Here is a 116,175-nt window from a genome sequence, read left to right as displayed (position 1 = left end):
AATTAAACTTCGGTGGTCCGATTACCTACGGCCTGATAACCATCTCGCAACAATTAATACATCCGTTCTGGCCGATTGATCGTCGCCGAACGCCGCTTCCATATTGGTTTTGTCTCTGCGAACTCTTGTGTGGTCTTCCTCTTCCGCTGAACGGTGAACATCTCCACATGAGTCACGTGGTGATGGAGTAGATGATGAATGAGAACCAAACAGGAAAGTATCACAGTGTCTCAGAGGGATTCTGTGAATCTATCGGTTTATCTTTCATCTTTCAATTGACAGTGTGGAGTATCTCCATCATCTTGAATTACCCGCGGGCGGAGAGATCACACACTCACTATCCATTGTTTATCAAACTGAATCGCGCGTTGACACCAACCCATCAAAGTTATTGAGCAGCCGATTCGATCATTATTGTCCCCCACCCTTCGTTAAGAAAATTGAATGTTCATGAATATGAATTTGTTAGGGGAAAACACAATTATATACACGTCGATTTCGGTCATTGTCACTTCAAAACACAAATTTTAATATAAATCAAATCAGACGAAATTTGCTCAGTCTCATGTGATTAACATTTACCTTAGGTAATTGAGTGCAAACTGTACTTGTTGAAATAGATTTGTAAATCCACGTGACACATTATTTTGTCACTGAGCTAACTGTTTTAAGTGTACTTACATAAGTGTCAATCGACCGGCGTTGCACCGGGTTCGGTCCTGTATCATAAAAAGCTTAGTACAATGATCGAAGTAAGTGCACAAGTCGATTAAAAATTATCTAAGGTGAATTGAAAAGTTAAATAGCTACAAAGACACATAATTTTCCTCTCACATTGGACCACGTAAGACGCTGTAAGAATCAATTGATGCGTTTTCTATGATCAATTATTGATTATTGAGGTGAGGACACCATCTAGGTGCGTATTTTAACCAAAGAATGAGTGAAGGATGAGTGTAAAATGGAGTTATATTATCTGTGAAGATTTGTTACTGACCAAGATCAGCTGTTTCATTTGCTAGGATCATTTATTGCCCAATGATCGGCAACACAGTCCAGTTTCGAACTACCAAAAAGCCACTAACTTTCCTTAATATAAGACTGATCCGGCAACCCTTTGATTGTTTCAAAACCCCAACATAAGTTAAGGTTGATAAACTAGAAGACACCAATGACAACTTTTTAAGATCACTTATAATCCTTACTCAATGTTGACGACGGTTAAGTATGGTAATGATGGTTGAAGGCATTTTTCTGTAAATAACTTCCTTGTTTACTTCAAAATTAGCTTGGAAGAAACCCAATCAACTATGTTATAGATGATCTTTCTAATGATAACACTAGCGATACACAAATAGTAGGGTGTCATAGTGACTAGTTTGTTTATGGTGGAAACAATCTGTTAATCATTGACTGAGGATAGTGTAGGAGAGTATAATTGTGATATTGTACAATAAACTTATTAAAATGGTATATATTACCTGTTTCCGTCTGTGATCCTATAGGATAAATTATAGGATCACAGACGGAAACAGGTAATATATACCATTTTAATATTCAAGAAGTGATCCTGGACCAAATAACATCAATATCAATAAACTTAATTGCCTAATCAAGTAAATGATTGATTAGTTACTGATTTCAACTATAAGATTGTTAAAAGTTTACTATTCCATTTATTAATGTTCATTTGCTTACTGTCATCCCAATGATTCATAGCACACATAGGTTTATAAAAATAAGACTTAATTTTCTGGTTACTTGATTTAAACGTTATGATAGACTGTAATGTGTTGTATCGCATTCATCATGTATTTGCGCATATATTAACAGAGAGTGTGAGAATGTTTCTGGTTAACCAGTTAAACTAATAAATTAATGGGATTGCATAAAGAACCTACACATGTGATTTTTTATGTTTGGAGCTCTAACTTCAGATTCAGTACATTCAAATGCATCCGCGGCCAAAATTACAAGTAAAAAATTATTAAGACAGACGTAATTTTATTTGTTATAAATTAACTTCCTACAGCTACACGCAACGACGCAACTCACGGAGTGAATTACTGCATGGACTAGCCGGAGTATGTTTTATCTATGATTACAGTGAACATTATATTTTGCTCTTGTCTCTGTTACTGTGATGGTAGTATAAGATGCTAACAATCTAAAATAATTTACAATACTTCATTTACTTACTTTATGCTTTTCAATTAAATGGCGACCACATAAAGTAGGTATTTTATGCCAAGTGTGAATGGAGATGAATGTAGGATGAGTGGCGCGATCTTGTAATCTTGTTAGTGACTAAGGCCTACTTATTCCTTAGACACAGCTGTTAATAGCCCATACAGCTAATGGTAATTACATTTTATAGTGGAATCCGAACCAAATTTTTGCCTTGGTATATACGAATTGGTCTAATTTTCAGGATAGTACTGCGGATAGTCGTAGTACCCACTCTTGCGGACGTTAATCCACACTAGGGAGTATCATATCCACAGTGCATAAAAATAACCATTCAGATTTGATTGGTTAAAAAGAGAAGAGTTTACAACAGACATAGACATTGACAGCTCTACAATCTCAGGAGATCAATTCAATTTAAATGCATTCTTAATATAGCTAGGCACTTTTCACATACGAATTGAGAATAAAACTCGCCATGTTTAACGATGCGGCTAATTCTTGATTATTTCGCGTTTACACAAATAGTTTTGACTTGCGTAACCAACTTAGATTCTCACCACTCCCAGAGACACTGACCGGACGCATTCGTTATAATAGAAATTCCTGCGATTGAGCTTATTGAAGGGGATGTCCCGCTTGGTGTGATTTATCATAATTAATCGCAACAGAATAACGAAGCGGGAGCGAGACTGCATTCTTCCACGCGACTCAATGGAACCCACAGGTGCGCCGACGCGAACCTTTGTCTCAATTATAAAAAAGGCAAAACAAATGAATTGTGGAATTTCTTTTGTGCCCGAGTCATGGTTATTTAGATGGTACAGCACTCGGATCGGCGCGTGTAAGTAGGTTGAGGTCCAGGAATGTCCATGTTGGGAGTATGTGTTTGATAGTTTGACAGATGATTGGTGTCTCCTGGTTAAGTAGGGGTTTCGGCCATTTTGTGAAGATTTAGAACTAAGTTACTGTGATTCAAGTGCAGTTTTGAAAATATATTTTTCTACACTTTTGCACCATAACTACAGTTTATGACCCGAGTTAATTGGAAATGCATTCGTTTTTACGCATGTGAGTAGGAAGTAAAGAGATTCTTTTGTGAAAGATTAGGCATATCAGTAATATGATACTCACCTAATAACCATCCGTGAGGTGGGCTGGGCTATGTTAGGTCAGATTCTAGCATTGTAGTACTTGCTATATGATTATTATGCCTTTCAATTCGAGGTTTTAGAGTTAAAGTTAATTTTGCCCCCTTCGATTAATTTACACTCTATATGTATGTGCAGTTTCTGTATTACCCCATATGGAGTATTACAAGACCAAAGGCAAGACTCCTGTTCTATGATGGCTGATTACTATTGTCCAATTCTTCAACTGCACTGTTACTCATCTTTGTTTCCTTTATACTTTATTTTTATGAATGAGGTGTCACGACTGTAACAGTACATTGGAGTATAACAATATCAAGGCAAGACCCCTGTGCTGTGATAGCTGATTACCTCTACCCACCACTGCCAAGGTATGTTCTTGGCCGATGAACCTGGTGTACATTCCAGCTCAGCAGGAGTCCCTTGTTTCACACCAGCCGCCGCCTGATACTTCATAACATTTGTACTGTGTACAATGGTACATACCAACACGATGCCCTCAGATACATTAATTAAACCATGCTTAGGATACAGTATATAGACTCCTCGTACTAAAAGTGGGCTCACTCAAACGTCACCAGTATCAAAGACGCGTCAAAAGTATTCGTCAATGAGAAGGCTGTTTGCGCTGTTCAAAAGTGATTTCATGGCATATTGTGCGTTACCAAGTATACATTAAGAATATACATAAACATCTGTTTGTGGTGCTATTTGCTGGTTTATTGCTGAAGGTTGATCATGAACCAAAGACATAGACATATTCATGTCTACAACCCACGATCTTCTGAAGATTCGGGGTGGAGCTTTCAGGAGCAAATAATGTACTTACTTATATTACTTGAATACTTGAATACTTGTATTCTTAATCCTTGAACGACAATTGTCAGGTAGATTGCGTCATGTCTTTTATGTATATTAAAAGACTTCATTTATTTTAAAACTGAAATAACTATAATATCTAGTATTTATAACTGGTGGTAAGGCGGACATTTTTATTGTGAAGAGAAGAGTGTATCCATGGCTAAAAATATTATTAAATAAGCTCTATTGTTATTTGCCTTATTTTAATTATTTATTACTGCGTTTAAATTAATTACAATACTATATTCTGTATCCTCACTTTGATGCTAAATATGGATAAAGTATAAGCATAATATGGGTTTTTATGTGATAAGTTTGAGTTTGAAGTATTGGTGTATTCTTAAAATTATGTTTACATTGCACACAAGGAAAAATTTCTTGGCAAAAACTCTACAAATAAAAAGTAATCACCATATTACAGCAATTCAACCTAGACAAGAATCACGTGGACGAAATGACAGTGCATTACCATTAAAGGGGTTTGTTCTGCAACGATAAACAAGTCTCAGATTGTTCAAGTCTGTGTAACCTTTACAGCTTTATTAGGTGGATATGAGGTCAGTCTGATGTATTTTACATCATGTAAAATATACCTCAACAATTTCTTCATGTACACCATCAGCATGATAAGTTTTAGAGAGTGCATGTTTGGTTGGGACGTAATTAAGTATTCGATCGTCATTAGTACTGGTAACGGAGCGAGTTTGTGCAGTAGAGCGCGGCTTCGGTACCTTGGCCTCGGTAGGTGAGTGAGCGGTACCCGAGGCCAAGGTTCCGGGTTCAAATCCCACCAACCACTAGTTGTTTTTAGCTGTGATAAACGTGACACTCTGGGCTTGGTTAATTGGGTCCAGACTAGATGGGATGGGAGGTAGGACGTAAACAAAAGTATTCCATACTAGGACACATTCCACTACAACATTTTTATCTACTCGTACAAAATTTTAAGATGTAAGTGTATATGCTTGATTAGAACGTCATCAACTATTCAATTACTCCTAGTATCTCATACATGGGAGTGAGCTGATTTACTGGTAGAGGGTGGAGGAGGGGTCCCGGGTTCAAATCCCGCCAATAACCAAAGTTTGATAATGCCACAACCCTTTATGTCTAGCCTGAAATAATGTAAAACAGTTCTGACCTAGAGCCTCCTAGGATGCGAGGACATAAACAAAAGTATCCACATTCCACTACTCCGACACGGCGTGTTCGGATCCCACAGTTGTAGAAGCTGGAGCTCGGAGCTGCCTCTGAACAGATAAGTAGCCCATTACACTTCGCTGTCACACACTTAACCCCCATTAGGCTCGCCCTGTCGCAAATATCCACACCCTTTGTCTCAATGGCGCTGGAATGTCGGGCTATTGTCTAGAGCGGTGAAGAGACGCCCGCCCACCGATGTCACTGGGGTGGTAACAGCCGCAGCGGTCCACGGGGGTGCGATCTACCGTAGCCATGGGGGATAGTGGATCTGTGGTTTATCGAGTGATCAATGGAGTGATTCGAGTCTAATCCAATGTGCTTATCTAAAATTACTAGTACCGGTAACCTAAGAGTGCAATTCTACTATCCCGTGATATAATGATCCAAACAGATCCAATATGCGATCAATTATGGTAGATATCCAATAATCAAGGCATCTAATGGAACTAATTAATATTCAATAGTACAGTGATAAAAAGCCTTAGAAATCCAATAATCCTATGATCTAACAAGATGGATCCAAAAACCAATAGAGGCAATACAAAAATTGTCTGAAATCTAATGACCCAGTGCGATCCAACCCCGCAATCCAATATACAGTACTACGTTTTCAATATTACAGCGAACCAATATACAAGAAATTCAATAATTCTTCCATCCAAGCACTGTATTCATTAATGTGATGGTCCACTACTACATTACTAAATGTATACAACTACACTAGAATGATATGGTAGTGAAAGATCAAAAATTATTAAAAAAAAACCCCAGAAATCAAAATGCGTCAGAGATCAATAATTGTTGTTTCTACGTTGAAGATCATTCAACAACATCGGGTACTTATTGCAAATTATCAAAATAAGTTTCAAGACACTTCAACAAGAGATGGGACATTTTAGGGCGGGCATTGATTGCTCCAACTGACCTAAGTTAGGTAGTCGGGTATTCCTGAATTGTACCAGCTACTCCAGGGAGCCACCCGATACGTTCATTAACTGCACCAAATGGCAACCCTCTTTGACTGTATAATTAAGTTGGTTAGGTTAGGTTAGGTTTGGTTAAGTTAGGTTAAGTTAGGTTTGGTTAAGTTAGGTTAGGTTAAGTTAGGTTAGGTTAAGTTAGGTTATTTTAAGTTAGGTTAGGTTAAGTTAGGTTAGATTAGGTTAGGATATGTTAGGTTAGGATGAGATGTAAACAAGGACATTCTTTCTGCCGGCAACTCACCCCTACCCCTAGTTAGTGATTGGGCGCAACTGAGGAACATTTTTGGGACACTTTGAGGACTTGGCGCAATTAAGGAACTTTTGGCGCAATTAATGCAATACAACCTTTTAATAGGTAGATGCTGAAAAGACACCACAACACGTATACATTTGATCAAGATAATGTTCAATACTTTTTTTAGCGAATTTCCCTATAGGGAAGTAGCTATTACTGTAGGTCTCATGGTAAGACCTAAGCCCGGGACCGATTTACTTTTTCATTTTGATGTCCCCAGAGGCCAAAAACACCATTCGTTCAAATTTTATATATCTATATATAGATATATATATATATATATATATGTGTGTGTCCATCCGCACGATAACTTGAGTAATTTTTGTCCGATTTTGATAAAATTTGGTTTGAAGGTGTAAGGGGGGATAAACTTGAATGAGTTCGCGAACCAGCATGATCGGATTATGGGAACGGGGATTTATGGGGGGTTTTATTGGGTAAAAATAGGTTTTTCCCATTTTTGCCCCTAAAAACACAAAATTTCACAATTTCTTTTTAAACCATTTTGTAGAGCTTAAAAAAAACAAATAATTTAGTATATTGAAGCGTTGTTATACGCCTAATTGTTACGGAGAAAATTCAAAAAAATTGTAATTTTAAAATTCCCATGTTATTCTTATGGAGAATAAGTCAACTGTTGTAGTTTGCTTGTTTATGAACATATGTTGATCGATTTTGGAAAATACTTTTATTTCTTACTAAACTATTATCATTTTATAAAAAAGTCTTTTTTACCCTCCCTGTTGCAGCAAACCTAAGGTACTTGTTAAACTAATTCTATTTAAATAGGATATAAATGTGCTATTTTTATGGAGGCATTTTAGTGTAAACCCAATCTGGTCAATAGAAATTCGCTTAGTCTGCAGGTTTGTTGCGGCGGGGGTATTTATTCCTTCCATTCTAATCGTCTTGTACACGTTCTATTCCTGGATAGTCCTGATCAAGCCACACCATTGATCCATTATTGATCAGATGGGAGTGGCCCGTGTTACTGCCACGCGCTACCCACACTGTGCTATAATTGGAACATTAAATGCACAAATAACTTGCATATACAAACTGTTTACAATTACAATGTGGAATGCCGATTGCGCATGTGTCACGCGCTTGCCTGGTGTTAGTTGACTTTGTGGAGAGGATTGTAAGATTTTAAAGTTTTTCAGAAATTTTAGAAAATTGTAAGATTACTTTTGGTCCAACAAATTTGTTAGATTTGACGATTACCACTTCACGTCCTGTACCCAAAACGCAGTGAAAACTTTGTTACCAATCGGTGTAAGAAACGTCTGCAACAATCCCTCAAATAACATGCAAAAGCTGTTTCTGTACTATGTCAAATTGTTTGCAGTTTCTTAGTTTAAATAAACCGGTAACAATCGGTTTGGTCCTGAGAAAAGTAGCTTTTTGATGGTTCGAAACTGGACCCATAGTCCAGGTAACGAATGCTCAAAAAAGGGTATAGAAGGAAATGTTTGGAATACAATTTCTGACTTCGTAACTTTGTTAAGTATAGTTAGGAGGTAATTATGCCTAAAGTCCCCGCCTGTAGCCCTTGTGCTGTGGGGGAGGGGGGATTGAAGGTACCATTTTTCTTTTTTTGCTGATATCTCGGAAATCATGCGTCCAAACGAAATTGTGGTAATACTGGGTGTTATAAAAGAATGGCCGGGTTTTAACGCTTTATAACTTTTATACCATTAAACTTACCTCTATAAAATACACATCAAACGAAAAAGCAACTCAAAGAATGTATGCCATCCAAAGACACATTATTTAACAAAATCGATCCAGCAGAACTGTAGATTTAATTGTACAAAGTTAAAAGGTAATCTCCAACTTTGTTCACCACTAGAAATTTGGAGGTTGCTTGACGTTTTTGCAAATAACTTTTAAATGGTGAGGAAATCGATCAAAGTGGAAGGTAATATTCCGAAAGAGAATATAATTTCCTACAATCTAACATTATGCATTTCTTGAAAATACTCAATAATATTTTAATATTTTACTAAAATCACACGTTACTAGTTTCCTTGTAGCAGCAAACCTAGGTACTTGTTAAACTTAATGTTATTTAAATAACTTTAATTAAATTAATTAATGTGGATTTAATTGAAAATCAATTAGGATAAATGGAAATCACTTCGTCGGCAGGTTTGCTGCTGCGGCGGTATTTATAGTTTTTATAATATTTACCTTTAGGGCTTTTGTTCTACTGCCTTTACAATCTTGACTGTCAGAGAACAAACTGTTTTGTTCTGGGGCCAGATGAGCAACAAGCAGGCAAACTTTATCAACATCAGAGTAGGTATAGGATTACTGCATCAGTTGTGGCCATCTGCCAGCCTTCTCGATCAACGTTTGTTTAACACTTCGATACACTTTTATGCTTTGCTTTTTTATGAGCATGGTGACTTGACTCAAGATCTTTGATGTTCGTGTGCAGATAGTATATGGAATGCAGCTAATTGCAGAATCAAGCTATATTGTTTGGTTAGCCACTTTGAGATCGTGAGTCTCCTTAAATTTAATTCTAGTCTGGAAAGGCTGAGTCGAAACAAAATAACCTAAAATTAAGTTTCTTTTTAAGTTGTTATACAACATGGAATCAATTCTACTAAATTAGAAAACAAATTACAAAAAAAGGACTTGACTATAGACAATGTGTAAAGGGAAAATGTACTGAATGTGGACAGGATAGAATAGAAATAGGTAGAAAATGTATATAAGATGGTATATAACGTATAAGACATTGAGAATCAGGAACTCGTGATAAAAAAGAACAGAACTAGATTACTATTAACAAATAGTATGAAAAAATTTACTACGCATGACCAGAAGAAAAATGAAGTGAGTTGAGATGAACAATGCATGGATGAAAGAGGATGGAAGCTCAACTATACACAGATACAAACTGTTTAAAAACTAAAAGAAATGGTCCGTACGAGCAAAGGGTTTACAAGAAAAAAGGTTGAAAGATACATGAAATGAAATGAAAATGAAATGAAAAAATGAATGAAATGAAATCATTCATTCATTTTCATTTTCATTTCATTTGGAAGATACATGGACATAAGAGAGGCAATGCTCTTCAGTACACCAGATTAATAGAACATGGTCAATCGACGATGGTTGAAATTAAACCTGCCAAATCGAATTTGTTTTTCTAAATATTCCATTCGAAATATTCCAACGTGGCAAAATCTTCACCCACCAAGAGATTTATGTTCTGTTAGTCCTAGTTGGTAGTGCACATATTTAAAGCACTAAAATTATTTCTGGTTGGGAAATAATCAGGTATTCGTGTTGGAATAGCCTTAATCTGGCTTATCAAATTTTCTATTATCTAGGACAAACAATAAACTGCCCCCAAACGTGGAGCGACACAGAATATGGACCGCCCTTTTGATAATATAGTCATCGAAGGCGTGAAGAAACTAATTTAGTTACCACGGCGAGATCTGGCCCTTGATTACATTTTGAACGGGTGTTAGATGATATCTGGCGCGGAGGGGAATTAATGAGAGGTTGGCAGCACTGTCTTAAGTGTCTTGTCCCGAGGATGGCTACCCTACATCTCCTCCCACCTGTAATTTAATTGTACTAATCGTATTCTTGGCATAGTATTTAGGTAGACTATTGGGAAATTTGTTGTGTTGTTGTGTTTACTGATTTCGAAAGCAATTTGCCCATCTTGGACCATTTTGCCACGCGTATGGTATCATACTGTTGTTATAAATGGATAGTGGGAGGGAGCGAGCTTGTGTATTGATGAGCCATAGGATTTGGTGCTTGAGGTTCCTGGTTCAAATCCCGCCAATAATAATGTGTTTACCTGTTATAACTACACGATCCTTTAAGCCTAGCTTATAAGAGATATCTAAGTTTGAAAATGCGTTTTCTGCAATCAGCTTCTAGTTTGTTTAATAGTAGTTTCCTGGTAGTAGATTGCTCCACTTAGCTAGGAATCACGAGTGTCTCGTCCTCGGTTGCCCTAGTAAGCGGTTCTTTTTAGTTTAGGTTCAATCTTTCTAACTATTACCATAAGATACGACGTTATATATCAAAAATGGTCCTAAGTGCAAAAATCTTTAAAAAGTCTTTTTTAACAAGATGCAAAGATTTCACGGTCCTAGTATCGTTATTTTAGTCTGACACTGCAAATTACTATGGAAGAACATTGTGATAGTGAAAAAAATGTCTTTCAACAATCAAAACGCGCATCACTACAGAAAAACAGGCTGTAGAGTAGATCAAAGAAAACGAGCCTGATGTTTTTGGAATGTCCACTGATTAAGGAAAACAATTAAAGAGTACACGTTTTCCGAACGGGTAGTAGTGGGCACCTGCACACCTGGTCGGGCATAACTCCTTTGCCGAGCCGCTAGTATTTCATTATTGACAAGGAGTATGTATCCAGCACGGCCGAGTCTCCAATTTGCATGAGATGCGGACGACGTTCACACCTGGTGCTGTTATCAGAAGTAGTTTGGATCTCCTCCGCTCACAGCGTTGTAGTCAACGGAGATTTGCCTATGATCTTGACGTAATTGCTCACTATAGATAGCTTAAGTGCTGCTGTTTTGAGAAGAATCAAGTGTTCAACAAATAGAACAGAACGTATGGAAGAAGCTAATTTATGTTACCAATAGATAAGATTAGATCATTCTACTCCTCAACTCTTGAACTACAGTAATAATTATATACACCAGTGACGGTGTCACTCAACATTGAGTATTACAATATTTTAGTGTAGTGAGTCGGTGGCTGAGTCGGTAGCTTCGCGGACTTCGGGCCCAAGGCAGCGATGTCGTGGGTTCGGATCCTGGTCACTGCCGATAACATTTTATCAGTACAGTTCACCTTTGTACTGTACCGGCTCACTCCTTGCTTTGCTGTTAACGATCCACGCACGGGCGCTTAGTCTATGTGGACGGGCAAATGCAAGGTTAAAAGAGGCCGCCAACCTCTTTTCTTTAAAAAAAAGTGTGTAATCAAAGTTTTGCATCCATAACCACTTTAGTTCCCTAATATGAAATTGTCATAGGACCGTTTTCACAGAAGCCCTGTGAGCGCATCCACAGCCAGGGCGATTACTTGATGCACTATTTTCAAGATCTTCATTTTGAAACATAGGATTCTTGGTCTGTTTATGCTACATGAAAAAATCTACTTCAGCATTCAGCCCTAATCAAGCCATCCAAATTCAAATAAAAAAATTACACGACAGAACCAATGTTTCTGGAGTCTTTGCCTTGAAAACGCAAATTGTTGGTAACTGAATGACACTTGTGGTAAACAAAGTTGACAGTCCAATCATTACCTGTAGCTAGGCCTGTCGTTGACATAATGTACCGCAATCGTAGGCCTGAGTATTGTCGTCATAATTATATTAATCCGCTCGAAGAGCAAAATCATTTTGCAAAGAGTAAATTTTGGAGTAAACATTCCCGTGTGTGTACCCACTACGAGTGTATAAAGGACTGACCAATTGAACAGCTTGCAATTTTTGAAAATCCATATCACGCTGTTTGCGTCACACCCGTTCAAAAAATCAATCTAAATACGATTTTTACACGTGGGATTGTAGAAGTAGTTTAAGGTATCGTCCGGTTTATATAGATGAAGTTTTGTTGTTCACTATTTGGTTCTTGATCTTTAACTTACTTCAAAAGTATAACTGAAGACAGTGGTGTTCGGTATATAATAGCTTGTATATAATAACGCAGTAAAATACGTCATAAAATCTGTCCTAAAATAAAAGAGAATTATGGCCTGTCAGGAAAAAAAACTAGTTTAGTCGTCGTCAGTGTACTGTAAACGTAACCAGAGTAAAACACATACCAACCGGCATGACATATTAACAATTTCATCGCACCAAAATTCAAACACACAATTAGGTTTTCTTTTCCCGATTTTTAGAATTAAAAGTTCACTACGGCAGTGGCCATTTGGTTGATTTGCAAGGTGGAGACTCGTCTGTAACGTTGCTGAGGTGAGATCATACCCAGGCCAGGTGTGAGGTCAGAGGTGGCGGGGTCAAGACAAGGATGACGACTGTCGACAACTTGTTTCCATTATGTGAATCTTTATGTTTCTGAAGCTGAAGGGACGAACCAGCAGACACACTCCCAGAGACAACTCATGGGACAAAACCATCTAGGCCTACTGTTTGCGTTGCAAGAATAATAAATTTTGAAATAGAAAATTGGGTATTGTGAGTTTTAGACATTTTATAAACTTTTGTCCGTATGAATATAATATGATTCCTCTGTTTTAGTGTATGCAAGAATATTGCCGTTAGTGCTGTTTAAGTTAAGAAATGTTAAACTCGGTTTAATAAATATAAATTTATTCATATTTTTTTATTATATACCTATATAATTTAATGTATACATATCAGAAAAAATAACCCCCAAAATCTCCTCAAGCTGTAGCTGATCCAACAAAAAATGAGTTTATTATCTATGATTAACATAAGCAACATATTATTTACAACATACACAGTTTTTGAGACAGTGTGGATATACAAGTACATGATAGCACTGGTTGTGTTAAGCCCTTTATAACTCAATTCATTCATATTTAAAATAAATGTAGTGAAAACGACGATAACGTGTAAACAAATATTTGAACAAAGAAGACCAACTGAACAAAAAGCTCAAAAACCTGATAAATCGAAATTATGAAAGGAGGCTTGGAGAATGAGGTTGTATTCTGATTAGGATATTAACATTATTAAACACAAGGTGCACAATGCAGTTGTCTGCTTGCAGTATTGAGCGGAGCTATAATCAAAATTTTTCCAAAATCATTAAAATCTACATCTAATTAACGGAAATGGGATGTACTTGCAGTATCATAAGTCAATGCTAAATCTAGTTCACGTAAATGAGATTTCTCCTTACAGTATCCAAAGTCAATGATACACATCTGCTTCACATAAATAGTGTGTCTACTTGCAGTAAGTAACTGATCCAAAGTCAGTGCTTCATCTGTTTTACGTGCGTAAAACGAGATCTCTACTTGCAGTAACAAAAGTCAACGTTCATCTGGCTCACGTTAATGAAATGTCTACTTGCAGTAGGCCTATCCAAAATCAATGGAATATTATTTGGTTAACATAAATGGAATGGTCATTTGGAGTATCTAAAGTCAATGGTGCATTATCCTAATCCCGGCGATCCTAATTGGTTATTCATTTTGTAGTAAATTATGCCCAACGATTCATACTATTCTCCTTCTTCCTCTGTATTTGTAATGTGCTAGTTTATGAGTTTAGTTGATTCGTTGACTATCATATTTGTTACGATTCTTTTGTTTACCTTTGTATTGTTATCTTACAAATTAATGTACAAAAAACCAAAAACCCGTAAGGCCCATCTTAAATTCCTAACAATTCAAATTAAAGTAGAGAAAATCCCTTTAGTCCGAGTTGTACCAAATAATTTCTTGCGGATCGGTTTAGCCGTTCAGGAGGAGTATTTGTAAAACAAAAGCAGGAGTGTAGTATAAGAGCTACGCTCACTCTGCTCAATTAGTAATTAAATTTCAGTATAGGTACTGTACGTATACACCTCTTTTCGCACACTATTATCATAGACAAATCGAAAGGGATTTTAGTTGCCAGAGCCATCTTGAATCTTGATTGTTTTGTTTTTCTTTTGACGATTGTCATGAACTTTGTACTTAGTTTAAACGACAATAAAGCATTTCATTTCAATCAAATATAGACCGACAACAGTGCTGCGACACAACTACATGGCGTGGTGCTCCCAGCGTTGAGGGCCAGAACCTATAACCGCAGCACTGCTGTCGGTCTATATCTATATATATAATACGTGAAGCCGTTTTTTGCTAACGCAACTCCTCCCTTATTTGTGGACCAATTTCAACGTTTGAGGTGTCAAAAGATTCGTCTCAATATGTAGTTTTGCAATAAGGTTTTAGAGTTTTAAAATTCCTGCTCTTAAGGGCGTGAGAACCTCTCAAAGGTCAGGTTTTCCCCATAAGAAATACATAGAACAAATTTAAAAACAAAAAACAGCTGTTTATAAAAATAAACTCATTAGCTTTTTGGGAGTAAATATTGATGTTTGTATATTCAGTAGGTTAAGACCAAGTTACACAGTTAATCAGTTTTGTTGGAAAAACTGAAAATGCCTCAAGTTCAAAGAAGAAATATTGAACACGGGAGGAGGACACAATTAATAATAAGATATATTGTGCGTATGAGGAGAGTAGAAAAAGAGAGGCCTGGTCCAACAGATACCCATCCAGATACACATTCACTTTGTGAGATGAATAAAAATTGCCAGTTCTGCTATGCAACTTACTTTGGAAGTGGAAAAATATACGAAGCTCATAGTGTTGTCACGGTGGGAAAGTAAACTTGCCTATAATGTAAGATCAAATGAATGCATGCAAGAAATGTTTACTTCAGACACTGACAGATTGAGATATTTCAAAACATTTAGTAGAAACTATAATAATTCCTTGACTATAATAAGTAGGCCTATAAGTGAAGTACAGTTAGTAGTAAGATTATACCAAATCTTGGCTACCTTATGTTTTTATCGTAAACTTTTGTATTACACTCTCTTCTTCAATTGGGAAAAACGTAAATGGATTGTTTACTACTATGTTATGTTGCCAGTTCCTTGGACAAACTTATACAAAGTTTTTTGACTGAATTCACCAACACAATCCAGACATTTCAAGTAAAAAATGAGAAGTTTCAAAAACTCATTTGCTATTGAAAGTTTTAGTGGAAATATTAGACCATACATAAGTGAAGGAATTAGTGTTTATGTATTGAACGATCGAGTAGTTACGGTCAAGTTTATTTTTATGATTCAGGAAAGGCAAATAATATACGCTGTTCAAAAAGAGAAAATTAAAATTGCTATCCAAATATTATAGCTACAAGAGTTATCCAACCTATTTCGACAAATGTATACATACTTTCAAAACTTTGGGACAGGAATTAAGAGAAACTGCACTGTACGTGAGAATGTTCTGATGCGGGGCATATACTGTTACTGACAGACAACACGCTAAAATACGTTCACTAACTTTCAATGGTGTTGCTGCCTTAGCCTATTCAAAGCAGATTATAGCTGTCCAGTTGGTAACCCAGAGTTTGTGGGTAAAAAATTGAGCACATGAAATTGTTGATATCACCCCACTTTTCAGGTTACTCTACGGAGAAAATTCATTTGATCAGGGGGATGTCTCAAATCAAAGAAATAAAATGACCATACTTAAATTACTTAACACAGGTTATCAGTAAGGTAACAGTGTTCTTCAATTCTCAATGCTGGAAAAACTTTGTTGCAATATGTTAACTCGAGTTGAGGCAGATCGTTTAGCATTCATTAGAATTTATCAGTTAAAACTGAGAGCAGAAACAATGTAGATGAACCTTGACGACGCCAATAGAGATATTTAAAATTAGTTTCTAACAAGTTTTCAAACAACTCTAAGATGTAACTAAAGTTACTCGAATTTAAGCATAATGTTTTCCTCGGCGTTATGTTTCATACTATGCGGCTCATTGAGCCGCATGGGTTCTCTAGTTTAATTATATTTGTCTATGCTATAATTCACATTTTTCATTACGGTAGTAAACTAAAAATTGATGTGTTATGCACGGTATATTAAATTCATATTGACGATTTGGACTACTTTTTAGTGCCTTATTTTTACAATTAATTTATTATGATTACTTTGAAGGTTGCACTTTAGTTTACGCCCTACATTTACTAGTCTATTATACATTATACATTATCTACCACTGATTATAAAATGAAGCTGTTCTAAACTAAACCTAACCTTAACCAAACTGCAGTATGTGAGTAATGTAGGACGTAAACTAAAGTGCTGCCTCACTTATATTTTTCTCTAATTGTACAAAGCTGTATGTGTAGAAAGAAACAAAATGTTATTACTGTATGCCGAATTCTAGGGTTGAAATAAAAATAGATAATATCATCGAGTTAGGTAACCTATATTTTTTACTCTGTGCATAGCAAAATATGAATATTAAATTGACTGGTGTACGAATCCATAAAATTATCATTTTGTTATCAATTTAAGACAGTAACGTAGGCTGAATGCAAAATGAGAGTAGAATGGGGTGTTGGTTGGATCAGATGATCTGTAGGCTATAACTTTCTTACTATCTTAAGATCGGCTGTTTCTTTAGCAAGGTTCGATTCAACCATTTTAAAGACCGATGATCAGACACAACTGGGTTCAAATTCTAACCATAAAAAAACTGCGAGATTTTCTCAGGACCGAACTGTCATCGCTCGATTGTTAGGTGAGCATTATAACCACTCAGAAACCCAATCAGTGTATAACATACATATAAATAATTAAATGCTTTATTTTCCATTAGGCATGAAATGCAATAGGCATTGTCAAAACAAATAGAAATATACAATTTTCATAGAAATTAAAACTAAAATGCAAAAATCACACAGAAAACAAAACCAAAAGCAAACTATGCACCAGCACCATGCAAATAATAGGAAAAGGAGTCATAAAGTACTTTTTGACTCAACGATGCATAAAAATATTTTCTGGATTCATTATAGTACGATCTATTTTTTATACCATGAGTACATATTGCGTGTCTTGGGAATTTTCATTCCGTTGCCTTTGAATGTTAGGTTAAACAGCTGACTGGCACAAGAAAACAAAGACATATGTGAAAGTGAGTAAAACAAAAACAAGGTGTTTTAGTCTGCAGTGTTTACCATTTTTATGTCATAAACACAGTGTCTTTGTGAATTCAATATGGCAAGAATTTTAAGACAAATTCTTGATTTTCTATGAATTCAAAATTTATTTTCTGGTTTTTTAAATATACATCCCTCGTAATAAAACACCTAAAATGTCTTGTCAAATGAATTCGTTTGGAGCTATTGTTGATTTGGAAGGAGTTAAAAAATGTTTATATGTTGGTGGATTAACAACTGGAAATTTGTCTTTGTCAGGTAATGTAGGGCTAGAATATGAGTGAATTAGGCCTATCAAGGCACTTTGGATAGTTTAATTTGTTTAGCTGTTGATTTTAAAGCAGTCTTTTGTCTACCAACAAATGGTGTAATCTTAATATGTGCCTTCACTAAGTAACCCCTAACCAAAGAATGATGATATTGAGGAGACCACCACTTATTAATTAGCAGGCCTACCTGCTTTATCTCGATTTTATACCCCCATCTTCACCCCCTAATGACTTAGGCCTATGAAAATCTTATTGGAAAGTGTTAAGTTATACAGAAAGATTAACCAAACTACAGTAATCCATGAATTTTGGTATTGAAAATAACTTAACTTACTTACTTTCGGTTTTAGTCCAACAAACATTTTTTGCTGTCATATATTTAGACTCTTAATAACTATGACATACTAAGCCTACCAGTACTTCCAAGATCTCATGTATCATACCGGTACGGTATTTCTTAATTTATAAGAATTGGCCATTGATGAAGACCTGTTATGTGACGTTGCCGCTTCATTTCACAAACTGTACTGTCCGGTTTATTCTGTTATCAAATGGAGTAGGCTACATTAGACAATGTCAATGTCGCTATGTTCAAGAAGTGAAACCTTTTTAAACAAGCTGCAATCAAATTCTATGATTTTGCTACTTGCACAATTTTTGGTCTATGGAGCCCAACCTACGCTTAAAAAAAACAACTAAGTTTCCAATCACTTTATAAGATAGGTACTTAGCAACCAAGCTGAGCGTTCTGGCACTTTAGACTCATCCCATGCAACATGTAGGCTATGCATTCCTAAACAATTAAATGTAGTTTATGGATAAAGGCTGGCAAAATCAGCACTTACAGCACTTGGTATATTTTAAACACACAGGAAAAAACACATCTATTGTAGAAATAAATAAACATAGCTTCTAATGGTCTGAAATGTTGTTCTTTAAAAGAGAATTTAGATATATGAGTGGCTTCTTCTGCATTAGGCTCTTAAGCTACAAACACGGCACTGCTACAATTGTGAATGGGAGGTTGGGCTTAGAAGCTATATAGCAATTTATTGCCAAACTTCTTAGATTCTCTGGAAATAGCTTACAATGTATACAATGCATCCGTCTGCTGCTTGCCCGCCATGCAAATGTACAGTTGAAATTTTTGTGTGTGTGTAGTTTCTTCGTGTTCTGTGTAGGCCTACTTATCGTAATTAACTAGACGCAGTCTATTCACTCTGCTATACAAATATACAAATACAAATGAAATCATTGAAGGAATCATGACTAACTTATACATTAGAAATCTAGAATACAGCACGGACCTAAATTCATCCTAAAACAATTGGTTTTTCAGGTAACACTCAAGAAAGTAAAGAAGCAAAACATGAAGATGCATGGAACTGGTCCGTTGAAGACTCCGATAAGCCTGTTACTCATCCTAATTGGTTGGAAGAGTGTAAAATATCATTATCTCCCTCAGGAGAAATTATGGCCTTGACTCATCAACAAAACCTTGTAATTCTTATGGGTAAGTGTCGTTGAAAATTGTGGGCCATAAAAGTGATATTTCATTACTTTGCTAAGACAGATTTTGTGTGACACATAAAGCTGAATTTGAGTGTAAGGTGAGTGTAGATTCGAGTGGATGATTTGTGAACCGTTGTAACTGCAAATCAGCTGTTTTCTTACATAGATTTATTAAAAGTTTGATTGTAAAGGCAGACATTAGTGTCTCAACTGTATCTGACAATGTCCAGTAGTCCTAAACAAGTTTTTGTTTTACAGCTAAATGGGACAGCAGTGAAGAATCAACTTCAAAAACAAAATACCATATGTTATGGCACGGGGATCCTTGTCAAGAGCACAAGTAAGTTTCTTTAAAAATCTTCTTGTGATTTAGTCGTAAGTAGGCTAGTGTGGTTTAAGTCTGACAAATATCATAATAAGTATTTGCCCAAACTAATTGTAGGCCTCATCATGAGCGTAATGGCTATTACCTGTAACATTAAGAGAACTATTGACTCTTTTTAACAATTGCTTTTTTTTGTAAAACAAAATCTCTGCTGTTTTGTTAGACTACCTACAGTTGTAGAACTCCAATTATCCCATCCGAATCAATTGGGACACTATCACATTCGTATTACTTACTTACTTACTCCTGTGGCCACACAAATCCCAAGTGATTTTTGGCCTCGCCAACAATGCCCCTCCACTGCTGCCTGCCCTCTGCTGCCTCCAAACTTGCTCCTAACCTCCTGAGGTCCTGCCTCACTTGGTCATTCCATCTTAATCTGGGACGTCCCAGCGGCCGTCGTCCTTCTTGTTGCCCCATCCATACCCTTTTAATCATACTGTTAACATCTCTTCTATATACGTGTCCCAGCCATCGTAATCTTCTGCTCTAGTTGCTATAATATCTGGGTCATTATAAAGTTCTCTTAATTCTTGGTTCTTCCTTATCCGCCATTCACCATTGTCATTAATAGGTCCAAACACTCTAGACGTAAGATTTTATTTACTACATCACATTCGTATTATGTACAAAAGATAGGCCGAGTCAAGCCGAGCTTTTACTATTGCGATCGGTTTGCGGCTTTGGCTGCGCTTGCGGGGTACAATTGTGATTTTCCATGGCCGCGGCTGATGAAGATGATGTCTACAAGACTGAGGAAAGTATTTAAGATTTTTTTCTCAATCGTGGAAAAAGATTATAAAGATTATTAGAGTTTCCATGTCCAAGGAGATATTCAAGATTTGGCTGCGATTGCGGAAAACATTGACGAGTTTCCATGACCGTGGGATACGATGATCATAGCTACAGGATCATGGAAGATATTTTGCATTTTTCCACAAATTATTAAAAAAAAAACTTTGATTGGGCCTATAAGTTTCTGTGACGGTGGGAGACGATGAAAAAAACAACCACAAAAGAGAGTTTTTCTGTGATCATAGCTTCTGCCTTCTTTAACTACAATTCTTCTTCAACTGCTTGGGTTTTAGCTATTTTTTCATTAATTTTTTATGTAAGAAATTTGAATAATCAGTGATTTGGATAATTAGAGTTTAAATAATTGGTGTTCTACTGTACATTATTTTGTTTTTTGCCCTCAGTGAGGTGATTACAAGTGTGTGTGTACTGCCCTTGGCGCCTCCTCAATCACAGAAGTCCCTGTCTCATGCTGCTCCGGACTGGACTTGTGTGGCTCTTGGTTTCTCTAGCGGAGCACTCAGATTCTACACTGAGGTTAGTAAATGTTGAGTGAGTTGTTGAGAATTAAAGATTTGCTAAACCTGTACCGGTACTTACTTGATATAAAAAAGTATACCTATTCATTCATTGTAAAATATATAAATGTTACGACATTGTATTTTGTATTTGTAGTAGACTTATATTACAGTAAGCAGTAAGTTTGGCTATATTAAATTAGATTTTACGACTCTGTCACAACTATGTCGAGCTATTATCAGTGGTAAGACGATTCTAGAATCAATTATTAGTTGTATTGTGGTGCTGAAGTTATCACCTTGTATAATTTTGTGACTAATTTAGTGCAAGATAGATTACACTCATTAGAGCCAAATAGAACTAATTAATGTGCTGGAGTGATATATAAATAGGCATCCTTTTTACCCTCTTTAAAAACCCAGTGTGTCCCGAAAATAAGTTAAAAAAATCAACTTGAAAACAAAAAGGACGCCAAATACTCTTAATTATTGTCGACTTTTCAACTTATTTAATAACCACTTTGTACAAACCAAAAGACAATATTTTTTTATAGAAAGGAGATATGCTATTGTCAGAGGTGCTGGATGAAGGGCCCGTAGTCAGTATCAAATGCCAAACCATGTCACCGGCACGGAACAGCGGCATGGCAGAACTGACAGAAGAGCTGCATGTCATATACTCGACTGTCGTCTGCTCCATCTATGGCTTTGTGCTCAGCAACACCCTGCGAGCCTGTCGCAATCAGCTAGCCAGAGGTTTGTTTTGAATATGTTGTAGTTGATAGTTTAAAGGTATCTGTCATAAACGCTACTAATTGTGCACACCTTTTTATCTTGTTATCAAACAGTAAACCTTCACCAAATTATCTTGGGAAGTGAGTTGATCTAGTGGTGAAGCTCAGTTCTTGACTAGATCCTAGCGTCCTAGGTTTTGAAAACAATAAAAACCTCCTTCATAAGGCCTGGACAGGTCTTGTTATGTAGGTAACTTATGTATATAACTACAAATTCTGATGTGGCCAGCAAACATAATGCATGATTGTTAACCTATAAGTTCAGAATCGAACTATCAAAGAATCTTTTCAGAGAGTAAAAACTATTTTTCATTAGTGGGGCAAGTCTCTCTCTCAATGTGTTTGATGACAAATTGCACATTTCAACAATTCGTTTAGCACTTGACATGCCAACACCCCATAACTGTCCTTAAATTTTGAGTTTTTGACCGAATTGTTTCTACAACCTCTATTATGGTTCCACTACACTCTATTGTTGTATTTTGGTGGTGTAGATTGTTGCTAGTAAGATCAAAATGAGCGAAATGATATGGAATGTATTGGCTTTAGATAGTTCGGGTGCCAATACAGTACCTTAGTTATTAAAACTCTCAGTCGTCGGAAATGTTGTTCTGTCTAAGATTCATTGTTGTCTATAGTACAGGCCAACTGCGTTGATGGGATCGTAGCTCCGCCTCTGTCTCTACACAAGTGGAGTCTGCCGGACCAAGATAGTCTAACGGACGCAGCCGTCGGGCTGCCTCAGTGTCCTTCCGCCTTCTCTCATTTGCACATCGCCTCAGGTAGATAGTTTGAAAAATGTACACTGTTTTTCAGAGTTTTTTTAACTAACTAAATATTAAAAACTACAGTACCTTACTACAACTTTACAGGACTTTACTACAAGTTTGGTATGCTTGGTACAGGGCTCCAGGCCAGAATAGGTTTGATTTTGTTTCAGATAGGAAGAGCAGACTTAGTTGTCCAGTGGATGAGATTTCAATAGGTGACACATAAATAAACACACACACAATTTAAATTTTTGTGGACACATATCACATTGTCAATCACGGTGCGGCATTGCCACACACCAACGCCGCGGCCTTTGTTAGAGGGGGCTAAGGTATAATTCTCACAAAAACCTTTGTTCTAAACTCTCTCCTTATTTCCTTCTTTCTTCTACATTAAAATTCCAACAATTCAAAGTCCAAAGATCTGAATCGCCAATTAACTGAGTCTCTAACTAAAAGAGTTTTAAAAACTTCAGTATTTACAATTGTTATTAATTAAAGAAGGCAGAAGCTGTGATCATGGCAAATACTAAACATCTACCCCGGTCCTGTGGTCATCATCATCGTCTCCTGCAGTCATAAAAACATCATCGTTGTCTACCTTGATTGCGGCTCAATCTTGATTAACTCCCACGCTCAATCAGACATCATCATTGTCTCCCTTGGTCACGGAAATTTCTTGAACATTTTCTGCAGTCTTTTAGAATCATCATTATCTCCTCCAGTCAAAGAAAATCATCATTGTCCTCCTCAATCATGGCAAAAGCGTGAATTTTTTATCGTAAAATCTTTGAAGACAAGTTCTGCAATCACAATAATAAAAGCTTGGCTTGACTCGGCCTATTTACTATAAAATACCCTATAATTTGGTAAAATCCAACTATCAGAATTTCTAATTTCCCAATGTGGTCGTTCTGTATTGATTTGGTTAGTTGGAGCTATACTGTGGTTTAATAACCCATCCATTGATCCAATAACCTATTTCGCCTCTGTGCCATCACAGTTCTAAAGGATCGAGTTACATGTTGTTTTTCCGCAGTGTGTGGAGGCTACAGTGCCTGGTACAGACCCTCCCCACCTCAGAGCTCCCTGGTGGTTGCTGTGGGCAAAAAGCCATTTGTCGGGTTCCACTACATCGTAGAAGGAACGTCTGCTCCAGTCCTCACCGATGTTGTGAAAGCTGTTGGCACTAAACTCAAGTCTGCCTTCAACCAGGCTGTTCCGTAAGTTGAAGTGGTTAACCTAGACTACCTAAACTACTTCAGCATTTAACATACTAGTGGTTAGCTAAGTGGTTGTGTAACTCAAATTTACGAACATTAGGCTTAATGGTGTAGGTTGTAAGTATTTTGGAATACAAGGCTAACTTGGAAAGCGTCTGTGAAGACTAAAGAAACACAATAAACTCATTAAACTCTACACAGATGAAGGTTTGAATCAGGAAGAAATATCTTTTGTCCCTTGATTGAAAAAAAAGTTGTTAAGAATCGTGAAATATTGAAAGTAATTTTGACTACTTTTTTTTTTAGTCTATTTGTATTGCCTGGGCCTCTTCCTCTTTGCTCTGATTAACTCTAGTCTATTTCATTCACAAGAAATAAAAGTGTAGTGTGCAATAAGAATAGTTCTAAATGTTTATCTACGATCTTACAATCTAAAAAGTGTTCGGGACTGGATCCTGCTGATGGTCTTGATTTAAGGCCTGACTGCCTAAGCCTGACTAAAATCAGCTGGCCTGAGTCAGTATTATAAATGCTAGTAGAAAATATAATTAAAATATGCAAGAGAATCAAATTGAAAGTTTTCCAGAAATATACACCCAGCTTCCCCTTGGCATTTTAGCGAATCAATTAAATATAAAACAGTTTTTAATAGCAAAATGTGATTCTAGAAGTTGGTTCTTGGGCGGTCGTAAACCAAATCCTGCTCCAGATAAGGAGAAGGTTGTGATTGAGCCAGCCGAACCAATGGTTTGCAGGTAATCCTTTTTGATTATTTTCGTTCAAATGAATGTTGTTAAAGAACAGTTAAGATAAATAAATAAACAAAGTACCATCATATTGTTATTGACCTTATTTATCCATCACTCTGCAACACATTTCCCCTCTCCCTAAAAATTTCTTCTTGACCCTTCCTCATTTTCCGAAGCAAAACAAGATTGATAAACTAGAGCTTTTGTCAAAAAGACTCTTGGCAGGTCCAAGTGGTGAAATTTTTTTTATGAAGTGGTTGGCGGCCTCTTTTAACCTTGCATTTGCCCGTCCACATAGACTACAGATCTGTGTGTGGAACGTATGCAGCAAAGCAAGGGGTGAGCCGGTACAGTACAAAAGTGAACTGTACTGATAAAATGTTTGTGGCAGTGACCAGGATCCGTACCCACGACTGCCTTGGTCCCGAAGTCCATGACGCTACCAACTGAGCCACCGACTCACGATATACGATTTCTTAGAATAATTATAGCTAATATTCTAATGAAAAGTGTTGTTTGTAGAATACTAAGACTGGTTTTTTTTGTCAGGTTTGGACTGTGTGACTTGTGGAGACAAGGGTGCTCAGTGGTCATGTCTCCTCAGCGGAACCTGAGCGTTGTCTGTGACTCTCTGGGCAGAGTTACTCTGGTGGACAACTCGTCAGGGATAGCACTGAGGTAACACACTTATCAAGCAAAATCTACATTTTACGGAAATCTTGTGTAACTTCCAAGTAAAAAATATAACTCATGCATGCAAACACAAATAGCCATATTCAAAAACTACAAGTGGTACGTATGTACAGGTTTCACAAAGGTTTTGTATGAGAAAAAAAGGGTTCATAGAGATAATTTACAGATATCATTGTTTAGTTAGACTGGATAATACATCAGTTACATTTGCTATTATCGGGGTAAATTATAGAAATAAAGACTAGTTAGTTAGAGGGAAAAAAAATTGGCTTGCCACCCAAGCCCAATATTATTTTCCAAACAAACTACAAACACGAGATAAAATGTGTGCACCCATCTTTAATTTATGAAAATCTTATTTGACGTTGCATCGCTATCATAGAATAAATTGTATGGACCCAAAAAAATCGTATTACCTGTTAGGTATTTAAGCTAAATTTTTACATTGTGTATGTTTGTTTGTGGTGTGAGATCTTCAATGCTGAGAAAATTCTTTGTGCCAAAGAAACTTATCTTTATTTACAACGTGGATTACATGTAATGATGGATTTCAGACCAGTATAATCCCAAACCTTACATAACCTATACAGTATACAGGCCACTTAATTGTAGATATTTAAGATTTTAATTAACATATTTGATTTTTAGAATTAGGAAATAGTATCAAATCACATACCTTAGAAAAAGTACAGAATATAGAACTCACAGGAAACACAAAATATTTTGTAACCTGGGATGAGTGTAGACAAGATAGTTCAACAAAAACAAATGTTACCCTACTCTTTTTGTCTACACTACTTGACAAAGTCCCACAGGGGATTTTTTTATGAAATTTTTTTTTTCTTTGTGTTGAGCTGTCTGTAATTCTTCTGAGGGAATCTAGTTGCTATCCTTATGTTCTGTTAATCAAAATCCTGGCCTAAAGCCCTCTGTTAGAACGTTTGAACATACTTTGTAAATGTTGCCCCGATGCCGTAGGATGTGGAAGGGGTACAGAGACGCCCAGTGTGGTTGGCTGGTGGCAGAGGAAGAACAGCCGCAAGCACATAGCCGCAAACGGCAGGCCTTGTTCCTCGTTATCTACTCACCCAAGAAGGGTGTAGTAGAGGTGTGGGCCATGCAGCAAGGCCCCAGGGTGGCTACTTTCACTACCTCCAAACACGGCCGGTACGTTGTGGCAGACATTGCATCCTCATTTGTGTGGGGGAACTTAAAATCAAATCAAATAAATCCTTATTCAACACAAACACATACAAACCAAGTGTATATAAATGAGTAATTTTATAGATTACTTGAGTCTAATACTAAACTTAATATTTATAAAGATATTTGCTGCAATTCCTTATATAGAATATTATGTCAAGTCATATATTTCAAACAAAATAAGAAAATAAGCCATCTTTTATTTGCTGTTCATAAATTCTTCTAAACTGTAAAATTTATGTTCAATTAGACATCTCCTAAGTTTTTTAAACAATTAAAGTTTTCTTCATTTTTTAATATTGAAAGGAAGGTTCCTCCACCAATCTCTGCACCCTAAGATATATATAGAATATGAGAGTTTAATTCTTTAAAAATATTATCACCATGTGTGGTACAATCGAGTTATTGTTAGGCCTAAAAGTTTGGTTTTTGTGTTATAATTAAGATGAACATTGCTGTTCTTAATTTTAAAGAGTTGTTCCTTTTATTGTTGCTAATTGTAATACAATATATCCATTATGTTATTAGATACCTTGATGTTTTTATACTGTTACAATTACTTGTGGATATTGTCATATTATGTTCATTCCCACCTGAAATGTATGGGTTTAGGTTGTTCTACATCAGCTACGGATTGCTTGGTGTTTCAAGTCTAAACAGCAGGAACGCTAATCGAAGCTCTACTCCGATTTTATTTATTGATGAATTTGGAGTTTTGGCCGATATTACTGCTCCTTTCCATTGTGCATTAAGGTATGTTTGCTTAAGTAGTTTATGAAAGATTGTTGGCATAAACATTACTGTTTCAACTTAACTAGAAACTTATTCAATTGCAATAGTCTAAAATAAAACTTAAATGTTATTGAATTTAAGAGACCCTTTATCTTTAACCAAACTAATTCACAAGTATAACAAAAAGCAGCAATTTTTAAATTACACTGGCAACATTTTTGAAGTTTGTTTTACAAGATTGTAAACATAAAAATCTAAAGGTGTCTTAGGACTTCTGAATTCTGTAACTCTTGAGGTGGAAAAATTCCTTTAAAGGATAAATGGCTATGCTTCTGAAAATGAAAAGTGTGGGAAAGTAACACCATAGAATTAACTTGTTTGCCTACAGAATCAGCGGAATCATCCGCTTCCAATAGACATAATCAATAACCATTTGTAGATATATTCGTCACCACTTCAGTGCAAAAAATAAATTGAATTCTCTTCTCCCCTTGGGATGGGTTTTTAGAGTTTAAAAGTTGTCCTCTACTGTTGATTATCTCTTAACCACAGTGACAAGAACAGCAAGCGTGCCAAGGACATCCACCTAGTGCGTAAGCTGCGTCAGGTGCTGAAGGACGACGCAGACGCAGACACCGTGACAGCGTTGTGTAGAGACTTGCAGACACACACCGTGAGAGCTCAGACACTGGACCTGCTGGCCTCTAGTAGGAAGGTGTCTGCCAACACACTGCTGGAGGTCGTAGAGGGCTTCCTGCATTGGTTCGAGTCTCAAGGTAAATAATTAGGTTTGCCATCAAAAAGCTATGTGATACGTATTAATACAGTAGTCTCGATTGTATGATACAAACGGACTGGGGCAAGGCCGAAAGAAGGGAGTAAAATAATAACCATCGTAAACGTGTTACGAGTTACAAAATGTCTTTGTTGTAAATCCTAAATCATACTTTATGTTTTGTATTTAATTGAAACGATTATATTACATTTTGAGTCCATTATTTGTAATATTATTTTCAAAACTGATATAGTAAATTCTAGGGTAACTGAGATGCTTATCTACTCAACCACAGGTTTCGGTATGTACTATAAGATGTGAGAGGCAGAGAAATATGTACATATGAGGTGTTGATAAACTATGTACACTCATTAAAACAATAAGAAATCAAGTCAAGGGTAGTTTCCAAAAACCTGGTTCTTGACTTCAAGTACACTCAGGTTTGGCAAAATAAGTTGTCTGACTCGCTACATTGTGCAGTCATCTCATGGAATTAGCATGAGATTTTACAGTACTTGACTGTCCACTTGAAGGGTCAGGTATCACAGAAGGTAGGATAATCAAAGTTAAATAAAGACTATATAATCAAGACTATATATCAAAGTCCCCTAGGGCTCGTACGATAAACTAGTCCAGAATCGTCATAACGCAGTGAAGTGTTATGGGTGGTGTAAAAAATGGTGGCATATCGCCTGTGCTAGCATTTCAAAAACCAATTTCGATCATTTTAAGTGTATTTTTCAAATGAAAGGAATAAATTGGTACTGCCAATCGTGTTCAGAACGAGTTGCGATCATACTGGCGAACGACTCCGTGAACAACTCGGGATTCGGAACTGATGAGTCGTCTAAGAACTGCCCACAGAACGCTTGGGATCTGACTCAAATCATTAAGGAGCTGAACGAGATAAGGAAAAGTAACTTGTCTATGTCTGAAGGGCTCACTAGACTAGAAAGTGAGAGCGAAATTATTAGATCTAAATTAAATCAAGTTTTGAGTGATACTTGCCAACCTACCAAGACTCTTGCGACAGAACCATCTCTCCAGAACAACTCCCGTTCAACCAGTTCCAAGCAGACGAATCAAGATCGGGAAGATGGTTCCTCTACCATAAATGTTATGATGACGCCGGTTGATAACCCCAAGAAAGCAGATTTTGACCGTGAACCATTACCCTGTGTTTGGAATATTGAGAAGACGTCTGTGAATGGAAATAACGTAATATCCAGTGACTCTTTCCCCGAAGTGAGTGCTTCTAACTCCATCAGAAACCCATGGAGGACAGTTAGGCACAAGAAGAGAACTACCGTGCAAAATAGGTCTAATCCTAACCTAGAAAATGGAAGGCCAGAACTAACGAATCAAGAAACTGTTAGGCCTACTAAACCTAAAGGAAATGGCAGGCCCACCCGGAAAGTATTAACTGGCACTGGTAAGTTGACAAACAGTAATGACAGTTCTAACCTGAAGGCAGTGAAAAGGACTAAATTTATTTTTGTTTCGAGACTTCAACCTTCGGTCGAAAAGGCCGATGTCGTAAACCATCTTACATCATTCAAAAGTGGCGATTATGTTGTTGAAAAGCTGAATACAAAGTATCCAACCTATAACTCCTTCAAAGTTGGTGTTCCAGAATCGCTATGGGATAGCATTTTTTGTGAGGACTTTTGGCCGGAAAACACTTTCATCAGTGAATTCAAACTTCCAAGGCGCAATTTAAACTCTCAACGCACGGCCGAGACTGGGGCAAACATAGCCTAAACCCAGTAAATGATAACCTTAATGTCTTGTTTCTTAATGTGCAGGGGTTACATTCCAAGGAAAACATCTTAGGCCTACATGCTGTGAGTAATCAGTATGACTTTCTCTGCCTTAGCGAGCATTGGTTGAACCCAAACGAGGCAGGTTATGTTATCGTTGAGAGTTATGAGCTTTCATCGATATTTTGTCGTAAAACCCATATAAGAGGTGGCGTCGCAATATTCGCCAATAATAGCAAGCCTACTAGGCCTACCTTCCAAGTGTTGGACATTGAATGTTTTTGTCATGAAATAAGCTTTGAATGTGTGGGAATAGTTTTAGATAATCCTAAAATCATAATTGTTTGTATATATCACTCTCCTGCAGGGGATGAACTTATATTTCTGAATAATCTGGAGCTACTACTGATCCACCTGAGTAAATTGAAGATGAATATTGTTATTGGTGGCGATGTAAACTCAAGATTTGATGTTACCCGAGATCAGCCTAGTGTTAGAAGATTACTTAACCTACTCAGGCAATTTGATTGTGTTTACTTAAATGACAAGCCTACTCGCAAAAAAGCTTGTCTGGACAATATTTTTACAAATGTCCCGATCAACTCCTGCTCCACACACATCGTTCACCCTGACATAGCTGATCACGAAGGCCTGGAGTTGAGGCTAATAACGGCATCAGAAGCTGCTAAACCATATATTGAGGAAATTATGCACCGCAGTCTTTCCCCAAGGTGCTTAAACAACTTTAAAGCTGAACTGGGGAATGTGAACTGGCCTAACATCCTGAACAGTAACCGTGCGGCCGATCAGTCAGCTGAAGAGACTTTCAATTTATTTTTTAACAAGCTGATTGATATTTTCAACTTAACTTGTCCTGTTAGTTACCTAACCGCAAAGAAGATTTCCGGACGTAAGGACAATAGGCCTAAAAGTGGAGTGGCCTGGTATAGTGATGACCTCAAGAAACTTAAGGAAACAGTTATGGCTTACCGTACTGTCTACATGAACCTTAGAACTGATGCCTCGTACAGTGCCTACAAAGAACTAAGAAACCTCTATAAAAACGTTGCGAACAGAGCAAAATTAGCCGCAAACGCTGACTCCATTGAGCGATCAGCAAACAAATGCCAAGCAGCGTGGACGATAGTAAGGCGAGTTTCTGGAGAGAAGAAGGAGGTCAGCAACAACCATTCTGCCGAGGACTTCAATAGATTCTTCATCGACTCCGTAAACGATGTTCGAGCCAGCATTCCTGTGAGTCCCCTGCCTGCGGATCACTTCCTGCAGCAAGTGAAGAGGCCCAGCACCCAACTTGAGTGGAATGAAGTGTCATGTGATGATGTGCTCAGTGCAGTGTCAAAAATGAAATCCTCAAAAAGCAAAGATGTGTATGGTCTCACAAGCAATATTGTTAAACACATTATCTTTGAAATAGTAATGCCCCTTGTCTTTTGTATCAACCTATGTCTGAAAGAAGGTGTTTTCCCAACCTCCCAAAAAATTTCTCGAGTCATCCCAATTTTCAAAAAAGGGGAAAAATCACAGATTAAAAATTATCGTCCTATTTCTCTGGTCCCTATAATTGGCAAGATCATTGAAGCTGTCATCAAACCTCAGGTATGTTCTTTTTTTGACACAAACAAAATTTTTTCAAATTTTCAATTTGGTTTTCGTAAAAGTTTGTCTACCGTGGATGCCCTGGACCACCTTGTTTCTAAGATTTTGAGAGCTTTTGAGGAGTCGAGCTTTGCTCAGATCACAGCTTGTGATCTGAGTAAAGCATTTGACTGTATTGATCACAACATACTCATCACTAAGCTGGAGTACTATGGCATCCGCGGTATACAGCTTAAGTTTTTTGATTCATACCTGAGAGAGAGAACTCAATTCGTTGATGCAGGAGGCAAGATGTCAAGCTGCTTGAAAGTTAGCTCAGGTGTGCCACAAGGCTCGATTATAGGCCCCCTTCTTTTTATCACAGTCATCAATGACCTACCAGCCAATATTAAAAGATCCTCTACCATCATGTTTGCGGACGACACCAATTTTTTGAGTGTTCATCCCAACTTTTATGATCTTATGTCAGTAACTGAGCTCACAACTGATTCAGCTTATATGTGGTTTAATGCTAATAGCCTTTGTCTTAATAAGAATAAAACTCAAAATCTATTGTGTAGTCTTAAAAACATTCCAGTAGAGTCACAAGATGTAAACAATGAAAATGTAATTACAGTTTTAGGAATAAAAATTGATAAATGTTTAAGCTGGTCTCCTCAGATAGATTTGGTTTGTGCAAGATTGTCCAGAGTAATCTGTTTGCTTAGAAATCTTATGGGTGTTGTACCTGAAACCTACATAAGGGTAGCCTACTTTGCATTTTTCCAATCCATAATTAGCTACGGCTTGATTCTTTGGGGAAACAGTAGTCACATAAGTGAAGTGTTAATACTCCAAAAGAAGGTAGTTAGAATAATAAACAAAGCTCCAATTGAAGAGCATTGCAAGCCATTGTTCATAAGAAGTAGAATATTGACTGTGATTAATCTGTACATATTTATGTGTTTACTTAGGGTTAAGAAAAATACTAGTTCCCATGTTTATAGGTTTAATATCCATTCACACAACACACGTAATCAGTTCCTATTAGACGTGCCTTATTGTAGGTTAAGTAAATGTAAAAATAGTTACCATGTTATTTCATTAAGATTATTTAATAAGCTTAGCATCAATGCCAAAGAATTGGACCTTAAGTCATTTAAAAAAAGAGCTCAGGATTGGTTACTTTTAAATCCTTTTTATGACTTAGAAGAATATTTTAAGGTTGACGAAGTTAACTTTTAATGTCCTCACATTTCCACATTGTTTTTTATTTGTAAGCATATGTATTAGTATAGCCTATTTTGACTTGTTTTTAGGCTTGTTTTGTTTTGCCTAAAAATAGGCTGTTTATGTACCGTAATAGCTGAATTTTCTTGACTTTTGTCTATTGCATTTGTTGTAAATGTTGAAGGACAATAAAACGTTTCTGATTTCTGATTTCTGATTTCTGATTTCTGATTAAAAATGTTGTGTTTAGTTTCTCTTTTGTGTTATATGGCCTACCAGCAGATCTGCAAGGTAGGCTAGATGCTATCCTTCATATTCTACAATTCAACATGTATTATGTCATTTAAAGATGTGAAGAGTAAAGTAAATAAATTAAATGTAAACTAGTTAGTTCAGACGATCCAGAGGCCATTCCACCATTAAATGTAAAGTAGACTTCCTCTCACAAGTTTTGAAGTTTACTTAGTGTTATCTTTGTTACAGATGAAGTAAGGCCAGATGCTAGTGGCAAGGTTCTGATGCAGAGATGTGTTAAACTACAGAAGCTGTTGATATTCTACATGTTCTGTGCGGGACTGCAACAGAAACCACCTGATTACGACACAGTGGTGGCCGACTCTAGTAACGATTTTGATGTGAGCTTTCAGCTATCATACGCCCATTCTAAGTATCCAAGCCAATTTCTAAGTATAAATTTTTCAGGAAGGATTTAAAAATCCAAAGACTCAATTAGCCAATTGGCTAGATTTAAGAATCGAATATCAAATTTAGTCAAATCTGCCAAATGGCCAAAATACCATAAGACCATTGTCAATGTTCTTGATAGATTCTATATGATATTTAATTGAATACAGCTCTTGCATTTACAATTTTAGAAATTGGGATCTCACATTTTAAAGGATTTTGATTCAAATTCTGTATTCAAAATCTAAAATTCGTGAATTTTACAACCATTAATTTAAAACTCCACTTAGCAGAGCCCCCCTACTTTGTTAGTTTAGGCATTTACAGATGGTACTGAGATAAAAATAAAAATAAATAAATAAATTCTATCTTCTGAAACAGCTCATAGGTATTTCCATCAACACAAGAACTCTTTTTAATAAGTAGGCTATTTTAAAATTAGTAATATAGAAATTGATTAATTTACTAAATATATAAATTTAAATTCCAAGAATAAGAATGGAAAATAATAGAAATCTGTTAAATTATACATACTTTAAAAAAAGAAACAAATATGTACCTATATACATAGGCCTATTATGTAAAATAAATAAGAAAATAAATAACTTCTCCCTATTTACTATTGCCCCGTTTGATAAAACAAACAACCTATGACTGGAAAAATGGTTTTTCTTTCTTAGGCCTACCGGGCTATGATAACAGCCCGCCACCACCGGGCTACAGACATTAGCTCGGGCTATAATGACAACCCGGGCACTGTACCTGAGCCCGGTTTGCCCGGGCTATGATGACAGCCTGTCACCACCGGGCTAAAGACATTGGCCCGGGCGATTTGGCAAGCCCGGGCTTACCGGGCTATGATGACAGCCCGGGCACTGTACCTGAGCCCGGTTTGCAAGGGCTATGATGACAGCCCGTCACCACCGGGCTAAAGACATTGGCCCGGGCGATTTGGCAAACCCGGGCTTACCGCCACCACCGGGCCACAGACATTAGCCCGGGCGATTTGGCAAACCTGGGCTTCCCGGGCAATGATGACAGCCCGGGCACTGAACCTGTACCCAGTTTGCCCGGGCTATGATGACAGCCGATCACTACCGGGTTAAAGTAGGCCTAATAATACAGTACGTTAGAGACATTGGCCTGGGCGATTTGGCACATCCGGGCTATGATGCCCCAAAAATTACATTTTATGAAACAATAGTTCATAAAGACTAAAATGCCAGTAGGATGAACCGTTTGTTCGGTTGGCACTTAATTTTAAACTTATACTAAATTAAACCTTCTTTATATACTTTAAAAAAAGAAACAAATATATATATACGTATTATGTAAAATAAATAAGAAAACAAAAAACCTGTCCCTTACTATTGCAATAATATTGCCCCGTTTGATACAACAAAGAACCTATCGACATTAGCCCAGGCGATTTGGCACACCCGGGCTTACCGGGCTATTATGACAGCCCGGGCACTGTACCTGAGCCCGGTTTGCCTGGGCTATGATGACAGCCCGTCACCACCGGGCTAAAGACATTGGCCCGGTCGATTTGGCACACCCGGGCTTACCGGGCTATGATGACAGGCCGGGCACTGTACCTGAGCCCGGTTTGCCTGGGCTATGATGACAGCCCGTCACCACCGAACTCTAGACATTGGCACGCCCGGGCTATGATAACAGCCCGCCACCACCGGGCCACAGACATTAGCCCGGGCGATTTGGCAAACCTGGGCTTCCCGGGCAATGATGACAGCCCAGGCACTGAACCTGTGCCCGGTTTGCCCGGGCTATGATGACAGCCCATCACTACCGGGTTAAAGTAGGCCTAATAATACAGTACGTTAGAGACATTGGCCTGGGCGATTTGGCACATCCGGGCTATGATGCCCCAAAAATTACATTTTATGAAACAATAGTTCATAAAGACTAAAATGCCAGTAGGATGAACCGTTTGTTCGGTTGGCACTTAATTTTAAACTTACACTTAATTAAACCTTCTTTATATACTTTAAAAAAAGAAACAAATATATATATACGTATTATGTAAAATAAATAAGAAAACAAATAACCTGTCCCTATTTACTATTGCAATAATATTGCCCCGTTTGATACAACAAAGAACCTATCGACATTAGCCCGGGCGATTTGGCAAACCTGGGCTTACCGGGCTATGATGACAACCCGGGCACTGTACCTGAACCCGGTTTGCCCGGGCTATGATGACAGCCCGTCACCACCGGGCTAAGGACAGTGGCCCGGGCGATTTGGCACACCAGGGCTTACCGGGCTATGATGACAGGCCGGGCACTGTACCTGAGCCCGGTTTGCCTGGGCTATGATGACATCCCGTCACCACCAAACTCTAGATATGGCCTGGGTGATTTGGCACATCCTGGCTATGATGCCCCAAAAATTACATTTTATGAAACAATAGTTCATAAAGACTAAAATGCCGGTAGGATGAACCGTTTTCGGTTGGCACTTAATTTTAAACTTACACTAAATTAAACCTTCTTTATATACTTTAAAGAAAGAAACAAATATATATATATATATATATACGTATTATGTAAAATAAATAAGAAAATAAATAACCTATCCTTATTAACTATTGCTATAATATTGCCCCGTTTGATACAACAAACAACCTATCGACATTAGCCCGGGCGATTTGGCAAACCCGGGCCTACCGGGCTATAATGACAACCCGGGCACTGTACCTGAGCCCGGTTTGCCCGGGCTATGATGACAGCCCGTCACCACCGGGCTAAAGACATTGGCCCGGGCGATTTGGCAAACCCGGGCTTACTGGGCTATGATGACAGCCCTGGCACTGTACCTGAGCCCGGTTTGCCCGGGCTTGATGACAGCCCGTCACCACCGGGCTAAAGACATTGGCCCATGCGATTTGGCACACCCCGGCTTACTGGGCTATAATGACAACCCGGGCACTGTACCTGAGCCCGGTTTGCCTGGGCTTGATGACAGCCCGTCACCACCGGGCTAAAGACATTGGCTTATGCGATTTGGCACACCCGGACTTACCGGGCTATGATGACAGCCCTGGCACTGTACCTGAACCCGGTTTGCCCGGGCTATGATGACAGCTCGGGCACTGAACCTGTGCCCGGTTTGCCAGGGCTATGATGACAGCCCGTCACTACCGGGTTAAAGTAACAATACAGCACGTTAGAGACATTGGCCTGGGCGATTTGGCACATCCGGGCTATGATGCCCCAAAAATTACATTTTATAAAACAATAGTTCATAAAGACTAAAATGCCGGTAGGATGAACCGTTTGTTCGGTTGGCACTTAATTTTAAACTTATACTAAATTAAACCTTCTTTATTCATGTTTTAGCAACAGTCAAGAATAGAACTAATTAAATGTCATCAAACATGTTCATAAAACCTAAAACATAAGCTGTTGAACTAAAATAACATTATCCATCACACTTATGCTACCACAGAAGTATATGAGTTATCAATCAAAAGTTTACTATGGATTAGAAAAGTATCTTAAATTTCTAATTCAACCTTTAGTAATTTTTCAGAACCTGTGTGAGTTCCTACGCATGAGCAAACAAGAAACCCAGCGAATACTGAAGTTCCCGGAATCGCAGGACAGGGTTCGGGTTAAGTTCCAGGAAGGCCTGGAAGGATTGTCTGGATATCTGGCTGGGTTCAAAACAGACTCAACGGCTGAGGAGACAATTCAACTGGTGGAACCGACTGGCAGTCAGAGCCTTGTCCATATTAGTGAGTTACAATTTGGAGAAGATGTCATAGAAGCTCATTCAGAACGCAACTTAACTGTGCTGGAAATTTTTGTCATGGGATTCAAGGGCCTTTGGCCTTTCCCCAGAAAATTTTTGAAATGAAAGTAGTTAAAGACGAGTTTTAATGCTATTTGGAAGTTAACATTATGACTAGAATTTTTGTGCTCTAGGCTATGTTCTTTAAAAATGATTAAAGCAATATTGTACAACAATTTTGGAAATTGAGTGTCTTTAAAACTGTGGCGCTCGCCTTTTGGCCCCTTCACTCATTACTCCTTTGCCCTTAACATAACAAATCTGGCAATAAATTTTGATTGGCTTGTGATTATTTTTTCCAAAAACATCTGATTGGACCTTACAACTGGCGGAACCGGGACGGATTAATGACAGCTCTCATTTTTACACAAATTACCAGAGATATGATGCCGTAGCTGGATACGCACTGAGTGTAGGAATGCTCTGATCTTCGCAGCAATAGCCATGCCCCGAGTGGCATTCATGGGTAATGGCTGTTGCTTTCTGGGTGGCCCTCGTACATTGCTTCAAGATCATAATTCTGTTTAAACAGTGGACCATTAACTCTTTATTATGGTGATGTTCCCTATAAACCTGGGTGTTATTACTTAGAATGGCTAAGGTTATCAAGGTTTGGACTTGTTTTTGATTGGCCTGGTATGTGTAGGTGAGGTAGTGTGTGGCAGTCTGGAAGGTAATGTGACCGAGTGGGCGAGTGCTGCTACAGACAGTAGCATTGCTCCCTCTGCTCTAATGAGACTAGCGGTAGTTGCTTGGCTACATAGGCGCACTCACCCCTCGGTGGCTGACACTCTCACATTCGGACAGCTTGTGTCTGCCATATGCAATATTGCAGGTAAACACTGTTTAGTAACTCACTTCCAAATAAAATAAAATTATGATAAGTTGTTTAACATTTTATACTTTTTGATAGTAAAACACAATAAAGTAGTAAGGTAATTTGATTTGGTGTTAACACTAAAATATCTAGATGTTAATGTACTCTTCAAACCATCTAAGTGGTACGGACAATTTCTCAAATACATTTGACACTTCAAACAAACCTTAATGTTATCAAGGGTGACTCCTAAATTAAGTCTGTGTAATAATTACCATCAACCGTTTGAAATCCAAACCTTAGCAAAATATCTTGGCATTTAAAGTAAATCATTGCATGCTGGCATAAAGTATTGCAATTTAAAGTTGCTGTTGTTTCCCTCAGGGGAAAAGGTAGAGGAGCCAGAATGGTGGGAGGAGGTGAGATGTCTGCTGAGAGAGAGTGTACAATCTCACCTGGCTATATTGGCTGCAGCTGTGTGTAAGGCTGTGGCTGTCACGTTTGAGGAGACTGCAGGTAACATCACCTAAACAATAATATGTAGAGTGTTTGTCATGCTCATAACTTTGTTATTTTATTTTTATTATTCTAATGTTTTTTATTTTAGTTTTCTCGGGTTTCATTGTCAGTGGTATTTTTATGCTTTTTGATTGGGAAATTTTTATTACTCTAATTTTCCTAGATAAAGAAATAGACTCAGTAGGTCTACTTTCTAGTCACCCTCCTAAACTATCTTTATTTTTTTTTTTGCTTGTGTCTACGCCAGTGGTATTTTTAATAGATGTCTAAGTTAGTTTTAACGCTTTTAAGACAAATCAGTCCAAACCGATCAAAGTTTTGTAGATGTGCCGGGAATTGAACTCGTCCCTTCTGCACCGAAGTCCGAGATGCTAACCACTAGGCCAGCCCCCTGTCTTCAACAACCCCTCTTTTAATCTCTCCATTCCTAACGCTATTCTATGTTGTATCACTGTTAACGTCCCCAAGAAGTATATGACATTTACTGTAATTTAATAGTTTTTTTTGTACATTTTCTACAGTGATGACGACCAGCGCTGGTACAGACGACAGTGAGTCCAAGTCTAATGACTGGGAGAAGGTGACCCAGGAGAGTTGTACTTGGAGTCAGCTGATCAGCCAGCTGGAAGATGTCGCTCTCATCGGCTCAGTGCTCAGGTATCCTAATCAAAATCCGGTGACATACTCATTTTATATTTTTAAATGCGCTTTTAAAAAAATTACCTTTTTATTATGTCAACTCCCCATCTCACTGGAACTTCTAGTCTATGCGGTAACCTAATGACAGTGGAGTACCATTGCAGTATAAGCCAATGGGCAACCAGTGGGGACTTCATATATTTATAAATTTATATATTTATTAATTTAATATATTTATATATTTTATATTTTTTTGCAGATTTATATATTTTTTAATACTAGAACTTATTATATTGATTTATTACATCCAAGTATTTATTTGCTGTATTAATTTATGTATTTTATGACGATTGTTAAAACATTGTGAAATGTCTACAACAATAAATTTGATTTGATTTGATTTGATTTGATTTGATTCAGTGAGGAGATTATGCAGTCGGCAAGTCTTGGGACAAATAATATCAGCCTAATGCGATACCACTTGGCGGCTGTTTTCGGTTAAACCTATGAAATAGGGATATTTTTTTACTGACAGTTTTCCTGTACGCCTGTAATAAAAAACCTTGGGTTAGTTGTTTTTTTATGCAGAGAAATGACTGTTGCCAGGGCCTGATTTGTGCTGCACCACACAGGGATGTGAACATTAATGAACTCTTGGTAAATTAATGAACTGTTAAGGAAAATGCCAAAACAAATGTTGATGCTGATTTTATTTTACTACCCATCTAAAATTCTAGAAACAAATCACTGATCGCAACCAAATCATTTGATTGAAAAACTAGATAAATTTAGGCAGATTTATTTAAAGATTGATAAAATTGTGCTTTATTCTGATTTAGTTTGTTAAAACTTAGTTCCTTTTCTTGCTTGGTTCAAATAAAATCAATCCTTAGTTTCAACAGTTTGTACATATCATAGAAATTTAAAAAAGATGTTTCCCTGGTAGGTACTCATTTTTCCTCCTCATAATATTTTTAAAGTTTCTTTTTGAAAACCATTAGCTGTATTTTTTAGAATATAAAGGTAACTTATTCACACTACTTTTGGACGTTGATTTTGATGTCTTTTAAATGAGACACAAACAATAGGTAATTAAAGATTAACGTTCTAATGGTTTTAATTTCATTGAACATTCCAGCAAAAAGTTTGTATGAAATGTATAACCATATACTGTGGTTAATTTCTCACTTTTTTATACAATACTCTTGTTTTTAGCCAAAAACCAAATTGCTCAAAAGTTCCAGCGTTACATTGCCTGCACTATGAACCCCCGGAGCTGTCTTTGCAAAACTTATGCTCTAAAGGTCGAGGTAAATACTTTATTTATACTTCAAAAAGTTCACAAATGTGTAGTTTAGCTTTAGAGTTCTTTGATTTTATACTAGTTTACATGTATTACATTTTCTATTACTGAGTCAGAAATAATACATATTTTTATGAATTTTTTTGAATGCATGATATGTATCCATGGATGTATATGTATTTGCTAGAAACTGGAACAACATCTAATAATTAGCTTAAATTTTGAAGCCACTTGAATGCAAACAAATTTTTGACCTCACTAACAGCTCTTGCTTTTGTTTTGGTCTTTCATCCCTTTACATTGAAAATACTTGTGTAATTCACCAACTGATCACTCCATTGACGTCTAAAACGGAGCATGGTCCTCTGTCTAGCAGAGGACTATTATTTTTTAACCATTCTGATGGTTTTATTTATTTTGTTAGAGGTTGTGAGGACAAACTTGTAACATGACTTGCTATATTTCATTCTTAAATTTGCCTTTTTCACAAAAGATAATTGCAGATCTATTATGATTGATGTAATCACTATTTTCAAGTTTGACTGTTTGTTTGCAGGATGTGTGTCTGAGCTAGTTGCCAGATGGATTGCAAGTTCAGGGCTTGATCCAGCCTTGCTATTGGAAGGTTCCCGAGAGTCTTCCCAGAGTCCCGACTCTTCCAGGAGCGATCGTCTGGGATCCGGGGTATGTAAATAACACATTGATCTCACATAGCAAATGTTTACTCTCTCAACATCCTTCAAAAGTTTAGAGTTTTCTTGTTGTTTCCATCCATGTCATGCTTCCAAAGCCTACTCCGTTCCTTCTAAAAACTCTTATTTGAAGAAGTGGGAAGAATGCAAACAGAGTCAATTGTGGTGTAGCGAAGGAGAGGAAAAACTAATCGAAGATGGATATATGAAATGAAGAGGGAAGTGGAGAAGAAAGGAGGGAGATGGCCGAGGAACTGTGGATAGGAGAAGATGGAGAGGCCTAGTCAGCATATAAAACATGGGAATAACGAGAGTGATGTAGGATATTATTTTTGCATGTAACATTTTGTCCTGCGCAGGTGGGGGTGGTAGAGGGCCAGCTACTGTCTGCAGACGAGGGAAAAGAAGCACAACCTACCAGCCCGGAGGAGAGCTTCCTACTGGCTCGTCTAGCCGAGCTTAGGTAACTTAACCTGACTCCAAATAAGATGATTTCAGGGTAATTATCGATATTCAATCTTTTGCAGATGAATTTTACATGAAATGTAAGGGTTTGTTTAAAGTTTCAAATCTTTGAGGTTGGGTCAAGAAAATTGTACTAATGTCAAATACATAATTTTAAAGAAAGTTAATAAAAGAAATGTCTTATAACACTTCAAATGAATCTATTGTAGCGTATGCAGCTGTTTCGTTCCCTTCAGTTCAGAACGTAAAACCTTAGACTAACCAACACAAGTAGACTTCTCACCCCATTGTAAATTTTGAAGCACGTTTTTCGTGTCTAGTTCATGTACGTGACACATGGGCACTAGTGTCGACGAAACTTTGTTTCTATTATTTTAGGGTTAATTTCTTGATTTGTGCTTTACTGTTTGGTTATATAACTAGGGGACAACTTATTGTTTATGATTAGATCGTATTATTTGGTTAAACAAGGTTTTAAATGGCTGTAATAACGGGAATTTTAACAAAATTTTAAGAATGATATATGGACCAATACAAGAAAATGGAGAATGGAGAAAAAGGCATAATAGGGAGATAAGGAATATGTACAATGATTATGATGTAGTAGCACACGTGAAAGCAAGGAGAATAAGGTGGGCAGGACACGCACTACGGAGAGAACGAGGTTCACTACTAAAAGAAGCAAGTATAGGAAAGCCAGAAGGGAAACGACCATTAGGAAGGCCCAAGAAGAGATGGTGGGATAGTGTTTCCAAGGACGTCAGAGAAGTGGGGGCAGAAGTGGAAGAGGCAGAAGATCGAGAGAGATGGAAAGCAGTTGTTGGTGCGGCCAAATCCCGCCTTGGGCATAAATGGCCATGGGAGTGAGTGAGTGTAATAACGGGAAACAAATTGTAAACAAAACACGACCTCTAGATAAACCGTACAGAACTAACAATAAAATTGTCTTCAGCTGTTCCTTAACCCTCCCAGTGTTACTTGACGAAAATTCGACAAGCAGCACACTTTGTGTAGTGTTACTTGTCGATTTTTCGACACGCAGACATCGTTTACGGCGAAGGCTCTATGACTGACTGAATCGGATTGAACTGGATCGAGTTAGGTATCGTTCTTTCCGTAATATTCTAAGCTTTCTCCAGAGGTCTGTCTCTAAGCGATATTCATTTTAGTTCCGAAAATATTGTAGCAGACAGCTGACGTGCGTGTATTTGTAAACAGCTAGGTTCCCCCGGACCGATGACTGATGTGTTTTATTACGTTTATCATTGTTTTAGTGTTAAAAATCAAAAGTAGTGATATACGTGGTGCATTATAAGAAGATTTAAGTGGTTTTGAAGTGCTGGTTGATGATCCTGAAGAAGTAGGTAGTGATATTGATGTAAATTATCAGCCAGATTCCTAGCTATGGTTAGGCTATGCATTCTTAGCTAAACGCTATGTACTGAAATCAGTTTTTTGCCCATAACTTATTTATTTGCAAATATACTTCCTTATATTATTATATATTTGTAATCCTCATAAAATTTAGAACAAAGTGGCTATTTTCAAATATTTATAGGCCTATAATTTATACAATTTCATTGAGCGCGAACTTATTTTTTTTTTTTAATTTTCAAAATTATATTTTTTTTACCTAAAAATTTTTTTTTTGAAAAAATGTTCCTTATGTTTTATATATAATATTGAAGCCCATGATTTTCCAAACAAAATGGTATATAGAACATTAGAATTAACATTGTTTTAAGCTTCTCAGATCCGTTTTAATAAAACCTTGCAAATGCGCCAAAAATAGGTGGACATTAAGGCCTAAACTATGGACACTTGGAGGGATAAGGATGAGAAATCTACTAAGGGAGGGGAGTATGTTTTATCTATGGTAAAAAACTGATAAAAAAATCCAATCCAGAGGAATTGTCAGAATTTGAGCACTGTATCTGGAGTTTAATTAGAAGTTGTATAAAGTTGTTCAACCAACATTAAATGTTACGTTATGCTTATGTTTCTCTCCTATGTCCCTTTTTATTATAAAACGGATGGATTTTGTGTGGGGTTTTTTTTCAGTTTGAAGTGGACCTGAATATGTGTTCAATGTTCCTCATCACTTCACAGTTAAAAAATTAAACTCTAGTTGGTTGATCGGACATACAGGTAATCTTAACTATTATTTGTGATTCTGATTCTGATGATCCAGAGGCCAATCCATTGTGAAATTTACAATGAATAGGTGTCACAATTTTTGCACTTAAAATTATGAGTGTTTAGTAGGAATTTGATTTGATTTAAATACTAACATTCCTATTTGCCTGTAGGCAGCAGTTCCCCTACAGCCTGGCTGATAATGTTCTACTGGCTAATATTGCCTGGGAGTATGTTGTGGCCTGGACAAAACAGGTAATCATGTTAAATGTTATAACTGTTAATTATTTTCATAACTTTTTTAACTTCTAGTCTCGCCATATACTATATCTTCTGCACTTCCAACAAACCTTATTCCTCCTGCATTTTGAATATCAGGGAAAGGCAGGAATTTGCTGTAGCACTCCTCTTCATCAATTAGCTTCAATTTTTCTTTTTGTTGGTCCCTTTGAAAAAAAAAAAAACACATAAAATGCTTTGTTTGCACTGGTTTTAATCATTAAAGTATTTATTTCCCTTGCTCTTGTGCTGGACCTTTCTCTTATTAAATTAAGCCTCCTTAATAGGTAAGACAAGGGTACAGAGACCAAACTAATTGAAGAGAAGAAACAAAGACCGGAAAAATACACTAATAGAGAATCACAGAGCTATGTCATCAATGAAAAAGCTACAATGTTTAATAGGTTTTCTGGATAGTATCTCTCAAAGCACCAAACATATTGGTGGTCCAACCGTAAAGTCTATAGGTTAGATGAACATGTTGGGGGTTTGTAGATTTTTTTAAATCTTTTACTAACTAATCTTTCACTAGTAATTTGTCCATCGTGTTTATTCCAGCGCATCGTGCGGCAAGGAGCGGCCCGGAATCAGTCAGGAACGGGTATACCCTCGGGGACAAAGACCCCTACCCCAGTTCCCCGGGGCCTGACCTCCGTTTGCCCAGCACCGGATACCTGACGTGCCGGGGGTCGCCCGTCACAATGCAGAGCCCGACCTCTACATCCATGCCGCACTCCCTGACCAAGGACCGAAGTGGCTGGCTTCTCACGACCCACTAACACGATGGATTTAAATAAAACCCCTCATAACACATTTTTGATTAAGAGCTCAAATGAGCCAGAAAAGACGTTGGAAGTGGAGCGGAACGCTTTTGTCCGTAGCTCCAAGGTGCAGCGGTCGCCACCACCGAAAAACGTGAGAACATCTCCCCCACCTGCCACCTTCAAATGCACCAAGGAGTTCCCCCATTTAGGAGCTCCTTCGGAAAGTGGAGCTGGGAACGGTGCGGAAAGCGTCGGAGATGTAGGTGTCGAGCTGGTGTTGCCAGCAACTCTCCCCCACTCTGCCAGTTCTGCTGTAGGGATGCCGGAGGAGCCATTCAAAGCACCGCTGAGGTCGGAAGGCTCTGAGATGGTGCTTCTGCGTCAGGAATATCTTGACGCAGAGAGTGACATTGAAACCCGGCTCCAAGACATGGAAGCTACGATCAAGGCTATGCTGGACACCTTCCGGACCCAGAAAGCCGTAAATCAAGTGGTCAAAAACGGCATGGCCAAACTGGAGGATGACCTTGGCTTCGTTTTTGCCTGCCGGGTGGTGAGTAAGGCAGCCATGGAGAAGATTGCCGAGAAGGTTGTGTCTCTGTCTGACGAAAGAACACTGCCTTCTAAGAAACGTAAAAGGCCTTCCACATCGGACAGTCCTCAAAAAAGAGAAGAAGGCGTCCAAACCAAAAGGACCACGGTAAAGGCCAAGGCAACTCAGACTGATCTATTGTCTGCTGTGCCCAGATCCTTTTCGGACATAGCTGCAGCTCCTGCAAAGAGCCAACAACCACAGCTACCTACGACCCCCCTTCAGGGAAGTTCCCGAAAGGGGTCAGTCGTAGAGACACCTGGGGCTGCGTGGGAAAAACGTCGTTCCCGAAAGGAGAAGAGGCAGTTGAGGCGGGCGGAGGTCGCCTCTATAAAGAATGTGGCAGTGAAGGCACAGCCGACCGGCGTGGCCCAAACTGGGCCCGGCTCGGTCTCTGCTCCGAAAAAGTCCCGGCCAAAAAAGCCCAGGACGGAGGCAATCCTGGTCAAGCCCTCAGGGGGGAGATCTTTCGCCGAGGTCTTGGGTGCAATTAAGGCCAAGGCTAAGCCAGAGCAGACCGATACGGTTGTACGGTCGATTAGACGAACCCGGGACGGGGACGTTCTCCTTGAACTGGGTAAGTCGAAAGACAAAGCAGCCTTTACTGCCGAACTGAAGGCAGCTGTTGAAGGCCAGGGCACCGTCCGTGCTCTTGAACCAAAGACATCAGTCGAGGTTCGAGACATTGATTGTGTGTCGACGGAGGTTGATGTTGTTGAGGCCCTGAAGAAAGCTGTCCCCGAGCTTGGCGGGCAAACGGCTTTATTTAAGGTGTGGCTCACAAAACCGAACAGGAGTCAGCAGCGGATGGCGGTCGCCGAAATGGCAGACGCACATGCCACGAAAGTGCTGGGACTCCAGCATCTGAGAGTCGGCTGGGTCAACTGCAGGCTCAGACGGAGAGTGGAAGTGAAGAGGTGTTTTAAATGCCTCTGTTTCGGCCATTCCTCCCGAAACTGCAAGGGACCCGACCGAAGCAAGAACTGCCTTCGGTGCGGGGAGGTCGGTCACGTCCGTAAGGACTGCCAAGTCGAGTCCTGTTTCCTTTGCAAAGAAAATGGGCTCGCTGACAAACACTTGAAGCATATAGCTGGGTCTGGACAGTGTAGTGTATTCAAATCTGCACTACAGCAAGCGAAAGTCCTTTCACGAAGATAAGAATCCTTCAGTGCAATCTTGAGCGATCCAGGTCGGCTGACGCACTTCTATGTCAGCTTGCCCTAGAACACGATGTCGACGCGCTCTTAGTCAGCGAACAGTACCAGTACCGTGATAGGGACCCATCTTTTTGGTTCCCTGATAGTCTTGGTACTGCTGCATTCTGGGCGCGTAATGCAGCGAAAGTACAAGTACGGGGTCACGCGAAGGGCCGAGGTTTCGTTTGGGTTCGGTGCCGGGATGTCACTTACTTTAGTGTCTACCTCACTCCCAACGAGGCCATCCGTGAATTTCGTGAGAAGATAGACCGCCTGGAAGAGAGCGTGCGCAATACCACAGGACACGTCGTCGTGGGTGGGGATTTTAATGCTAGGGCTGTCGAGTGGGGAATGACCCTCACCAATTCCCGGGGCAAGTACATTCTGGACTTTGCTGCCAGAGCCGGACTCGTTGTCGTCAACGAGGGAAACACGCCAACTTTCCGGCGCCCCGGGATGCGGGGAACGATCCCAGACATAACCCTTGCATCTGAGTCCCTTTTGCCAAGGATCAGAGCCTGGAGAGTTCTGGAGGATTACACGGGCAGTGACCACCAGTACATTATTTTTGATGTCCTGGATGGTCATCAGAGACAAGTAGCCGCGTTTCGTCAAGTGCCCGTTCGATGGAATATTAAAAAATTGGACGTGGCAAAATTCAATGAAGCCATCTTACGAGGAACACCGGTGGTTCCCCCCGCAACTAGTGTGGCTCATGCAGAGGTGTTAGTTACATCCATGATGGGACTAATCGTCTCCGCTTGCGATGAGTCTATGCCTCGCGGAAGATCCCGGTGCAATAAGCGACCTGTGTACTGGTGGACTGCCGAGATTGCGGAATTGCGTCGGTCAGCATTGAGAGCCAGAAGACTTGCTACCAGGGCCAGAGAACCTGTAGACAGACGTCGTAAGTCGGATGCTTACAGAGTGGCTAGGAGGTCTCTTCGTCGAGCCATCAACCGGAGTAAACGTAGTTGCTGGGAGACATTAAGGGACGATATCGATTCCAATCCGTGGGGCTTGGGTTACAAACTGGTAACCAAGAAACTTGGCACCCGCTCTCCACCTTCCGTCATGGATGGGGCCACTATGGAGAGGATAGTCGAGTCCCTTTTCCCGGCTCACACGTTGCGCCCACTGCGGGATTTCGGAAGGGTGGATGACGTACCACTTTTCAGTCTTGGAGAGGTGGAGGCGGCCGTCCTATCCCTGAAGAACAATAAGGCTCCTGGACCCGATGGGGTACCCGGCGAAGTTCTCAAAAAGGTTTTGACTATTAACCCCTTGATCCTTTTACGCATGTACAATGCCTGCCTAGTCGAAGGAGTTTTCCCTTCGTGCTGGAAAACAGCTAGGCTTGTGCTTGTTGGGAAGGGGAAGGGAGATCCAGACCTGCCATCCTCTTACAGACCTCTGTGTATGTTGGATACGGCTGGAAAAGTCCTCGAGAAGTTGATACGTTCCCGACTGAATTCAGCCGTAGTCGCTGCGGGGGACCTGTCCCCTCGGCAGTATGGATTTAGGATGGGGCGATCTACGGTTGACGCTGTTGAAGAGGTGAAGCAAGCCGTGATGAGAGCTGAGGATTTTAACCACTACTCTCGAAGGGTTGTGCTGCTCGTCACTCTCGATGTGCGAAACGCATTTAATTCGGCGAGGTGGTGCGATATGCTGGATGCTCTGGAGAACACCTTTCACGTCCCGGCATACCTCATGCGTATCATAGAGGATTATCTCCGGTTCCGCCTCCTCTTGTATGACACTACAGAGGGCCCACGGACGATGAGTGTCACTTCCGGTGCTGCCCAAGGTTCCATACTCGGCCCGGACCTCTGGAATGTCGCGTATGACAGCCTCCTGAGGTCTGAAATGCCTGAGGAAACTGTTTTGGTTGGGTACGCGGACGACGTTGCAGTTTTGATAGCTGCACGTAGCGTTGAGCTGGCTCAGCTAAAGCTGAACCGAGTTATGCGTACTATAAACGCATGGATGACAGACCACGGTCTCTCGCTTGCTTTGAGCAAAACTGAGATCGTGATATTAACAAAAAAACGGATTGACACCATCGTGCCGTTGAGGGTAGGGGCCGTTGAAGTCCAGACCGTTCGTTCTGCCAAGTACCTTGGGATTATGGTGGACAGCAAGCTTAGCTGGCGGGATCAGATTTTCCGTACGGCGGACAAGGCCGCTAGGGTGGTCTCCTCTCTTAGCCGGTTGATGGCCAATGTCGGAGGGCCTCGGTCCAGCCGTAGAAGGCTGTTAATGTCTTCTGTCCAGTCCGTACTCTTGTACGGTGCTGAGGTGTGGGCAGACGCTCTAAATAAGGAGGTATATAGGATGCGGCTTGCCCGAGTGCAGCGTCAGGCAGCACTAAGAGTTGCATCCGCCTACCGAACAGTGTCCGAACCCGCCGTCCTGGTGGTTGCTGGAGTCATCCCCGTCAAACTTTTGGCGGCGGAGAGAAAAGCAATTTATCAGCGCCGTGGGGAGGACCAGGCACGAACAGAGGAACGCACCCGCACCTACCAGCTGTGGCAAGAGAGCTGGGAACAGGAGACTCGGGGACGCTGGACCAGGCGACTGATAAAGCAAGTCCAACCTTGGGTTAATCGGCGGTGCGGAGAGGTGGACTTCTACCTCACCCAATTTCTGACGGGTCACGGCTTTTTCCGGTCGTACCTGTTCAGGATGGGCAAAGCCGTGTCACCCGATTGCATATACTGCCCAGGCATTCCCGATGACGTGGAACATACATTTTTCCACTGCCAGCGTTGGGAAAGGCCCCGCCTGGAGGCTCAACAGTTAGTAGGACTGCTGTCGGTGGACACGGTCATACCGATGATGACGGAGGGTGAGGACAATTGGACCTGTGTGTCACATTACATCCAGGGTATTCTCCGCGCCAAGAAGCTCGACCTTGACCGGGATGCGGTGTAGGTCTTAAAGTATCCAAATGCCATAAACGGTGAGAGCCCTGAGGGCTTAGGTAACATGTTGGCCTGACTTGAAGTAATGTGACAAACAATTCCAGGTCTGTGTCCAACAGAGTAGAGGGGGTTTTTTAGTGAGTAGTCTGCGATAGATTCAGGAGTCTCACACTACAGGCTGGCTACCTGTGTGCGTAAAAGCATTTTTACCTCCTCTCCCTTAAAAAAAAAAAAAAAAAAAAAAAAAAACTAGTAATTTGTCTATCTAGTATCCTTCTGCTCTACACTGTATATTGGTAAAACTGTACCTACCTAAAACAGTATTATTTCATTGATTATGTGATGTGTTACTTTTTTCATTTAGGTTGACAACCTACAATCTCTTCAAGCTGCTGTTTCCTGCCTTAGAGCCATTCCCGACTCTCAGCTCAAACAAGGTAGATGATTTACCAATGAAAATTATCAAAAAGTAGGATTATGTGAACAAAATTTGTCATGTTTTATAAAAACTTCTATTTTTATAGTAGTTTTGTTAAACCAACTATGTAAATTTGAGATGTTTACATGACCGGCTCAGCAAAAGATGTCTTAAACAGAAAATGTCATAGAACCTCAATTTCTAATCCTAGATAATGGTAGTCACAATTTTCAATCTCAAAAATATTAATGGTCTTACCTTGTTACTTTGCTTTCAGGCTCTCATTTGAAAATGTAAATTTATTGGGCCTAAAGAGTGCTAAGAGTTTTCTGAGTGTTCTCAAAAGCATTAAAATTGAAAAAAGTTGAAAGCACTTCAAAAGTCATGCATGACTTTCTTAAATTAACAAGGTACCTAAGGTTTTAAGATATAAAAAACTACTTTTTTTAAAATCCTAAATTATTACATCCATTAAAACGGAAGCAAAAATCATTTAAATCCTCGGGTTTTGAGCACCGCTACTTGTAAATACTAACTTTTGTAAGGAATTAATGGTTGACTATTGAGTTCTGTGAATAAATTATTCGTTGTGGGTCTTAATTCGGTCTTGAATCAGAATCGCATCCAAGATTGAGGATAAAAGTCAGTATTTTAATGGTGGAATCTTACAATTTTGGAACCGGCCCATCACTTCAGCTAACACCATTCAACATTCATCTTTTACTTATATTCACCTTAAAATACACAGACAGGTGTGTTGGTATTGTATAGTCTAATACCAACATGTATTGTCACACAGGTGTATGCTCTATGACGTGGATGATGCATGTGAAAGGCAGGTTCGAGTCTACACTGAGACTCATCAACAAAGTAGGCAAGGTGCCTAAGGAACGTTTATGCCGTCAGGACATCGGACTGTCTGAGCTGCAGATTGCAGACTTCTTCAACATTTGCTCAGACTTTTTTGACATATTTTTAGAGGTATGTTAGTGTCTAAAGTGAAATAAGTAAATTGTCAAGTTTTCTGTACCTATTGAATTTCATTATGGACTAGATATTTATTTCCAAGCTATTGAGTTTAGGGTATCCTGGAGTAAAATTAAGGTAAGAAAAACTTATGGTCATTCATAGTACAATCAATAGACTCCCTCTTATGCTGATACCTTTTAAGGGAACATCGGTCTAACTGCGCTGCACTCGGAAGAAAAGAGATCTCTTTAAACAGAGAGTTTTTGTCAGCACATTGGATTACACAGACTGGATCGGCAGGAAGTGGGCGGTACTGAAACAGCTTTTCTGATAGGAAAAATTTGAGTCCATTGATCGTGTGTCTAAATACAATAGTTTCCACATTTTAGTAAAATATTTGGGTTAGTTTTCAAGTGATTCCCTTGGCATGCACGTATATCATTAGTCACGTACTATTTCTTTATTATTTAGCATATAACTGTAGTTTTTTTATTGTGTACATATGACGAGAAGTATTTCTATAAAAGAAGCCATCCATCTTAGTCTTAGTATTAGCTTCTAATGACTCGGCCTGTTTTACTTTGAACAAGAGTCTGGTACCAAGGTGTCTGCGCAAGAAGGACTGATCTAGTGCCATTAATAGAAAGAGAAAGGTTAAAACTTTTGAGTTGTGCAGATCAGTTGAGGTACGGTATCTGAGATATTTTAAAATAGAGGAAAGCACATTTCTTTGTGGCTAAGCAGTTCCACACTACATCTTAAATGTCCCTGAAACTTTTATATGATTTAAAATAGTAAACTGCCAACATTATCCTGAAGGTATTCTCAAGGTATTCTCAGTTGTTGTGTTGGCAATGCAGTGTAGAGCCCTGAGTGAGGAGTCGCCCAAGATGAGGGTGAGACATGAAGACTTGTGGCACAGCAGTTCTGTTCCCCCACTCCAACAGCTGGCGTTGGACCAGCCGCTAGCCAACTACGATGTTCTTCTTCTGCTCTCCCAGTGTTGCCGGGCACTTCACATCATGGCCGCCTTCTCACTGCGCATCCAACGGCCCATCAACGCCTTCTTTGACTCCATAGTAAGTGAAGTGTTGTAAATTGTAACTCACTCTTTGATTGTTTCATACAGCATAGCATGTACGGTGTCATACAGGTAGTAAGGCCACCAATATAATAGTTCCCTAAAATGTATATAAACAACTTAATGATACTCTCATAAATTAAGGGTGCGCTCTACCTCAGCTCGGAAATCTCAGAACGATGTTCGAAGTGTCCGCCAGACTGCGCCGTGTCGGTGCAACCCAGTTGGAGGGGAAGTGGTGGGAGGAGCTAGGAGGTCGCAAGTTGACTGCTACGCTAGGCAGCACCCTGCGGAGCTCCCGACGCACACGCGCGCAAGCGCAACCGGGTTCTTATTCGCGCGTCCGCGTATCTTTTGTTTCTGCTCAACCTCCATCATGCCCTGCCACCGACACTCACTGGCAGCAACGTGACGTTCGCTGTCGCTCCCGTAAGCTTATACAGTAAAAAGTAAAACATTCCTAAATATTGAGTCTTGTATGTCATTATTGAATTAAAAAAAAATACTTTTGTTATACTTTGTAAAGTATCGGTACATTAAATTATAGTAATCTTTAGGGTTTTTTTTAATCAACTGTTATATTTATTTATTTTCTTTTGTTGATGTTTAAGATTTTCATTATTATTTAACTCTATTCCAACTGTAGCTATACTGTAATGGGCACAGAATCAGTCGGTATCTCACACATTCTTGGGGATTATAATTATGTAATTAATGTTTACAAAAAGAAAAAAGGCAATGGTGATGTGAAAATTTCATTTTTAAAGTATCTTTTATCACATAAAGAAAGAATCCACTCATTTATTTTTCATCGTTCATTATTAAAACCAATCATTTAAGTAAGGTTGTGTGGTTAACAAATAAAGCAATCTAAATGACAATGGTCCATTTGGTTCACATAAATAAGATGCCTATTTGCAGTATTCAAAGTCAATGTTACGTTGGGTTCACTTTAAGTCAGAGTTGCTTATGTAAAAACCGCAATAGATAGAAATATGCAGTTTGCGGGAATCATCTATTGACGTAGGGGGCCAAATTTTTTTTAATTCAACGTTACATTCACATTCCCCCCTCACCCCCTGCCCCCAACTTAATTTTTTTAAATAGCAAGGTGCCCCTTGTGACATATTAAATGAAAGAGTATTGCTGTTAGTTTTGTGGAATTATTACGAGTAAAATTTATTATAACAAACTTATGGAGTTTTGTTAGCAAATATAATCAATTTAATTACTTGCTCACACTTTACAGACTATGCATCAAAAGTAAATCTCAGAAGAAATTTAGTGATGTTATGAAAGAGTTCGATTTATTTATAACCTATTTGAGCATCGGCCAAAACAAAATATCACAATAATATTTGATCACATAAGCATGTCATCATTTGCTGATATGATCCCCAATTATTATTGAGAGACTTAGCAACAAGCAAGAATATACATTTTGGTTATATTACAGTATTGATCAATACAGTATGCATTCATTGATTCAACGATTTTTTTAAAACTATAGACTACAATAAGCAATAAAATGCATAAACATACGCTTGTAAATTTAGTTACCCATCCTTCGTAATGTAATGACGTATTTAATGTGTATTATGATAATTAAATGCCAGAAACTGAGTATCTAAATCCTGTAAACTGATGCCTAAATATCGTACAAACACCAGGCGGCCCGCTGTCAGTCGCGGGAGAGATTTTTGTTTACAAATATAAATCTGTTTAAAAAACACCTTTGTTCGTGTTATAAATCTGTAATATTGGTGTTATTTATTGTGTCACGACAAACACGATGGTATTTGGAATGGAATTTTTAGCGTCTTATTAACGATGTTAGCATACGTTTTAAAAATTAACAGCAGCATAAAAACTATTGCGAGTAAAAATTTTACAATGCATGGAAATGTTAACAATAAACCTACCAGTAAGCCATAATTCAGAAAGATTGGCTCAGTGATTTGTTTACAATTAAATTTTAAACTTCAGAGTTAGTGCAGAGTTTCTTAAAAACCGGTACTTTTTAGGATCTTTCAAGGTATTTACTCAGGGGAGGTATAGAAGAGGCTACGATGACAGCTGTGGGCTTCTCATTAGCTGAGGGAACGCCATTACCATAACAATACGAACTGACGCCATCGGCCTCGCTGATCTAGTGGTTAGCGTATCGCGTTGATATGCTGAAGTCCCGGGTTCGAATCCCGCTGGTACCATTAACTTTTTGTCCAAGATTTTTTCATTATCAGCAAGTTTGGTTGGTTTGGTTCGGTTATGACGGTTTAATTTTATTATTAAGTCATTATAAAATTTTAATTGAGCAATTTCTAGTTTTATTTAATAAACAGAATTATTTTGTCTATTACTAAACTTTTGTTATATTATTTCATCATCAGCAAGTTTGGTTAGTTCGGTTAGGTTATAATAGTTTAATTTTATAATTAAAAAATAATAAAATTGAATTTGAGGCATTTATAATTTTATTTTATGAACAGAACTATTTTTGCGATTAGTAAACCTTCTTTGCCAAAGTACTCTCTACTGTACTACAGCGCTGTTCACGGAGGAATTTTGAACTAATGCCTCATTCGTACCTCCCCTAAGTCAGACCCATCTTTCAACTATATAAATTTTTCTGGTAAACGGATTTTTTTATGTTGTTACCATGTAAAATTTATTTAAACCAGCTTATATTTTATTTTTGTTTCAACAAACTCGGATAATTCATCTAAGAGATATTTAGGCTCAAACTCTAGTGCACATATTTATTTCCCCGACAGTAGCCGGCCGAGCTCCTAGCGCCAATGCCGCACCAAGCGATTTTATGCCCATTTTTAATCGCTTAAAAATTATACAAGCAAACTCCGTATCAAAAAAAGCTTCATATAAAAATAAAATTCATACTTTAATCTAAAACTTTGCCGCAGGAATTTTTTTCCTGACCAAAAAATAAAAAAGTTCCTCGCTTACTACATTTTTCATGTTTTTAGTTGTGTTAAAAAACTATCATCAGTTTTAATTTGCCTAAATAAATTATAAAAAATATGTTTAGGTTAAAACAAACTATACAGTAAGAAGCACTGTCTTTTCCAGAAAATAAAAATAAAAATTTGAAATTTTTACGTTGGCAAATAAGTGAAGCAGGGCAGGTTGAGTGAAAGTATGTTTGTGTAAAAGACAGAGGTTCATTCGGCCCGACAGGGTATTTTATTTGTAGACCCATGTTATGACTTGTAGTGGATTTGAACTTGAAGTTGAATGGCTGAGTGGTCAATAGTCTAGCTAGAACATTTGAGGTATCAGATTCAAGTCCCCAACTTGGAGGGGTTAATTACAAAAATTTAAAAATGCTGTTTTAATACAGTACTATTGAGTACTGGTTTCCTTAACACGTTCGCTGCTACGGACGTTCCGGAACGTCAGCCGGGCCACGGCGCCAGGAGCTAAGAACGTTCCAGAACGTCACCGTTCATTGTTGTTTAACGTTGCTATGGATAAGCCAGCACGTCACAAGCGTTCTATATTTCTTTGCAGCTCGTGGGGACGTACTTTTCTGACAATAAAAAATATAGTTTCCCAAATCACCACCAGGGTTGTTTGGAACAGGGCTTTGTTTTACCTCTTTCCTGCTAGATAGCGACACTACTTTACCGACTGTAACCTGGGTAGTGCTGCTATCCATCAGAATCACTTAGTACTATATCAAATGCCAGTATTATTGCAGAACATTGCCATCCAGTATAACTACTGTTGTTTTTACTGTAATTCAGTGTATCGGTGGCAATGTCACGCAGCGGCCGAGCGTTAGTTCAGCAACTGGCGCCGTCCCGGCATCTAGCGCTCAGCAGCGAACGTGTTAAAACACTTTTATTATGGTTGTTATTACAACAATCTCATACCCGACGTTTATAAACAGACTTATATTTTGGTAAAGTTTTAAAGCTGTATCTGTGCAAGCAAGTTGCGTTGGCTGAGTATAACTGTTTACAAAGAGGACAGTATACTCATATGTGTAAAAACGGCGACGACGCAAAGATAGAACAGAATCAACCGAGAGGAGGGGAAATATCGATCGATGGCTGTGGTGGGAGAGCCGACGACAGGTTGAGCCGTTGGCCGCATGGCCGCGTCACTGCACGGCGCCTTGAAGAGCGCTTGCAAGCCTTTCGAGTCTGCGTGTTTACATAGTTATCAAAGAAACTTTTTAGTAAACTAATTCCAGGTTCTTGTTTTTAAGAATTTATTGCAGGTTTCCCGTTTTTTATTTTTTCTCTAAAAATTATTTTAGTGTATTAAAACTCATGATAAAAAACGCCTATTTTTACATCTTTCACCAACCTTTGAGACCAACTTTTTTTAAATTATCAAAATTTTAAAAAACGGGAAACCTACAATAACATTTAACAAAAAATATGACACCAAGATCTTTTAAATCGGTTCACAATTGGGGCTACAATCAGGAAGAACTAAAACCCTTACATTTGCGCGCGCCAGACGGGTAGAATGCACCCTTAAGGCGGGGACGCACTTGTCATACACCCTTCCGATCCGACTCCGATCATACTGTGGTACGACTGTCGGAGAGGGGAATGGTACATAACTTTAAACGTGGTTGTTTACACCTCTCCGACACGCGTCACGTCATACTCCGATCCTACTCCGATTTTGGCTCCGATCACGCACCGACACTGCAGTCTATTCGTTTGTCGGATGCAGGATGGGTTGTTTTTTTTAAATCACCTTTATTCTTAAGATTTAAGAATAATGGTTTAAGATAAATATATGCCGATGCTTGATGTGAAATCTGTGCGTGCATACCTTCAATTTGAGACCTCGATCATGAAAATCGGACGGGTAGAAGAGCCAATCGAACTCGAGAGAGAAAACCCAATGTGCTTAATATAGGATGGGCACTTAAGTAAGCCACCTAACTTTCTTTCCATACAGAATGAACCCAAATTCTTCGTTTTCCACTGCCCTTCAGAGATGTCTCACTTTCTTCCTCTTCATCTAGACAAACCGCCATCATGGGTGAATCCCGAAGTCCAAAGTTTTTGAACATTTTTACCACCTTCTGCACGTAGTTTACAAATCAGACTGGCAAGTGTTGATCGACCGGTGGAGGAAATCTGAGATGGGTCGGAATCGTGTATGACATGTGTGTTCACCCCCTCCGATCCCGCACCGATCCTTCTGGAATCCCGCAAATCGGATCGTAGTAGGATCGGAAGAGTGTATGACAAGTGTGTCCCCGCCTTTAACACCCAACCCCAATACACAATTCAGTACCATTGAGAAATTAGAAATCACATTTAAATTTTCCTCTTAAGAAAGAGGTCAAACTCCTTGAACCAATGGGAAGTATGTGTCCTCCTTTTGCTGGTTCATATCTGACTGGAAGGGCCATGATGTTTGGATGTGTTTGAGAGTTAATATGACAAATTTAAGTTTGTTAGGTAATGTAGAATATTAAGAGGTATGGATCTAGACTAAACTTGTAATTGCAATCATTTACAGCTTGCTTCCAATTTTTTATTTAACAGAGGACATGTCTTGTATGTAAAGTAATAGCTTTGGATGAGTTAGTAAGTGTAAAGTGTGAGTAAGTGTAATTGATTTCAAGTGATTAGTGAGAGATATTGAAGGAGAGGTCGGATAAAATACCATTAGCAATTGAAATTATGTGTTTAGTAGTTTAGTCTGCAAATTAATCTAACATAGTATAAGTACTACTATCAGTCAGGGTCACATTTAAGTTTTATAATGTTTTTGCAGGGCCAGAGTGTGCTATTTGCTGACATCAGTGCTCACATACAACTGCCCAACCACGTGGTGGATACAGCTCTCACTGACACCAGGACACAGTTCCTGTTGAGGGCAATCACTGCTGCCATGGCAACCATCACACACCACAATGGGGTTAGTCCTAAAAAACTTTGATAAAAATATTGTATTTCAACCTCAGTGGCTTATATTTTTTGCCTCATAAAGTGGCCAATGGCCATTAGTAAGCCAGTAGATACGTGGCCTCATCAATTGCCTCTCCAGTAGGTTCGATCTTCAGCATCCTCCTAATTAAGCCCAACTTTCTTATACTCCTCTGAATCAGGTCTCACCAACTCGATATGAGCCTTCCAGCTAGTCTTCTGCGTCCAACAACATACCTCAATGTTCTCTTTTATCAATCTAATGATCGAGTTCAGTATAATGTTTTGTTCAATAACTGATAATATCTTATATACATGACAGTAACATTTTAACTGTTCGTAGGAGTACAACATGAGCATGGCTGTTGATTGGATGAAGCAGTGTTTATTGCTGGCTGCTGATTGGTCTATACCGGCAGATCCCTTGAGACGACAGCAGTGTTACGAGCTCTATGCAAGGGGCTATGATCGGTTGGCGGAGGAGGTAGGTATCACCTTGTGTTGAACTTTGAGTAGAAATAAAACAACAGCCATAGATAGCTAAGGAGGACTTTAGGAATATAAACACTTCAGTTAGCTTAAATGAGAATGAGTCCAGTGGCTGAAGTTGTGACAAATAAATTAACACAAAACATAACTCTGATACTTCCTAATATAAGAGTTCTACAGAAAGTTGATTAATGGGCGATGTCAGTTAAAATTCGAAACTTTAGTAGTCTGAAGCATTGGCAGCTGTGAATATAAACAATATATAAAGAACGGTTTGCTGAGTCAAAACAATTCTTAACCAGCCATTTGGCTTACCACTAAGACACAATTCAGTTTCAGGCCTTTGACATTTATTGGAAAGAAGGCCACTTCCAACAACACAACAGTAACAGGATCCAAAATCCTTCTACGCAGTGGCAGTATACAAAAAAAACCTATAGATGTAAAATACAACCTACTGAACTACGTTTTGTCAAATTAGCTGTACAATAATTTTATATTTTTTTACTACAAAGAAACACCTCTATACAACATTTATGAATCCTCATATTTGGAATCTAAATAATGTTACATTTGTATGAATATGGAATAACATAATCTTACATATAATATCGCAGGTGATTCCATCAGTAAATGATACATCATTGCTGGGCTCTCAGCTGTTGACTGTGGTCGGACACAGATTACGTCATATCATGGCCGAGAGCAGCTCCCAGTTGAAGGAGCAGATCGCTCACATGAGTCCGACACTGTCCTCTTGGATATCTGGACTGGTATGTACATGAGTTGGGAATTAATGTTTACCGTTGTATCCTTATTCCTTGAATTAGGGCCCCTGCTTTTCTAGTGCTATCTATGTGGAATGAAAGATTCTTTAATATATAATAAAAATTCAACATTATGTTGACTCGAATTTGGTCATATCATCCAACTCAATAGAGCAAACAGAAATGTTCGCTTATGTAGAATTGGAAAGTATCGGGAATTATCTTAATAACCATAACTTGATGATGTATTTACAAAAAACGAAATTTATGAATTTTAAGACAAAACAAAATAGACAGAAGGAGCCAATAACAATAAGCTATAACTTACAAAATATTGATGAAGAAATTAATACCAATTTTTTGGGTTTAACACTAGATCAGCACTTGAATTGGGATAAACATGTCCACAAAATTTTAAGTAAAATTAACCCTCCAAGTGTCCATAGTAATGGTATTATTGTCTGCTCATTTATTGCGAAATTGCAGGGTTTTATTAAAATGTATCTTAGAAACTTAAAAACAATGTAAAGTAAAAGTATACTGTTTTATATATAATTTTGTTTGGGAAATTATGGGCTTCAATGTAATATATAAAACATTACAAAAAAAGATTTCAAAAATTTTTGTGGGGTTAACATTTCTCAAAAATTATAAAAAAAATGAGAAAATTTATGTTTGCGCTCAATAAACTTATATAACTTATAAGTCTACAAACATTTTAAAATAGCCACTTTGTTCTAAATTTTATAAGGATTACAAAAATATAATAATATAAGGAATTGAATTTGCAAATAAATAAGTTATGGGTGAAAAACAGATTTCGTACATTTAGCGTTAGCTAAGAATGCATAGCCGAACCATAGCTAGGAATCTGGCTGATAATTTACATCAATATCACTACCTACTTCTTCAGGATCATCAACCAGCCCTTCAAAATCACTTAAATCTTCTTATAATGCACCACGTATATCACTACTTTTTATTTTTAACACTAAAACAATGATAAACGTAATAAAACACATCAGTCATCGGTGCGAGGTTAACCAAGCTGTTTACAATTACGCACGTCAGCTGTCTGCTACAATATTTTCGGAACTAAAATGAAAAGCGTCTAGAAACAGACATCAGGAGAAAGCTTAGAATCTGCCGAAAATAACGATACCAATCTCGATCCAGTTTAATCTGATTCAGTCAGTCTCAGAGCCTTCGCCGTAAACGATGTTTATGTATATGTATATGTGTTTATGTATGTATGTGTTGCAAAAGCGACGCATAACACCACGGCGGGTGTGTTGTGCGTCGATTACGTGATGCTTAACACTCGGAGGGTTAATTCCAGGATTCATGCTTTATCAAGTATGTCTTTTTACTGTGATTTAAAACCTTTAAAAATATATATTTTGCACATGTGCATTCACATATCTTGTTTGGCATAGCTCAACAAAAATATGTAATCTAGATAGCATTTTAAAGGAGCAAAAAAGAGTAGTTAGAATCATGCTTAAGCTATGCAGCGTGATGAGTCAGCTAAAGAAAGTTTTAAGGTCCTAAAAATCTTTACTGTTTACGGGCAGTATATATATGAATCAATAATAATTGCAAAAAAACAAGAAGTATATTCGGAACCAAAAGAAAAATTCCATTCTTATAATTTAAGAAATAAGAATGAAAATGTACAAACCACACAGGACTAATTTTTTTGAAAAGAAACCATCTTATGCAGGTAATAGATTTTTAAAATTTATTCCAAAAAATATTAAAAATAAACGGTATCAGCATTCTGACACATACTTTCTCCCATAAGTTTGTCAACAACCTTTATCATGTGTAAGCGGTGAGAGTAAATATACGGAAATGGGATTTGTACAATTTTCTTCAGAATTTAAAGGACTATAACATACTAAATTGTTATCAAAATCGTTCGGGCCAATTTTGGGGAAATCTGATTTTCCGTTATTTTATGGGGTTTTTATGGGAAAATAACATAATTTACAATAACTTTTGAATCGTAATTTTTACAGAAATGGGATTTGTACCATTTTGTTCAGAATATAAAGGACTATAACATACTAAATTTTTATCAAAATCGTTCGGGCCATTTTTGGGAAAATCCTATTTTTCCGTTATTTTATGGGGTTTTATGGGAAAATCCCCATTAAAAATAAAAATTTCTAAAAAGTGAAAAAAAAACTATCAAAATTGTAAGGACCATAACATACTATGTTAAATCAAAACCGGATCTTTGTCTAAAACCCTATTTTTCGTTATTTTATGGGTTTTTATGGGAAAATAACATAATTTACCATAACTTTTGAACCGTAATTTTTACAGAAATGGGATTTGTACCATTTTGTTCAGAATTTAAAGGGCTACAACATACTAAATTTTAATCAAAATCGTTTGGGCCATTTTTGAGAAAATCCGATTTTTCCTGTTTTTTATGGGTTTTTATGGGAAAATCCCCATTAAAAATCAAAATTTCAAAAAAATGAAAAAAACGCCTGGAGATACCATGGATTAGAACCTACATACCAAATTTCATCGAAATCGGACCACAGGTGTAGTCTCTAGCTCTGTACACATCCAGACACACAGACACACACACACACACACACACACACACACACACACACAGACATCACTTCGAAAACCACTTTTTTGGGTCCAGGGGGACCCAAAACGAATATATCCACTCAAAACTCAAACTCGAAAATTTTGACGAAAACAATACTTTCTCCATATACTATGGTATAGGGGGAGAAAGTAAAAACAGATTCAAACAAATTTTAAAATACCCCCGCCGCAGCAAACCTGCAGACTAAGCGAATTTCCATTTGCCTGATTGGATTTACACTAAAATGTCTCCTTAAAAATATCACATTTATTCCCTATTTAAATAGAATCAGTTTAACACATACTTAGGTTTGCTGCAACAGGGAGGGTAAAAGTGTTTTTTATGTAAATTGTAATAGTTAGTAAGAAATAAAAACATTTTCCAAATTTGGGCAAAAAATGTTAATAAACAAGCAAACTACAACAGTTTACTTATTCTCCATAAGAATAACATGGGATTTTAAATTTACAATTTTTTGGAATTTTCTCCGTAACCATTAGGCGCATTATAACGTTTCAATATACTAAATTATTTGTTTTTTTGAGCTCTACAAAATAGTTTGAAAAGAAATTGCAAAATTTTATGTTTTTTGGGTCAAAAATGGGAAAACCCCATTTTTACCCCAAAAGCCCCCATAAACCCCCATTCCCATGGTCCGATCATGCTGGTTTGCGAACTCGTTCGAATAAACTTAGGTTTACACGTTTGTACCAAATTTCATCAAAATCGGATCATTTTTGCTCGAGTTATCGCGCTAACGGACACATATATAAATATATATATATATATATAAATACTAGCTGACCCGGCGAACTTGATATCGCCTAAGTTATAGGTTTCCCCTAAGACAGACCGATGGAAAGAAAGTACCGTTACGTTTAATTTTCAAGATGATCTCGTTCGCATCGCTCAATCACGTCCTGGTTGAAGTTCGTTCGCTACGCTCACTCACCTTTGGGTTGGAGCTCGTTCGCTACGCTCACTCACCTTTAGGTTGGAGCTCATTCGCTGCGCTCACTTGCCTTCAGGTTAGCTCGTTCGCTACGCTCACTCGCCTCCAGGTTGAAGTTCGTTCGCTAAGCTCACTCACCTTTAGGTTGGAGCTCGTTCGCTGCGCTCACTTGCCTTCAGGTTAGCTCGTTCGCTACGCTCACTCGCCTCCAGGTTGAAGTTCGTTCGCTACGCTCACTCACCTTTTGGTTGCAAATTAGCTGTTGTCATAAATATAAAAGAAATAATAGTGCTGCACCCTGTTGGTAATCCTTGTAACTTTAATGCTATTGAACATCATAGAACAGAATCAACTTGTTTAATTGAAACAGCTGTTAAGATTCATTAATTCCATTTCTCATAAGGTTAACATGGGAAACTCCAGAGCCACTGGGGCGGAGCCCTTTTAAGAATTTCGAAACGGGAAATAGTTTACGTCCGATTCGCATACCTACAGAATTTAATTTATACACCAAATTTCATTACGATCGGTGAAGTCGTTCCGGAGGAGTTTGCAGACAAACACTGTGACACGAGAATTTTATATATTAGATATATATATATATGAATTTGAACGGATGGTGTTTTTGGCCTCTAGGGACCTCAAAACGAAAAAAAAAATCGGTCCCGGGTCCAGGTCTTACCATGAGTACTACGGTAATAGCTTATTCCCTATATAGGAAATTCGCTAAAAATATTGAAAGAGTTTTTAATAAATTTAGCAATTTATTCTTTTGAAGATTTTTTCACATCCCTCAGTCGCCATGATAGTTAAAATTATCTTACTAGATTTGTAAAATGTATTTGTTGTTTTTATAACCATTCCTCATGTTTTGCTGTTTTTTATCCTGGAGAACTATTTTGACACTATTTATTGTACAATGTACATAAAAACAAATAAAGATATTTTAATTGAATTGAATTGAATTAGTAATGGTAACTCCACCTTAAACTTAGAAAAGGTTATTGAAATTATTATCGACCTATGAATAAGTTTTGGCAGAATTTCACCAAGTCATGTTTTGACGATGAAGTATTCAAGAATCAAGAATTTATTCACCATTAAATATAGAATAATATACAATAGGTGTCGTCAAAGTATTAACCCAAATCAATCGATAATGTCTTGAGTGTCACAGCTCAGGTACTCTTCAGTGGTATAAAATGACTTAACATATAAATAGCTAACTCGCCTGATGAAAGGTTGCAGATGAGTCAAAGAACACATAAAAGACACACATAATAATACTTGATTTTTCGCCTCTTTCAGAGGCTTCTTTAGAAGTAGGCCTAGATGGCAGTTACAAGAACAACTACTTCTTATCAAGTATTATTATGTGTGTGTTTTATGTGTTCTTTGACTCGTCTGCAACCTTTCATCAGGTGAGTTAGATGTGTCCTCTCCATCCTATATATTTATTTAATCCAAGCTAAATGCTTTTTCCTAAAAACTTAACATATAAATAACAACATATAACATATAAATAACATATAACACTTGCTAATATTGAATTCACAATAAAATAGTAAACAAATATAACGAGTTGTAGATAGGTTTATGTTTTTTCATTTAATTTTAAACCATCACCTACTTGGAGGTTGATAAACCCAGCAGAATTTCATTAGGACCAAGTCTTACCTTCCATTCTGTCTGGCAGGAACCATTCCGGAATTGGACTGATTTTTAGGGGACGTCCGCCAATTGCTGTTGATCAAGCGTGTCATCTATTGATCTTTTATTACTATCCGTGATGCAAAATATCCACAGTAATTTTTTGAATATCAAAAACGTACTATGAATAAAAGTGTTGTTTGTTTCAGGCTGAAGCGACTGTGGAGCCGTCCAACATAGATGACACTCTGGAGTTGGTAGTGGTGGTATCTAGCTTGGTAGAGGAAGAGAGTCAAAGCAAAAGGATAGCAACTCAGCTGCTGGACTCCTTAGCTCCTATTGTAAACAAAGGTTTGAAACTCTCCGAGCGCCTAGAGTCGATTAGCCTATTAGCCTAAGTATTGGTCAATAATCATCATAAAACCAGTGAATACAAAATGTGGCTATAAAATATTAAGAGATAACGAGACTGGTTTCATTAAAGATAAACTGCGTTAGCCGCAAGGCCGACCATATTTGTGTATCGCCTGTCCCCCCTCCACATTCTGGCCTGTTTTACGACACTAGGTTACTTATTTTGGCCACAGTCTTTGTTTTTAGCGAATTTCCCTATAGGGAAGTAGCTATTACCGTAGGTGGCACGGTAAGACCTAGACCCGGGACCGATTTACTTTTTCATTTTGATGTCCCCAGAGGCCAAAAACACCATTCGTTCAAATTTTTATATATGTATATATATATATATATATATAGACATATATATATATATATATACGTCCGTGAACGCGATAACTTGAGTAATTTTTGTCCGATTTTGATGAAATTTGGTTTAAAGGTGTAAAGCGGGATAAACTTGAATGAGTTCGCGAACCAGCACGATCGGTCCATGGGAACGGGGCTTTACAGGGGGTTTTATGGGGTAAAAATTGGTTTTTCTCACTTTTGACCCTCAAAACACAAAATTTCCCAATTTCTCTTTAGACCTTTTTAAAGAGCTTAAAAAAACAAATAATTTAGTATATAAAAGTATTTTTTTTATTGTTAGTAACAGAGAAAATTAAAAAAATTGTAAATTTAAAATTCCCATGTTATTCTTATGGAGAATATTGTCAAATGTTGTAGTTTGCTTGTTTATGGACATATTTTGATCAAACTTGCCAAATTTATTTATTTTGTACTAAGCTATCAATATTTTACTCAAAAACACACTTTATTAGTTTCCTTGTAGCAGCAAACCTAGGTACTCGTTAAACCTAATGTTATTAAAATATATTTAACTGAAAATCAATTCAGACAAATGGAAATTCGCTTAGTCGGCAGGTTTGCTGCGGCGGGGGTATTTTTTCAGATCACCTCTCGTCAGAATGCTATAAATATAAAATTTAAAAAATAACATGTCATTAAACCTTGATGTTATGTTGCAGGTAGACTAACTAATAGATGAGAGTCGTCTGATCTCCCTTGTTTGCGGAAGCTTGGCTGAATCTCCCATTGCATTTAACTTCCAATTCCAGTCTACTTTGATATACAGTTTGAGAAAAAAACTTTGCCACACACTTTGTGGCAGTCAGTTAGTTTTGATGATTAAATATAAACCACCATAAAGACGTTAATAATAAACATTCCTTTTGTAAACATGTGCTTTAAGATACACCAGTTAATAGTCAAAGCTAGAAATGGATTTCAGAAGTGTAATTTGATTAATTTTAACCTTTAACACCACTATAAACAAAAAAATTGGTAAAGTAAGCATATTGAAAGAGCAAATAGTTTTCATTAGGTAGTGAAAAAGTTATGTTTAGCTGTTTATGACTAAGACATTTTGGTTAGATGCAAACAATCCTATACCTTGTTAGTTTATGACTTCCGCAGCTAAAATATATACTTATTGTTCATAGACAAGTATGCCAAACGGTATGAGCACACATTTAACATTATATTACTTTAATTTACATTTTATTATGTAGTATGTTATTTTATACCAAATGAATTTTTAAGTTGGTTTTATTTTAAAACATTTTTATTTGTAATGCTGCATATTATCACAAGTTTTATCACAGTTTCTCTCAGCAATTCTAAATCTTTATCAAATCCTTTGTCACAATCAAATTTCTAGTATTTGAATATTGTTTGTCTAGTCTACTTAAAAATATTTATACATAATTATAAAAAGAAAAGTTAAATTCTTACATGTAAATAAAAATTGTTATAAATCAATGATAAATATATACCTTTTTCGATTGTTAGTTGGTTATTTTTACTAAAAAGCCTCTACCCCAACAAATAAGTTATAATATGCTGATATTTTGAGTTTATGATATGTTAAAAATGCTGTGTTTTATAGTGTTAAGGATTTTATTATTATAATGATAATGTTTGACCTAGATTACTTTTACTACGATTAAATTATTTGCTTGAACTTTCATAATGACAGTGTCTTTTAAAATCGACCAATTGGAATCTTATTTTATACAACAAAATATCTTTGTCAATGATTCTTGAACACATTGCCAAGAATTTTTAATATGATGCAACTGGCCAAAAAACTGTCCAGTGACTTTGTTTAAGTTTTTTAGCTCTATCTTTATTTATTTAAATATTTAGTTCCCCCCAGAACAATTAAAGCATCAAAAATTGTTCAAAAATTTCCGTTCTTGTTCTTAACCATTTGTAACTTTGTAACTGTTCAATTTTATAAGAACATGAAGAGGACCATTCTTGTTTGAAATTTATTGTAGATAATTTTTGTAAATTGCATATTTTGCGCTAAACGACATGGTTTTTGAGATATTTAATGAAAACCAAAAAACAACCACTTCAACTTATACTCCCCCTCGCCGCCAACCTGACGCTCAAAATGGTGTCACTTTTTACTGAATAACTTCTTGATCAGCATTGTACGTGTTATTTTTGGATGTTGAGGTTTAGGTCTAATTGCACGGCACTATTATAGTCACAAGACGATGCTTGGCTAAATTAAATCACTAGATCATTTATTATACACAAGGCATTCAAATAAAAGAAGTAATACAAATCTCTTTATTACATGCTCAACTTACGTAAATATTACATAAAAGCGGTAACATTATATAGACTAGTTAGACTATTAGCACATAAATAATATAACTGATGGCTAATTTGTTACTGAGCGTTTACATTTACTACAAAAGTGATATACCAAGGAGCTATAAACATTTTCTTAAAAGTCCTCTCGCAAAAAATACCACTACTTTATGATGTTTATAAAAATATTTGATCTTTTAGTAATTTTCTCTCAAATTTTGATCCATAAAATGCATACAAGGTCTATGCTTTCGAACAATGTTTATTAAGGTAACTACCGACATCACGCATAAGCACAACACTAAAGGATCACAGTAAGCAATCTTAAAGAAATTGTAAATGACTTGTTCATTTCACAAAACCATATGATGAAAAAACAATCCAAAAATACTTCGAATGGAACTAAACCTGTAAATAGTTTTAAGTAAAAACAATACCTGTAATAATAACAATATGAATACACATATAGATTGGATCAACGGTGAAAATGTTATAGGCTAAAAGAAAAATAATACAGTTAACGGTATGTAAATACTAAATATACTACTCAAACCAAATAAAATGATGCAGCACAAAGAAAATTTATCCTCAAAAATGTTGTAACCATTTTTGCACCACTTACAAATTGCAAAACCATGGAGAGAGCTTGTGACACGTAAGTTGGCACTTGACCGATCGCTACTAGCCTATTCAAAAACATTTTGTGCCGTCATGGGGGTTGCGTCAACTGTCCTCGGGATCCACGTGAAGGTGCTCAAGTACACCCCGGGAGTCAGCAGAAATGTTTGCAGTCCGGTCTTTTCCTTACCCCCACCCTCCCCCCGCCTACACTACCCGCGTTAGGTCCAGCTTACATGTCACAAGCTGTATTTTAAAAATTTCAGTTGAAGACTTGCATTTATGCAGGTATAGATTACGCAACCCTGTGGAATGTAGTTTAAAAGATAATAAAAAAAAATATATAATACTAGTAAAAAAGACGACTTAAAAATATTGTACACTAATGCCCAATGTATTTAGTATTATTGAAACCTAAGTAACCTAATGGAAAGAGGCATAACCAGGATGGAAGACAGAATAAATTGCAATCAACGAGTGGAATTATTTCACCAGGAATCAAATCAATAAATGATTAAAAGTTATTGTTAGATTGGAAACTACCTGTGCTGATGATACATTAACACATCATGGTACAAGAGATTAGTCCAGATTAAGTGTCATTGTAAAGTTATATCAACTCTGTGTTATTTAGGCCAGTAATATCATTACGCAAAATCATTTATTGCTATCAATCAATGTTCAGAGGAGATAGGTCTAAGGTGAAGTTTTAGAATGCAACTAAAATACAAAAAAGAATTTTTGCATGATTCTTTTTTAAGGTAAAACATTCATCTCATTTCCCATGCAAATTTAAAAAATCCAAATTTGGCCCTTTCTACTTCCAATTTCAGATATTTTTGACCAAAAATGTTAAATAATTTAAATTGATATGACTTAACAGCTAATAGAAAACAATTCTAGCACCCTGGCACCGTCCATAAGCGAATGTAACAATCTGGAATGAAAATGACATAGTAGTATCATTAGGGATCCCAGACGTCCTCTTTTTCCCGGACACGTCCTCTTTTTGGGTACAAAAAAAACGTCCGGGGGGATTTTTGGCAATACTTTCAAATGTCCGGGATTTTGACTTTGTGAGAAAATAAAAAAATATTTCTGCAAGTATTAATATTAGCAATCAGCTTTTATAATTAATCGTCATCATAACATTAAACTAAGTTAAAATACTACACTTTAATAATATCTTACGTATAAAAGTGTCATTTCCTCTTTCTTTAGGTAAAATTTCGTGTATAACGTAGGCCTACGCTAGAATCCATTGGAAATACTGTAGAACAAAACAGAACGGAAGGCGAAACTGAATAACTCTGCTCACTAGTAGCCAGTTTGCCAGGCCAGTAGCATACTAGCGACCGTCGGCCGTCGACCAGTGACTAGCTCTTCGTCTGCTTACTTGCTTACTTTACGTTACATGTTACATGCCTACTTAAAAAATAATTATCTTACTTTTTAATTTGTCCGTGTTGATCGTCCCTAGGGCCTACTCTAATGCCGAAAAGAAAATGTGTATTTTCAGAAAAGTTGAAAGAAAAGTTTACTTGTTTTAAGCGTGGTCGACATGAACTGTTGCTTGCTGGGCAGGTATAATGCAGTCGTGTTGGGTGCTAGTTCTTAAACACTTCTTAGATAAAATAAGTTCTTTGGTTCAAAATCATGGTCTGATTTTGGACAATTTCTGTTTAGCATGCACATTGGCACCAGGGTGTTTTTGTAAATCAAACATGCTTGAATGTGTTGTAATGTTGCGGTATTCCTTTGATATTAAAACCACAAGTCTCAATAAAAAAACATGACATTATACGAGTATAAGTTTATTTTTTAACATTTCTTGACCTTTAAAAAATAAACTGGGAAGCTTGAACACATTAAACTAGGTCCTCAAAATAGCTTAAAAAGTACTAATTTTAGCACGTTATTTCCAAATTTTTTCCGGGGGGGCCCCCGGACCCCCCTTCTTTGCTGGGGGGTATTCCAAGGCCCCCCGGTGACTCCCCCCCCCCAAATATATGTCTAGGACCACCCTTGGTGAGTAATTTTGTCCTCTTTTTTGATGGAGGGTCCCTGGGAACCCTAAGTATCATAGATTAAACATACTATGTTTAATCTATGGTAGTATCAATAAGAATTAATAGATTCTAAAAAGGTACCTAGGTTAGTCAAATTAAATACATTATTTATCAATATATAGGCCTAACAGTAAGAAACGATATCAGTAAGTACTAACCATAAAAAAAAATTATCACAGACAGATTTAGCACTGAAAATCATTGTTTAGAGTCCTCTAAGGTAATTCATCAAGAAACATGACGAAATTGATTACATTAAATAAATCAATAAAATGTATCAAATCTAACCTCTAAGGTTAATTAAACTCATAGATATGATATTGCAAAGAAAGCAGTTGGTTTCACTATCACAGCCCTAGCTTAAGTGTGGTGGTTTTGTAAACAAGAACAACGTCAATAAAAGGCGACATTACAATCTGCTGGTAAGCTTGATGCACTAGTAAAAGTTCAAATGTGACTCTTAAGAATAGAAACACTTTGTTAGACTGTGTTTGTATTGAAAAAAGGTGCAAAAAATAAAAGGAATGTGATACAGGTTGAACATTACAGAAAGCTAAACACATGTATATTAAATTCCTTTGGGAAAATACAAACATTACTTGAGTGATTACTATTTATTTTATAAGCAATCCTTACATCTTTGTTGCATTTTGATCTTAGAAAAGTCTTTACGTATTTTAAAATTCAAAACTGAAATTACCACAGACAGGTATCACTTACTATTTCAACGATTCTACCAACTTTGATGTGAATTGATCATTAGATTTTTTTTGTAAATAAAAGACAATACCATGTAACCCTGTAAGCATAAATCCCTATTCCAAGTTCTTTTATAATTTATTTACAACTAAGATGTCCACCTAATAGACATCTTTTGTTTCGGCTGGGACAAAGAACTAAACAGAAACAGGGAAATGGTTAAAACCACACAAACATTTGGTACAAATTCTTCACAAGTTTTATCCTATAACATCCGTAATAGCCACTCAGAAATTGATTTAAGTTGATTCCTTAAACACCCTTTTATACTTTGAAAGACACAAACTTAAGTACTGTATTCAATTTAAGTAACATTAAATGTAAATATTAATCAACATTAAATATCTATTAACAAGAAATAATACTTCCAGTAAAAAAATACTGTAAAAATAATATTTAGTCAATAGACAATCACATGCGGTGTGCTATACATAAACATAAATCTACGATACTTTGGTTACACTTAATCACTAGATCTCTCTTTGGATTTTACATACTTCTTCTTGATAAATTTTACTATGTAGAAGACAAATGCTAGTGAAATTAAGTACAAGGAGAAGCAACAGCATTTCACCGCTATTTTGGGCTTTCCATTGAAAACCACACAATAAGTGAGGTATGAGCCAATTCCGAGACGCACAACTACAAACGAGATGACAAACAGTATCTCTACCAGTGTGTGGATTAACGATTTGTTGTATCCGGCCGTCCGCAGAAACCATCTAATCTGTAGCAAGGGGTTGGTCACTTCTAGACTTAGAATTCCAGCCACCTACACAAAATAGAAAATTAATTAACCACTTTGCTAACTTTGAATTCACCCACATCATTGAAGTCGGCTTTGAGTGTGGATCAAGTAAAGCATGGAAGAAGTGAGTAATATACAGTAAATTACCAAAAAATAAGTATTGAGAAATGTCCAATCCCTAGGCCTACTCATGTTATTTTAAGACCGAACTTTAGGAATATTCCAACTCCAACTATAAATAGCAATAGCAACTGGATTGTTTTTGAAATAATAAAAACAATTTGATGTTTAAAATGCTCTTTCATCTCTTGGACGCAAGACACAAGCCTTCAATACAGTAACACAGATTTCAAATTATGTAGCCTAATCAATACTTACTAAATATCACTAATATGATTAGATTTTTCTGTTGACTTTTGGATGCCAAAATATGATTTTCTCCTTAGTTTTTGGCACTATGATACAAAAGAAGCTATAGTTTCCAATAAGTTATCCTTTCAATTTGGATTACTTAAGAAATTATTGTGTGCACTTAAAAATTAGGCCTAGTAATTGACATCAGTGCATTATATTGGTGGCCCACTCAACTGGGCCCAGCTTCAACAAGGGAATGGGATGTCTGCTACTACAATATTTTAAGATGTTTCTGTATTCAATCAACACCAATATGCAAGTTACAGTAAATGTTGATTTCAATTGAACACTCCAACCATGATCAGGCGAGATTCGTATTTATTGTATTGTACAGTACTAATTGTAAAAATCTTACAGCTTCCCCTCCAGACGTTCGTCCCAACAGGACCATTCCGATGGAGACAAGGCTGGCCAGATGATGGAGTAGCATGATGGCTGGCTCTGTCTGGTGGATTAAACACCAGCCAAGGTCAAACCAGAAGTAGCCTAGACTGACTGTCAGAGTTACATCTTGTAGCAGAGTGTTGGGCTCACCTAGGCAGAAAGTGATACTACTATCTATACTAATATATAAAAATGATATGGTGTGTGTTTGTGTGTGTGTCTGTCTGTTACTTAATAACGCAAGAACCAATGAACCGATTAAAATAAAATTTTGTATGGAGGTAGCTTATATACCTGGTTAACATATAGGCCAATTCCTGTTATTATATTTTCCTTGGGCTACGCCCAATGGGCTTCCAAAGTTTAAATAGTAAAACGTATTAATTGAAGTCAGCTGTAATAAGAGTTTCAATTGAGTTATGCTCCTGAAACCAAATGGGAATATGTAACAATTTTATACAAAATCAGAATTCAAGATCAATTTTTTTCGCTTCAGTGTCTTCTCTGTTGCGAAGCACGGGTACAACAGCTAGTAACTACATAGATATCTAAAAATGGATAATACAGTACTTCTAATCATTTGTACGCTGGACAGAAACTGAAGGTTTATGTTTCTTCCATTTTACAGTAGGTGTATATAAGCCTACTAACTTTTGGAAAAATCAGAAAGTTAAAGAAGGATTTTAATTGATTTTTTAAACCAAAGTAAGTGAAAACTTTATGAAAAATTTTAAAAATAATGGTTTACAGAAAGTGTTAAGGTGTTAACTAACACGGTATTATAGTCCTTGCTACCCTAACTTGAGGCAGTCCAAGGCCGCAATAGATATACGGCGTGCGACCTTGGGTTGCCTCAAGTTAGGGTGGCGAGGACTATAGAGGGGGCTATCTCAGTACTTGGAGGTAAGTTGGTCATTCAAAATATCTGTCTGTAACTTACAGTAGAGAATATTTCTCAGAAGTCTGACACATTCCATAAAACCAAGCAGCAAAAAACATTTTGTGAGTGTGAGATGGGTAATATATTGTGCATTACTGCATTTTATACATGTAGGATATATTAGAAGATATTGTGCTAAAATAGTAGGAGTACTTTTTTTTAAAGGTTGTTTGTGGTAGCCTAGGCTAGACAATTTTTGATAAACCAATGTACAGTATAGACTTTCTTTTACCCTTGACAAAAAGAGGTTTGAAATTTGTTGTTAACAATAAAAAAAAAAAAACTCCAGTAGGCGGAACCTCTACGGAAACTCCATCATTTTCTATAACTTTACAAAGACCTTACTTAGCCTGGATAAGTTAAGTCAGACAACATAAGTTAGACTGTTAACTGACTACAAGTTACTGTATACTTATCGCGACATGTAACATTTGCGTTTGTTACATAATTCACACATAATTTAAGTTACCAAATTACATTATTCATTTGTATTAAGTACAGCCATCTTTAAAAATTCTGATTACATATTTATATGTTTGAACATGGGCAAATCCATTAGGATTTTTTATTATTATTTTAAGACAGAATTTAACCCAGCTACTGAAAGTTAAGGATGTACCATACAGTACAAAAAATAATATGCAGAGTGAATATCATTTCAGTTAAGTGGGAAATAAACATAAAGGTAAAAGAGCTTAAATAACTTCACAGTGAGCCGGTACATTTCCATTGCATGTCAGGTCCAAGGCCAAGTGACGTTACGAGTAGTGTATAAGGATAGATATGCTACGCCGTCGCCATATCGAGTCACCCCCCACCACAACGCAATGTCGCCGGCGCCACAGCCTGAAGCTCCGTTTAGTTAGTCTTCATTCCTCCTCCTCAGTGAGTTCCGTGTGATTCAGGATGTCAGACAGTGTGGTTAAATGGTTTATTTTGTGTTTGGTCCAAGTTAAACAAGCATTGTTCCATCCGCACTGCAGTATTGTTTGCTGTTTAGTAATATTTATTAAAATAATTTACAGAGATGTTACATTGTATATAATATATTTTTTACGAAACAAAATGTTTTCCCAATATAAGTGCGTGAATGTGACTTTTTCAAGCATTAAAAATGTGAAAAATTTTTTGGGGGAGTGGGCTTACCCCTCGGCTTGGTATGTAGCCCCCCCCCCCCTTTAAGACCGGCTGGATCTGCCCATGGGTTTGAATTACTGTATCTAGGTACTAAGCCTACAAAGGAAATTGTGGGAGGTACCTACAAAACTCTAATCTAAGATACGTTATGTAAGATACTCTATTAAAAGTTAACTCCGATAGAATTTGTGATCAAAATTAATAAAACTCGTGGTTACCTGGGTATGAATATGGATCAGGTCCTTGCCAATAGCACAATGCAGACAAAACAACAGCCACAACAGCATGAACAAGAGTTACTATTCGGCAACAGACTTCTGCCATCTGTTTAAAAACTTTTGAACGGACGAGACACAAGTACATCACTGTCCAACAAACAGCACTGCTAGTCACAGCAAGACAGATACTACTGAGGTTGAACTCGTTGGATGACATTTTTGGGCTGAAATTCAGATAAAATAGTCGATTATATGTCTCATTATCTTCAGCTCAAACCCTGAGGAGTTCTACTTAGTCATGGCCTGGTTGTGCACCACCAACTTAGGCCCACTGGGTCGAACTTACACCTACAGTAGTATAATTAGTTGCATAGGCCAATTTTGGGATTAAGAATAGGGTAACTTATTATTACTTATTAACTTATTACCGTATCTTCATCTTTTACCCAAAAGGGATTGATGGTGTCATCCTTTCAAAATCAAAATTATACATTTAGACAAACTGGCATAACTTAAATACAAAACATATATTTACAACATTGGCATGTAGATAGGCGGATCAGTCAGAAAATTCTGTGAAAATGTCTTCAATAAATTCTTTTAGGGAATAGTAGGCTCTTGACTTGAGTGGAGGGACCAGCTTCTTTAAGAAAAGCTTACGCTCAAGCTGTTTGATAGAGTTGGGCAGCTTGTTCTAGATTTAGTGCTCCCATGTTGTAACTCTTCCCTGGGATCTCCTAAGCCTAACCTTTGGCACATCAAGCAACCCGTGCTGCCTAGTTTGGTGGTCATGAACCGCTAAACGAAGTTGAAACTTGTCGCAGTGGTCATGGATCATCAGTGAGCATATGAGGCTATAAACCGTGAATATCCCCAGCCTTGCAAAGATGCAGTGTGCAAGGAGGTCACTAAATGAAATACTGTATGTCTTACAGCACGTTTCTGGATCACTAATATATCTTCAACATCAACGGTATGACCCCAAAGTAGTAGGCCATAGCTCACATGACAGTGGAACATGGCAAGATAGGCCTAGATGTTAAGCAGGTAGGCCTACTGTTCAGTAATAAATTTTCACAGCTTGAGCAGAAGACAGCACACCATAAAAACGTTTGCTGCTAACGTTGCCTATGTGATTTTTCCACGCCATTTTCCTGTCCAGATGGAATCCAAGGAGCTTAACTGGTTCATTAGGTGGGGTATTTCTTGCCAGACTGCAGACCAGTGTCTGGGGTTTATCCTGGTTGAGCTGAAACCCAACTTGCATAATAATTAAACCAACCTGTAAGTTAGGCTAACACAACTAAGTGGCTGTTTCTAAACTAACCCAGTGATTTTTAAACTTCCTTATCGTACAAAACTAATCTAGACTGGTCTTAAATTAAGGCCTAGGCCTACCTTAGGTTTTACAATGATTAAAATGACACCAAGGATTTGAAATTTAACTTTTCACTAACAATATTTTGATGAAATCATCAGGGCAATGGAAATGTATAACCCTGTTTAACACATAGAATTTTGTGTTTCATTTTACAATTATTTTGAAATTTTACGACTAATTTTACATGACAATCATAATTGACAACACAAACAAACAGAACAACAGAAAAGAAAACAGACGAAACTTTCGCTTCCTCTTCCTAGTTTAAGCAAACAGCTAGCGAAAAGACACAAATAAAATGTTTTTTTCATAAGCCAAGCATAGATTAATAGCACACCATATGAGGAAAGCACGTTCCTTAATAGACAAAATTAACGCAATTTTGGTGTCATATCGGTCTATTACTGTATTTATCAAAATTATTGTACTGTTCACTCTTTGTTCATTGCCATTATATTAATTTTTTTCCATTATTTTATTTCATTTTATTTTAGAAAATTTCCCTATAGGGAAATAGCTATTACCGTAGGTGGCACGGTAAGACCTAGACCCGGGACCGATTTACTTTGTCATTTTGATGTTCCCAGAGGCCAAAAACACCATTCGTTCAAATGTTTATATATGTATATATATATATATATATATAGAGTTATATATATATACAGGGTGGTCTGGACCTAGCGTTAAAAATTTTTTTGGGTGGCAGACCAACACAAGTGTGACTCAAATCCACAATTTAAAAAAAATATATTCCATAAACCCACTTGCTGAAAAGTTATTTTGATTTTTTTAGAAAAACCTGTACATTTCCACAACATTTTAAAATTCCTCTAGTATTTTCATACATTTTTATAACTTTGACACTACCATCATATTCTCCATTAAATTCTATGTAAGAATAGACAGCTTTTGGTGAGCCCAAAGCTTCAGAATTGCTATTTAAATTGATTAAAACTAAGAAATTTTGATTTTCCTAAAAAAAAGGTTAAAAATAAGCCTACAGACACTATTTTTAAGCAAAATAGTAGAGATTAGCAAATTGCTACAAAAACTTCTCTAAGATCTTAGCTTTAAAAAAATATGATAAGGCATTTTATTTGCTTTCTTTTAAGTACAGCTATTCCAGTTATAAAAATGGAAAACAAGGTTTCACTCGAACTCCATTAAACGCTAACAGCGGTTTTCCAAACTCTGTAGAATGTCACTTAATTATCTAGCAAAGAGATAAATAAATAATTTTAGTTTTAGATTACTTATTTTAGTCAAATAATTACAAAATAACTTAGGGGCAAGGAAAAGTATGTTATTTTCCACTAAGATAACTGAAAGGTATTGTCCAGTATCTGATTACAGTCTACGTTATCATGAGATAAGCTTGTATTGACTGATCCAGTGGATAAAATTTTAATAGATTTCAGTCATTTACTCGTTGTTAGTTGTCTGAAGATGTCCTATTCAAATCAGGAATATGCGGAAATGCATTTTATATATGGTTTCTGCAATGGAAATGCAAGTGCGGCTCAAAGGGAGTACACCATTCGCTACCCTGGTAGGCACATTCCCAGTACGCAAGTGTTTGTGCGGCTGCATCAGCGATTGGTAGAACGTGGATCCGTACACAAGGAACGTAGTGAGGTGGGTGCAGCACCGGTGGAAGTGTGCGTTGAAGAACAAATTCTGGACCGAGTTAGTGAAGACCCGGAGATAAGTAGCAGAAATCTTGCTAGTGAAATCGGTGTAAGTAAAACTAAAGTTTTATCTATTTTGCACAAAAACAAACTCCATCCTTACCATTTCACAAAAGTTCAAGGCCTTGAACCCAATGATCATGGTGCTTGAGTAGATTTTTGTCGCTACCTCCTGAATTCTGACATTGAACAATACCACTTTTTCAAAAAGATTTTGTGGACAGATGAAGCTCTTTTTACAAGACAAGGTGTATTCAATTTTCACAATATGCATATGTGGAGCACTGAAAACCCACAGGCAACTAGAGAAATGTCCTTTCAAAAAAGGTTTACAGTAAACGTTTGGGCAGCTGTGATTGGTGATCGCTTCTTAGGTCCCCATATTTTTCAGAGAAGTTTGAGTGGAGAAATGTACGTTAACTTTTTGCAACACGATCGGCCTCAAATTTTGGATGTGATTGATCCTGTGCTCCGTCAAGATATCATTTATCAACAAGACGGAGCACCTCCTCATTTTACGAATAACGTTCGAGATTGGCTGAGTGCTAACTATCCCACATGGATAGGACGAGGAGGTCCAGTGCCCTGGCCCGCAAGATCTCCTGATCTAAACCCCATGGATTTCTTTGTGTGGGGATACATGAAGTCTAAAGTCTATGCAACTCCAGTCAATAGCGAAGAAGAACTTCTAAACAAGATCCAAATCGCAGCACAGGCATAAGGGATAAGCTAAGCCATAAAAGTGACTGTTGGAGGAATGCGGAAGAGAGCTAGAGCCTGCATAAGAGAGAATGGAGGACATTTTGAAAATAAATTAAAATCCCATGTAGCACAGATGGTTGGGCCAACGTTGGCCAACTGTGGAACAGTTGGTCGATGGTTGGTTGGAGCTTCCACAACCAACCAACCGTTGTCCAACTGTATATCTCGTAGTTGGGCCAACCAATATTTACAACTGTGGACCAACATTGGTTCATTGTTAATGAAATACATTAATATGCATTGCTGGGTATCATACATCAAGCCAACCGTTGTCCAACCGTTTTTCACTCCGTTGGACCAACAAAAGATACTTTTGTTGGACCAACGATGGTCCATAGTTGAGTTTTACACGACTTTCATTCTCTGGATAAACTAATATTCTTTAACTTATTTGCAACAATTTAAGGGGAAAGAGTAATTAATCATATAACAGTCAATTATAATAGCATTAATAATCTAACGGTAATTAAATAATCTGTATTCAAATACCAGTATCCTCTCTAACTCCCCCCCAAAAAAATAATAACTACTTGTGATGCCTTAACAGATTAACAGAATCATATTATACTGTGTAGTATCAAAATTGTTTTAAGTATTGCGACCATTGCAACTGTCGGCTACTCTTACACCACTTGAAAACTCTCTGTATCAACAATCGCAGATAGCTCAGTGGTAAGGTAAGAGGCTCATAAGTCGAAGGACCCGGGTTCAAGACCCGTCTGGGCCAAAAAAATTTTGTTCTAGCTTTTTTTCAAAAAATTTTTTTATGAACTATTTAATCAATTTACTCAACTAATAATTATGCTTTTCATACTAAATCTTTAATATTTTGTGTTAAATAAAACGGCTGGTTGGATATCAGTTGTGTTATGGTTAGTTGGCCATCAGTATTTTTGGATTGTTGGGCCATTGTTGGACAATGGTTGGTTGGAAAACAGTTTAAAGAGGCGACATTTCTACCGTTGGCCAACTGTGTGGCTCCACAATTTACCAACGTTGGCCCAACCATCTGTGCTACATGGGATGAACTTGCATTTTAGTTTGGTTATCAATCCAATACTTGTAATTTGTTTTGAAATTGTCTAGATACAAATTTTGTTGCAGCTTCATGCTGTTTCTATAATAATAAAAACTATCATCTGTGTCTTTTTGGTTTGTTATAGTGTGTGTTTTTTGTTTTCCTTAAACCATGTTTTCCACAGTTATAACTGGAATAGCTGTACTTAAAAGGAAGGAAATAAAATGCCTAATCATACTTTTTAAAAGCTAAGATTTTAGAGCAGTTTTTGTAGCAATTTGCTAATCCCTACTATTTTGCTTAAAAAAAAGTGTCTGTAGGCTTATTTTTTACCTTTTTTGGGAAAATCAAAATTTCTTAGTTTTAATCAATTTAAATAGCAATTCTGAAGCTTTGGGCTCACCAAAATCTGTCTATTCTTACATAGAATTTAATGGAGAATATGATGGTAGTGTCAAAGTTATAAAAATGTATGAAAATACTAGAGGAATTTTAAAATGTTGTGGAAATGTACAGGTTTTTCTAAAAAAATCAAATAAATAACGTTTCTGCAAGTGGGTTTATGGAATATATTTTTTTAAATTGTGGATTTGAGTCACACTTGTGTTGCTCTACCACCCAAAAAAATTTTAACGCTAGGTCCAGACCACCCTGTATATATACGTCCGTGAACGCGATAAACTTGAGTAATTTTTGTCCGATTTTGATGAAATTTGGTTTAAAGGTGTAAAGTGGGATAAACTTGAATGAGTTCGCGAACCAGCATGATCGGACCATGGAAACGGGGCTTTACGGGGGGTTTTATGGGGTAAAAATTGGTTTTTCTCACTTTTGACCCTCAAAACACAAAATTTCCCAATTTCTCTTTAGACCTTTTTAAAGAGCTTAAAAAAACAATTAATTTAGTATAAAAAAGTATTTTTGTTCGGTTAATAGTAACGGAGAAAATTTAAAAAATTGTAAATTTAAAATTCCCATGTTATTCTTATGGAGAATATTGTCAAATGTTGTAGTTTGCTTGTTTATGGATTGTATTTTGTATTTTGATCAAATTTATTTATTTTGTACTAAGCTATCAATATTTTACAAAAAACACACTTTATTAGTTTCATTGTAGCAGCAAACCTAGGTACTGGTTAAACCTAAAGTTATTAAAATATATTTAATTGAAAATCAATTAAGACAAATGGAAATTCGCTTAGTCGGCAGGTTTACTGCGGCGGGGGTATTTATTTTGTTCAGGTAAAATGCATGATCGACATTGTGCCATGTTCATACACTATACAGTATTTTGTTTGATCTTTTCTTTTGGGGTTTTCCTGTATTATAAGCTGGCTTCAATCAAAGGAAGAGGTAGTGGCAATGGGAACTGAACTAGGCCACCTTTAACTCCAGGCCGCGGCCTTCGAACTGGCAACGTCGCAAGTGGTGTTGTAACAGCTGTGTTTGTTAGGAAGTAGGTTGGGTAGTCTATGGTAGCATAGATAAAACATGGAAGTAGCTAATGGTATTTGTGTATTTACGATAGATTGGTTACTGGACTATGACAATATTGACTCCGCTTCAAATGTACAGATATAGATTTTAATTGATATTGTTTCGGTTTTCAATTCTGTATGTTTTATTTTCAATATATTTAATAGATTTATGTTCATACATTTAAATTTAAATCAATTAAGTGCGAATTAATGAGCTGATGTCACCTGTCTGCCATGTTATCTTATGGGACGTCCGTCACTGAACAACACCACTTGCGACGTTGCCAATTCTACCAGGCCGCGGCCTGTAGTTAAAGGCGGCCGTGGCACTGCATTCGTTTAATTCTTTTCCAGATTTTCCTTCTCCAATACTGTATGTACTCCAATCCAATCCAATATCCAATTCCAATCCAAGCTAGAAGCAAAGCAAAGCAAGCAAACCACACACACACAGGTTTACAATTTCGATTTGGAGATTAGATTGGAGGTTAGAGAAATTTGCTTGGGGATTTTATTTTAATATGCTGTTGCTGTTCACCTAGCTTAAAATCGAGTTATAAGTTATTGTAGATAAATCTTTTATCTCTTTAAAACCTCAAAATTCAGTGATTTGGTTATTTCGGTTATTGTATTTTGTATTTTTATAAGTTGCACCGTGTGTGGAAGGTGAAAAGATTCGCCTTCTAATCTAAGAGGTGAGTAATAAGATAATAGGCCTAGGCTAACTTAATCTTCTTTCATTAGTTTCATTTACATTTATTGCCTTATTAGGCTAAGCTTAACTCTAGTAGCCTAGTAAGTTTTAACTCTTATTTTTACGAGGAAGGAATTGGCTTGTAAACCCGGTAGGCCCTATCACAGAAAACATACTACTATAACCCAGAATGCCAACCGCATGGTAAAAAGCATTAAGCGTTTTGCGAGAGCTTTGCCTGTCAACCCGTAGGCAGTGCCACCAGCGTTGCCATGCACTCAGCATAGCAACGCTGGTGGCGCTGCCAACGAATTGACAGGCAAAGCTCTCTCAAAACGCTTAAATGCTTTTTACCATGCGGTTGGCATTCTGGGTTATAGTAGTATGTTTTCTGTGGCCCTATACAAGAACTGTGGGCCGGTCTAATCATTTGAATAATTTAATTACCGACTCAAATTAGCCTATACTTAGAGGGTCAATGACCTTTTGAATTCTTCTATAATAGACTGCATGGTATGCCTACTTACTTACTTGGATACCGGTACTTGATCTCTTCATCGTTAGCTATGTCCACACTCATGCGCTTTCAATTTCAATGTGCCTTTCAGCTTTCAATTCAACATGCATCAACGCAAACAATATCGCATGCGCCTTGAGGCATGCTTTTTAGCTGTCCACACTCATGCGCCACCATCCTCACTTTCTAGATACCTTTTCCTAATTCGATCAAGACGTCAATATTCTGATAGGAGGGATGGTGCGGCAAATTAAGTGTCAATAAAAGTTCCTAACCGTAAGAAACCATATCGGATAATATAGATGAAGAAGTACTATATAGTACTCAAAATTTTCTAATTTTATTTTAATTTATTAATTCTCTTAATGTAATCTTAATTTATTCAATTTATTTTATTTTTTTTATTACTCCGTATGTCCCGCTAACATATATAAGAGCAACAATCTTCTATGAATTCTGAGGTTTCTTAGTTATTCAATATGCTTCAAACAACTGCAATACGGACGACTTGTCAACAATGTAAAGCAGTTGCAAGTTGAAACGCACAGAAATCCAAGGCTGGTGGATTGTCTTACGCTACGCTTTTGCTATGGAATGGAGCCCCTTCCGACTCATTTCGTGCATGCCTTGAGGCAAGCGTCACTTGCGTCCATCTGCATCAAGGCATGCGTTAAGAGGCGCACACAAAAGCGCACGAGTGTGGACATAGCTGTTGACCAACAAATGTTGGATAGATTGCATCATTAGATTGCTACACTATTTACTACGATTTCTAGAAAAATACCGGTATGGATCATAAACATAAACAAATGACGTTTTTGGCCCGAAAATAAACATTATTTAACATTGCTTAAATTGAACTGCCAATCATATGTTCAATGCTATTAGTATAGGATTCGGGCCAACAACGTCATTTTGTTTATGTTTATGATCCATACCGGTATTTTTCTAGTTATCGTGCTATTTACTAACACTATTTACATAAATAGGCTACAATTAAACTGAACTGACGGATGTGACTTTTTTGGGTGAAGCGAGTGGCTCGTCATTTTACACTTCTTTTAAAAGGTACAAGGGCTACAAGGGTACAAGAGTTTCAAGGGGTAAGAGTACAAGGGCCTGCTGAGTAGGCTCTGGCGAAGTGCGGATTTGAACCGCTTTGGGTCTAGAGCTCGTATATTAGTCGGCAGTGTATTAAATAGTTTTATAGCTATTGAGGGGTATGACTGAAGTGTGTGGCTAAGCCGACAACGAGGTAGGTCAAGGTCACCAGCCCCGCGGGTCCCATAGGCCTAATTGTGCTGCATGCTTCTAGTTGAGAAGTTAGTTAAGTTGCTTCTCAGAAGGACAAGGTGTTCAGTATATACTGGTTGTGGACCGACAAGATACCAAATTCTTGAAAAATCGGCCTGCAATGGTCGGTTGGGCCGGAGGATGTTATCAGTCTTAGAGCCCTCTTCTGTAGCAGCAGCACACTTTGAGCAGCGTGGCTGTGTTCCCATACCACCAAGCCATAGTTAATGTGGCTGTGGAGTAGTGAGTGATACATTATGAGCAGGTAGGGGCGTGTGATCTCATTCTTTAGTCTTCTGATCAGACAGAGTATTCTGCTAAGCCTAACACATACCTTCTCAACATGATGATTCCAGTTTAGTTTGGAGTCGACCCAGAACCCTAACAGTTTGACCGCCTCATCTTCGATACCCTGTTTGAGGATGCACGTGATGGACTGTGTCTTGTCATTGCTGATTTTGAGACGGTTTAACAGAAACCATTCTTTAGCTTCATTCAATAGAAAAGATGCCTCTGTTCAAAGGTAGTTCAGGTTGCTGTGCCTGGTCAGTAACATTGTGTCGTCTGCGAAGAGCAGCGTGCGCCTGTTAAGGGGCAGATCGTTTATTATGAACAGGACAGGACCCAGAATCGAGCCTTGGGGCAATCCTTGGTGCATTTCCTTGACGTTGGAAGAAGCTTCATGCAGCAAAACAATTTGTCTCCTGTTTTCCAAGTAGTTAGCCAGTGATTTGTGGACCACTCCAGTGATGCCATATATTTGATGAGCTTGGCAAGGAGGATATCAAGGGAGACCACGTCGAACGCCTTGCTTAAGTCACAGAGACAGATGGATAGAGTCATTAGTTTCAAAGGCGTCTGAGATATTTTTGACTAGGCTAAGGGTTACCCTCTTCTCTCTCTATAACTTCAAAGCTATAACTTACCTCCCCTACGAGTTTTATTCTAGGATGCTCTAGTCTCAGGCTAGGCTATAACTTACATGTAGGGCCTACAGGGTTTACCAAAACGAATGCCTGGATTTTGAATGGCTATTGCTTGTAGACTAGGCTTATTTTTAAGATACTCATTGTACTGTGGTTTGTCCCTGAGCTGGTAATACAAAAATTACTAGTGGTTTTAACTACCTTGTATTTTCGTCCCAGCTCAAAAAAGATGTATTGGATCTACAACCATGGTTTACATGAGGCCAATTTACGTCATGGTCACTTAGGTTATGTCTATGTGACCATGACGCAATTGGCGTCAAAACCATAGTTGTAAATTCCATAGCCTAAAACTTTATAAGATTGGACGAAAATACAAGGTAAATAAACCACTTTTTCATTTCATTTAGCCTAATTAATTTTCAACGGTAAACACAATTTTTTACATTAAGATACACAAATTTATTGTACAGACAAGTCAGTTTTACAAGCAAACGGTAATAAATAAGCAGATCAATTCTTAAATTGGAAAATAAGCCTAAATACAGTTCTACGAGAAACAGGACAATCACAACCAATATATTACAAGAATGGACAATTTCAAAAATTAGAAAAATCTTAACATTGGCAGTGAAAAATAAAACGTAGTCAAAGGTAACGATAACAAGGGCAAAGGAATTTAGTCAGCCTAGCGATAACAAAAACTAAAACTGTACAATTGACAATAGGAACTTTGAGACAGTGAATAACAGAAGAAATAAAAATGTAGGAAATTAATATCCAACAAGATAGGCCTATGTGAAATAACAACAATAGTAAATATAAATATAAAAGACTAGCAGCGTCCTTCGTACGGGGTTGGCATATAAGTATAATGCTTATTGCAGTTATACTCAAGCTTTGCGTTTGTAATGGTGGTACAACATTTTGATAACATTTGCTTCTTTAAATTTACGGAATACTTTAGTATCACACATCTAGCATAGCCTTAATGTTCCACCACCTCCACTAAACAATAGATTTGATGACATGACAGCAAAGTTGCAGTATTTGGAAAGTGAAAAATCTACAGGCTTAAAAATAAATGTAAAGAAAACAAAATCATTGAGGATAAATGTAGCGAATAACAACAGTTTCAGAATGTCAGATGAAGAAATCGAAGAGGTGGACAGATTTACATATCTGGGAAGTGTCTTAACAAGAGCTGGAGGAGCTGATGAAGATGTAATGTCAAGAATTGATGGATTGAATGCTCTAGTCTTTGCATACCTATGTTTTTTATAAACTTCAGTATTTTATTTTTAAGATGACTGTGATACTTTTTGCATGTACTCTGCACTTGTTTATATTTTATTGTCTATATTTATTTAGCCTTATTGCCTGTAAACTTTAGGCTACTATTATGACGTTCATCCATTGCATGTGTTGTACATAGCGTTAACGATGAATAAAAATTCTTGATTCTTGATTCTTGATTCTTGATTCTATTATAATAGAATTAATTTGTATTCAATTTTTAAACCAGGTAGTAGTCAATAGCTTAATTAAATAGCATAGGCCTAGTTTTTTAGCCATTGACAATTAAAACAATTTAGTCAAAAGTTATCTAATACATTTTTTTTAGATGACCACACGAACCAAAGAAGAGGAACTAGCCCTTGATGAAAAAATAGCTAGAATACAGCGCCAGAATGAAAAAATATTACGAAGGCAAAAGGTAAGTTGTCATTTGTTATAGTGTTACCAAACACTATAACAAACACTATGTTTGGTTGTGTGTGTTATAGTCTTGGTTAAAAATGTGTTTTATATTTAATTTCTGTAAAAATATTTTCATTGTTTTCTTTGTGTAACTAAAAGTAATAATCATAATGATTCTTTCTTTAGTAATCTGGAGGCTAAAAGAAAATAGTGTGATTCAGCATAAATGTAAATATAGGCTAAAAATATGTGAATTTGGACTAATGTATAGAATTTTGAGAATCCATGATATGTTTTTAAAAGTAGAAAAAAGGATACAATTTTTATTATTTTATATAATAGGAAATTGACTAACCAATACGGTTCTAAAGACAAAAAATATTGGAAAGTAAATAAAGACACGTCTTATAACACTTAAAACATATATTTACGCTTATACTGTTACTCACAAGACGGTAAATATACAAAAGATGGTAAGTGGTAAATATATGTTTTAAGTGTTATAAGACGTATCTTTTATTTACTTTCTGTAAATTTAATAACACAAAAACAATCTCACAATCTAATTTTGTATTTAATCTGTAAATTTAAGAATGCTGATCAAGAAGTTATTTAAAAAATATAGTGAACTTTAATTAACGTTAATATGATACTCGATACTTGAAGTCTTAATCATTGACCAGCATAGCTGGATTCAGTGGTGTACTTCTTTCTAGAGTTTTAGCGGTTGTCAAAAAATTAACAAGTAGGCGCTCTTCACGGCCACCATGAAAAATTTGGTTCTTGGCACAATGGGGAATTTATAATGTTAGGAGAGCTGATTGCTGAATTCGATCCCTTTCTGGCTAATCACGTTGAACGATATGGTAACCCTGGACCAGGTCAAACCTCGGTACCTTTCTCCAACCATATGTGATGAATTTATCGATTTACTAGCCAGTAAAGTTAAGAAGATTATCGTTAATGATATCAAGAGTGCCAAATACTTCTCTGTAATAGTTGACTCAACCCTAGATATCTCGCACACCGACTACCAATCACAAAATACCAGTCCTGGATAGCTCTGAGAATGTATTTGTGTACTGGGGTTAGCAACTGTTCTGCAGAAAGATCATTTTCATCATTAAAGAGGATAAGGTCATATCTACGTTCTACCCTAAAGGATGGAAAGTTTAATTCTCTTGCAATTCTGAACATTGAAGTCGCGATCCTTAATGGTGAAGATTTTGGATTTTAACAATTAACAGAAGAGTTTTCTAAATGAAAGCAAGAAAAGTTTGGTTTTCGTAGTAGAAACATGTTAAACAATGAACAGGGTACTTTATGTTTTAGATACAAAGAACATTGATAATAATTGACTAATTGTTCACAATTTTTTTCATCATATTGCATGTATTCAGTTACATTAAAAAAAGGCGAGTTTAAAAGTTCCACAGTAGCCTTGAGTCAAGTTGGAAGACCATCTCTGGCTGAGGCTACTTGTCATAGTTTGAGTTTTGTTAGCTGGTAGTTCTGAGGCTTAGCTTATTAACTTTGAAGCAGTCCTCGGCCTTGTTTAACATTTTATTTGCCTCCAGACATGCATCTTCTGGTGTTTTACCCCTTGAACATATGGTGGTGTCATCTGCAAAAAGTAGTATATCGCCTAGAAAACTTAAGTCATTTATTGCAACAATAAATAGCATTGGACCGATGACCGACATTGTGGTACACCATGGCTCACTGAAAGGAGAAGATGAGGCTCCTGCAATTGACTACTATCTGCTGACCATCCTGGAGATAGGAGCACAGCAAATGTAGAACTGGTCCTTGGACACCATATTTCTTCAATTTTTGTAATACAACTTTGTGAGGAAAGCAGTCAAGTGCATTATTAAATCGGCAAGAATTAGGGATGGGTCCTGATCCTTTTTCCTTAACTGTGTCCAAGATATTAGAGACCAGCCATAACATAGCAGTCAATGTTGATTTAAATACTCTCTGAATCCATGTTGGGCGTCTGCAAATAGCCTTTTTCTCTCAAAATGGGATACTAACTGGTCCGTCATAAAAGTCTCAAACACTTTGGCTAGTGATGATCTTTTGCCCGCATTAATCCACTTTGTTGATGGCCTTTGGTGTAGGTATTGAATAGATTGCCATCAACCAGATGCTTGTGGTATGTTTTAGTTTTAGGCCTGGGTGCAGCTGTGGATGTAGGCGCGTGTGTGTGTATGTTGTACCGATTCGTCGTATAATGCAACGAATTAATGTAGCAGACGCAACAAATAGTCAGCTGATCAGACAATAGAAAGACCATAGGTACCCAGAATGCTAACCACATAGTGGAAGGGGTAGAGCCTCAGCGCCATCGAGATACTCGTTACCCAGTCAATTCCCTGCCTTCCTTGTGACTAGTCGGAAAAAGTTCGTATCGTGCAAATTAAATTCATTTCGCGGTGTTGGTCGGACAAATCTTTTATTTTCTTTAAACCGTTTAGCCTATATCCCGAAGGGATATATTTGCAACGCGAGTGGAAAATAAAATCAGTTTTTTGCGAAACAAGTGTTAAAAGTTTGCTTTACCGACCAGCACGAACCGCCATTGAAAAATTTCACGTTCGTCATTCAAAATCAAATCGATCGCGTTTTTTCGAAAAACCCGCCTAGTTACAGTTCCCTTTCCCCATCCCAGTGTATATGTCTGTGTCTTTGTAGGACGTCCGAAATTTGTAAGCAATTTGTGTTATTTTTTGTTATATATTAGGTTTCAGTGAGTCGCACATGTGTAAAATTTTCCTGTCATAGTTTGTCATTTCCTGTTAGATTAGCACATGTTCTCAGGTTCTAGCTTTCATCAGTATTTTTAATATTTATTTCTTATAAATCAATCTGCATTGTTTAGTATACTGTGATTCTCAAATTATATAGGATTAATGAGATTGTATAGGGTTTGTATTTATATTGAATGTAAATTGTAAATTATTCTATTTACACAAATTCACAACAGTCCTTGTTCAATTTTGCTGAGATATCAGATTAGAGGTTATTTAAGAGTGCCACAGTCATTACAATATTTGGGGGATATTAAATAATATCAAAAGTGGGAGCTTTGATATTATTCCTATCTCGGACCAGCTAACCTCTATCGGGGTAGCTGGTTCGACTAGATACGGAGGTGTTAGTGGAGGTCGTGAGAGTTTGTGAATAGATGAACCGCCAAAGTACCTTCTTAGCCATAAAATAATAAGCAATATTCTAGTACCTACTACTGCGATTAAACAGAACATTGTTTAATCAGTTGGACTACGAGACTCGACCTTCGTTTTTAATTCGTTGGCCAACGAACAGGATTTGCTTGGTACTGGTCATCTCAAATATTAAAGTAAATATCACACCTCTGTTGACATGTTCGGGATCAGTGTATAACCGCACCATAACTTCCCTTTTGATAGGTCCATTTGTCATCTTGAAATAAAAAGATCTTAATTGATTGTTGCACTCTAAATCAGAATTCAGTCATCATTCAACCTTGTGATACAAAAGACAACCACAAATATTTGATAAGCAGTTACCAAAAAACAAATTAAAGTGTATTATTCATTAAAACACTGTTCAATAAATCAGATTGTTACTCACTTTTTAGTTCTCAATAACCTTGGTAATTCGTTATTATTAATAATAGTAATTCAATAGAAGTTTGGTATAATACAGTAAAATAATAGGCCACTACAAAAGATTCACATTTTAAGTGCAACACTAAACAATAGTGTGGTAGTGTGCAGAGTAAATTCAGTGTAACTTTAAGATTATTTATTAAGCTTCATATTATTTTGGAAGAACTTCAAACAGTATCAGGGACGTCCCATAAGGACCTCCGGGGAGTATTTTTTATTTTACAGGGCCCACTCAAATATTTTTTTAACATCAAGCTTCCACTGCCAAAAGCTCTGTCTTGTATTATTACTTTCCAAGTTCTTCCAACCCAGGGGCAACCAAGATTTGTAAAGAATTCACTTTTGAGAGCATTGCAAGGAGTAAAATATATTTAAATACAATATTTAAATATATAAGTAACCTTTTTTTATTTTTCTTTACAATGTGACTGTGTATGCTAGTGAAACAAAATAAATTTATTTTATCACCATGTTAGACTACAAACTTTGTTTTATTTTTGTTTCATAAAATGTTAACTTATATGGGAGATATTGGCCAATATTTATTTATTTGTTCAATGTTAGGCCTATTTATTTATTTTAGAGATCAACTGTGAGAAAACACAATGTGATAATTTCATTTAATAAATTTTGTAGGTATTGTGTATTGAAAGTTAAAGAAATAATTGTTAGACTTAAAATTAAAATGATAATCATTAAATTACAAATGAAAACTTAGTAGTGTTGCACATTGCAAAAGATTCCTCTCCTGGTTATCAGTTAATTTGCTAATTTATTTGGTAAACTTAAGTTATCTACCAAGTTTAGGAGTCAAAATGAAAAAGTCTTTATTTATTTTTGTACTCTTTTAGGAAATCGAAGAAGACAAGAGAATGGCTGAACAACAAAATGCAACTGTGAAGCTCAAACAACCAACAGGAAATGTGTCTCGAGAACGAACGCCAGCATTGAAACCAAGCAATCGAGAACTGAGACCTGACGTCACCGAGGATGACCGAGTAAAAAATATTAAGACAATAATAGGGTTTTTTACATACCTCAGTCAAATAGTCCAATAAATGATATTGCTCAACAGCTTACATGTTTTGTTGCAAAGACAACATTTTCAAAGATTGCAACTCGTAAAAAACGCATGTGTTTTTTTTTACGTGTTTTTGACAAGCTGCAAGATTTGAAAATGTTGTATTGGCAACGAAACATTAACACTACTGTTTTTTTTGTAAAACTGGTACTCACTTAATTTCTAAACAGATTATAAAGTAAAACTCTTTAAAATGTATACTATTTTACAAGTAGATTTTCTGGAATGCTGAAAGCAGTGTTATCGTAATATTTAAGCTCTCTGATCTCACTTCTACCAAAACATAGGAAGTGTAGACAATACTTTATACATACTGGTACGGTACCTAAAATCTTATATTAATTTTTTTGCCACTCGTATCCTAGTTGGTATAATGTAATAGCTTATACACAGCCTATCGAATAGGATCGGTCCGCAGCATTCTCATCATTGATTCATTTATTTTTTCTAACTAGCTGCGTTTAAATTTGGTAAATTTGGCATCAAATGAAAGCTTGATGCCCCTAAATAATGCTTATTAAATGTAACAAAGTTCCATTTAATCCCTGAACAAAATCTTATAGGCATAATACAATAGTCACTCTTACTAGAACTAATTGAGAAAAACATTACAAAAATGTATTTTTGTGGCTGTGAATTTCATTTACTGCTCTCGCAAACACAGCATCATCATGGTAATTTGCTGAGATCTCGGAAATAGTCCAGTTATTCCAAATATTTCAGTTTAATTCAAACAGACTTTTTCCTACACCCTCAGCAATATGAGAGTGTCCCTTAACGCCAATTAAATTCGTACCCCGTTCAGGGTCACTCCCATTTTGCTACAAAGAGTATATTTATCAAAATTCTTGTAGAATTGCCAGTTTTTGGCCCACTGGACAACATGGTTGTTATTACATAACACACAATAACGATTTCCTCAACAGGAGGTTCAGATCAACTAGATTCTTATTAAGTTTATTAAAAACATGTTATTACAATCCTGGATTGCTATTTTAGTGTTGATATCAAATTTAATTGTATCAGGGACTAATTGTTTTGCTTATCCTCAGGAGTCTTGGTCAAACCAAAGAGCACCTCGAGGCAGCTCTAGAGGCAGAGGATCCGAGAGAGTACGAGGCCAAGGTGACTGGAAGGTAAATTTTCTTTAAAATGTACAGGAAAAAGGATTTAACTTGGACAATAAAATGATAAAAGGATGGAGAGGACACAGCTGACACACCTGAAGAAAGTTTGCAGACAAGCTACAGCACAAATAAATTATATACACAATAGACTTGATATTCTGCCTCTTTTGGAGGTTTCTTAAGATGGTAGGTTAATGGTTTGGCAGTTAAAAAAATAACAATTTAAAATTAACTGTCACAGTTTGAATTCAAAATGTCTGACAAGTTAGCCAACTGACACAATACAGAGCACTAAATTTAGACACATTGTAATATTATTTTTTCACATTGTATCAATCAATCAATAAAATCTTTATTCAGAACGTACAGACACATCGTACATGAATGCGTCATTATGTTATTTTTATAATCATAATGATTTAATATGTATGATCCTAATAAGTTAGCCGTAAGGGTAAGGATAGGAGGATCCAATCTTGAGGTTTGGCGAGGTTCTGGAATTGATAATAAACTAGTAAAAAGCCAATTCCCATCTTCTGAATATTGAACTAGGTATTGCAATGGGGTTCCAATGGGATTCCAAGATCAAGAATCAGTGGAATTGAGAGAGTACTTTTTAAATCAACCCATCTCTCATAGTACCTGTTTGAGTACTCAAGGTAGGCACTGAATACTGAAACAATAGGGTTTTCATCAACTCGTAATTGTAAGGTGTGGTTACAGCAGAGTATGAAAAACCCTTCATTAATGCAGTTTTCAATTTTGCAGTAGTTACACTGTTAGTTTTACCTATTTATTATGACCGAGACTGAGTTACGTAGATATAAGGAGTTAACAAGAACATGGTAGAAGCATAATGTGAGATATGTGTGTCTTTTATTATGGAACAACTAATACTGTATTTGGCTACAACTAATGGCAACATTCATATACCTTTTATTCTCTTATTGACGTAACATATTAGCAATTTGTTATGATATATGGTTGGTTTATTCTGATTTTTGTTTAGTGCCCAAAAACGGAAAAGTACACAGTCTATCCTTCTAAGTCATATATTTCTCAGGTATTTACTCTTAGCACTGAAGCAGAAATTCATTAATTTTTTATGTACTTGCTATATTTGAGTATTATTTTCTAGAAAAGTGCACTTAATAGCAACGCACTTAAGTAACTGGAACACTTTGTATACTGCTTTGATATGTTATATTCCACATCATCCAATAAACATTAAAACATGTACATAAACATAAGTTGAGTTTGGAAATTTCCTACACGCCTTTTGAAAAATAATTTGTTGAAATGCTCCTGCTAATTTCAAAAACGAGATTTGACGATTAAACTGTTATTAAGGTAGATTAAAGATGTTTGATATGGGAGTTGATTAGAGTTAAGAAAAACAGTGTCACATACCTTACAATAAAAAATCCAACACTGGAAGGTAGCAGGGGTAATGGGGATTGGGTGAGCTCACCACACTGAGGGACACACAAGAAGATCTGGAAGTTCAGATGCACTGCACACACTCGAAAGGGGAATTTAGTATTATTATTCACTGATAAAGAGAGAGAGAGAGATGTTTTAATGTGGGGACACTTCCACCACGAGGTGGTCAAAAGACCAAGATTGCCAGAAAAACGGCGCGGCGCGGCACATACGTCCGATCGAGGAAGGTTTTAGACGCTAACTGAATAAAATCATAGTGGGGAAATTTGAGTTTTCCATGAGAGGGAAAGAGACAGAGATAGATCACGCCATATGACGTAGGCATCGTATGATTTTAAGGAGAATATGAGGGAGGGGAATTGCCGTGGTGTGTGTGTGTGAGTAGAGTGGAATACATTTTACAGACTTAAAATTTAAAATAAATAATTAACATACAAATAAATGTTAAAAACCTATGCACACTGTTAATTAAATGTTAATAAAATTAATGATTAATAATGAAATTACTAATTACCATATTTACAAAACCGTACTGAACAAAAGACAAACGTATTATTCTCATGTCTATTCACACATTTCAATGCATGTGCAGAGCAACTAGGTTAGAGTAAAGTTGTGGCAAGACTAAAGAAATTACCTGCATATTTTATGATGTAGGGGAGTGGTGGTCCTCCCCCAGACCCTAAGAGTTTCTTGTATGATGACGAGCGGGACGGCCCTACACACAGTACGACTAAAGACAACATGGAGCTTGAACGAGGACGGAGAGACGAGAGAGACAACAGAGACAACAGGGACAATCGAGACAACTTCCGAGGTGGCGGTGGTCGAGAGTTTCAGAGGGGGTGGAAGAGGGTGAGTTTTAGACTAGCCTGCCTATGCTAGCAGGAAAGTGAGAAGCTAGAGACTAACTCATTTCAACAATGCATTTTTTTATGATGATAGCAGAATGAACTAGACACAAAAGTGGTTTCTTGCTCCAATTTGGACTCTTTCCTTATTCAGGTAAACCTGCTATTCTTACAAAAAAAATCGTTAAAACCTTGGCCCTTGAGCTCTATATTACTTCCTTAAACTTGTTACAACAATGGAATAGATTAAAGAACATTAGAAAGGCGTGAATTTTGCATTAGGCCCTAATAATAATTTATTTGTTTGTAAAAAGCTGGGCTAAGAGTGAAATAGAAAAATCTGAAGCTTTCAGGGATTACTTTTCCATTGTATTCAAGCCAAATGTAGGTGTGGTCAATAATGAAGAAGAAATAATAGAGTTCTTGGACTCTCCACTTCAACTTGACTTTCCTCTGGAAAAATTCAGACCTACCGAAATTAAGGCAACTATTGACAAATCGCTAAATCCGAAAAAATCTCCTGGTTACGATTCTATCACTGGGAAAATGTTAAAAGAACTGCCGAGGAAAGGAATTATTTTTATTGCATTTCTCTTTAATTCTATATTGAGACTAGACCACATACCATCCCAATTTAAGAAAGCCCAATTAATTGTCATACCAAAACCAGGAAAACCTCCTCATGAAATCACCTCCTACAGACCTATAAGTCTCTTACCTATAGTGTCTAAGTTGTTTGAGAAATTGTTCCTCAAAAGACTACAAGCTCTTTTTGAAGAAGACGACGTCATTCCAGGGCACCAATTTGGGTTTAGACGGAGAGATGGCACTGTGGAACAGGTCCATAGGGTTGTTCATACAATTCGAAACTGTTTGGAAAACAAACAATTTTGTTCAGCTGCTTTCCTTGATGTCAGTCAGGCATTTGACAAAGTATGGCACTCTGGCTTACTATTCAAAATTAAGAAGTTACTACCCCATTCAGTTTTTCCTATTTTGAAATCATATCTTACCAACAGAACTTTCCAAATTAAACATCAAAATTACTTAACTGACCTTTACCCTATTGAATCTGGAATCCCCCAAGGAAGCGTGCTTGGACCATACTTGTATATTCTCTATACATCGAACCTACCAGAAAGTGTAAACACTATGGTTGCTACATTTGCGGATGACACTGCGATTTTATCTGTCCACGACAATCCGGCTCAAGCTACAGCAAATTTACAGCTAAACTTGGATGAAGGAGGTTCAAAATTAATGAAAATAAATCAGCACACATTACTTTTACCCTAAATCAGGCTACATGACCTCCAGTATCCATGAACAATATTCACCTCCCTCAAGTAACAGAAATAAAATACTTGGGCATGCACTTAGATGCAAAGCTTAATTGGAAGGCACATATCTGGACTAAAAGACAACATCTAAATTTAAAAACAACTAAACTTAATTGGCTTCTTGGACCTAAATCAAAAATTAGTACACAAAATAAATTGTTAAAACCAATTTGGACTTATGGTTTTCAGCTTTGGGGATCAGCAAGTACCTCAAACATTGAAATTATTTAACATTACCAATCAAAATTATTACATAAAATTGTCAACGCACCTTGGTTTGTTACCAACAGAACACTCCATAATGATCTTCAAATTCGAACAGTCAAAGAAGAAATTACAAAATCTAGTGAAAAATACATTATCAAATTGGAAAATCATTCAAATCATCTTGCACTTAATTTATTGGACAATCACAACACCATTTACAGACTGAAGCGACATACGATATTGGACCTACCATTCAGATTCGGCTAAGTGTTATCAAAATTATCTTTGTTAGCTAGTGTTGACAGTGGTCAATCACTAGCTCATGTTCTTCAAGTAAATGTTGTATCACTATTTATATAATTTTCTTATTGTTCAACTTGAACAGATTGTAAATAAAATAAAGGTATAAAAAAAAGTTTGTAAAAAAGTGTGTGTGTATTATTAAAAAATTATTACTAACAAAACTTTCTTCAAATTTGTCTATCGCTATTCATGTTTTAATTGAATTGCTATATTTATAAGTTTCAATTACTAGCAAACTCAGTCATTGATTTTTACTGTCAGTTTATATTTGTAGTTGCAAGTTTAGGTTAGATATTTGTGGTCAATTAGTCAATGTCTGGAATTGTATGTATCTAAGGTTTCAGAGGAGAAGCAGGTTTAGACTACGTTTGTGTAGGTGGATTCAACTAATTTGTAACAACTTATTATCAGTACAATATTGAATTGGCATTTTTAAAGGTTCAGATGGATTGAGATTTGTTGAGACCAAATTTGTTTACAATGTTAATCTCTCAATCCAAACGGTAAACAGTTACTTTCACCAACTAATATTTTTCATCCACAGGGAGGGTTTGAGCACAGGGGAGAGAGAGGCAGGCGAGGTGGAGGGAGGATGAATGAGGATGAGTGGAGAGCTGAGCGGATGAAGATAGACGAAGCAAGAATACAACGTCAACGAGCAGCCGACGGCAAGTGGCGAAGAGAGTGGGACAATGACAAACTGCAGCAGGAGTGAGTTGTATTTTATGGTAGATTGTAAACTTGAAAGCGATCAAAGAATTTATTATAGTAGTAATTAATATAAACAGAATGATCATTAGTGCAGTACAAATTAGTCGTGGTACCAAGAAATACAGTCAATTTGGCACAACAAAAGACCAGCAAAAAATAAGCCACCTTCTTAGAGCAAGTAAACTTTTTCTATTTTACTTCCAGAGTTACTTCACATTTTATTTTCAGGCCCCTGGAAGAACCTAGACATGAAGTAAGGAAATTCGACCCGCCTCACCAAGAAAAGTGGAGTCCACCAAACCAACACCGTGGTAATGTTTCAACCAATTCCTAAAACACTAGTTTAGATTCCACTATAAACTGTAGATCCCTTAATTGCCATTGGCTGTATGGGCTATTAATTAACAGCAGTGTCTAAGGAACAGCAGGGCATTAGTCACTAACAAAACTACAAGATCGCGTCACTCATCCTACACTCATCTCCATTCATAATTGGCTCAAAATATACCTACATTCGTATGGTGGTCATATCAGAATGAAGTATAAAGATGAAATTTGGCGTGAAGGTAAAGGCTGGGTACACTTGAATGAGTTAACAAACCAGCAAGATCAGGTCATGGAAACAGGGTATCAAGGGGATTTGAAATTTTCAAAATACGTTTCTTTCAAATCGACCCTCAAAACATGCCCAACTTTTATTACAATCAACTATATTTTTTTAAAGCATTGTTGTAAAATTAAACGTTACAGTTACAGAGACAATTCCCAAAAACTGTCCATTTAAGATTCCCTGTGTTCTACAAAATGAACTGAGAACATTACTCTATCAATAAACAAGCTACCTATTGTTTTCTATTAGATTTAATCATTTGTCAACTAGGGACCATAAAAATCAGTAGTAAGGGCTTGGACAGCGATGTTGAATAAATACAATAATGGATTTTATGGAAAGCTGAATAAAGCTTAGATAGGTAATAATAATATTTAGTGTTCACTCTATTCTTAATTAAAAGGAAATTTAGATATTAACACTGACTTACTTTCCTTGAAACAAACATTCAAGGACATATTTCAGTCAAAATTCCAGCAGTATTAGGCAAATCGAAATTCACTTGGACTGCAGGTTTGCTGTGACAGGGGCAGGGGTATCTTTTGAGTTTAATTTATTTATATTTTTGTGGAGCTATTTTAGAGATTTTACTGTGCACTTAAATGAAGATAACTTGATTTGATTTATTCTGTAGACAACATTTTGCTAATGTAAAATTGCTTGTTAAAGGTCAGTTTCACACCTCGCCCGAAAGACCAGGCCGTCACCCAAGTCGTGGAGGGACCACCCGTGTCGGGAGAGGAAGAGGGCGTTGTAACCCTCTGGAGCTGGAAATCCCGCTGGATGTTATACCTAGCAAGATCAGCCCTGCCGGGTTAACTCTTGCAAACAACGCCCCAAAATCTCCCGCAGCGGCTATAGCTCGTCCCCCTTCCCCCCACAACATTTGTAACTCCAGATTAGTGGAGTGCGTTGGCAACAATGTCAAAATATCCATCCCTAACAGGGGTAAGTTGAATGGTAGATTGCTGTTAGAACAGGGGTTTTGTTGTTGTGTCAGTTTTATTTGTATTTGTAAGACTGTGGTTATTGCTTGTGGAATGTTTATCCAGCCTTTGGATATTGAGATTATTAAACATCCAAAGCTGTAACCAGTTTTAGTAGCTGAATTGAGTAACTGACACTGTAGTTCTCCGCAGCGATATAATACAGTATACAGTGTTCCTATAAAAATAAATAATTTTTTACCCCTCAAAAATGTTCAAGTAGTGTGGTAAACTAGGAGAGAAAATCTCATTTTGACAAAGCAAACTCTACTGTTAGCATCTGCTCCTTTCAAACAGTGTTGTATTTCATTGATTTCTTATTGCCTTACCTTTCACAGCCGAACTTCAGACCTTCATCCAACAGTTAATTCAATGAAAACTCTGCAGTTTGGATCCATTCAGTTGCCTCATGTTGTTCTTATTTCTAGTTTAACTATAATCTATCTAAGTAAAAAAAAAACAATACTCTACATTCTTATCATTACCTTTTACTTTTACAGTTTCGTATGAAATTGTACGTTGAAGCTGAAAGATTGTTTCAGGTTTACAGCTGGCAAGGTATTACCCAGTTAGTGGACGTGAATTTGCCCACTTTTAAATTCTTTACTGATGGCTGAAGAATTGTAAGGACTTCTTTTACAATCACAAGGCGACGACAAATCATGCCGACCATTAGACATTTCTTGATTTTCTACAAACGTATCGTTTGTAGACTTGGCTCAGTTGAACACATATTACAGTACTGAATGTCTCCATTTGAAAATCCATAAGTTCATTGATGATATCCCTAATGAACGTTCCGTGTTCCAAATGACAACATAAGTGTTTAATAATCCAATCCCTCATATGAGGCTGTATTTTTTTTTTCTGCAATTCAAGTTCTGTTTAAATTTTTTTTCTAGTTTATAAATAAGTTACTAGGCTATAAGCGATAGATATAAGTTACAGTTTTATATCTAACATAGTATAGTTATTTAATTTGTAGTTGATAAGTTTATATGGTTAGTTAGTAAGTTACGGTAGTTTATAAGTTTCTCAAATACCTAAATAAAACTTGTTAACTAAATAAATGTTACTAAATAAACTTGTCGAATGGTATGTTCCCGTGTTAGTTTATGTATTGGTGATAAATATGTTTATATATTTAGTAAATCAACTAAAAACATAAATTTCTCTTTAGTATTGCATAAATCAGTAATTTAAATTCTTATAATTTTACTTTTGAGGTTAAAGTTAGCTAGTAATGTTGGATTACACTGGCAAGTATAGCTCGGCCGTTTAGAAAACGACCTGCGCGCTAATGCTAAACCAATGCTGGAGGAGGTCGTTTTCTAAGCGGCCGAACTATAGAGGAGCTCCTCATTTTCTGGAGAGGTTAAGAACTGGAATTGACAGGCATAGCAGCTTACCATTTTCAAAGTTACTTTAAAGTGGGTTTAAACTTATTTTACTATAAATAAATAATAAAAGTGCTTCTTAATAGTGCTCAAAAGTTTTTTATACAGATAAATTTAAAAAAATAGTGTTTAATACCTGTTAAAAAACAGTTTTAAGGTACTGGTCAAAGTTAACCTATATTGTGCTTTAAAACATGATGGAAGACAACTTGTTTATTGAGTAAAAGCGTCAAAAAGCATTTAGAGTGAAGAAATTAAAAAACCACAATTCTATTAAAGGACTTGTATAAAACAACAATGATACAGAACAGGCAAGTAACATATGAATTCAACTAGAAGCATAGTGGACTTACCATTGCATTTTATACACAATTAACTAAAAGAAGTTTTTCTGGTAATAAACAACAATATGAACATCACAAATAGGTAAACTGAAATAAACTGCAATAGGTATCAGAGATAACCACACAACTGCCTAGGTGGTGTATCATAAACTGATAAGCCTCTAGCGCTCAGCCTAGGTCAAAGGCCCAGAACTTTATCAGTGATAAGACACTGGTTCTCTTTTGAATCATAGTGGTAATAGTATATCCTTTTTAAAACACATAGCCAAAATAATTTATTTATCCGATTATCAGTATAATTTATTAAATTTATTCATAAAAAAAAATGGTAAATAAAAAACAATATCCCTGTGGAAATTGTCGTAAGAATGTTGGAAAGTGTAAAGCTTTGTTATGTAAAGGAATTTGTTGTAAATGGTTCCACTTTAAATGTACTACACTTACAGTAGATGAATTTAATAAAATATCTACTGGTCATATAAAATAGGTATGTGAACCATGCAAGTCCCATGATGTCACTTTAGGCATTGATCAAGAAACAGACGAGTTAAATGCAGATATAAGTCAAGAATTGGAAACTCAAATTGAAATTATTAAAACGTTGAATGAGGATCTAAATCAGGCAAATAAGTAAATACAGGAACTAAAGTCTCAAAAGGCAGCGCTTGAAAATCTAGTGTTAAAAAAAGAAGAGGCCATTATAACACTGGAGGAAAAAATCAAGGAATTGAATACTATTATTAGGAAACCAGTTTGGCCAGCATTAAAAAAACAATAATAATGTTTCTAAATCAAAACAGATTTTTCCAGTAAGTCAATCTACACCTAGAAGTATAAATAAGCCGAATGTCCTAGCTCAACCATCAGTTAGTTTTACAAGTAACTCAATTGTACATGAAGATGTCGAAACCCAAAATCGCTTTGCAAGTCTTGCCATGGAAGATGAGGCTATTAAAGATGCTGCAAATACTACAAATCTCAAAAAGCACTCTACTAAAAAAATACTTGTTTGCGCTGACAGCCATGGGAGAGATTTAGCATGGCACTTAAAAAAATCCCAAAAGCTGTATGAAACACTAGGATTTATTAGACCAGGTGGTCGAACAAATCAAATTTTAAATACAAATAATATTGAGGGTGAAAATCTTAGAAAAGAAGATGCTCTAGTGATCATTTGTGGTACAAACGATGTGGCTAGAAATGAAGCAGATGAATGTGTTGAGGGTATATCGACTTTCTTGGACAAATGGAAACAACAAACTGTGTGTATTGTGGATTTGCCAATGAGATATGACTTGCCAAATTGGTCATGCGTGAATAATGAATTACGAAAAACCAACCTACGACTCAAAGAACTTTGTCAAAAACACAACAATGTATTTTTTGTGGAAGCCAGCAAAGCGGAAAGACATTTGCATACACGCCAAGGTCTCCATCTCAACAACAAGGGAAAGAAGTGGCTTGCGGATAGGATAGCTGAGGCTGTTGCTGCTAAGGAGTACGACCGTCCAGTGAGTAGGCCTACACACGATGAACAACCTCCCCCACCAGGCACTGAGTCTCAATCGGGAAACGTCTCTCCACCAACGCAAGGCAACGTACCCTAGGTCTATCTAATGAATGTCTTAGTATTTATCATTGTAATGTTCAATCTATTAGAAATAAGTTAAACTTAATTGATGCCTTTTTGACAAATCTTAACTGTGATATTTTAACTATTAATAAACATTGGATGTTCGAAGAAGAATTTGCTTTTTACATTCCTTACGGGTATAACTTAGGTAGTATTTGTGGTAGAAATAATTCTCATACAAGAGGTGGTGGAAGTGCTATATATTATAAGAGAGGCATTGAGGCTCAAGCGTTAGATGTAACACAGTTTTACCAGGACAATATTTTTGAGGTAACTGCAATTAATTTGCCAGGAATTAATGTCATTATATCCACCTTGTACAGAACTCCAGATTCAAATATCAACCAGTTTCTTAAAATACTAGACACTTTTTTATTACACTTAAATACAAAATATGTTGGTTCAAGATGTATTATAACTGCAGATTTTAACATTAATATATTAATCAAATCAAAAGAAAGAGATTTCTTCCAAAATGTATTACGATCCCATAACATTTACTGGTTAAATGAAAATCCAACTAGGGATGATAAGTGTTTAGATAATATAATAACCAACATTGATAGAAAGAAAGTAAATTGTTCTGTAATTGAACCACACTTATCAGATCATGCAGGAGTGTTTGCAAAATTTTATGAAATGAATGTCAACAGGACAAAGTCCAATAATATCACAACTAAAACAATAAGGGATACAACTCCTAGAGCACTGTCTAACTTAAGGAATGAACTGTCACAAATTAATTGGTTGCAATTAGCACAGTTTAACAATGTAGATGAAGCGTTTAACCATTTTAATTTATTATTGACAAATTCTTTTAATGAAAGCTGTAGGTTTAAGGAAGTTAAAATAAACAATCATGGCAAGCCCAAGTTGAAGTGGTATACACCAGAGTTACAGAGGTTTAAGATATATGTCACAACTTTTTATGACAGGTATAGAAGTTCTATGGGTACAACAAACGAAGGAGTCCATAAACTAGATTTGAAATTAAAGAAAATGTATAAAAAAAGGATTAGTTATTTTAAGAAAATTGCAAATGATAGGTATATTGAAAATTCTTCAAACAAATGTAAGGCAGCATGGAGTTTGATAAAAGCTGAATCAAATTGCAGAAAAAATAACCAAGATGTAGTTTTAGACTCAAATACTTTAAATGCTTATTTTGTTAATGTAGTCAATGAATTAAATAAATGCAATGTTAGTGATATGTCTAGTAGTCGTGCAGTGGAATTAGTTAATAATTTTGTCTCAAATAGAAACTTAGGCAATGAGTTTTTCAAGTGGCGAAAAATCAATACTGTTGATGTAATAAGGTGTGTAACTAGCTTAAGTTCCTCACGAAGTGAAGATTATTATGGTTTTTCTAATAGGGTTATCAAAGAAATTATTAATGAAATAGTAGAGCCATTAACATTTCTCTTCAATAAAATGATGGATCAGGGTATATACCCTAAAAAACTTAAACTTTGTAAGGTAATGCCAATTTATAAAAAAGGTGAGAAACAAAACCCATCCAGTTACCGGCCAATCTCTCTTGTACCCATACTAAGTAAGATCTTTGAAACCTGCATTAAAGCACAGCTCAATACATATTTTATCAATAATGATCTATTTTGTGATGAACAGTTTGGTTTTATGCAAGGTAGAAGTACATGCAAAGCAGTAGAAAGTATTGTCAGTAAACTTTTAATGAACTTTGAAAATAAACTTCTTTCGTCCGCATTACTAATTGATTTAACAAAAGCTTTTGACTGTATGCAACATGAGCTTCTTATTAAGAAACTGTACAGCTATGGTATAAGGGACCAAGAGTTGAATTTGTTAGCTTCTTATTTAAGTGACAGAGAGCAAATGGTAATCCAGGGCAAAGACAAATCTAGCTTTAAGAAAATTGAAAATGGTGTACCCCAGGGGTCAGTGCTTGGGCCACTACTATTTATCATTGCAGTTAATGATTTCTCTTTCAATATTCCTTGTACCTCTGTTCTTTATGCAGATGATACAACACTCATAAACAGCCATAAAGATTTAAAGGAACTTAAAAAAATTGAGAGTCGGGCTTTACAAGTTGCACAAGAATGGTTCCAATCCAATCATTTAATTGTAAATAACCAGAAAACTGAAAATATAATTTTTACTCTTAACTACTCTATTTATTTACTCTGTTGCTTATTAAATGAGTGTTGAAATTGGCAGTTGGTGTTAATTAGCTATTCTCAATGTTTCTGGCGACTAATGTTTGAAATTTTCTGTGTCTTTTGCTGGATTAAGAAATGGTATCGACAAATGGCTCCCAACAAAGATTAGAAGGCCAGGGAAATTATACAGTAAATGCCTCGATGATGAACTTGCCCCAGAACGATGACTGTGCTGCTCACTGCTGAGGACTTCAACTTGTTAATGTTATATTTTTTTAAGTTTTTAGGATTTTTTGAGAGGATAGCAGGCTTACCTGAATGGGAAAGAGTCCAAACTGGCACAGGAAACACAAAACTTTACAACTATATACACAAAACATTAGAATATTTCACTGTCACTGACAGCATTTTCAACTAAGAAAGAGAGAGTTTTCTACATGTCCAAAATGGTGGCCAGTGAGTTCACTGGCTGGAACTCACTGGCCACCATTTTGGAATGTAGAAAACTCTCTCTTTCTTAGTTGAAAATGCTGTTAGTGACAGTGAAATATTCTAATGTTTTGTGTATATAGTTGTAAAGTTTTGTGTTTCCTGTACCAGTTTGGACTCTTTCCCATTCAGGTAAGCCTGCTATCCTCTAAAAAAACATAAAAACCTAGGCCCTTGTGCTCTATGCTACACCCTTAACCTTATATTTATGTTTGTGTTGGTTTAGGAAGAATCTCCATTTATGTAATAGTGTTAAGGGTGATGGTAACAATCATAACACTAGAAACAAGTGGCAACTAACAGATTTTAGTAAGTACACTTTTTTAACATAATTTTTTTATTATTTCTTTAAAGGGGTGTGTTTAACCTTGTACTCACTTGTTCATCAACATAGGCCTGTGTGTGGAGCCTACCCAACAAAGCTAGGGTTGAGCTGGTACAGTATAAGAGTTGTACCTTGATGATAAAATGTAGTGGCAGATACAAGGATCCGAACCCACAACATGCGTCCAAAGTCTGTTTTGCTACCGACTGAGCCACCGACTCACTAGGGATACATTTTTTTTTTAAATAGTAAAATAGACGATGCTAGCCTATTGATTGTTGTGCCTATTGTTGGCTTTTGTTGTTGTGTTGTTGTTTGTTAATGATTAGACTAGATGATGTTACTTGTAAATTACAAGTTGTAATACACATGACCTATTGTAATCGTTAATATTTAAATGACCAAATAAAGAATTGTTAATATATTGATTGATTGCAGGTGCTGCACAATCAAGCCCAAAACCTCAGCGTCAACCCCATGAGACAAGAGGCAGATACAAGTCACAAACAAGCTACAGCAGTCAGTCAGACGATGATACACCCAGAGAACGTAGCAACCGTGGGAGACGGCAGCGAAGTCACAAGTCAACCAAAGAGCCAGATAAAATCCAACCCAATCTTACATCAGCCAAAGCTAGCTTGGATCAGTTGCCTGTTCAAAATAAACCTCCTCTACCTCCATTCAGGGCTGAGCATAAGCCGCAAGAAGTGAAAGACCCGGTCGAAGCCAAAGACGGAGATGAATCTTGGGAGGATGTTACAACGAGTGGTACGGAAAGCATGGGTGAAGAAATGTCCTCCGTAACTTCTAGTCCCTTGATGAAGACGATTGTCAACACAATGGTTATAAGTGGAAAACAAAATGAGGTAACAGACTTTATACAATCAGTGGAGTATTCTCCAAATCAAGTGTTGGATGTTTATGGGAAGATGAGTTATGAAGAGTTCTCAAGTTGCTTAGAAAATAATAAAGCACATCAAGGTTTGGGGTTTGGAGTTGTGGAAGTGGATTACCCTGATACTGATACGTCTAGTGTTAATTTAAGTCTTGACGCTTCTGGTAACATCCTTCTTGCAGGGATTTGCTCAGAAGAACTATTAATTGGCCAGGAAGAGCAACAGTTCAACACGACCCTTCCAGAGACTCTCACGTTTGATGAACTAGGACTAGTCGGAGTCATAGACGAACTTCCGCAAAATGAACCCGTACTCTTAGATGAAAATCCTTTAGAATTAGTGAACGAACAAGATGAAAATCCTTTGAAATTATTGGTGGACACAGATGAAAATATTTTGATATTAGTGAACGAAGAAGATGGAAATACTTTGAATTTGGTCCCCAAAGAAGAAACTATACTTGTTGCTGACGAAAGTTTAGAGTTATCTTCTAACTTGCTATTACAAAATGAAGTTGAAAAAGAGAAGGTAGTTGCCGAAACAAAAGTTGAATATCAAGAGAACCAACCAAGTGAAGAAAATAAAATTGAAAATAACACTAGTAAAGTTTTGGTTGATACTGTTGAAGCGATACAGACAAAGTCAGATTTGACTAACTCAGAAACAATGCCGAGCGAGTCCAATAAAACTCACGAAACTTAAGTTGATGAAAGTGAGAATGAACCGCAACCAACTGAAACCGCAGTTGTGAAGTAAATTTAGAAGGATTGTCTTATGTGATTGTTTGTACACTTACCTTGCGCTCTGTCAACTACATCTTGGAGTCAAAGCAGTACTGAACAGAGCTTGGAAAATCTACTGATATGTGCCTTTGATGATTGACGCTGTAAGCTTGACTGAGGGTTGAAGATGTGCAGCAGCTCTTCAATATGAAAATTTGAGGTTAGTAATAATTTTTTTTCAAAACTAGTTGTAGTTTTTATGTACTGTATCAATTTGTATTTTTTAGAATTTTGAATCTCAAAACTTAAGTTATTTTTTATGGAATTAACTGAAGAAAACTAAATTGAATCAATAGCAGAATAGATTGTAATCATACTTTGCTTTGACACTCTCCACAAAGTCTTTTGTGTAACAAGTTACATTCAATGTTTTTCTTGTTGTTTTCATATAAAAATGTAGGTAGTCTGTTACAGGATTATTTGTTAGAATTGCCCTAACCAGTAGTTATAATAAGTATTTACAAAAATATCAATTGGATATGGTACTAGTACAGTTAATTTTCATTTTAATATACTCTGAATATTGGTTCCAAACAAATAAAATATACCATTAAAGTACATAATTATGATATAAATCTAGTAATGTTTTCAAGTTTAAAAAATACTGAAAGTCTTATAAATAACATAAATCTCCAAATCTTTATCATAATGAAAGGAACAGCGCTGTTATGTAAAAAATATTTATTTAAAATAGTTTTCAATGTATTACATTTCATTTTTTGAGTATATAAATTTTGTTGATACACTTTTCTTTGACCGGGTAAACAATGTGAGTAACCTGGAACAAAATCAATTTTAGGTGAATGATTCTCAATTCCAAATCCTAGATTAAATTTATTACAGTTATTCATACTATCTAAAAACTAGTCCCGTTTTTGTTATTAGTTTTACGATTTCAATATTAAGTTTAAAGTTTCTCTATATTTGGTCACAGTCCCAATGCTTTCCCATACTTCGGTCAGTCGAACAACAGATGATTATGAATAAATGAATTTATTTCCCATATTACATAACACTTTACAATCATAATAATTGTTGAGAAATGTAAACTGGTCACTTTTTCAAGTAATGTGACCTGTTACAAGGTTAAACATACATAATAAATAGTAAATTGTTGAGCCTAGCATCAGATGACAAATATTTTATCCGCCTGCTGTAACTGGGCAAAACTTAGACTAAGAAAGTGTTAATAAAATACACATAAAATAAGGTAACGGTAATACAATCTTATACCAAAGAGTTGGCAAGATAACCTACATCCTGTTAAGAACTAAGCCAAGTGATTGTTCTTTTACAAAATCACGGACAATTATCAGTGCAGTATCCTTAAACATCTTTTTTTTAACTTACATGAATGGAAATGAACAGTAACATGTATACTTGATGAGCATCTCAAATATACACTAAATTTAAACACAACTTAAAATGCAGACTTTAATGCGGGAGGTTTAGGTTTTACCCCCAGTCATATCAACAAAGATTTTAGGGCTTTAAAATTGTTCCCCTTAAAAGTATTTTTGATTCATACAAAATGCCACCACTGTGGTCGATCTCACAAAAAAGAAAAGAAAAAGGAATTAATTTGGTTGGTCACCTGACCACTTATGTGCTGTCAAAATACTGGCAGAGTTAAGACTCATATTTACAAAAGCTATAGGAGTTAACACTAAAACCGAGGATTTATTGAATCTTCATCCTTGACACAGTGTTAATTCGATTGTGTTACAAAACTGTTCTAACCTACAAACTGTTCCTACACAAAATGGTTGTCAGTAGAACTTATTTACTTCAGTGAGTTGGTGGCTCAGTTGGTAGCCAATACTTAAGCAAGAAGGAAACAAGTAGACTAGACAGTACCTGCGGGTAATTCTACCTGACACTTCTGGCTTCAGGTATAAACTGCTGTGAATTCCTCTTCTCTTTTCAATCAGTTGCCTGAATATTGATCTGATTCTCTTGTTTCGTTTTAGGAATTCTGGTTCAAAGACATCGGATCATTAGAGAGGGACCATAATGCAACTCACTCCATTCTACCCTCATTCTTCATTCATTGGGTGGCAATAAGCCCAGTCTCCTCCGCATCTTAATTGGTAATTATAATAATAATGTATCCGTCAGTAGGTAGTCTGTTATTTAAGCATCAGACAGTATTTCAATGCAGAACATTAGTAATCATTCATTTTTTTTGGCAAGAACGCAGAACTAGAAGGGGTTGGTTCTTTTAAATGAAAATAGAGTGTTATTAAATAACCTCTTTAATCTTTTCATGGCTGTGTTAAATTAATAATGTTTGAAAATCATAAACAAGAATATTAAGAAAACCGAAAGAATTAAGACACTATATATTGGTTTGTTGTTTACATAGAAATCAATAATTAATTCAATTATTTATTTTTGTTAAAAAAACACTCAGCTTAAAGAAAGCTACAAATCAATTTTCCCTTTTGTATTGTTCCTTAAATAATACTTTTCAGCTCTGAAATGTTTTTAGATTATAGTTTTACGAGGGGACCCACTCGCAAATTACACATTTTAATTAGATATAAAACTTAATTTCAAGGTAAAATAGTAATTCAATACCCTTTAAAAGTGAAGTCTAGAAATAATTAAAACACAAGGGAACAAAAGCCCTTATGAAAATTACCTTTTTGTTACCATTCACAGGTGCGCTGTATCATAAAATTTAAAATCCTTATTGAAAACCCTTATTGTATTAAGTATTTAAATTCATTTTTATTTATACTAAAATGAATCATATATAAAATATTATGCTATATAGCCAATCATAATTTATTTTATCGCGTTTTTAGGTTTATAAGTTTAAAGTGATTTTTAGTTTAAGTGATAAAAGTGATTGCTGATTTAAGAAGGTTACTTATAGTAACAGTGAAATTATGTCTTAAAACGTTGAGTGCTGACTACATCAATTGATGTAGTCGCACCACCCCCACTACATTAGTTCAGTATGAGCTCAGCCATTGCTAGGGAACGTTATAATTGTTGCTAGCCTGTAGCTTAGAATGTGAGCATAGTTTTGGTGTAAGAAGCCACATTACAAAGACACTAACTACTAGGGGTCTGCGGTACAGAAAAATTTAAGGTTGGTACTGTTCGGTACGGTACAATATTTTGTACCTCGGTTCTCTGTACAAAATCGGTACGGTACGCAGCTAGCCGTATTTTTGCGGTTTTCTTCTCAGAACTGTATTTAAATTATTATTTTTAACTTTAATACATTTGGCATTACCATGAAAATGGATAGTATCCTACATTCATGGTTTTCTAACAACAATTACTGTACCACTCATTATTAAAACAATAGTATATTACGTTACTAGTCCTGAAAATAAATGTTTACCAGACGAGTGTGGTGTTCCCGTGCGAGACGAAGTCGAGTACGGGATTACCATACGAGTCCGGTACACACATTTTGGACGAGCTACGTACGATAGTTTACGCCATACTACTTAATTCGTACAAATCCTTATATATTTCCACCTACTAAAGGACTAAACATCACCAGTCATAACCTCTAAGAGAGGTTATGTTTTTGTTTATAACCAATCATTGCCATGCAAATACAGTATAATCAGCTGATTGGTGTCCGGTAAAACTCATTGCAGAACAGTATTACGCAATGAAACCCCATTTGAATAAGCTGGCGGCAAACAGCTGTTTTCTGGACTAAATCCTTGCGTGGGAAGTTCGTCAAAATAATGTAGTGTGGCGTAAAACCTTTTACTACTACGAGGATTGGATTGTGTCAAGAAAAATCACAGTTAAGATAAAGGCTTTACCTATTTTACTCTGAGATACTTTGAATAACCATGATAAAGTGGTTTTAAAATTAGGATAAGAGTTTTTAGGAATAAACATGTTTGAAACATTTATTGACAAGATAATTTCACACAACTGGTAAATTATTTCTTATCAACACAATGTCTAGTTGTTTTTTTTTTATTTTTAAAAACATATAAAAGCATTCAGTGTAGTTGCCAGCTGTTCACAGCAGATGACAATGAAACACTGGAGGTTATGATGAAGTAATGGCAAAGAGCATCTTTTTTTAATCATCTTCAAAACTAATTATAAGATGGATACAACTCTTGCAAAGTTTTTTTCTTAAACTAAAATTTGGATAATCACAGAGTAAGATTATTGTCTTTTCATTTACAAAGTTAATACCCACACATATCAATCATTAGTTTATCTCAGGCTCAATAGAATTTTCTTAGTATATTTTAAAGCTCTTCCAGAGAATCAAAAGACTCAAGCCTAGACCTAATTATTTAGGAGGGCCTATATATAAATTGGTTAGGTTACAATGAGGGTAGCAAAATCACTATCTATTTCATAAGATTTAGATTGCATAAAGCACCTTCAACACAATAAAAAATACAGAAAACTAAAAAACATTTAAGCCTTAAACAGCCACATCTAACAATATAAGACAAGATACAGAACATGCAATGACATAATTTAAGACCGGGAAAAAAAATTATGCAAACAACAACTATGATTGTAGGTTGTCAATAAAAAGATAAAATATCTATAACAAATATTTTAATTTATAAAATAAGATTGTAGGCTAGATTATTTACAAGTTTATTATGTAGCCATATACAGTTTTATGGCAATAGACAATGGCCAGCGGCAAATTGATTAAATACTGACTGAGTTAGAGATAGCATTTAACAGTCATCATGAAACTATTATTTTTATGATAAAATAGAATTGGGGAAAGTCATAAAGAAATAAAAGTGATAAAACTCAATAGTTTTTGGAAGTACTTGAATACAACAATAATTGTCGTGATAAAATGTTAAGGGATTTGGGACTGCTAATGGGTTTTTTATTGCATCATCACCCTAGTAATAAATTATGAAGATGTAAACAAACATCTGATAAGACTCTCAGGGTAACCCTATCGTCAGATTGAAATATTTGAATGCCAATTGTGTTTGCTGTTACGGTGCCGCGCCGGGGCTTTGCCTGGGACTCGCCGCACTCAACGTGTTAAAAAGTGTTTTGATACTAGGGGTCTGCGGCTGCTTAATTACCGTCATTGGTACCGGTTCGGAAGGTTTAGTAAATCACTTATGCAATCAGTAATATACAAAAAAGGGGGATTTATATTGTTTAAAAATGTTAACAAAGCTTAAAAGAAATTTAGCCTAATGCTATATAAAAACATTATCAGAAGTATATAACATTTTACATGTAATGTAAAATGAAAATATAGGCAGGCCTGATTAGCTGATGGAAAAAAAACGTCTTAAAGTGCCAAAGAGGATATTCGATTGGGATTAATAGTAACTCTGGTCTAAATAAAACACAAATCAATAACCATTTCAATGACAAATATTTACTAGAAAAATAAGTAGATGACTTCGACATAGAGTCTGGTCATTCACTGGTTGGATAAAAGAAAATGAATTATAATTTTAGTCTGATATCGATAATTATATTCCTTAATAATTTCTGAGCATTTTGATAGTAAATTGTAAATTTGAGTCCAAACCCAGTAAAAATGACCGGGCGGTCATTCATTGGTTTAGCCCAGGAATCTGTTCCAGTATGTGACCGCTTGAATAAAAACTTATTTTTTGGCTTACGTATAAAATTAGATAGTTTAAGATCAATATACACTCCTAATATTAAGTATTAGCCAAATAAATCGCAATTTCAACAGTCTTTTTTCACAAAAAAAAGGTAATGAAATATGCCTTTCCTGCAGAGTTCTTATTGTGGCAGAAGCTAAAAACGAAAATTCAAAACATGTCCAAGCTAAACCATCAAAATAAACATAAATAATTAACAATAATTAAAAAAATTACGATTAAATATGAAGAATATAGAAATATCTATTGTCTAAACTAGTTGTTTTCACTCCTGTCTTAATTTAACTCTTCTTATTATAGATGATTTAGAGTGAAACGGTCATTCATAGGCACCGGTCATTCACTGGGCAAGTCACCCTATGTTTGTCAACTATACTTCCTTTTTTCGTTACACAATTTTGTTAGCAATTGGAGCAAACTGGTGGTGCAAGAGGGGAGGGGAAGGGTCTATGACTTTGAGTATGACCTTGAGTCTATAGGTACCGATTTTGTACCGAGAACCGAAGTACAAAATATTGTATCGTACCGAACCATACCGACCTTAAATTTTCTGTACCGCAGACCCCTATTTGATACTATAGAATATGTTTCCCCCATTAGTGGTTTTAACAACTGTTCTGTATGTTGTTATGGACTTAAAATCCTCTTACTTACTGTGATTTTATAAAACAATCAATATAAATATCAAATATGTTATTTAAAACTGAGCAGCTGAATTATAATGCTTCCCTAGCAATCAGAAGGTTCCCGGTTTGATCCCAAGAGTCAGTAGCTTTTTGATCGATCAAAACTAGATCTAGCTTAGGTGCGTTACACACACACCGATTTTGGACGACTGATTTTTTACTGGCCGTCCAAATTACAATAGTGAACTGCAGGCGGGAACGGGACCTTACACACACGCCGACCTCTGTTCGGCCCCGGTAAAATGCCTATGAGCAGCCGGTCACTGCCACTGCATACCGCCGGTGCCGGGGATGTGCCAGCAACGCAGTGGCGTACGTGACTAAATACAAGCTTGCACATGCACCGATTTTTTTCTGGCCATCTCTACAGTTCTTGCTACACCATCCTCCATTCCAGACGACTGCTCTGCTACTATTTTTAGTATTCTGGTGTTGGATTTAATTTTTCAACTTATCGTGGAGTTTGTCAAAGGATGCTATTGACATTCTGAAATAGTTAAAAAAAACTTACTGCTATCAAGCCTTAGTTCTTCAAAAAGTGTGTGGAATGTTCCCGTGTTTTCGGTGTGTGTGCAAATAGCCTTACCTGATCATCGGGTTTTTAATAAATAATGGTCAATGGTCCTGGCTACTGAAACTGCTGATCATAGCATAACAAAGCTAAACAATATCCCTTACTCTGTTCTTCTCTCAAGTTGAAGTACACAACATGTGCGGTCTTCGTGTAATGACAACAATATAAATGCTGTATAATCATTTTCCTTGTTTCCACAATAATTTTAGTATTATTTAATAACAAAAATGCCTATAAATTCAGTTTGCCGATAAAATTAGCTGCAAACTAAACCAATTGAATAATTGGAGACGTAGGAATTGGCTAACTCAGGAACTCGCTAACTCGGTCGTGTGGCGGAACTGGCTAACTCTGGAACTGGCTAACCGTCTCAGTCAGGAATTGGCTAACTCCGGAACCCGCTAACTCGATTTTGTCTCGCGGCGGAATTCGCTAACTCTGGAAGTCGCTAACCCGGCCGCGCCCACTGCTCGGAGCGGTGCCAACCTTGTACGACAAAATAATCGTACACTGCCGTATTTCAAAATGTCAGTGTCTATAAAGATACAGTAAATGTTATTGTTTTTTGTTATCAATTCCACTTTTAACAGATAACTAGCCCAAAGTAATTAAAAGACAATTAAAAAACTGTACAATGGCCAGTTAAATGTTTATGATTTCGATCTTAAATATAAAAGCCATCAGTATAAAAGAAAATAATAGAATATGAAAAATATTCAAAATTTAGTTTAATTGGTAATAAATAATTAAACCTCTACGAAATTAAGCTAAAATACACGCAAGTTCTTAAACACGGAAAACAGATTTAATTGTATATAATGTCGTAATAAACCAAAACCATTAATTAATACAGTCATCAACCATCGTAACTTTCATAATTAATTCATAGATTTTAAATTTAATGTTCGTCTTTGAACCGTCCAACTTACGTGTACACATATGATGACATAGACTAAGTTATTATCTAGGCCTAATAGTTTGAACCAAAGCATTGTAGGCCTACTAGTAAATATTTGCCTAATTCTAAAGTGTGTTGAATTTTTTAGCAATAATGTTACATGTTTTAAAACAGTTTTTAGATTGTACACCTAAGCACCACTAGTAAAAAATAGGAGAAGATATAATATTCATATAATAAAACGTGACAGGGTTATTTTAATTCACGATTTTTAATAAACTAATTGACAGATTTTCCTGATTTGAGTGTTGGGTTTCCTTTTTATTGCTTTCACAAACGATATAAACTATAGCAAGCCATTGCTCGGTTCACTGTTCCCAAGTACTGAGCTACACAATAGACAATAGCTTTGTTTTTGGATAAGATAGAACCAGCCTGAAAAAAAAACTCCAGACTTTTAAAAAGTAAGCCTACTGAAAGACGTAAAATTAATATTAATTCAACAAAATTAAGAGGATGACCCGGGTTCTACACTAATAGCCTACGATAAAAGAAATTTACAAGTTGTATTTATGCATAGACCAACTTTTAATGCAATCCATGAATACATTAGGCCTACCACTTTATAATGTATTGATAAATATTTATTTAAATTCAATAGCTCTATTTAAAAATACGTAACCACTACAATGTAATTCTGTAATGACGTTTAACGTGTGAATTTTATTATGATTTATGATTTAAGGTTACTACAAGCCCAGTATATAAAATACGAACTCAAAAATTTTATTTGCAGAAGTTCACAAAATGGTATTTATTCGAATAAAAGAAACAAATGGCGGACTACGAAAATAGATATTTCATAACATGTAATAGATCCAAATTAAATGTGCATTTTTATCTTTTTCATACCAATAAGCTACTATTTAAGTAAGAAACCCACATATAAAACATACTCCCTTATATTAGTACATTGCTAATCCTTATGGATCATCTGAAGACAGTTGTATTGTTAGTTCTGTCCGGTGCACTGTCTTTAGAGGTCGTGTTTTGTTTACAATTGTTTCTTGTTTTCAGTAATTTAAAACCTCGTTTAACCAAATAAAACGTTCTAATCACAACTAATAACACGTCCCCTAGTTATATAACCAAACAGTAAGGAACAAATCATGAAGTTAACTATAAAATGATAGAAACACAATTTTGTCGACACTAGCGATCAGTGTCACCGGACATGAACTAGACACGAAAAACGAGCTTCAAAGTTTACAAAGGGATGTAAAGTTTACTTGTGTTGGTTAGTCTATGGTAAGACTATAATGCATTTTCCACCCTAATAACCATAAGAATAATGTTAAACATACTTCCAAATATATTTATTTTATCGACTACGTTGTTCTTACTCCTAATTAATCGTAGGATACGACATTATGGTACCGATACAATATAGGTAGTACACTTTCGGCAACACTGGCCAAAAATATTCGTGCTTGGCTCCCATTGGACGGCCCGCGAGGCTTCTGATTGGGAGTTAGCGAGTTCCGCCGAGGGACCGAGTTAGCGACTTCCGTACGAGGACGGAATTCGCTAACCCGGCTTTAGAGCGGGTTAGCGGGTTCCGGAGTTAGCCAATTCCGAAACCGAACAAGTTAGCGAGTTCCTCTCATCGACCAAATTTGAAGATAGGGCATTTAACATGGGGTTAGCGAGTTCCAGAGTTACCTAATTCCGCGGACCCGAATAATTGTAGGCCACATAAAGATTAAACTGACTCACAACCTCAAATAGTCGTAAACTTTATCTGTCAATCATAACAATTTCACCATAAATTTACCTAAGGAAGTTTTTTCCTTACTGCAGTGAAAATATCTGTTTTCAACATAAATATGATGTAGGGCTTAAGGTATCCCTATATCACTAGGGTAAAAAGAACTGCCGGAGTTGAGGATGACACCAGCTGAAATCTTTCTCCCCTGTAAACTTTTTTTAAACCTTTTTGAATTCAACTTCTTTTATTGTTACATTGTTGTAGGCTGTATTGTAAACTTATGTACTTTATTTTTGGTCCCGACCTATGATAACACCTTGGTAACAGATGTATGTTTATATTTGCCAAACAAGATGGAACCCGTTTAAGGAGCTAACAATTG

At 36.6% G+C, this 116,175-nt stretch overlaps 3 protein-coding genes across 7 annotated transcripts; 2 read left to right on the top strand and 1 right to left on the bottom strand.

Moving 5' to 3' along the window:
* Positions 1 to 17,446: 17,446 nt before the first annotated feature.
* On the top strand, positions 17,447 to 66,270 carry LOC128985391 (rab3 GTPase-activating protein non-catalytic subunit). 2 transcript variants are annotated; one of them, XM_054404847.1, is made up of 29 exons: positions 17,447 to 17,680; positions 19,031 to 19,204; positions 19,462 to 19,543; positions 20,788 to 20,920; positions 21,456 to 21,657; positions 22,334 to 22,477; positions 23,505 to 23,688; positions 24,360 to 24,443; positions 24,987 to 25,115; positions 26,109 to 26,297; positions 26,946 to 27,086; positions 27,618 to 27,841; positions 32,910 to 33,061; positions 36,666 to 36,870; positions 37,573 to 37,761; positions 38,128 to 38,259; positions 38,784 to 38,919; positions 40,117 to 40,211; positions 40,761 to 40,888; positions 41,256 to 41,359; positions 43,671 to 43,752; positions 49,620 to 49,692; positions 50,473 to 50,654; positions 51,503 to 51,721; positions 57,493 to 57,636; positions 57,988 to 58,128; positions 58,751 to 58,906; positions 64,326 to 64,467; positions 65,541 to 66,270. In XM_054404847.1, the coding sequence occupies exons 1-29, from the start codon at positions 17,578 to 17,580 to the stop codon at positions 65,558 to 65,560; spliced, it is 4,089 nt and encodes a 1,362-aa protein (XP_054260822.1). In that variant the 5' UTR covers positions 17,447 to 17,577; the 3' UTR covers positions 65,561 to 66,270. The 2 variants fall into 2 exon arrangements, with proteins under 2 accessions (XP_054260822.1, XP_054260821.1); XM_054404846.1 differs by having other exon boundaries at positions 24,357 to 24,443; positions 65,541 to 66,269.
* Positions 66,271 to 67,044: 774 nt separating this feature from the next.
* On the bottom strand, positions 67,045 to 76,056 carry LOC128986587 (TLC domain-containing protein 5-like). Its single transcript, XM_054407026.1, has 4 exons — positions 75,865 to 76,056; positions 74,467 to 74,690; positions 72,143 to 72,321; positions 67,045 to 71,397 (listed from the first exon to the last, which is right to left on the bottom strand). The coding sequence occupies exons 2-4, from the start codon at positions 74,681 to 74,683 to the stop codon at positions 71,089 to 71,091; spliced, it is 705 nt and encodes a 234-aa protein (XP_054263001.1). The 5' UTR covers positions 74,684 to 74,690; positions 75,865 to 76,056; the 3' UTR covers positions 67,045 to 71,088.
* A 5,205-nt stretch (positions 76,057 to 81,261) lies between these two features.
* LOC128986614 (uncharacterized) lies at positions 81,262 to 110,793 on the top strand. Of its 4 annotated transcripts, none has more exons than XM_054407065.1 (11): positions 81,262 to 81,488; positions 85,363 to 85,447; positions 85,848 to 85,940; positions 90,432 to 90,578; positions 91,714 to 91,797; positions 93,889 to 94,086; positions 96,477 to 96,643; positions 96,872 to 96,954; positions 97,923 to 98,201; positions 105,007 to 106,406; positions 108,217 to 110,792. In XM_054407065.1, exons 2-10 carry the CDS (start codon positions 85,364 to 85,366, stop codon positions 106,164 to 106,166), a joined length of 2,295 nt encoding a protein of 764 aa, XP_054263040.1. In that variant the 5' UTR covers positions 81,262 to 81,488; position 85,363; the 3' UTR covers positions 106,167 to 106,406; positions 108,217 to 110,792. The 4 variants fall into 4 exon arrangements, with proteins under 4 accessions (XP_054263040.1, XP_054263039.1, XP_054263043.1 ...); XM_054407064.1 differs by having other exon boundaries at positions 85,357 to 85,447; XM_054407068.1 differs by lacking the exon at positions 93,889 to 94,086 and having other exon boundaries at positions 85,357 to 85,447; positions 108,217 to 110,793.
* The last annotated feature ends 5,382 nt before the right edge of the window (positions 110,794 to 116,175 follow it).

This window comes from Macrosteles quadrilineatus, unplaced genomic scaffold, assembly GCF_028750875.1.
Source record: "Macrosteles quadrilineatus isolate MER2022 unplaced genomic scaffold, UCM_ALF_1.0 Scaffold_2__2_contigs__length_208266976, whole genome shotgun sequence".
Lineage (NCBI taxonomy): Eukaryota > Metazoa > Arthropoda > Insecta > Hemiptera > Cicadellidae > Macrosteles > Macrosteles quadrilineatus.
Note: the sequence above shows the minus strand (reverse complement) of the source record. Positions and strands in the feature narration are given on the sequence as shown.

Bases quoted from the DNA above. Each gene is read 5' to 3' on its own strand.
- LOC128986614 (XM_054407065.1), top strand. From the start codon at position 85,364: ATGTCAGATGAAGAAATCGAAGAGGTGGACAGATTTACATATCTGGGA. The intron at 85,941-90,431 runs GTAAGTTGTCAT...GTACTCTTTTAG, and splicing joins AAATATTACGAAGGCAAAAG to GAAATCGAAGAAGACAAGAG. The intron at 90,579-91,713 runs GTAAAAAATATT...GCTTATCCTCAG, and splicing joins ACGTCACCGAGGATGACCGA to GAGTCTTGGTCAAACCAAAG.
- LOC128986587 (XM_054407026.1), bottom strand. From the start codon at position 74,683: ATGTCATCCAACGAGTTCAACCTCAGTAGTATCTGTCTTGCTGTGACT. The intron at 72,322-74,466 runs GTAACCACGAGT...CTTTCTGCCTAG, and splicing joins TGATCCATATTCATACCCAG to GTGAGCCCAACACTCTGCTA. The intron at 71,398-72,142 runs GTAAGATTTTTA...TATTTTGTGTAG, and splicing joins GAACGTCTGGAGGGGAAGCT to GTGGCTGGAATTCTAAGTCT.
- LOC128985391 (XM_054404846.1), top strand. From the start codon at position 17,578: ATGTCTTGTCAAATGAATTCGTTTGGAGCTATTGTTGATTTGGAAGGA. The intron at 36,871-37,572 runs GTGAGTTACAAT...TGGTATGTGTAG, and splicing joins TCAGAGCCTTGTCCATATTA to GTGAGGTAGTGTGTGGCAGT. The intron at 41,360-43,670 runs GTAACTTAACCT...ATTTGCCTGTAG, and splicing joins GCTCGTCTAGCCGAGCTTAG to GCAGCAGTTCCCCTACAGCC.